This window comes from Hypomesus nipponensis, chromosome 18, assembly GCF_054491055.1.
Source record: "Hypomesus nipponensis isolate SF chromosome 18, ASM5449105v1, whole genome shotgun sequence".
NCBI lineage: Eukaryota > Metazoa > Chordata > Actinopteri > Osmeriformes > Osmeridae > Hypomesus > Hypomesus nipponensis.
The window spans coordinates 10,311,880-10,437,500 of NC_140378.1; the positions used below are offsets into that span (position 1 = coordinate 10,311,880).

A 125,621-nucleotide genomic window follows, 5' to 3' on the forward strand; every position below is an offset into this window, starting at 1 on the left:
TGTTGATTTATGGTAGCTAGTCTGGCTGGCTGTGTTGATGCTGGAGGCCTGCCATGGCTTCCCTATCTGCTTCTGTGACCTGTAGCATTAGGGCAGCCACTTAGTCTGCTCCAGCCAGCATTTAGCGTCTAAATCAATCATTTTTCATAACTTCAAAACACTTATAAATGATTCATTCAAATAATTTTTCAGCTAAATATTTTTTTTATGCAGACTTTTCAGAATGGTAATAAGTCAATAGATATTTTTTTCTTGAAACTTTTAAGTATACCTGCTTTCATTGGCTGAGATTTGAGTTTTATTTTGACATGTAAAAACGTGATCAATCTTTGCTCTGCTCTCCTTACATTCCAACTGCTGCATTGTTTCAAGTCTATGTAACCATTCAGATAATTTGTATCTTCTAAAGATAGGCGGGAATCTCTCTGACGTTTCTCTGTAAACAAACTGGACATAAACACATACAGTACCAGTCAAAAGACACATTTTCCCAGAATAACAAAACATATTTAATTTATTTCAGTAGATCTATTGTAATAACAATTAACAAATGGGACACTGTCTTAATTCCTAGCAACTTTGTGTGTCAATGCAGGAATGATCAGTTTCAAACATTTCACTCAAATCAGGACACCACTAAAGACAATAATTTGGAGAAGAGGAGAGAGAAAATGTGCTCTCCACTCTATCTCTGCCTCCGTCTCTCCTTCTCTCGGTCCATAAATCTTCTGACACATAATTCTGTCAGTCATACTTTTGTTTTCCTTCTGGTTGGGACATGCACAAGTACCTGAGCGCTGCACAGTAAATTGCAGAGCACAAGGTTGTCTTTATGTGATTCCTAAGATATGGGCATAGTGCTTTTTGTGCACCTTCTTAACAGCCTGGTGTTTGAGGCACTGCGATGGAGGCTAGAGATAGCAGACAATATCCACTCCTCATAAGAGAGATCCTCCACTGTTTGGCTCAAAGCAGCCCTCACTGGGTCTATCAGACTACCTCTGGTCTATCTGATTTCCCATGTAAACACTGGTCAGATAGCTTCCTGGTAGTGTAACTGGCAGCAGGGAACCAGAGAGAGTTCGGACAGAGGCCTGATCTGCTCTCTAGGGGGCTGTTGACGAGCCATCAAAAGTGCGTCCCCCAGAGAATCCTGTCTCGTTCAAACAGAGTCTGTGGTTTAGAAAGTTCACAAAATATGTAATCAAGGACTGTGATGCGTCTTAGGAAAATGGGAGAAATGAGACCTTTGAGTGCACTGCTTAAAGACCGCCTTTGATGCTTGTGCATGAGCTGTGGAGAATAAAGTTCTATCTCCAAAAGATCAGGGTACCCCATATGATACTTTTCAGTGTTTTCTTTCTTCCCCAGAGTGGTTTGAAACAGGGCTATGGAGGGCCCTCATGCCTGCCCCCCCAGAAGACGTCACCTGAGCTAAGCTTACAGTAATCCTCCGATGTCTCGGTCGTCCTGACACGGGATGTTTTGAACAAAAACACCAAACTCACTCTAACCCCACAAGGCCCAGTGGCTTTTGAGAAAGATCACTGATCTTCTTCCAGCAACGTGCCAGACAGTCAAACAGGCAACCAGCCAATAAGCCAGGTAGCTTACTAACTAGCCAGCTAGTCCACCCTGCTTTGCCCCTAAAACAACAACATTTCCTATCCATAACCATTTCCTCTTGGTTTGACGGTGTCACATGTCCAAAACTTATTACATTTCCCCAGAGGCTCATCTAGACTCCGTAGTTGCTGGATGATTATGAAACCTTTTTTTTAAATAGCGTTCACCATAGAGGTTCAACACATAACTTACAGAACAGGCAGGGATGGGGTGGAGGAGAAAGACAGCATCACCATTTAAATGGAAACAATGTCAAATCTCTTTTCTTCATTTGTATTACTCATACTCCTCAGTGATCTTCCTCAAGCTTGTCAATGTCACATTTCTTTGATGTTCAGGTTGGGATGTCTCCCTCACTGCGAGAAAAGGTGCACAAACAAGTCATTGTGCTGTAAACATTCAGTGTGTACTTTTCTGATGGTGTCATAGCTTCCAGCCTCTGTCTTTTGGCTAGGAGGTTCAGAGGGAGCTGCAATGCATTTTCTACTCTAGCATATTGCTGCTTGTCCAGACATGCTTCTAAATGTATCATTGCAGAAAGCCATGAAACAATTTGAACTGATGCTGCCAGTTTAAATAACTAAACCATGTGGTCAGGGCTATTATGTCATTAATCTTCTGCTGTTCAACTTGTGATGTGCCAAGCAATAGAAACACTCTCACATTCAGCTAAAATCAAGTAAAAAGATACCAGAAAATAATACTTTTGAAGTGTAGGCCCAAACCTTCATGAAGGTCTCAAATGTGGACTGTTTGAAAACCTGAGACATTTCGAGGCCGTTGACCTCTCTGTCTTTCCTGCATACAGTAGATCAATATGATTCAACAAGGGAGGATGGATTTACAACAGAGCCCAGTTACAGAGCAGGCTCAGTAAATATGTCCCAGTAAAGATGACTAACTAACTTTGGAAGCATCTAATATTGCAGTGCACCACGCACAGAATCCAGTAGACATGGAACTCTTGATCTGATACAATGAACATGCTAAATGATGTTTTCTGTCCCTGACTAAATAAATGTCAGCCAATGTTGGCTGTAAACAGGCCTGACGACAGGCCTAGTAGGGCCCTGGTGGTTGCTATCGCTCTCAATCTCCCAACAGAGGACTAATTCAAAAAACCAAACCTTGAAAACTGACCACACATTTTCTTCTCAGTCCCTGACGCTTTTTGAAGAACTGTGTTGAAGTAGCATAATGGCCTCCGGTGTGAGAATAAAGCTAGAGTGACAGTTGTAGATGATACTACAGTTCATCTAGGGGTCAAAGGTTGGTCTTTGGGGCAGGGAGGTGCCACAGCTGGAGTCAGCTAATGTCATGGTAATGAGATAGCCAATGGAACAAAAGATGGCATATAAAGAGAGAGATGAGGGCAAACAACAATCTTTGTTCTTGTCCAGACACCAATCAGAGGATACTTTCCCCAACCTTAATGGTTTTACAGGCATATTCAACAGACCCAGGAATGGTTCCGGGGCGTGTGAGAATCAACTTTACTGTACAGTAAATAAACAGATGTGGTTTACTGCTGCGTAACGTTGAGTCTTTGTAAACAGCATAGAGCTGATCACATACTGTTCACTGGGATGTGGCGTTTGGCCTTAAAATAGAGACAAAACAACTGGGCAGGACGGTGAGCAGCACAGTGGGCTGTGCCCCTTGACCACAGGCCAAGCAGGTGGACTGTGAATCTGGCAGGAGGACAGAAGACCAGAAGATCTTCAAGCCAAGGACCAAACCCTGCCTGCTAGGCACTGACAGAAACACCATTAGGACACGTCACCGTGGTTCCTCTGCTGGGCCGGTGGAACAGTGAGGAAGGATGTTCCTATTCAAAAGAGCTCCCAAAGGGGGAAAGGCTATACTCTTAACACTGTCACACATTGTCAACTGTATCTCCCTTGGATGGAAAAAAAATGGTGACAGTATTGTCAGCAGCCACCGATACTGGTACAATCACTTCCATCATAAATTAGAAAATGTCTAAAGGGCTGGTGTCTAATAACAGGATCAGCAACAAAGGCATGTCTGCTACAACACAGTCTCAATGAGGGGGGGAAGCTGTCTATAACACCTTTAATGGTGGCGGCCAGGAAGACAATGTATGGGGGAAGAGAAGAGTACACACCAAAAGGGTCCTCTTGTGTGTCTGGTGACACAGGATATATGACAGATGTCTTTTCACCTGCAGGCGGCACATTGAAAAGTATAAAAGGACTGCAAATCTATTCATACCGTGTCTATGTTCTGAAAGTTACGGAGAAGATAACCCCAAAAATGTGATCTTTGCCGTCATCCACGCACAATTCTCTTTGGGCCCACACTTATAACTGATCATCTGTTAGTGTTTGTAAGTGATGGTGTGCACAATGGCAATGGGAGGAGAGCCCAACTCCTGTACAAGATGGAGCCGCATGTGGAGGAAAGATCCCAGGTGAGACCTGAGCTCCACCAGAGCTGCTGCCTCCAGCAGGTGGAAGCAGGCTGCAGGTGGCAGGCCTTCAAAGGCAGTGGGCGAGACAAGTTAAGGCATCAGACAACTCTACTGTAGATCCTAGTTCAGAATACTGTAAGGAGGCAGCATATACTATGCACTATGCATTTTTGAACAGACTGTGCATCAGTAATGAAGAAGGGAGTGAGAGTTACCTTCTTGTCGTTACTTGTTGACATACCTCATGTGTTATGACTCAAACGTGTTGAATCAGTAATAAATAACAACCCAATGAGAGCTTCTGATGTTGATGACTTGTTGTCATCATTCATTCTACAGTACAGGTCCAGAAGAGTATTTTTTTCTTCCACCATTACAGTGAGTGTACATTCAGTAAATGTATATTTGTCAGTCCTCAAAGGAACACCTCAGGTAAAGACTTCTCAAACACCCTGAAGTGGATCCACTCCTCACCTGTATGAAGTCAAAGCAGGATCTTTCCAGAAGGATTAATCCCTAAATGTCTAATTAAGTGACTAGTCACAACAGGTAAATCCCACCTGTACAATGGTGATCTAAACAAGAATCAGGGCTCAGGGCTTGCCAATGCTGTGGAGGAGTATAGAGAATGGTTGGCCACTGAAAGCCTAATCCTGGTCCTTGAAAGTGTTTTGTTCTCATAAGGAAGCAGCGGCTAGAGAGAGAGAGAGCAGGGTACAGAGCTGGCAAAGTTAGGCCAGTGGTGTCCATCCAATCCTGATGTCCACTTCCTTTGATGAAGCAAAATGTATCTGTCTAAAATGGCACAGTTTGTGTAGCACAGAGAACATTGAGGAAGAGTCGCCCCCTAGAGAGAAGGAAAGGTATTGTAGAACATCAGAAACTTATCCACAGCAAAATATGTGTGGGTGAACAAACCTCATTGAAAATCTCTGCAGTAATCTTCATGTTATGCTTTTGAGTAGCTCTCACTACCGTACTACCTATATTTCATTTACCATGTTGAATTGGGGTGGGACACCGCAGTGAAAACTGCGAAATAACACCGATTTTTGGGTCATTTTGATGTATATCAAAATGTTAAAATGTGACAACAGAGACTGTATTTTTTCTCGAGAAAAGACACCTACAGTATCACCTCAGTGGGGCCCCTTCTTAAGTACTGGAGACTCACTGCTCCACTCTCCAGAGATGCCGGCAATATCCACAGTCAAACTGTCCTCAGGGCAATTCCATTCCTCTAATGTCCCTCTCTGTGTAGACTGCAGTTGTCGGCATTGGGTCATATGATGATATATCTGTGAACAATGTCAGTGGAAAAATTCCATAATCATGAATGCATTTACCTGCATGTAGACCTGCAGTACAGAGGGACAGGAGAGGAGGAGAGTGTGTCCTGACAGTGAAATGAGGAGCGAAAAAACAAAGCACCCAAGGACGACTGGAAAGTCCCGCTGGGGACAGAATACATGTCCATTAGCTCACTCAGTCAACCTCACTGATGAATTGCTGTACATAAAGACTGTGGAGGAAGGTGTGGCTGCTAGGTGAGGTTTAATGATTACAGGAAAGGACAGAAGCTGGTCATTCTAAAGAATATAAGTCAGCTGTGGGAGCCTAATCCGCTGTCAGCTGAACAAAAACTCTTTGAATGGGTGATTTAACAGTATCTGTTCATTTGCTACACTCCACCCAATACACAGAGCTCAGGCTACATGTTCACTTCTTAAAAGCAGTAACCTACCTCAAGTGCTCCAACGCAGAGATCAGTTTGAAACTGTACAGTGACAGTTTCAGAGAGACACAAGGTTAAAAAATGTAGATTAAGACTGAAAGGGTATGGTTTTGTTCCCCGTATGTCTGTATCTGGATGACTGGATGTACCTCACAATGTTAGAAAGTCTCGGTTCCCAAGCAGCCTCAGACCAGTCAGGCAGGTTTGCTGTAATTACATAAAAGAAATTGCAGTCCCTCCAGGGTTTTGGTCATATGTGAGAGAATGAGAAAGAGCGTCAGAGAGAGACAGAGAGAGACCTTTACTAGCTGAGTGAACTGATATTGGTGGAATGATAGTTGAAGGAGATTCATCCTCTGTAAAACATAAAATATGCATGGCTGTTGTTGCACATATTATAGTTAAACAATATTTTTAAACCATCTAATGCAATGTTAACCTATTGAAGTGATCTGTTACATGAACCAGAGGCTGTGGGGATGAACGACTCAGGTGAGAGAGGAGTCTGTCAGGAGCTCAGTACCACCAGTAGTCTACCAGCTGCGTTAATATCAATACTGCTGTTAACACATCTAGAGAGTCATCATGCCAACCATGACAGCAAATCAGTCAGAGGAGGCCACACTCAGTCAGAGGAGGGAGGCCACACTCAGTCAGAGGAGGGAGGCCACACTCAGTCAGAGGAGGGAGGCCACACTCAGTCAGAGGAGGGAGGCCACACTCAGTCAGAGGAGGGAGGCCACACTCAGTCAGAGGAGGGAGGCCACACTCAGTCAGAGGAGGGAGGCCACACTCAGTCAGTGGAGGGAGGCCACACTCAGTCAGAGGAGGGAGGCCACACTCAGTCAGAGGAGGGAGGCCACACTCAGTCAGAGGAGGGAGGCCACACTCAGTCAGAGGAGGGAGGCCACACTCAGTCAGAGGAGGGAGGCCACACTCAGTCAGAGGAGGGAGGCCACACTCAGTCAGAGGAGGGAGGCCACACTCAGTCAGAGGAGGGAGGCCACACTCAGTCAGAGGAGGGAGGCCACACTCAGTCAGAGGAGGGAGGCCACACTCAGTCAGAGGAGGGAGGCCACACTCAGTCAGAGGAGGGAGGCCACACTCAGTCAGAGGAGGGAGGCCACACTCAGTCAGAGGGAGGCCACACTCAGTCAGAGGAGGGAGGCCACACTCAGTCAGAGGAGGGAGGCCACACTCAGTCAGAGGAGGGAGGCCACACTCAGTCAGAGGAGGGAGGCCACACTCAGTCAGAGGAGGGAGGCCACACTCAGTCAGAGGAGGGAGGCCACACTCAGTCAGAGGAGGGAGGCCACACTCAGTCAGAGGAGGGAGGCCACACTCAGTCAGAGGAGGGAGGCCACACTCAGTCAGAGGAGGGAGGCCACACTCAGTCAGAGGAGGGAGGCCACACTCAGTCAGAGGAGGGAGGCCACACTCAGTCAGAGGAGGGAGGCCACACTCAGTCAGAGGAGGGAGGCCACACTCAGTCAGAGGAGGGAGGCCACACTCAGTCAGAGGAGGGAGGCCACACTCAGTCAGAGGAGGGAGGCCACACTCAGTCAGAGGAGGGAGGCCACACTCAGTCAGAGGAGGGAGGCCACACTCAGTCAGAGGAGGGAGGCCACACTCAGTCAGAGGAGGGAGGCCACACTCAGTCAGAGGAGGGAGGCCACACTCAGTCAGAGGAGGGAGGCCACACTCAGTCAGAGGAGGGAGGCCACACTCAGTCAGAGGAGGGAGGCCACACTCAGTCAGAGGAGGGAGGCCACACTCAGTCAGAGGAGGGAGGCCACACTCAGTCAGAGGAGGGAGGCCACACTCAGTCAGAGGAGGGAGGCCACACTCAGTCAGAGGAGGGAGGCCACACTCAGTCAGAGGAGGGAGGCCACACTCAGTCAGAGGAGGGAGGCCACACTCAGTCAGAGGAGGGAGGCCACACTCAGTCAGAGGAGGGAGGCCACACTCAGTCAGAGGAGGGAGGCCACACTCAGTCAGAGGAGGGAGGCCACACTCAGTCAGAGGAGGGAGGCCACACTCAGTCAGAGGAGGGAGGCCACACTCAGTCAGAGGATGCAACAGATTGACTGAGGGCTGACGCATTCTTTGGGAAGTGTGCTCTTCAAAGTTCTTCAAACCAGGCTGGGCTACAAGAGCATTCCGTTTCAAACTTCTGTTTAGACTCTCTTAGAATGTATGTATTTGATCAAACGAAGAGAAGAGCATTCCTTCAGTTCTGTGCCAACCTGCTTAAATGTATTTGCACAAAGAAGTATTATACCACATGTAGGAAAACAGCACTGGATTGACGGCGATGGCAGGTTAATCCAGTCATTTGAAAACCCAGGAGCAGAATGATTTAAGATGGTTGTGGGTAAAGCAAAGCAACAGTCAACCTACTCCTCTGGCTTAGTTAAATAAGCTGTCTTATACTAATACCCAACACTTATTCAGTACTGCTGTAAAAACAGGTTTACAGTGTATTGCATACTATAATCAACTAATCAAGTGACAGTATCCAAAAAGCCTAGAGGTATTACTAAACCTGCTGGGATCTGACTCCTAGAGGCCTGCTGGTACTAGCTAGTTAGGTAGATATGGAATATGCACCCGCATTTATGGTTATACAAACTCCCTATGGAAAATGACATTTTGAACCCAATGTCATTGTAGTAAACAGTGTTGTTTGTTTATCATTGATTATCTTCTTCTTTTTCCTAAATGACCTATGAGTTTGTGGGTTATTTCAGGCATACCTGTTGTCATGTCACATCTTTAGGACATGTTCCAACACCAACTTTATAGGGCATGTCATTATTCTGTTTTTACTAGGTTGTACCACCTGCAAAAGAACCAATAGGTGCTTTATCCAAATAGAACACAATTAAACAAAACATTTATATTTTTGTAAAAAATATAATTTTATTAAGATTCATATTCCTTTTGGATCAACGTGTCACAAAAGAGTCGACAGTCAGTCCACAAGTGCACCTCGAAGAGGAAAACTTTATTTTGGAATAACAAACACTTGAAACCAGCTCATTACCTCAATGACACTTCTTTCCTAAAACAAGCCTCAACTCTTCACTAAACTAAACTACTCTACCCTGAGCTCATCCAACAATTTATTACCATGCCTAAAATCCACTAAAAGCAGACAGTGTGCATTCCTCAGCTAGTTTGTTACTTACGTCTGTGAGACAGACGAGGAGACTGGAATGCCTAAAACCAGCTGAGAGAGATGTCAGGTATGAGGGCTTGGATCCAACACCCTTCAATGGATTCTGCCCTCAGTCCACTGATAACAGACTGAAGGGGGAAGTTCAAAGCAACATGGCGGACAGTACACCATCCTTTAGCTTTCCATGTATCACTCCATGTACTCCTTTCAATGGACAAAGTTGACCAAGGGTGTCTATCCCAGAGAGAACTGGAAGAGAAGAAAGTTAAAGCTTTCCTTCTAAAGGGTATGAGAGAATTTGGAGACTAATCCTTGATTATTTATGTGTGTCTGTTGATTGCGACACAAACACAAATTTACCTGTCCTGCAAACCTTACATCTGCAACATGTCTGCTTTACCTCATGTTCTCCTGTGGGAACAAGTCTGGAGCTAACCTATAGACGAAGTGGTAGAGTCTATGAGGTAGATTAGAAAATTACACAGCTACTGGTGGCACGGACCATTTGTTAAAGTAGCCATGCTATAACTAAAAAGTGAACTGAAACTGTTGATCATACAAAAGACATGTTGAAGTTGTCAAGTGGTTGTTGTGATTGAGACATAACTCAGCAGTAAAGCTAAGTGGCGGTTCTCTGAGATGACAGATCGGCAGCAATATTTCTTCCAACATACCTGGTAGAACTTCCTGTGTCAGAGGTTAAACATGTCTTTCTGTCAGTAGAAAAAATCCAGTCAGCCACACTCCACACCGAGAGTTGACTTGACTCTACCATGACAGGGTCAAATCATCTGAATGAACAATACGGATTTTAGATAATGAACAAGAGATTTCTGCAGCCGCAACTTCAAAGTCTGGCTGCAATTCCCACAGATGGGCACTGTTTGTTTCAAAGCATCGACACTGAAAGACCTTTGAGGCCACCCAGAACTATGTCTCTCATAACACAAATATCATCAGGCCAGATAAGAGTAAAGCCAAAGTAAATAGGAGCTTGTTACCTGTGTTTGCCAGGAGACTCTATGGTAAGCCAAAAAAATCTTGGAACGTTGCACAACACGGTTATCAGACTAGGTGCTGAAGAGTATCTCTCCCACATGTAATACCATGTAGTACCAATGTGCACTGATGACCCTAGATTAAGAACATTGTTAATAAAAAGCAAAGGCATTCAAGCATATTGAGGGCATTCAATGAAACAGAACTTATAGACCAGAGCAATATCACAGCAAGGACACTGCTCATCCTGAGGTTTCACAGTGGTTTCACAATGCTCACAATTGCATTTTCTTGCAAACATGGACCAGCAGGGAAAGAATTCCTGTGTGTTTCTCAAGTGAACTACCCATTTCTGTCTGGTTCAGTGCGATGCATTAGAATCCGAGTACAATCAGGTGTTTTCAGGATTCAAAGGAGATATGCATCTTCAGGCTCTGGCCACGGTACAAGGCCTTGTTTCCATGGATACAGCTGGCTCAGAGCAATCTGTGTGTGTTTGTGTGTGTGTGTGTGGGGGGGGGGTATGTGAAACTGTGTGTATGGGTGCATGTGTGTTTAGTCCTCCTGCACCATACATGCACCACACACAGATTACAGGATCCTATACAGAACAGCATTGAAGGAAACGTGGAAAGACAAGGTGCTATGGTTCTCTCCCTAGCATCTGGACGACCTTTACATATCATACACTCTGCAGATAACAAATGCGTTGACATCTTTATATTTAGTGTGTGTGTGTGTGTGTGGGGGGGAGGGGGGTGATGACTGTTGTTAAACATGCAAGATGTTTGTTGTGAACAAAGTCTCAGGTATACATCAGTGATCTGAAATACAATACACAATGCCTGAATGTATTTTAAAGTGAAACCACCTAATCAACCACACAGTGATAATGTTATTTGGGCAAAAAAGTTGTATGGTTTTTCTGGAATCCCCCAAAAGACAATCCTGCTCACCTCAGATCAAGTTAATTAATAAAAAAGAATATATTTGGCTTTTAAATCTGATTAAGCAGAAAGGAATGCACCTCTACTGTCAGTTCAGCCTGAAGGCTTTGTCCTGCACCAAACATGTTTTTGTAGTAGAAAAAAACACTAATGGCATCTACTGCTGAACTTACTGAATGGGCCCTCAAGCTAACTTCAGTTAAAGCTGTCCTCTATGTTCACTGTATATTTATGAACCACAACAATATAACAATCTAGCAGTATCCTGTGGAACTTACAGTATTACAGTATGCACAGACAGTGCAACAGGACACACAGTAAACTACACAGAGATCCCAAAGCTCATATTCAAACCATCCAGTTGACTGGTACTACTGAAACATAACAAAGACTGCAGATTGACAGAAAAGCAGTCTATAAGACAAGCCATCTATACTGTCTTTACTGGTTAACCCAGCCTTAATCATAACATTCACAGTTCAGTTGGTCCTTGTGTCAAAGCCATAACTAAGAAAGAGGTGGCACGCATGCACCCTGTCCGGGACTGTCACGATTAATGAGGCTTCCCTGCCAGAGAGTCCCAGAGAGAGAAAACAAGCTGAATGAAAGACCTGACTCTAGTACAACAATAGGGTTGTGGCTGTCAAATCGGGAATTCCCACTCTGGGTAATTAAGAAGTCTTAACCACGATCGTACAAAACTGATTCATCAGCTGCTCAAAGACGGTTAATGTTAATGGTGGGGTTTTCACAGCTAGTAAAAACACAATCAAATGTAAGATGTTTAGAGTATTACTAAAACATGAATGCAAACATATGTTCTGTATTTTGAATGATAACAGTTCCAACATTTCTATGAGAAAAGTAAATGTGTATTTTCAAAGCATCAATCCATTGTGTTAATTTTGGTAGAGACAAACAAGAGAGGCACACCATAGAACACATTTCCAACCATAGCAGTGATTGTGGAAGAGATGAGAGGTGAGAGGAATGGGAAGCAGAGAGGCTGCATTCATTTCACACAGCCTGGGGTGCAGAGAGGATATGGCAGTCGTTTTCATACTGGCAGCTGTTTGATCAGGCCTGTAGCTGGAGGTAGGATCTTAACTCCTCATCAGATTCAAAAGAGACACCGCTGCTCCAAAGCACTGCAGGCACTTTCCATTAAACACATCTGAATTACTGCTGCATTCTGGGACGAGCCCCCCAAACCTCAAACTAGGCCTTGTTCTCTTCTACATTAAAAAGAGGAGACTGAGTGTAAAATGTACACTTCAACACACACCTTGCTCTGCTTTTACCACAGCCACTGACTGTGAAAGCTGGGTGGGATGCTTGCATGTCTCTCCGGCCAAAGTGTGTTGTTCATTATGGTTATCAGCATCGTAGTAGATGACTGATATAGAAAGGTGCGTACAGTCAGCTGTGTATGTGTACGATACGACTGACTGCACAGGAAAGCGTCTCCATGGATTTGAGCCGAAGCTGGAAAGCTGATGCAGTCGCATTCCGAAAGGTTTATGATGTGAAACACCAAAGGCAAGGAAACAATGATCACATTCATGAAATGTCATTCTCTTCCTCTTTTATCTGAGGAATTTGTTGGGATTTTTTCATAACATAATGTGTCCACCTCAACCAGAGTGGGCCTTTGTTAAAAGTCAGAGACTTGACCTCATTCTCACTCAGACAGGAGCAAAGGGAGGAGCTCCCTGTTCAGGTATACTGCTGTTCCCCTGCACAGCGCTGAGCAACCCTGGATAGGAAATACATCAACTATGACTGAAAGAAAGAGAGACACACAAAAGGGTCACTTTTTATTTGATTGTCTGCATGCCAAACCACAGACAATTTAAAGCACAGCACTGACGGACTTATAGACAACAACTGTGAGAACTGTACTCCCTGCTGTTGCTGCCCTGTGGTCTGTGAGTAGGGTAAGGTTGTGACAGGCCTCCCAGCACAGCAGCCCCTCCACTGAGGCTTCACAGGGACATTGCTAGCCTCTCAACGTGAGGCTCCACCTCTCTGCCTGTCTCTCAGTATGAGAAACGATTCAGTGTCATGGTCTTATTCTCCAAACAAAGGTCCCCGGGTCTGTTGTGTGTGAACGCGTGCCCATGCAGCTCCTTCAGCTCCCAGTGAGATGACATCAAGATTTAGGGAAATTTCCGCCTCTAACGAGATCATTATCTGGGCGTGTTGGATGTGATTCAAAAGACGGTGCATCAGTGGCAAGTTCTACAATTAGACAGGAATAACAACAAATCAAGCTGCCTTTACAGTAATGTGTCACTGAGCATGCTGTATGAAGGTTGTGGGAGAGACATGATTAATGGTGATTGCTGCTTGTGTTTGTGAATAAGGATATTGACCAACCTGTCACTCAAGGAGTACCACTGCATCTACAGCTGAATGTGTTTTGCATCAAAGTCTAATAATCTACACAAGCAGTTGTAAAGGTTATAATGGGTCCGTAGCTCTCGCTAATGAATGGATCTCCTCGTTTGTTATCTTTGAGCAGCGGCCATCATAAATGCTGTGTCGCCTGAAAGCTCAGAGAATCCAGGAGTGGAGTTGTTGTGAACCCGTTCACTTTCTTCATTTTCTATAAATGCTGAATCTTGTCCAGTCATAAAATGATATTGCTTTAGGGGTAAACACAAACAAATCTATACATCCCGTAGACACTGAGATTTTTGGAAGGAGTACACAGGGTTTTATGTTGGAGCCGGAGGGGCCAGAGATGAAGAGAGTAATAGTTAGACTGCGGTCACCATGGTATGCAGACGGTCATGAAAGCTCTAGTGTACCTGTTGAATCTTGCAAATTCATTTGCTGAATTGTGAAATTTACCCACTTCTCTGAATGAGGCTTGCTGAACCTTATGTAACATACCTGAGGGTTCATCAGATCAATACACATGAGCAACTGAAATTTGAGCCAATAGTCAGTTTATGTATGTAATCATCATCATTATCAGCATGGGTTTATAATTAAACACTAAGTACACAGTCCACACTGGATTGCTTTTACTTGTGGGCTTGGTTGCCTGTTGTGGCCAAAACAGGCCAAAACAGTGTCAATTGTAAAGCTGTCAATAGAGTGCTTTTAAGAAATAGAAAACAATCTTTGTGTTGTCAAAATCCCTACATGCCACAGATGTCTGGCATTGCAGCCTGTCAGAACTGCAGTTAACAAGGAAACTCATCATCTCCTGCTTACCTCCCATTGGTCAGGGGTCCCATTGCCGAGGTGTCGACCTATGATTAGGCCTCCAGTAAATCTTCCCACCCAGAGTGAAGTAGAGAGGCTGTCCCCAGGTCTGCCCTCTCCAGAGGGGATGACCCCACCCATGGATCTCCCTGTACACCCTTGGGCCTGGTTCCAACATGCTTTCTACTCCCTGGAAGACGGAGAACATGCCATACTTCTTGATGTAACCTAATTCCACCCTGATTTGAGAGTGGAGTCAGCAAGGATAGAGTGAATGATCAGATAGAAACTACATCCAGGAACATTTCACAGGAGCCTCAGAGTGACAGGCAGTTCTACATACCTCCTCTCGTTCTCCTCTCAGGCAAATTCCTTTCTACCTGTATCTCTCTGTTTCTGTTTCTGTGTCTCTTTGTCTCTCCCCCTCTCTCTATCTGTATCTCTCTGTTTGTCTCTGTCTCTTTGTCTCTCCCCCTCTCTCTATCTGTATCTCTCTGTTTGTCTCTGTCTCTTTGTCTCTCCCCCTCTCTCTATCTGTATCTCTCTGTTTGTCTCTGTCTCTTTGTCTCTCCCCCTCTCTCTATCTGTATCTCTCTGTTTGTCTCTGTCTCTTTGTCTCTACCCGTCTCTCTCTTCCTCTCTCTCTCCTTTCCCATATTTTTTCCAGCTATACACTTTTAATCCAATTTAATAGATTCGATGTGCTTCATGCTGCATACAAACAGCACAGTGTAAACAGATTCAGTCTATCTCTGTGGCTCTTTTTCCAGGGCCTCTCCCTCTTTCTGTTGCCCAGACCTGAGGATAATTACATCCCACTTATGTACTGCAGTGCCTGTCTGACCTTTTGGCAGAGCCAGATCTAAATGCTTTGTCTCAAAGACCAGACACGCTGCAAGGCTCTGCCACCCATTTGGTCTTCATTTCATCCTCGCTTCCTGATGTGATTGATGAGTTGTGACCGTGGGAATCTTCACATCCTGTCAATATGCGCAAACTAGCACATAATCAGGTTGATGTAAAGCACCTATTGCATATTGATACATCTGTCACTATAGCAACAAAAAAAAGAACAACTTTAAAGATCAAATTCAAAGTTACAACAGAAGGCTGTTAAGCCCCATATTGAGTAGGAAAAAGAGCAGCTCAGTGTCTTTACCACAACATTAACCAGCTAGCTGCTGTGTGTGTTGGAGAACAGATAGTCAGTCTTGTCTAATGATGCATACTTCCCCCTATGGAAGGCAGGCGTGGCGAAGGCCTTGCTAGCCTGTGCTTGTCTGCAGCTCAGAATGCCCATTAATGCTATTTCCCCCTCGGGTGGTGACCACCTGAGCTATCAAAGACAAGCGTGTCTGCAACATCCCCACCATCCCACCATCCCTCCATCCCTCCACCCCTCCACCCTTCCACCCCTCCACCCCTCCATCCCTCCATCCTTCCATCCCTCCACCCCTCCACCCCTCCATCCCTCTACCCCTCCACTCCTCCACCCCTCCATCCCTCCACCCCTCCATCCCTCCACCCCTCCATCCCTCCACCCCTCCACTCCTCCACCCCTCCACCCCTCCACCCCTCCATCCCTCCACCCCTCCACGCCTCCACCCCTCCACGCCTCCACCCCTCCACCCCTCCATCCTTCCACCCCTCCACGCCTCCACCCCTCCACCCCTCCATCCCTCCACCCCTCCACCCCTCCACCCCTCCACCCCTCTCACCTCCTACCAAACCTAAAAAGATCTAACCACTCATCCAGTGGTTTACAGTGGAGTATGATATTTCATTGAGTTAGTTCAGGCCGCTGAACAACACAGTAGACAGCTGTTACGACCACATATGTCTGTGTGTGTCTGTGTGTTGGCCTCCTTTCTGCCATCTCCCATGACTGTCATTCATGACAGTCAGGTGCCCGTTTCCAACTGATTCATCCCACCTGTCACCCTTCATCAGTGCACCAGTTTCTGGACCAATAATGCGTCCGGAAAGAAGCACTGAAGTGTTGGAGGAGCGTAGACTGGAAAGTTCAGTGCTAGAAACCTTGCCTCCCACAGAAGCCATAACAATGGCCTAAGTGGAAAGCATGTCTGCTTTAATAGCAACATGTCAACACGTGATAATGATTTGCTTACTCTGCCACCATGAAATGATGTGGTGATTCATGCCTTAATGAGTCATTACCAGTGGGTAGGTGTTTTCAACATATAATATTTGAGTACCGTTTTTGAAGACCTCACTTGAAGTGCAAAACATCAGGGGCCTGCTGACCCATAACTGCTAACATCTGTCTATCCCATCAATTTCTCTTTACTATTTGCCAATTGTATCAGACAGGTTGAGTTGTGACACAGACATTTCACAACTTCCTGGTATTGTCCTTTAAACCATAATATACAAGTTTTTTCATGGCTTCCCCTTGCTGTTATGTGTGATTCACTGTCCCAGAAACACAGCACAACCTAATCTTGAGCAGAAGATAAAGTTAATTGGGGAAAAGGGCCATTATTCAAGAGCAGAATGCTTCTGAATACAGCAAAGATGGCACCTCAAAGACAGGATGTGTCTTGAAGGGGAACTGCCAAGTACCACAATCTCAATCAGAATATCTATTATGTGGAATGCTATCAATAATGCTTCTCTTTCGCTGTGGAAAACATACATTTGATTTGATTTACATTATTCAGAATGTTTATTATAGTTGTTGTACCTGATTCAACCATTTCACAGGTGTCCATCTCAGTGTCCTAACTCAGCATGTTCCTTGAGGATTTAGAATGGGTGTTTTTGGTGTTATCTCATGTACTCTCAGAACCAAACTTAAGACTAATATTAGACAGTGGAAAAAAAGTAGTGGACTCTCTTTTTTGTTGGAATGGCCTGGTTGTGTAACTCATGGGGACAGGGAACAGACAACTGGCACACAGTTGTGTTAGGATGTGTAATATACATGAATGAGGTTGGGTTAGGATGTGTACATGAATACAGTTGTGTTAGGATGTGTAATATACATGAATACAGTTGTGTTAGGATGTGTGCTATACATGAACACAGTTGTCCCTCATACCCTTCCCCATTGACACTGGTGAGGGGGGTCCAGAGAGCGAGGGGCTGCAGGACAGTATGACCTTAACAAACCACTGCTCTTAAAACAGATGGGTGGGTTGCTCTTATTTTAGAGTCCGAAAGTTTAAGGATCAAAATTCCATAAAGCTATAAGAGTCTGCCGACAGTAGCTATGGCTTGTCGTCAGGTGACGTGATCTTCTGCATGTCGGAAATATAATGTCCTGTAGGTGGGGGTGTTACTCTGTCTAATGGTGGTAAATCAAGCTGCCTTATATCTGGAATGTTCCTGTCAACCGATGAATGGAATTATGTATAAGACAACTTAGGACCTTATTAGCTTTTATTACACATACGACACAACATACTATCCATTTTTTTATTTGCTGTCATAAAATGTGTTGTAATTGCAGTGAAGATCTCATTTTGTCCTTGTGTGGTATAAAACAGTCTGTAAATAGCGATGTATGTTTAATGTGTGGCATGTTCTGGCACATCAGCTGCCATAGCAGGCTTACATCTGACTGATAGTAGATTAGAATAAGAGCGGCGGTATCTCCCTGCCTTTCCGTCACATCCAGCCTCTTTCACTGTTCTATGGACACTTACATAGATATTTGTATGTTGCTTTGAATACACGTCTAGACACAGATATGCTAAGTATGGTTTTATCTTTTATTAAAAATAATTTGCAGCTTATGAAACCAGCAGAAAAAATATGATACATCCATTTGTAATGTGTCTAAATAAAGAGATAAAAAATACATGTCATATAATGTGGTATTAAATTAGCATAGTGGTACAAAATTCTTCAAGAGACAACAGGGACCAGCAGCTGAAGGGAGATTGAACAGTGGTACGTAGCTGGCAGCTTGTGTACCAGACCAGCCACACACAGAATGCTAGGCTGAAGAAGATGTCATCTTGCATAGTTCCTCTAGATGACTGCATGTTCCAGTTAAACAGAACTGATTGGTAATAATAGGTCTATTCTAGTGGGTGGAGACAGCAGTTCCACGACATTATAAAGTGGACAAAAATTACCCAAACATGAATCATGTCAGAATCTCAGATAAAAGAGAGTTGCAGCTGGAATAGCATAAAACGACATAGATAACAATAGGTTCCATCTTGGTTTCATCAGTCAAAGTGTTGTCCTAGGGCTCTTAGTCAGGTCCATGTGGCCCAGTCCTGAGCGTTAAAGGGAGTTAGCAGTGATGAAGACGTAGATGCGAGCCAGGAAGGTGGTGAAGGTGCCTTGTCTCCACAGCTTCATCTCCACATCGATCAGGAAGTCCTGTGGCTCACGCACCTGCTGGTGCAGGTACACCGCTCCAGTGTAAGCGTTCAGCTTCCGCGTGCTAAAGTAGTTCTCCTCGTTGCCCTGGGTGATGCTGATGATGACGTTGTCTCCGGAGTAGGCGGGGGAGGGGCCTATACGGAAGATCTGGGCGGGGATGAGGATGTTGGACTGGAAGCTCAGGTGGTAGTAGGTGATCCTCAGAGGGGAGTTCTGACAGTCCAGGTAGTTGGGGCAGTTTCTCCTCTCACAGCGCCTGGGGGAGACACAAGCAGCAGATCAATACAGGCAACCAGCAGCACGCTAACACAAACCAGAGCCGTGACTGCATCACGCAGCCTGGGTCCGGGTGGCGGGGCGAGCTGGCGTACGTGTCGGAGACCCGGTGGTAGTTCTGAGGACAGTCGAAGGACAGGCACCGGAAGCCTCCCTGGATGTTGTAGCAGGTCTCTGCCAGGGAGCAGTTATGGTTGCCCATCGTGCACTCATCTACATCTGGAAGCAGAACCACACAGGTAAACAGGGCTACTCAGACACTCTGGACTGTGGAACAGATCAGGATATCTAACCAGCCATGTTCCAGTACACAGAAACTGATCAGATGTAAGGATGTCCGATCTGGTCCCCTCTGTGTGCCCTGAGTCCTCACCTCTGCAGGAGTGTCCGTTAGTGGACATGGTGTAGCCGTACTCAGGACAGGCACACTGGTAGCTGCCTGGCACGTTAACACACTTGTACGTGCACAGGTGGCCCATGCTCTGGGAACACTCATCGATGTCTGGGGGGGGGGAGATGAGTCAGGGTACATCTATCCACGAGGTGGTGTGTGGTGTGTGTGTGTGTGTGTGTGGTGTGTGTGGTGTGTGTGTCTGACCTTCACAAGAGTGTCCATCCTCCCTCAGGTGATAGCCCTGTCGGCAGTAGCACTGGTAGGAGCCATAGAGGTTGGCACACTCCTGGCTACATGGGTTGGTGAGGCATTCATTTACATCTGCAGGATACAGGAGAATTAGGACTTCTAGCATTTGATCTCTGGCCAACTGCATCACTCCAATTTCATCTAACTCATCTCAGCAAAGGTAGAGGCGTGATAGGGAAAGTAACAGAAAATGCCTATGCACACATAGTAATACATACACACATTGTACAAACACATATTGTATACATACACACCTTCACAGTTCTTTCCATCAGTGGATAAGCGGAAGCCAGCTGTGCAGGAGCACTGATAGGATCCTGGTGTGTTCTCACAGGTGTGGGCACAGAGGCGGCCAGGGTAGCGCCAACACTCATTCACATCTGACAGGAGAGGAGGAGGAGGTGTTACACACACTGTAAAAGTGAATGTGTCTGTGTGCGTGTGTGTGTGTGTTTGCGTGTGTGGTTGTGTGTGTGGCAGTGTATGAATATGGGTGTGCGTGTGGTTGTGTGTGAATATGTATGTGTGGGAATATGGGTGTGTCTGTGTGTAGTTGTGTGTAGTTATGTATGTGTGCGCGAGTGTGATTGTATGTGGTTGTGTATGTATGTGTCTGTGTGGCTGTGTGTGCATATGGGTGTTAAGTGTGGGAAGCAGCTGCCTGCTGATAGTCTAAACACCCCAGTGGAGTCCATTATTATTAGAGTCACAACAGAGTGAATCAGCACACTGTCCTCTGCAGCGTCTGCAGCCCGGTGGAACAGCAGGAGATAAGACTGCAGCACACGGCTGGGAAAGCAGCGCGGTCGTTTGCACACTCCAGAATACCAACTAGGAGAGAGAGGGAGAGGGAGAGAGAAAAAAGAGAAAGTACCCCCCCCCCCCACCCCCCCAAAAAAAGAAGAAGAAAAAAACGTTGTCATGCATATGGGAGCTTTGTTTCTCCAGCACATACCCACGCACATCTTCCTGAACATGTCGTACTGGTAGCCAGCCTGGCAGTCACAGCGGTAGGAGCCGGGCAGGTTGTGGCACAGCTGCCCCTCTCCACACTGGTGCAGGGAGCTCTGACACTCATCCACATCTGACCGGAGAGGCAGACAGACAGGGGAGTGGGTTGGCAGGACTATCCATGTCGGCTTCACGACAGTGGAGGCACTGAGGAAGGGTCAGTGTGTGAAGATGTTCATTACTGGAGAGGCGCTCCTCTCACCAATGCATCTGGATCCGTCTGGGCTGGCGTGGTAACCACGGCTACACATGATGATCTTGCGCTGACAGCTGTAGGATCCCACTGTGTTGAGACAGTTGAACCCTGGGCTGCAGGGCCGGCCGAGGGTCACACACTCATCGATGTCTGGAAGGAGGAAGAGGCCATGGGAGAACACAGGGAGAAGAGATGGAGAGAGAGAGGGATAAAACCAGAGAGAGAGGGATAAAACCAGAGAGAGAGAGAGGGGGAACACAGGGAGAAGAGATGGAGAGGGAGGGATGAAACCAGAGAGAGAGAGAGGGGGAACACAGGGAGAAGAGATGGAGAGGGAGGGATGAAACCAGAGAGAGAGAGGGGGAACACAGGGAGGAGAAAGGGAGGGAGGAAACCGCAGGGAGAAGTGGAGATGTAAAGAAGAACGAGGAGAAGGGGGGAATAGGGCGCAGGCCTTTAGTCACGCTCTTAAAATCAAAGGACCACAGACATCACACACTCCCTTCCCCCTGAATAATTCAGTTATGTGATGTGTGTGTTGGTGTGAGTGTGAGTGTGTGTGTGAGAGAGATATTCTCAATTTTCTCGTTTTCAAACCATGCCATTCACACTTTTTAACAGTGGTTTGGGTCTGCCTCGACATGCCCCAGTTCCTGCCCCTGGGGGCTAATTCCACAGCATCAGTACGCACTGTACTGGAGCAGAACCGAGGGAGGGCAAGGGAGGAAGGGGGGGACTCAGGCTTTCATCCGCCCCACTGCAGCCCACACTGCTCAGGCCTAGGCCCAGAGCTGGAGCCCTCTGATCCCCCACCTGGGTGGTATTTAACCCCTCTGCCCCCGGAACCCCGCTGGGTCCTCTGAGCTGAGCTGGGCTCTGGCTCACCTGTGGCACTGGTTTAGATTCAACACAGGTGGCATCACTCCTCATAAAACATGGAACGGAGGTTAGTTTGTTTCATGTGTGTTTCATTGCAGTTTCACTGTAGGATATACAGTGATTCAACGAATCATCATACCAGTAATGCTGTTTGTCCCATAGTGTAACTGGTGTGTGTGTTGTGGGAGACTCACCCATGCAGCTCCCGTTCGTGCCCTGGGAGAAGCCTGTGGGGCAGCGCGGTCTGGGGTTGCACCGGAACGAGCCCTCCGTGTTTACACACTCAAAGCTGAGGCCACAGGTCTGGGTCCTTTCAGCACACTCGTCAATATCTGGAGAGAGAGAGAGCGAGCGAGAGTGAGAGAGAGAGCGAGAGTGAGAGAGAGCGAGAGAGTGAGAGAGAGAGAGAGAGAGAGAGAGAGAGAGAGAGAGAGAGAGAGAGAGAGAGAGAGAGAGAGAGAGAGAGACGTATTCATGGAATTGCAGTATTGTAAGAGAGGGCTTTAGATGAACAGTGTATATGCAGTTTCTCTTATAGCCACTGGGTGGCACTGTGGCTTAAGGTAAAAATTAAGTCTTAGTTCTTTGATTTACCTGGGAAATGATTGTACTGCTAGTATAATGGAATCCATTCCAGGTCTTGAAAACATCAACTCTAAATGTTGGCCACTGCAGAGGATATGCAAGGAATGTTCCCACTACTAATTATGATCATTAACGTTGTTCGGCCTAAAGCTTTCTAGGTGATGAATGTCTCCAAATAGTCAGGTTGACATATGTGCATTAGTCTTCCCCTCTATGTTTGTGTGTGTGTGTGTATGTGTGTGTACGTGTGTGCCTTTGACGGAACAGAGCACAGCATTTCCACAGAGCACACCTTCACATGTCCACTGGGGGGTTCCCCTCCTGTCAATCACCCTGACACATCGAGAGCTGCATGAGCCCTCATCACTGCAGGGACTCACATCTGTCACAATCCACACTTAGAGAGACTGCCTCTGCTCACGACTGTGTGTCTGTGTGTGTGATGAAAGTGTGTATACACCTGTGTGGTGTAACGTTGTCTTATTTTCACACAGACTGCCTCTATACCAGTGTGTGTCTGAGTTTCCAACCCCTCGTTAAGGGATGGTCCCAACCAGCAGGCACGGATTGAGCTCTCTGGTCCTGACGAAGGCCTGGCACAGCTGGCGGACTGAGAGGCCCGACAGACTGAGCCAGACGAGGACAGAGGGAGTGGCCAGGGAGGGGATGACCGTGCCAGATCATCAGGGCCTTCACTCCTACTTAGAGCAATGGCAAGGTTGTTTGCTCATGACAAATCAAAGAAGAAGCTGGCTCAAAGTGCCCAGTGAAGGGCAGCAAGTTCACTCCCGATACAGAGGATATAATTATTCTCAAGGAAATTGGGTTGGAAATCCACTCTGAGAGCAACAGACATAATTTTTTCCTGGGGTTGTGTGACATGAGGTGTGGAGGGGGGATTCAGTCCCTTTGCTGGGAGTTGGATTCATTTGCGATGGAAAGCTAGGGAGTTCTGGTCCCTGAGTAAATAAATGATGAAGGACTTGTGACACAACATTACTACATCTTGAATCTCTACTACTCCTGAGCTAAATGTGTGAAATGGTATCTGTTGTGGCTATTGTCGATGCATGCTAATTTGGTGCGTGTTAATGTGTGTATCTACAGTGGTTTAAGTGGACACCTGCAGTTGTTCTACCTCCATCCCAATAGAGAGGGATAGCTCTCATCTCTCCCAGCACACAGAGGCAGTGTGAGTCTTGCACACCCTACCACAGACCAGGCCATGGAGATAAGAAGAAGTCCTGTGAGCCGAGCTCCACTTACATTGACACAAGACTGGTGCTCTTCCTGAGTCCCATGACAGCAAACCAATACTACAGCATAAGGCAACTGTCCACTCCTAACAAGCACTGTTTGTGTGCTTATTGGGAAGTGACGCAGCACAGTAAGAGCCCACATTGGCAACGTCGTCTCCCATGGGCGGAAACTATCATTGTAGGTTTGAACAATACGCTTGCCTCAGACTGTTACGGTTGAAAACGTAAACGTTGTGTTGCTAGTGGCTGCAGGTGGGAGTGTGATGTGGCAGTATAAGTGCTCAGCCTGCTGGGTGGGCAGCTATGGAGACGTACCTTCACACATGTCGTTGTTGATTTGGAAACCCAGCGGACAGGTGATCTGCCTCTGACACGCAAAACTCCCAGCCGTGTTCATACACCTCTCATTCAGCTGGCAGGCATGCAGGGACAAACACTCATTTATGTCTGTATGGTGAGAGAGAGAGTGAGAGAGAGAGAGAGAGAGAGAGAGAGAGAGAGAGAGAAGGTGAGGAAGAAAGAGCAACCAGGAAAGAATGGATGAAGCAAAAAGAGAGAGATGAATTGGTTGGCCCGGTGAGTGCAATTGTGAACCCACAAGAGTGGTTGGCATCCCAGTGTAATTCTCAATATCGTCCCCAGGCAGATTAAACAGCAGACTGTACCCTCTACAGGGAGAGGGGATTGGGGGCACCACCACTGCGTCCAAGTCCCACACAAACAGAGATTTGTCAACACTCTGCAGCACTCATAATGTCACAGTTCAGCACCACCACCATCAGGGAAGGAACACAAGTCCTAGTTGTGAAGAGAAACCAGAACAATTTGAGAGTGCGGTGTGGAGGACTGTAGGTCAAGCTGTCAATGAGACAGCTTTATGATCCAACATACTGGAGAGGGTCTCAACCAGGGTACTGCGACGTGGTGGAGACGGTGTGAGATCTAACAGATAACACCAAATCCTACAGGCTCTGCATCTCTGTCTCTTGTTCTGTGCTGTGGTGGGCGAGGGGGATTAGAGCTGTTGTTCACAGCAGACCTTGGGGCACTGGAGGACAATAGGCCAGGCTGGGAAAGAATGGAGTAGGAGACAGTCCACACCAGACTGGGGCTGTTTGAAATGGGTGAGGGATGAAAGGATAGTGTTGATGAGTGGTACTGTGGGTGTGTCTAGTGTGTTCTCATGCCTTCTGTCTTTCATACCTTGACATGACTGACCATCAGCCGACAGAGAAAATCCGGGGAAACAGGAGCATTGAGGCCTTCCGGCCACTGGAGTGCACTGTTGCATACAGGGGCCATTTCCTTTATGGAGGGGCACAATGCAATACATAACATCAGAACACAACAGTAGTCAGGGTGACATATGTCACAAGGGAGACGTCACTAGCACTGTGTATGAGAGATAAACACTTCCTGATTTACTATATCCTTTTGGCTTATTTCCTGTTTCCTTTTGAACTCTGACCTGGTCATTTTGTATTTCCTGCAAGGCCCTCATGAGTACAGGTCCCCCACCCTGGTGTTAGGAAGCAGAACACGTCCACCCCAAAGTCACCCCCACACCACAATGTCAACTACATTATATCTAGCAGGGTGCACTACCTCTGAACACGGAGTTACTCTCTAATCTCTGGTTTAATCCGTATGCTTGTGTGTGACTGATTTAAAACACAATTGCAAGTATAGAGGAAAGGCAAGTTAAGAGAGACAGGCCACCAGGGCTAAGATTAGCTGTTTGGTGTTTCTCATTAGAATCTAATTGGGCGCTTCCTCCAGCTGGTGATTAAAAGGGTGACGATGGAGAGGGAGGGAGACGGGAAGGTCTGCCAGGGCAGATCTCTGGCTCTACAGCCAGCTCTGCCTTACCTTCACAGGGGTCCAGCTGGACAGGTGGCTGGGTGATGGAGGGTGGGGATGTGGACCCCACTGCTGGTTTGTCATCTTCTCTCAGTCTGTTCTCTTCATCTACCATGTCTGTAGGTACAGTGCACATGTATACATGTATCAAAGTTAAAGGAACATTTGACAAAAAAGACTAATTACACAGTAATCAACAATGGCCCCTTCCTCTTGTTATCTAGTCTTAGTGGTGGTTCAGGAAAAATCTTGTGAAATGCCTTCTCCTCATTTTATATGAAACTAGATATACAGTCAGATGAAAGCTTCCTCTTGGGGGTAAAAGTGGAACAGGAAAAACTATTGCCTGCAGACAAACCCATGTTTTATTAGTGAGACTCAGCCCTCACTGTAATTTACTGAAAAGAGACCTCACATTAGACACCTGTTGAGACAGGCTTCTGTGGGTGAAAGCCTCAGTTGATAAAGGCCTGGTTTTCTTCAGAGAGACAAACTAGCACAACTTAAAAGTCGGACATGTCCTGAAGTACTTCCTTACATCTCTCAGTTACAAATGATGAACCGATAAGTGTGAAGAGGGCTTGTTATGAAAATGTCTGAGTCACACCACGTGTACGACTGCAATTCTAACTGGAGTATCTGTTCTGACACTCCACTAGAGTCAATGCAGCTCCAGGAAGGAATAACCATTATCAGCTTCAACCAGCTTAACCAGACAGGAAGAAGCTGTGCTGTCCAACAGAACAATCATATGCTATAAACGTTAGGATAAATATAGACATGTTTCTACCTGCCACAAAAACACTCCATCCAGGGATTTATGGAGAAGTCCATTCAGATAAGTTGAACAGTTTTAGTTCGATGGGTACAGGCTAGCATATCTTAAAACTGTTCCCTTGTCCATCTCGTCTTTCTATATTCCTCTGTAATGTTCAATTCGGAAATGTCATAGGTTGAATGCAAACTCAGCCCAAGGACTAAACAGTTTCTGGAGTAAACAGTACAGTGTCACCAGTGTCACCAGTGTACATTATGATCACCGTCTCCAGTCTAACGGTCTACCTGGCACACATCTGCTGCCGTCCGTCTGCAGCACGTAGCCAGGGTAGCAGGTACACCTGTAGGAGCCTGCTGTGTTCACACAGCCCTGGTGGCACAGGGTGCCCTGGTACACCTGGCACTCATCCACATCCTCCACCTCCGGAGGGCCCTCCGCTGTGTTCTCCTGCCCCTCCTCCCCAAGGGAGAAGGCCTCCTTGGGGAACGGACTGTCTGACACTTGACAGGGGGTGAGAGAGAAAGAGAGAACAGGGGTGGTCTGTGACAGGCCTACAATAGCAAAACACCTCTCTGTTAATCATGTTGACTTCCTCGTACGTAATTGGATCATGTTGATTAAGTTGATGGCACAGCTTCACTGTCAATCAGCAGACACAATGAGTACAGTACTAGAAAGGTAAGGAAAGATTTAAAACAGTGTAATATAAAATGTTGTCTGCGGGCATGCAGCCCTGCTTTTCTCTGCTCCTGGGCTGCCACTGTGGTTTCCTCTTGTTTAGCTGCCCAGACCTCCAGACTACTGAGACTGTGTTACTCCATAACACAGATGGTTGTAAAATAAAGAGGCTCTTTGAGAGTCTTCCTGCTCTGATAAATGGTGTGTGTAACATCACTCTCTGGAAGTGCCATGGTGTGTAAAGTATTCTGGTGGGCAGCATATTGGCAGTGCGTTATGTGTGTGTGTGTGTGTGTGTGCAGTGCTCCTCTACCTCTCACTGGCCGGGCAGTGGGGTCCAGGGTGGGCATCTCTCTGACCAGGGGCAAGCCGTCCTGCTCCTGCCGAGCCCCATCCTCGCCCTCACAGCAGGTGAGGAAGACGTGGCTGCAGGGGTAGCCCAGGTACTGGTGGGCCTCACACCGGTGGCCCTCGCTGCGGAAACGCAGCCCCAGAGAACAGCAGCTGCAGCACTCCTGTAGAGAGCATGGGTCAACGACAGCACAGCATGTCAGACAGAGGGCTGAGCAAAAAATGTTAGGGTGGCGTTCTGGTTGTATTCCTAATGCTGTGTCATGGTGGTCATAATCAAGAAATCCAAACCTTGAGCATCTCTTACTGTACATACAGTAACTTTTCTCTCTCCCTGTCTCTCTCTTTCCTTCCACTACCTGTCTAAAGTTCTCTTCAGGATGCTGTTGAAACAGGGCAACAGCAAGACATCAAACTGAAATAGTGACCCCAGAGATGGTGGGTGGTAGTGCTTCAGTATTATATGACCGAAGTTATGTGCAGCTGATTAGTGTGGTGGTGAAAGACAATATTTAATGTCTAACTCCAGCCTTGAGTCACTAATGACCCCATACTGCTCTGGGGCCTCTGAGTGGGCCTGTACTTCCTGAAACACACAGGTCACACAGGAGATGAATGAAATCCACAGTACATCAACTTGATTTCACCCTACACTGACAGCCGTGAGCTATGCAGCTGAAGCTTCAGTTATGCTCAAATATCACTACTATGTTTCCAAAATACCGGGGAGTCCAAACTCTGAATGTAGCTAGTCTGATAAAAACAACGGGAGACATTTCTGTGGTCTCCTTTTAGGGATCTTTGACTGTCTGTTTAGAGTAGAGGAATCTTTGGGCCTGTTTGACCATGAAAAGTTTCCTAAATTGAATTATGTTAATTAAATCACAAGACCCTTCAGTAGTGTGTTCACTGCCCATGACTGCCCATGACTGGAGAAGCCTGTATCTAAGAGTGGCTGGGAGGGTGGTTCTGGTAACTGCATTTAAATAAGCAAATTAATACACGTGTGACAACCTCTTGGTTTGACCTAAGGTATTTCTCTAGGTTTGCCAATCACTTCTCATCACGTCCTGTCTGGCCTTGGCTGGGCAGTCTGTACTGTACTGTGAGCAGCTACTGGCCTTGTAAGAGTCTGCTCCACACTGGTCGCTGGCACCTTCATCACACACGACTCCTTCCCTGGCTGCATTCAACCCCGCAAAACACCGGCTTTCCTTCAGAGAGCCCAGACAGCACTGTCTCTGGGCAGTCCTGGCAGAGAGAAACACAGAAGAATGTCCTGTTAACCTATTTCTACAGTAGGTGTGACTTGGTAAAGCTAGCTGTTTATTAGTACAGCAGAATCTGTGGTAAGCATTCAGTTGGCTAAGCCTGTAAAATAAACTGTTTTCTAATTGGTCCTGTTACTGATTACTAACCATGATAACCATTATACTGTATCTTGAAACAATATTGACAACATGGACTTATGTTTGTAAAACATTAAGGCCCAGTTTCCTAGATAGGGATTAAGCCGAGTCCTAGACTAAAAATGTTTTCAATGAGATCTCCATTGAATTTTCACTTACTTTAGGAACAGGATACTGGGCTTGAATCTAACAAGACAAGCTTGATTCAAACCACAAATAAATGCCAACTAAAATCTCCCTGGAATCACCAGATACTTGTTTATAAGCGCCCCAAAACCAATCGTTGCCTCACCAAAATAAAGGAAATTAGGCCTCTATCTAGTGAGACCTCCAGTCAGTCTCCCCTAGGGTCTTACCGACAGATGGAGTGTCTGTCTGCTGTGGGAAGCTCTGTGATGTTGCAGTGGCCGTTGGCGGAGGCCCACTTCTCTCCAGTCTCACAGCACATCTCCACCAGCTCCTTGGCAGACACTGCTAGAAGACACACACACACACCATACATAAAATGTAGTGCAGCAGTATTTTTAAAGTAAAGAGCCCCGGTCTTTTTCCCCAATTTGACTCACATTTGCCTCTTAGAAATCCAATATTTTCTCTAAATCTTTGGTGAATACACATCCAACAGTATGAGGAACAGAGGATTTAATTATTTTCAGATGACCGTGCCTTTTGTCTCACTGGCACAAAGTTCCATGAAACCCAAGATACCATACAAAACCCATCCAATGTAATGCTTCCAATAGTTTTTAGCTTGAAGTCCAATAATAAGTGTCAGTGCAAGCAAAGAAGTGACACAGTATCACTTTATTCCAAAGCCATCCAGGGAAAACATAGAAGGAAAACCATGTGATCTAGAACATGTGATTTCAAGTCAAGTATGTTGGGGTTGGTAAGTTCATCGCGTGACTATAACAATTGGCATTCCAACATTGATTTGTGTTGCACTGCATACTGTACTTGGAACATAACACCTGAAAATGCACTGAAAACATGGGCACACAAAGGTGATGTGGGATGTGCACAGGTTGTGAGGACAGAGTACGGTGTGCATACATATAATTTGTTTAGAGTCCTCTCACTACTGTCATATTTGATCATTCTACAGGTATGTTCTCGTACAGAACCCCAAGGTGGGTTACAAGTTCAGCGCTGTTTATGTGTGTGGCCTTTTCATCTGCTGGGTGTAAGTTTCATTTGAATTTTGCCTGATTTGGAACGAGATTTGAGCTGAGTACAGCATACCTGCTTAAGATCAAGCAAGCCAATCAAAAACATATTTGCATAACATGTAAACCAGCTAAGTAAGCAAACATGTGCCTACAAAAATATTGAACATTTTTAAAGATAGCTTCTGTATGAAGTCAAGATGGCACCCGTGTCACAAGCTGTATACTGATTGTCTGCTCTGTCCAGTGTATGCAGGGGCATCCTGTACCTTTCCATGCCAACAGCAAGCCAATCATGAAGTGCAGAGAAAAAAACTGCAGTACTGATTGCATAATTTATAGCTTCAGAAATTAGAACATTTGAAACCTTAGAAGAGGCTACAACTCTTTGATGAATAAATATGTGTTCCAGACCCACAATCTCAAACGCTGGTATTATAACAGAGAACATCATTATTCATCCCATTCATTTGTATCCTGTTCCTTTTCACCAGGTTGTATAAGCTCACTCATCATGAGAGGAGCCCCATGTGTCCTTCCAGATGGCAGGACGGATACACACATCTAGGATCCCCTCTCACAACGCTCCCACAAAGGAGCCACAAAGATCCAAACACAAACAGACTCTCCTTTGAACTACATTCATTTTCACTATAATACCTCCAGTACTGTGCATTGGGCGAACAATCAGTGAGTCTGCACAGTCCACATCTCTTAGACAGACCTTCTAATTTCACCAGAAGGATAAACATGTTTCTTTCAGGTGCGCAGCGTAATGACACCCCTGGGTGCTTATTTCTCATGTTTGGAGTGAGAGGGATGAAGATGGGCTTGGGCAGTTGAGGTCCAACTCTCTTTGCTTGGCCTGTCATTACGTTTGTCTGTCAGAATGCCAGCATCAGACACACCAGCACAGAGCCCATCCAGGACCTGTGACATCACCCTGTGTCTCCAGATGTCACAAGAAGAACAGTTCCTAACATGTCCAGGTGGGACCGTAAATCGCCTGTCCCGCCGCACATAGTTCACCTTCCTAATGAAAGCTTGTGAATCATTCCCTCGGTGGAAAGGGTGATTTACAGTATGATGGAGAGGAGGAAATACAGAAACAACACATGTACATGTAACAAATCTTGGCTCGCTAACCTGACAAGTGCCAATATTGGGATTGTTTTGATTATATTGCCTGCAGTAAGCGTGCGTCGCTCTCTCGCTGTCTCTTACACCCTTGACATTTGCCTGCAAAAACATAGTATCATGTCTTGGTTGCCATGCTAGGACCGTCCAGCCGCAGCTGGCCATGACATAATAGGGAGGGATCTTCTCCTATCACAATGACATCACTTCCCTCCCAGCTGAATCATGTTTGAAGAGACACACTGTATTGACAGCTTTGATCCTAATCTCCATGACACGGAGCTGGAGCGCATGGAACTGTGTGAGGCAGCTCAATGAACTGTGGACTGAGGTTGTTGTGCTTGGTGGTTCAGAGCCATGAAGACCATCTCTCCATTTCATGGTTTCCCTCACCAGCCTTCAGTCTCAGTAGATATAGCTGTGGTGGGATGACTAGTTTGATGTTCAAACAAACTGTACACACACACACATACACAGTCCCCCCACATGTTTCAACAAATGTTCAACGTTGCCTGAGGGTCTGCTAGACTTGTTTCATGCTACAAATGTTCTTCAATTAGGAGTCAATTAGTTAAAGGCATTCTATTATAAAGCCTACCCTCCACATTTTTTTTTTAACTTTAAAGGGAGAATCCATTATTTGTTTGTTTCGGGATAATTCCTCCTAAACTCAGTTACGTTACCAAACATTGGAATATCTCAAACTCTATCAAAATAGAGTTAGAAGGAACACTAATGCTCAGCCCCGGGTGTGTCTGAAATGATGTGGTTTAACCATCATTTCAGTGACAGCGAGTCAGATGAATATGAGGCAGAGCTGTCCTGCTGTTATTTATCACCAATCCACTACTACTTATAGGTTGTGTTTACGACCTGGTTTTCTACATATGGCAGTGCTGGTTTTAACCAGGAATGGCTTGGTGGAAGGGTTGGTGGCTTTTAATAAGGACATGTTGCAATAAGGAGATGTGCCTGTAAAGTAAAGTCCCTGAAAATGACCTGGAAATCCCCCTAGATGAACCCAAAGGAGCCACCTCCAAGCTCATCCTTACAAACAACAAATATGAAGCCTAATGTGGCAAGCTCTGGAATTCACCCTCCTTCTCATGCTCAAGAAAATTATACTTCTGCACAGCCCACTCCCATGTGCTACATGTTGGGACAGTGGTAGAGATAAAAAAAAGAAGTGATTTTCCTAACCCTCCAACACACATACTGAGAAACTACAGGAACAGAAAAGCTTGTGCTTTTTTGAAAGCGTGTCTTGATTTTTCTTTGTCTGTTTAATAGTCTAAGGCAATGCACTGCATACTGTCTTCAGTTTTGCCTGGTGGTAGGCTGGCTCTTTGATGAGCAGAGTGTGGAGCTGTTCCCCAGCTCCAGTGATTACTGGGGGGACTGGGAACACTAAAGGCTCCTGGGGAAAAGAGTAATCACAGCGGCTCACAAGGGACTAGAAAGTAACGTCTGGCAATCACGCCACAACAGTGGTCTCATTCATCACATGAGTATTATGGTGCTCCCAGGTACTCCCCCCTGGAACATAACACCACAGCTAGTCAGGCCAGTCTGGGAGAGCCTCACCCCTAACTCCACCTCCACACACTGATGCACGGGGCGGCTGGTGGAGGATGGGGAGCAGACGGAGGAAAGTTATTGACTGAAAAGAGGAAAAAGAAAAAAAAGTTGTTGGGCAGCGTTCCAAGAAAGAGCAGCCCCATTTATTTGCAGTGAAAAATGGTTGTGTGTTTTTTTAGGGCATGCTTTCTGCTTTCCTCTCCAAATGATTTAGGCATCTTCCTCTAATGGTGTTGATAACAGCCATTACTCATGGAACTTATCGTCTTGGACAGTTCCTGCGCTGACCTTCCTGGAAGTCTTCCCTTGGACCCTCAGGTCCTTAACCATGAACTCTAACAGTGTCACATAGCCCAAGAGACTTGGAAGAAACCAGATAAGTCACTTCCACACACACACTTCCACACACACTTCCACAAACAGAGAGTGTGTAGGGCGGTGTGGGTCAACTCTCTGTCAACCGAGCATGAGTGGTAATCTACTACTGCTAAATACTTGGACTTCATCCTAATAGTCTGACATGCAAAACATGAGGGCCTCTGTCAAGACAAATCTGTCTGTTTCAGGGAATTCATAACCAGCAAAGGATATTGATTCATGGGCTTTCACAAGACATTTCTGCTAAACTTGACCTCAGACTTGCCTCTGTAGGTACATTGTGCGAACGAGGAAATAACAATGTGGCTCATGACATCCAGAACTGATTCAAGACCTAAAAAGGTTTACCCATGTTACATGGATTGTAGGTGACATTCAATTCTCATGTTAACTCCCAGTGAAACATCCCATTCAGCAATACATACTATACATTCCTATGGAGGCCAGGTGCTGAAAGGAGAGAAAGATCCTAACAGGTCTCAACAACCAGTGTGTAGTAAAGCAGGTTGACTAGCCATGGGCTGGGAACATCACACATTACTGTTTGTTGCACCACAGCCTCTAAGATGTGGTCAAAGTCCCCCGATTTGTGACTATAATTAAGTGTCTTAGAAGTGATTGTCAGGATGCAAGCATGAGGTTAATACCTTTCACTAACTCAGTTTAAAGTCTGAAAAGTCTCATTATATTTCTATTGAGCATAGCAGATTTGATCTTTGTAATCTGATTTGGGTCATTTTTCAAGGGGGGACCTAGATTTCATAAGAAGATTATCAAACACATGAACTCAATGAAGGAAAATTAAACTGTGTCATAGAGGAATCATACAGTCTCGTGTCATGATGGTGAACCTGATAACCCTTCACTCAGAGAAGAGATGTTCTACTTTTCTACATACTGCAAAACTCATCTAATCAATCTATCATCGGTTTTTCATCTAAGGGTCTGCTGGGCATGTATCTGTGCCCTGAGGGGGCTGTTATCGTCCCTGAGCACACTGTTGATCAGCCGTCCCATCATTACAGCGAGGCGATGAGGGAGGAGGCACACAGATGAACATACAGAGGAGATATGAAAATAAAACATGTATTTATTGTTCATAAACCATTCATAGCATTTTATTAAGGTAGCCTTCTTCCATAAACCAAATTAAAGTGGTTGTTTTTTCTCTTATCTCTAGAGAGCAGAAAAGGGTGGTCAGTCAAGGGATCCTACACTTTCCATGACCTATGGTTTTCCTGGACCAGAGCCAGCTAGCATGTGGACTGATTAAGAATTCCACACAGCACAACACAGGACATGACCAGAGCAGGAGCTGGAGGGAATCACATAATGTGATGTCATAGGATGGAGTAAGATTCTACCACCTTTGGTATAGGCTCCTGAGCAAACTCTGTGGTAAAAATGTACAGAATCAATGTTTTACAGACTACTATGAGCTAATCCCTTTATCACACCGTGTAGTGATAATGTAATGTGCTGCCTCACCCTCGTTGTCTCCCTCCCGTTCTGGGGGCTGGTAGTTCGAGAGAGTCTGGGCCTGTCTCCCAGGCTTCGGCTCTCCCTCATCCTGCAGCTTCACTGGAGCTCTACTGGTGGGCCTGAACTGCACCGTGGGTATGGAGGCTGGCTGCTCCTGCTTCTCCTGGGGCTGGCTGGATTCCACAGAGACCTTCTCATGCCTCCTGTGGCCCTGGGATGCCTGGCCTCCATCCTGGCTGTGAGGACCCTCTCTGTGTTTGGGATGGGCTGTGTGTCCCGCCCCCGTGTCAGAGCCGACGGCATGCTTTACTTCCTTCAGCGTGTGCTTTGTCACTCGGTCTCTGCTGTCCCTGACACCAAGTTCCGGTTGATGCCTGTAGCTCTCTGGGGTCCCTTCCTGTCCCCTTGTTGGTGTTGCTGTTCTCGAGGGGGTCTGGTTCATGTTCTGGAGGCTCTCAGTCCTGGGATCCATCCTGTCCTGATCATGTGTCCCCAGTCTCTCTCTCAGCTCTTGCCTCAGGTCCTTATCAGAGATGTTTGGAGAGCTGGACTGAAAATAGAGGTCTGGCACGCTGGTCGATTCCAGTGGTTGGACAAGGGGTGGTGGGTTAGTGGATGTAGCTATAAGCGGTGAGTAGTCATAATCCACCTTTCTACCAAGACTGGGTGGGTCCTCCTTGTACAGAGGTAAGGTGTTGCCAGGTAACTTGTGCAGTCTGGAGAGTGGGTCTAGAGGGTTGGCCTGTCTGTTGACATAGGGGCTGCTGCTATCTTTCAGAGGACTGCTGTTCTCAGTGGTGGTGGCTAACTCGGGCTTTGTCACGCTCCTGGGGTCGCAGTCAGGGATAGGTGAACACATCAGTCTCCCGCCGTCATTGGGACAGTGACACACCTGACATGGGTGCATCTGGAACGAGTGGCCTGCTTCATATTTCCTGTTTCCATGGGAACAGCCGATGCGCTCACACTGCTGACAGCCATCCGCGGGTTGCGAGACGCTAATGCAGTTGGGCGGGATATCAGGACATGGGATGAAGCGACAGCTGATCCTGCCGCCACCCTGGGGACAAGAGCATTCCGTGCTTCCAAAATCCACAAAGTAAGATTCTCCTTCTGGAACTTTCCCCTTGCGGAAGCCTGCATGGACACAGTCGTAGTACTGGTAACCTTCACATGCACATCCTGTTTTCACACAGGTGGCACAGCAGGTACCCTGCTGCAGGACCTCCTCGATGCAGTTCTGCAAATCAGGACAATCTACACCTGTACAGTCTCTCTGGCATAAACAGGTGTCCGGGTAAAGGATCAGCAGACATAGAAGCAACACAAGATGTTGAATGTTCATTTTCAAAGCCTATAGAGGTGATTTTAGGAGACAAATGTTTCTGTTCTTCTAATTTTTTTCTAGTTTCTTCTAAAGTCCACAGGTACAGAAATTATATTGCAGAGGTGCACCTATGGAAGGAAAAGAATTGATAGAAATTGTTATTGGTAAATGGAATTGTAGTTCAGCCATCTGTAATTCATTGTGGTCACATTTTGTGCCTTGGTCATTTTTGAATGCTTTAAGATCAGTTATTAACTTCTCTTTAGTGTTAAATTGACCACAGGCCGAATGTCTGTTTTTCCATGCCCACTCTCCTGGCAGAAACACAACAGGAGAAGCATGCTGTGGTTTACCTTACACACGGAAGTATGGCTACAGGTGACATGGAAATATAGAGAACTCAAGAAAAAACATCTAGTGGTTTGAAAAGCAAGGCTGAAAAAAACAGAACCTTTCCTCCAAAACAATAGAATATAATGTACTAAATGCTTTGTAGAGGATTTCTTATCAGCAGTAATAAAAGCAAATACAACCTCATGGTAGCTCGTCTCTAAAGGAGATGTTTCTGGTAGATAAAGTGTGTGACAGATTTAGATAGAGATACATTCATGTCAGTGTCCTCAGCAGTACTGCTGATTCAGGGAAGGCGTACAGAGAGCACTGACAAGAGCTGACTAAATGGCCATTTGTGCCAACAGAAGCTGTACAACTGTTGATTTTAAATGCTTGAGTCTTCAATGCTCCACTTTTTAACAAAATGACATTTTGTTTGAGTAAGAAATATCTGAAATGTATGTTAGTATTAAAAGCCTATCCGATTGAAGTCAGTGATGTGACTTTAAATAAGATGGAGCACACTGAAAACCAGGTGTTTTCTATTTAACTGTTCCTGTTTTTCTCAATGGCTTGTATGCTTGCTCCACAAAGCGACAATTCAAGCACAAAAACCTGGTTAAGGAGTTAAACATTTTTAGCAGAATGAAATACAGTTCACATTCAATTTATGGAACAGACTGCACACACATTTTGTCAAACTATGACCATGACAGAACAGCCAAAAACAATCCCATTTGCACCAAAATGCTAACTGTGCAAACTGTGAGCAGATAGATTCCAGCATATGCTAAAGTAGTTCCAACATAGTAAAGTAGAAGAGGGCCAAGGTCATGTTGACATGTTGTATTTTCCTGAAAGCTCATGTGTACTTTAGTGTATGTAGGCAGAAACCTGCTCTGACATGTCTTTAAACCACCAACAACTCACATCCTTACATCTGCATTTACTAGTACCTCTGCTTTCTGTATTAGTGTGATCTACAACATGTTCAGTCTGAGTGTGTAACATATTAAGGTAAATTAATACATTAGAAATAAACCTCTATGTGAATACAAATGACTATGCTTAAACTTGCTTTTTTAGGCTGTTCTGTTGAAGTGACTTAAGATGCACATGCACATTTGTATGTGAGTGATGAGTATGTTAGGGGCACTAATTGAAATACATAATCATCCTTAGAGCAAAACCTAGTACGCTTAATAAAAACTCATTTGACTAAAGTAAATTAATGTCATGCTAAACTACTCTACTTCCTTTCTACTCAGCTACACAATCTTTTTGCATATTCAAAGCTTTGAGAGTGATTCAGACAACAAAATGAATGAATAAACGTCTTATTCTGCTACCTCTCACATCTGTGGGTACTTCTGCCGCCGTCGTTTTACAAGGCCACCAAAGAAGAAAAAGTGCTCTAAGGCACCAGGGATCAATGATGTCTTTGTGTGCTGTTGGTACAAAATCATACAACCAGATATTGCACTCGAGTGGCACTAGCTCTCTGGTTTGGGGTCTTAATGCTGTTGAATTCAGCATGAAGCAAGCGGACGCTCAGAACAATTTCTGCCTACAGGTTGAAGTCAGAAAAAGAAGCTGAATCTGGGATGAGCAGTTGAAGTGATTGTAAAACATCTAGCTTTATCTGCTGAGCCTGACAAGCCTAATTTGTTTGATTGCAAATTGTTTGTTGCACCATCAGCACAGACAATGTCGAAAATGGCTTTTCAAACGGTTTGTTTGACCGCTTTCTTAGCCCGCTAATGTAGCAAATAGTTTGACCCTTATCACCGCAGTTAGACACAGAAAGCCTTATGTTCCTAGATCAGACATGATAACAACCAGTAGCATGTACAAAACTTCTGACAAATGTGGCCGGATTATTTAGCACCCGGTGTCGGTGATGTGCAGTTACGTGAGTTGTGTTATGGCAGACCATTAGAGTTTACAAAGGTATGTTTACAAAGGTAGATCACACTACTCTACACTTGTTTATGGAAAAAATGCTTTCAATTCGTGCGAATGTGATATTTAAACTAGGCTACAGTGAAATATTGTATAGAATGAAAAGGCATCTTTGGCTGTAATGCCATCCACAGTCATGGGTTAAAATATGTGAATCATAGCTTGTCTCGGACTTTCGACTCAAACCAAACTATAGTCTAGAATAATGGTGTTAAAAAATAATTTCCTTACCTTGTGTTACAATTCCAATGCTGTCAAGTGTACGACTGATAACCCGCTGGGCAAAAACTTGTCCCCAAAGTTTCTGCGCTAAATCTGAAAAGAGAGTGAGAGCGCTCCACTGAGGGCGGGACAAGAAAGTTTCCTTTCGTAAAATGGTTTGCCTTTAGAATGAAGTACATTTTGTTAGCAAGAGTAATAAGGCTTAGTTTGTGCTTGCTGAGTTATTGTAGATGCATTTGCCGATGATTTAATTTTAAATCACTAGCTTAATCTTTGTTTATTTGTTTACACTTAGCTTGGCTTTGAAAGAAGGGCATACTTCCTACATTTCGTCTACATCGGTTCATCGCAAGCTTTTTGAGGCTGTATGGGATTTAGACTACTTTAATTTACTGAATTATCCAGTGTCTACGGTTAATTGGCTACGTTTAGCTGTTCACTGATGCAGGAATACAGCACTTTAGACAACAATCTCACTCTAAAATCTGATTCTAATGCATACCGTGAGGGACTACATCACATGATGACTTGACTTTTCACAGTGTCACAGTGTGGGCTATTTATTATCGGTTTTTAACAATTCAATGCATTTATGTATCCTCCTGAGATATGTCCTTACTCAGTCTGATCTGAAGAAGCTTGATCCTGTGATGTGACCTGACCTCTGAACTAACCTCAGAGAAGACTATTTTATCTGAGGGGTCATGCCGGGCAGCATCAAAACAGATTGAGACAAAAGCCTCCTCACTGAAAAGGATAGATTGATCTGACAGGAACAAGGGGTTGTAAGGCCATTGGTTACATTGTTTCAGAAACAGTCCTTTGCAAATCAATGACATGGATGAGTCAATGTCCCTTGAGTTACTTTTGAGTCTTGAGTAGGCTAGCATCCATGGTGAAACAAACAAAACAATATGGGGATATCACACTTCTGGACTGCTTGAACATGTTTTTAAAACAAACTCAACCTGATTTTCACATTTTTGTGAGAAATATGTGGTCTGCTCCAAGAATCGCATTTATTAGTGACAACATAAAATTGGGTAATGCATTGCCGGGCCGTCAGCACACTACAAACATCTGTGTTGTCTTGGGCAGTTATCCTCTGAGAATATGCTCCACATGCTCTGTTGTCCCTCCAGCTTCATACTGTAACAGGGACTGCACAGGGGACCATTGATTTTTCCAGTCCAGAATTTGACTGAATGCTCAAATGTGATCTCAGCCTGAGCTGTGCTTGGCAGCCAAACCTGTCTCTGGTCATTTTAATGACATACGCTAACTGGCTGTGGGGCTCGCTAATGCCCAGGGGTGCCTGGGGTCACTCTGCTCCACATTGAGCCCCGGCCACAATTACAACCAACACCCATAAGTTGACCCTCAGAAGGCACGAATGTAAAAGCACACCAGGGAAATAAATTAAGTTTTTGCTCTGAGACAGACATTTGATACAGATTATATAATTCAGAAAACAAGACCACCCACCACCTAAGTAATGAATGTAAGGAAGTTTAACTAGTTATAGCATTGACATGCATCCCAGAAAAACTTTACCTTGGACCACCATCCAGACTGGCAATTATTCATTCTCAGGTCAGTCAATACAGTATAGAAAAGTACAAAACAAATGGATAAATACATTTCTCGTATCCTCAATAACCACCAAACACTCATGTGCAGCTTCCTGTGTTTTATAGAGTGCACAACCTTGGACACCTTGGCTCCTGGAAGACGTAATCATGTAGCAGGCTGTGACCAGAGAGGCCTGCTCCACAGTAGTTGACCCACTGGGTTAGAACCAGACAAGCTCACTGCGGTAAAGCCTCTTAGCGCAGGGTAACGTGATCTGACACAAGCTGGTTTGGGAAAGGTAATTGCGTCCTGTTCTATTGTTATTTCTCATTCATGCATGTTTGAATGGTGACTTCTACCAATACTAATTCACCCAGCCCACCACCCGCTGTCCTGCCTCTGGATAATCCACCTAATGGGACCAATTTCTCAGATATATCTGGCCACTCTCCAGCACTCACCACCATTTAAAGAGCTGCATGAAATAATGCTAATAAAATGCCTTTTTCATGTATTGTGAGCAGTTTAAAGTCATTCTCCCCATGATTTCCAGGGCTGTGCTCTAGATTTAGTACTACATTCTTTTCATCCAATTAGACATCATTGACTGTGACATCATTGTCTATCAGGGGCCCTAAGTCCAGCAGGTGTTAATGTTGTCTGTTCATTGCGTGACAATGTCCTGACCTCCCATCTCTGTTTGAACAGGTGGACAGCGTTTCCCCCAGCTGTGTCTTCTATCTACTAAAGTCACATGGCACTGCTTTTAAGTGTTGTCTATTGCCACAATCAGCTCCATTCATGACTAATGCTACAAGGCTTTCAGATTGAGATCCTATACTTTCTTTACTTTCTTGTGACTCTCAGACAGATGCTCAGCCAACACCTAGAATATGCTACAATGTATGAAAACACTCTTATGAAACCATTCATTCCTAGCAGACAAATTATGAGAAGTGTTAGATGTGCATTGGTCCATAAGGGTTGCAATCCCTTGCATCTAAAAGCCCATGTCTCTTGAAGACCAAATGTGTTTCCTATCAGCACTGTAGCATAGGTCAGTGATGAAGTGAGTAGAGGAAGTCTTTAATGCGCCCCAGTGAAGACAGAGCCTGGAAGCTCTGCAGGGGGTACACCTAGGGAAATTAAGGGTGTTTGTAAAGAAAGTGAGGACCCACCTGTGTCTTGTAAAGAGCTTTCAGGCTCTACAGGGAGGTTTAAGGTTTACCTAATGTTTAGAGATCTTTGAACTCTGCCAATTACATACTATTTTGTCTGGACAAAATATCTGGAAAGATTGTTGTTTTTGTTGTTGTTCTGCTTCAATTTATATAAATGAGCATACATTATTATGTATAATGTATTATTATCAATAATATATTATATACTGTAAATAATTAAATATATGTTTTAATAATCAAACAAACAATCAAGTATTTAGCCTATGTGCTGCCATTTTCCTCATGTATGTGAAGCTAATTTAATGGACATTTTAGTCAAGTACCCACATTCCCTACCTAATTTTATCAATGCTAATGTCAAAGTAAACCCCCTGGGTTTTGAATGAATAGAAGTAAGAATACATGAGTGGGAACACATGGAAGCGTTTTTGTAAGCGTTTTTGTGATTATGCCACTATTATCCATGGGTATGAGTGCATGGAGTTGCAAATACAAAGCTTTTCAGCTCTTTCCACTTAATGCCTCCTCCATGGCAATAGCAAGGGAATTCAAAGCATGAAGTTAAGAACTTGCAAATGGATTTAACACCTTAAAAACTCCCTGTGGAACCAGACACATGTTGAATTGTGAGATTAGAAGGAAATAGAGATACAGATTTACATTTTTATTCTGAATATATTATCCAATCTGAGACTATTGAGAAGCAGTCTAGCAGTAACGTAGTGCACATTATTCAGATTATTGTTCTCTTTGTATCTTTGTGTCTTTCTTCTTGGAACACAGGATACTGCCCTGAGGCCAGGACTAATTTCATTTCATTATAAAACCTTTTAGTATGACTGCCTACACCACTCTTTACTGTGCCACACAGTAAAATGACCCTAAAGCTGTGGTTCCCAAATTATTTTATGCTATCATCAAACCATGACCAACCATGTTTTCTGTTGTTGTTAAAACCAGAAAGTAAACTTTTATACAGCCAAGATAAAGAGAGGAGGGCAGGTTGTTAAAAGTTATTGTCCTAACTCATTGTGATATAGGAATATGGAAACACATATCTATAAATATATTAAAAAATATCTGTAGATGTTATTTCATTATCCAGTGCCAAGACACACACAAATCATTACTGTCAGTAAGTTTAAATAAAATTGTCAAGTCCCAGCCAAAGAATTACAAAAGAAAGAAGAAAACTTGAACCTGGCAGCTTTGCTTTGAACAAGTCTCCAAGGCAAAAAAACAATTCAACAGTACAAGCCCACTGCGTTTTCATGAGGCCAGTTTGACTGTTGTCCAGACGTGAGGGTCAGTACCCACGGGACCTGCTCACAGACCCTGAGCAAGACTGTCAGGGATTGTTTTCCTCTTGCTGAGACATTACATCAGCTGCTGTAAACCTCCTACCTGCACTGCCGACACATCAACTGTTTCATCTGAATCCAAACTAATTGTAACGTCCCACCAGGTCTCCCCTTACTGTAACTCTAGTCTAATTGAAACAAGTCCAACTACCCTTGACTAGTACTGTCCTCTTGCAGACATAAATAATGTGGCAAATATTTCTGGCAAAATAATAGTCATTTTGAAACCATGTTCTTCAGGCTACTAGGGTGCTTGATAAAGACATATTAAGTGATGGGAAATTACAGCAATGTATACTTAACTGTACTGAGCTGGAGAGTGGCCATTCTGTACAGTCATGCTGGAGCATAGCGCCACTCAGATCAACAGGCAGTGATGTGATCTCATTGGCAATGTTCTCTGACTAGTATAATTTGTCACTTCTGGCACACTAAAAACATGTTTCCAAATCAGTGCCGGGTAAACAAGCTATAAACCCCTAAGTGTCCATTAAACAAGAAACATGATCTGGACTGATCATTGTTCTAACAGAAACAAAGAACATCAAGACATATCAGTGGATCCCAAGTGATCTGAATTGGGTGATTAAAAATCTGGTACCAGTCCAAAGGTGTATTAGCTTACAAATTGAACAGCTTCTATGTCAACAAATGATTTCACATTTTCAAGACATGGAGGTTGATTTACCTTTCACAGCATGTCCGTTTTCACTACATTTATTTGCCAAAGATGTTGTCATTATTTCCAACTTAGTTCTCTGCCATGTTTGAGGGTAATGGTTGTCTTGTGAACTGTTTCTTCTCCTCTGCCATTCAATGGAAAGGGATGGTCTGTGATGGTATCTGATCTTAAAATAAACACTTCTGATGATCTAAGTTGTAAAAGGTTTGGCAACTATTTCAGTATAGGAGGTCATTATTTTCTCTCCATCTGCACAAGATGCGCATGCGTGTTTTAAGCACATGATGATGATGATATTCAAAGTAAACAAACTCAGTCATAATTGTTACTTCTGCATGAAACTCAGTGATTAGAAACATCTCTCAGTAATTAATGAGTAATTCATGAGTACTTTTATCTATCCAAGATGAGAAAAAGATGAGAACTATCTATTTTCAAGAAGAAGGCACATAGAAGTAGTCATCTTTCTTTGTTCAAAGTTGAATTCTTTATTCTATGAGGGAAAGGCAACTTAACTGTGTAACTGCGTGAGTGACACCTAGGGGTAGGAAGTTGTTCCCTAAAAGTTTTAAACAGGCCTATGCATCTATGGTGTTGATCAGTTGAGTACTCTCATCAAAAATCTGTTTAGCATTTCCTAAAACACGTGAAAAAGTCAGTCAACTAATTTCTTAAATAAATGAAGGTTGAAAAGAAATGCATTTAAAACTTGCAAAAAAAATGTATGACTACATTGAGCCTACATGTAACAGTTCTGCAAGCCAACGTTCATTCAGAGCTGTTCCGAGAAGGCAAAGTTCGAACTTCTAAGCAAAAAGACAAGACTGCTTCTTTAAGATACAGCGTCATCAAGTCAGATTTTACGTATACTTTACTCCCAGCATGCATGCCTGCAACTCAAAATAATTTCCAATGGCGGGTATTTCTTAAATCTAGGGAATTATTTTTATTTTACTGAATTTATCTCTTATTTCATATACTGGGCATTTGAATGTAACGTTTTATGTACAGTTTCTTGACGAGAGGGCTTCAGAGAGAGCTTCAGAGAGTGCTTTCGATTTCAGTTGCACGCGACATTGTTTAAGCATGCCGCTACCGCTTTGCGTGACTGTCATAAATTTAAACTATGTATCAATGGCCTGAGTATTTACTTTAGTAAACGGCTACTGTAACAGTGTTTGATTAGTGTTAAATTGCCTAACGGCTATACATTATGATTAGCTATGTTGTTTGGTGATGGGCTGGAGCTACTATTACAGCAATACTCGATAATTATTTTTCTCTTAAATCTTGATTGTAGTTCAACCCTCAACTATCGTTGAAGTAATTTCAGACCTTTTGACATGGCGACTCTTAGACTATCAGTATTAGGGCTATTGCTATCAATTATTTATACCACTGATGCCTCAAAATTAAATATTCCCAAAGTGTTATTACCATTAGCTCGAAGTACTAGAATTAACTTCACATTGGAGGCGACTGAAGGCTGCTACAGATGGTAAGTGCACATTTTCAGTGGCAAGTTCTGCTTTATGTATAGTATCCGACAGGAAATGCAGGGTTAACTGTGCTTCTGAACGTCTCGGATATCATATTTCCAAGGTCATGTAGGGACGCACACACAGTGCTGTTGTTGCCAACGCCGTATTTATGGTGTCTTGATGAACTTCCACGAACATTTTCAATCATAAATTGGATGGACGTGAACATGAGCAATGAGCATGCCACACGAACCCGTTTCCTGTCACATGGGAGGCGTTTCTGACCCTGTATGACTCTGTAAACTTGTCATGAAGCACATGTTCATTTATTGTCTACTCTAGTATGTTCCCCTCCAGCCTTATGTGGAAAGGTGACCTAAAACATAACAGTAATTGGAGTACTCTTTCTTGTTCACATATGGAAGTGTCTTTTAACAACATTCCTCAGGTCAAATAAATTAGGTTTATCTGTTAATCTAAGGTAGGCCTATACTGTAGTTCTCTCTTCTCTCGACAGTATAATACAGTACTATATATTCCTACGGCATGGCTCATGCCGAAATTTTTTTTGTTTTATAACTCAAGGTCCTCCACAAGACCAGAAGTGGCCAGTATCCAGACTCTGAATGCAGACAGCAGCAGACACTGTTCCCAGAGAGCTGTTGTCCAGGCCCTCTCCACCCAACCATCCAGACTCACTAGCATCATCCTGGCTGAGGATGTTGGTATGTGCTGTATCTGCTTTTGGACAGCTTGCCTGGCAGCGTTACAGAGGTTTTAGTTATGCCTTCATGCCTATTTTGTTTTATTTTGTATCTTATGTCCTATTATGAAAAGGCATGTTATGCATAGTACTATAACATTTAGACTATAAGGATAGTTTTTTCTTCATATTGTTTAGTCTATTATTGACCTTGTGTGTTGCTATTTAATATTTGAAATGTTGTATGACAAAGAGAGGGTAATCTGATTCTCATATTGTACACTGACTTGTCTTGTCTCTCCCCTAACATTTGGAGAACAATTGTTCACCGTGTTAATATTTGCTTGTCATGAAGTATTGCCACTGTCCAACAAGTAGTTAGAGGTTGTAAATATACGTGTCCAACCATGTTGACCAACCAAATACACTGCTGTATAATATAACATGTGGGGGTTTATGATACCCGTCTTGCTATCTCTGTGTGACTGACCTGTGTTCTATTCTGTTGTCTCCAGTGACAGGGCAGGTGCTGCGCTGTGATGCCATAGTAGACATCATCAGTGAGATTCAGATTGTGTCCACAACCAGAGAGCTTCACCTGGAAGACTCGCCACTTGAACTGAAGATCAACGCCCTGGACTCGGAGGGTCAGTAGCATCACCTGCAGCCTACATACACTGTAGCATCAGTTACAATTTTGATAATGCCACTGCTCAGGAGACATTTTACAGGGATTTACTTCTACAGTACTTGTCAGTGTGTACTAGTATGCACTATTAAATCCACTCTATTGTATTGAGTGATTGGCATAGGCTCTTCAGTGGTGTTTCCTAGCTGTAGTAAGGACCGTTATATCAGTAGTGATTGCTGTAAGCCCAAGGCAGGTCTCCTGCCCTGAGGCAGCATTTAAGTGTCTGTTTGTTCTGTTCCACTAGTTCCATTAGGAGAGGAGACAGTCTGCTCAATGAGCTGCAGCCACAACCTGAGTCTTTCTGATGACAGCCTCAAGGCTAGCCTGTTGTTGTTGGCCTCTGTGTATATTTTAGATTTGTCAGACTGCTGCAACAAAAGAAACACACTCCTAAGTGAAAAAGGATTATTGGCTTAGTTTTTCAGCTGCAGCTAAAAACTTGTGAAACCAGTATGCTCGGAATGTCGTCACCCCCAGTGACCTAAGCCCTACAATACCATCCTGTAATACTGTTAAATCTGTTATCCGTATATCTATATTAATTATAAAATTAGAGTGTTCATTTTTCCAATGTATCCATCCATCTGTTATTTTTTTGCAGGCAACACATTCAGCACTCTTGCAAGTCTGGTGTTTGATTGGAGCATAGTGAAAGATGCTGATGTGGAAGGATTCTCAGACTCCTACAACTCATTAAGGTGAATATCGAATACTGTCTTATCTTCGTATCATTTCATATACTTTTTATGGATTGGTTGAGGAGTAACAATTATGTTAGCTCTACCAAAGCCCCCCCAATAAAAACAGTTGGTAACTTAATGTGATGAAACATCCATAAACGTTCTCAGAATTTGATATCTTCTCCAATTGGTTTTCTTCCCAAGGGTGCTTAAATTCTCTGAATCAACGTACACACCCCCTGGTTACATCTCTGAAATGGAGAGAATTGGAAAACAGGGAGACATCATCTTGGTGTCTGGGTTGAAAACGGGACACTCTAAGCTTAAGGCAAAAATCCAGGAGTCTCTTTACAAGGTAGGCTTCCGTTAAGTCTGTCCCCTGCTGTTGCACTAATCTGAACTGTAAAACCCTGCTATGCACAGTAAAGAATCAGATGGTCCTCGTGGTTTATTCTTAGATGTGTGAAAGGCATCAAAGAACTGGGATCTAAGCTACACTGAAATAGTGCCACTGCCATCACACGAGTGTGAGGTATCAAAGCTCCAGGGACATGGAGAGCTATAAATACTGAGATAGATGTTTCTATTCTGCCATGTCTATGATGTCAGCCCGTCTAGCTGTCTGCTCTCAGATCAGTGTGGAGGGGCCCACTCTGTGATTATGTCATCCTGATGGAGAATTAAAGGCACTTTCATTCTGATGACTAAGGATTAATACTGAGTTTACTCAGTAAATTATAGAAAATTATAATATTGAACAATATTATGATGGCATGTTGGCAAATATCCGTACTTATCAAAAGTATTTATTCACAATGTAAAATGTCTCCCGTTGAAGTACTTCTCTTTGTGTATGAGCATTTTTAACCATGGTGTGCCTTTCACAGGATGTGGGTGCAGCGGAAGTGCGACTGCTAATTCTGGAGAACATCCTGCTGAGCCCTGCTCATGATGTCTACTTGCTGGCTGGCACCTCCATCCAGTACAAGGTTCAGAAGATCAGACAGGGCAAGATCACAGGTAGCTCTCTATACCATTGGTATCCTGCTATATCGTCGACTATCAGGCTACTTGATGAACTCACAATGGCGCACATGTATTATACTTGAACTCACAGCGAACTTGAGGTTTGACTGCTGTCATGTTTCAGAGTTGGCGATGCCCTGTGAGCAGTATAAGCTCCAGCTCCAGAACAGTATGACTGGGCCTGATGGGGACCCTGACCTGCCTGTGGCCAGCCTGGACCAGAGCAGCTCCTCTGTCAGCGCCCTGCAGCAAGGACACATCCACGTGGTGCTGGACCACAAGAGTATCCTTCACACCGCACACACCTCAGCTCATCCTGATTAGTTTGTCACTGAGACTGATTCGTGTCAGGTGTTGATTGACAAGCGTAGCTGCTCCCCCTCCCCCTTCTGTAGTGCAGTGCTGCTGTATGACATGTAGGGTTAGTGTAGTTCTCTTTGCGTGTGATGCAAACTGTAGATTGAAGAGAAGGTGCTTGGTGGAGCAGACACAGGAAGTGTTATGAATATAATGAGACTTGGCACACTGGTGTAGGCCAGACGGGCTAAGCACTCTTGTTAAGATGAAACCTCTAACTGGTGTTGTGCACTTGACACCTACCACACAAACTGGGACCCTAAAAGAAGTGTAATAAAATGTCAGTATTTGTATATCCAATTTTATATTCCTTAATAACCATTTCCAAGGCATTCGTATGCAGGGAGTGTCTCGCTTGCCCAACAGTACACTCTATGTTGTGGAACCAGGATACTTGGGTATTTCTACATCGTTTTGTTATGTCATGGTTATTTAACCTACATGCTTCTGGGATTTCATTGTTCTATGTAAATGTTCTTAACCATGTCCTTCTCCTACTGATCTGCACAGCTTGTTTTCACTCCGTCTTGATTTACATTTTGTTCAGGTTTCAAAATTTATCCTGGAGAGAGCTGGGTCCTTGAGACAGGGCGTGTGTATGAGGTCCTTCTTGAAGTGTTTGACAAGTCCAGCAACAAAATCTACATATCGGATGTAAGATAGATTTTTTCTTAAAGGGTCGAATTGTTAGTTGAAGTTGTGACTGGCAAATCATACTTCAACGCAGTCTATGCTGGAATAGAAAGTACATTTTATCATGGAGGCCAAATTAGCATCAGACTTAGAAGGTTCACAGAGACAATAAATAAGTAAATACTTTTTAGTTGAGTTGTCTGTTTCCCCACCAATAAATTATAATTGCTGTTTTTGGAGAAAAACAATTCCACCCAAAACCCTTATTTTTCCCTTCAAATATGTTTTACACAGAATATGAGGATAGATACTGCCTTCCCAGGAGAGTACTTTGAGATTCTGGAATCTTCTGTGAATGGATCATACCACCGTGTCAAGACTCAAAAAAATGGACAAACACTCATTGATGCTGCACTCAGATCTGTGGTGGACCAAGTAAGTGATATTACAACCCTGAATTAGTCCTTGTGGTTTGGTACTAACCCAACATTTCCATTTAAATGTAAAATAAGAATATAAACATCATTTCCTGTGTCTTAATGAGACTTGTTCTGTTTTAGAATGGAGGGGTCCACACATTCCCAAACCCCGTTTCCAACAAGCAGGAGGTAGAGATCTACAATCCCATAGTGCTCAGTCCCAGCATTCTAACATTTCCATGGCAGCCCAAGGTCGGAGCCTACCAGTACACAATCAAGGTATTTGACCCTGGTGGCTGATTGTCAGGCTGTCTCTGCCCTGCACATCGAATGCATCTTCTATTCGTCTTTCAGAAGAAGCACACAATACATCACCTGCACAGCATGTGACTATAGTGTGATGACTGTGATAGGTGAAAGGGTTACACTGCTTGACCATTTGTATGGTTGTATCAGAGAGATAGTGGAAGATAACGCCCATGTTCTGAATGGGATGTGTTTGGTATGTAAGTGATGGCGCCAGGTCTAGATCTCCCTCTGTGTGCTCCAGAGTCAATATTGACGCTGGCTGTGTTGCTCCAGGCATCCGGAGGCAGTGGGAACTTCAGCTGGGCCTCCTCCAACATGGCCGTTGCCACGGTGACTGTGAAAGGAGTGATGAAAACCGTCCGTGACATCGGCGTGAGCGTCGTGAATGCCCACGATGTACGCAACCCGCTGCACTATGGACACATGAAGGTGAGCTGCTGAAGGGAACCGGTCAGCCAGGCCACTAGACCACAGATCAGCCCCAGTGTCTGTAAAACCCCACTGTTCTGAAAACCACACACAGAATAATGACACTGTTCAAGTGTCTGTGAATTCATAAACCCTGAACTGTAGGCATGTACCCTGGTACTGTATGTGCTCAATAGTTTAGTCCTTGTGCCCCGTGGTCCCTCCAGGTGTATGTGGTGGAGCCGGTGGGGATGGACTTCTCCCCCTGCCCCGTGGAGGCCAGGGTGGGCTTGGTGCTGGAGCTGCCTCTGAGGATCTTTGGTCTCCTAGCAGAGAGGAGCCAGGGGGACCAGATGGATGGGGAGAGGGTCATGCTGAGTGACTGCTCCCACTTTGACCTGCAGGTGGTAGAGGAGAACCAGGGAGTGTTCCAGCTGCTGGAGGGTGAGGCTGCATGCTGGAGGGGCTGGTAGCTGGGAGTTGGAAGCTTTGTGCAGGGTGCTTAGGGCTCGGGGCCAGGGGCTTAAATTGAGGCATTCTGGACGTAGATGAATTGCTTGGGTGTGCTCCTCTAAGGCTTGTCACGGGGGCACAACCTTTTATGTGGTTTATGTCATATTCGGGTTGCAAAGACCATTTTTATTCCTCTCAAAGTGCTTTTGGTCACAAGATGTGCAGTTTTGCATTCTATAATTCCTTGTAATAAATGTGATGACTGGTCTGGGACTAACACCATGGGACTGCTGCTGTCTGTTCTGTGTCCATTTGGGGCTGGAGATGCTTACAACTGTAGACACTCACACTTATGGACCAGGACTGTGAGACAGTTTTATGGGATTTAATTGACTGCTTAGGTCTGACTGTGGTGTGTTGGTGTGCGTACGTGCGTGCGTGTTTTCAGGGCCTCTGGCTCCAGGACAGGAGCACTGTAGTGGGGTGAGGGCCAAGGCCCTGGCCCCTGGATACACCACCCTGACAGTCAGCTACACCCATGGAAACGTCCACCTCAGTGCCAAGATCACCATTGCTGCCTACCTGCCTCTCATAGTAAGTATTGGTCCATCCTGGACAGAGTCTCTACCTGGTCCATCCTGGACAGGGTCTCTACCTGGTCCATCCTGGACAGGGTCTCTACCTGGTCCATCCTGGACAGGGTCTTTACCTGGTCCAACCTGGACAGGGTCTCTACCTGATCCATCCTGGACAGGGGTCCCCTACAGCAGGAGTTGTCAAGCCTTTTGGGGCCAGGGACCCCTTACAGGGGAGAACAGGACCCCCCCATAATCATAACACCCATTCAGCATACCTTTTGTGCTCTTAAATGGACACAATATGCTTGTTTTATTGGTGCAAATTGTCCCTATCTGTAGATTATTATATATTTTTTCACTTTTTAATGATACAGCACAATTGATGGCAAATTCATTTGAGGACCCCCCTGGCTATGGTTCTGGGACCCCTGGAGAACCACTGCCCTACAGTTTCACTAGAACACAGTTACCAGTATACACACTGTTTCTGCTTCTATACATAATTTTGCAGATTTGACCAACTCCTAATAAGGCTGTTATTTTATACTTGTCTGTTGCGGTGGCATCTGAAATCTCTATAACGATCTTCTGCCACACTCCCACCTATCTTTAGCACAGCAATTAGCCTTTCCCCCTTAATCAGCGACCCTCACACACGCACGCATACACACCTACATTCCTTCACAGATATACACGCACCTTTGCTCATTGCAATCAGTGCAGAAGTGCAATGATCAGCTAGTGTTAAATTCCACTCTCCTGGGTTTCCTCAGTGTTGTGTGCATTTTAATTATGCCCTCATGCACTCGATACACTGATTTGTTTTCTCTCTGCTTGGTGCAGCTCCAGCACAGCTCTAATGGAATTGATGTCAGCTCTTCGGCTGGAATGTAGAATTTATGTAAAGCAGGCGTTATGGAGGGGGTTTTTGATCTGAAGGCATGCATCATTTTGTCATGCCTTCCTCATGACTGCATCTCCATAGTGCTTGAGACCCAAGTACAGACTTAGGTGCTGGTTGTTTCCAAAAACAGGAAGGTTTCTTTTGGGATCTGAAAGTGTCCACTTATTTTACCCTCTAACTTCTCCGCTGCTCTGCTGTGGTCTAACCTGCTGTTTCTGCTGTCCTTGACAGACTGTTGACCCTGCGTCAGAGGCCCTGGTGACGCTGGCCTCCTCTAAAGACATGCTCCTCGAGGGAGGCCCAAAGCCCTGGGTCCTAGAACCCTCCAAGTTCTTCCAGAACGTGAAGGCTGAGGAGGAGAACAGTGTGAGCCTGGAGCTGACCGGGCCGTCCTCCCGCAGCTTTGCCCGTCATGGGGTCCGAGCCACCTGCAGGGCCCTGGGAGAACAGGTACACCACCAGCCCGGCTCACCTGGAGCTGGGGAGCTGTGCACGGCCAGCACTACAGGGATGTGAGTGTCAGTAACGTGTGTTCACAGGTCTTGGCAGTGACGGTCGGGAACCATCCCAGCCTGACCAATCCCTACCCTGCGACGGAGACGGCAGTGGTCAAGTTTGTGTGTGGCCCTCCCTCTCGCCTCACCCTGGTCCCTGTGTACAGCAGTCCCCAGCTTGACCTCACCTGCCCACTGCTGCAGCAGAACAAACAAGTGGTGGGTGGTGGACGCCTCATCGGCTTGACAAATTCACCCAAGTTAATCAGGATTCTACACCTGTAATCCACTCCACTGGATAACCTTCACATCATGCTATTTTCTCAGGTGCCTGTCTCCAATTACCGAAACCCTGTGCTGGACCTAGCTGCCTTTGACCAGCAAGGGAGAAAGTTTGACAACTTCAGCTCTCTGAGCATGGTCTGGGAGTCCAGCAAAGAGGCCCTGGCCAGTATTGAGACGTCCATGCCCATGGAGCTGCAGCAGCTGGAGGACGGGAACAAGCAGCAGAAGCTCCACGGTAGGACCAGGATGTTGCTGGCGCATGCTGCCTCATGCAGCCCTGCCCTGTGTCTGGAGCCTGAGGCTCACCTTCATGTCCGGAACTCTCCTCGTGTGTGACAGGGCGTCAGACGGTCCTGGTCCACCATCAGTCGGGCTCCGCGGCCATCACAGTGACAGCTGTGGGTTACCAGGTCCCTCACTTGGAGGCTGCTAGGGTCACCAGTCGGGTAAGTGTGGTGACACTGTAATACATTTTGAGAGCCGTTTTGGCAGCGTGACTTTTGACTTTCTCTGTGAGTGACAGATAGGAACCTGCTGTTGTTAATGAGTCTGTAACCACAAGAAAAGAAGCATTGTTCCTACCTCACATAAACATCAGTGTTGCCATAGCAGCTCTACAAATGATCAGAGGCAGTTTACTGAAAGGAGAACTATCAGATTATTTTATTTGGCGGCTGACATGTTTCCCACAGTACATTCCTTTTTACTCCTTCAGATGAAACCTTTACTTCTACAGAACACCTAAATAGGGCAACCTTCTCCTGTTGCCGCACAGTTCATGCAGTATTTATGTGTGTAACCATGGTTACCGTTCTGCTTTATCACATCCTGCTCCTATCAGTATGACCCTTTGACCCCGGTGTCGGCCACGCTGGATCTCCTGCTGGTGGAGGATGTGACAGTCAGTCCTGAGGCCGTCAGTATCTACAACCACCCAGACGTGCGGGTAAGAGCTGCTCCCCATGTCTCGGCTGGCCTCCCCCCTCAGACGCTGTCTGAACACTGTCTCATCCAGTGACAGCACAATGCGTGTTTCATCCCATCCCATAACTCGTCCAGTAATATCTTAGGATATCCTCGTTGCCCCGTGTAAACACGTCTGACCCTTTCTGGGAGCCATGTTGGTTAATCCTGCAAGATGAAGGTGTTGGACATAAATTGCAGCTAGTGACCTGTCTAAAAGGATTAAGAAGTGTGACTGGGGTTAAGGGTCCACTTTGATGCCTCGAGTGCTTTACGGGCCGTTTGAAATATTACATGATGCGTTTCCACGACGTGGAAAAAACTGCACGTCAACATTGATGTTTCATTTTTGACTGATTTTGCTCCCTTGCTATTGTCTTCTCTACTATAATCACTGTTGACACCTGGTTTGTCTGGCAGGCGGACCTGTCCCTCAGAGAGGGTTCTGGGTATTTCTTTGTCAATGCCAGTGTTGGAGGAATAGCAGACGTCATATTCCAGCAGAGCCACAGTACTGCAGAGGTGAACAATACACAGAATCACTCACAGTATCAAAGCAATGCCAGAATCCAACAAAAGAATAGTATCTGACATGACAACAATGTTACGTCAATGTTACAAATTCGGATAGTAATCCTGTTTGTGTTTCCAGGTGGTTCCAGTCCAGGCAGGAGTCGTCCAGGTTATGATTCATGACCTGTGTCTGGCTTTCCCAGCCCCTGCCATGGCCACAGTCCAGGTCTCTGATATCCTGGAGGTTTATGTGAGAGTGGTGGACAAGGTCAGTGGGCAGACCCTCATCTCCCATATAACTACTCCTTCATCCCTTTCTAGATCCTTCCCTTAGCCTTGGCCTGGGTGTGGAGTCTCTGTTATCTGCCTCACATTCCTCTCCTGACAGGCTAAGATCTGCCCTGAACGCTGAGTCCCACTGTTGTTCTGAAAACGACCCAGGAGCTGTGGCCTGTTTGGTTATAGTAACTATATTTCATGTCTTAGGTGGAGATTGGAAAATCAGTGAAAGCTCACGTCCGTGTCCTGAATGACAACAAGAAGCCCTTCCTGGCCAAATACTTTCGCTTCATGAACCTGAAACTCAAGGCAGCGTCTTCCATAGTCTCTCTGCAGTAAGTTTTCAGTGGTGGAACAACCATACACTGTAGTTCCAGTATCTTAGATTGAATGATTGACTTATTGTTTTTCTTAGAGCGCTATCTGAGCCTTCGGAGAAAGACACGGCCATCTTCCTGGTCAAAGGCTTTTCCATTGGTCAGACCACCGTGTCTGCTGTTTTAGTTGACAAAAATGGAAGAAAAATTGCTTCTGCTCCTCAGCAAATAGAGGTGGGAACTTGTATAACATTCAAACAATAAAGATTTGTCAATGTTTCAGATGATACATGTTTTGATGACTTTTGTTATTCCTTCTCAGGTGTTCCCACCTTTCAAACTCCTCCCCAGGAAAATGACCTTGATAATAGGAGCCATGATGCAGGTATTGAAATTAGTGTCAGCATGATGTAGTTCTGTGGAAAAGTCTTGGTGTCTGCCACGCAACTGATTCTGATCTGAACTCACTCTCCTCCTGGGAGGATGATTAGAAAAGCCACATGGTCATATTCAACACTGTCTCATTGTCTTTTAAAAAGCCCTTCCCATACTCTAAGATAACATACATACATTGAATATTATTTAAATGTAATGTCAAACTCCATAGTGTTATTATTAAACACCCTGAGAATAACTGTTTTGGAATGCTCCTAGACCCCACATTGACAGGAGTTAATGAATAAACTGTCATTGTCCTTCGGAGCAGTCATTGAAGCAGTCATGTGAAACTGATAGTCTGCCATATTTGTTCCGCATCACCCTCTATCTCGCTCACTCTCTCTGTGCCTCCATTTTGTAGATCACTTCTGAGGGTGGTCCCCAGCCTCAGTCCAACATTCTCTTCTCCATGGCCAATGAGGAGATCGCCTCCGTTAATGGGATTGGTCACGTTAGGGGCATTGCCATTGGCAATGTTACTGTGGCTGGACTGGTGCAGGCGATAGATGCAGAGACTGGCAAGCTGGTAGTTGTTTCTCAGGTAAAGTACCCTTAGGCCATCCCCAGGTGTAATATGATGAATAGGTTTGTTATTCCGACTGACAGAGGGTTGTGTTCTGTGTTGAATTAAACAGGATGAAGTGGAAGTGGAAATCGTGCAGTTGAGGGGTATTCGGATCCGAGCCCCCATCACAAGAATGAAGACTGGCACCCAGGTAACTTTCTGTTTACTGAACAGTGAAAAGGAGATTTGGGATGTTACTGGTGAAACCTGGCTGTGAGTTGACCTTGCCTGTCTCTTGGGCCAGATGCCTGTGTATGTGATGGGCCTCACAAGCAGCCAGACCCCCTTGTCTTTTGGTAATGCCATACCTGGCCTCACCTTCCATTGGTCCACCACCAAGAGAGACATCCTGGAGCTCCAATCACGACATGCCGAGGTAGGAAGTGGCCTGCTGGCCGTGCCTTCCCCCATTCCCTTTCAGGAAAAATATCCTATTGTGTGCCGGCCTACAATTATAGATTATGCTGATAAGCTTTCCCTATTTTTAGCTCCTGCCTCAGTCCTTTTTTTTATCAGATTGACTGATTTAGGGCAAAGCAAATATCTTACACCTCCAGCAGAGAGGACTAGGCATCTGCCCAGTATTCCACTGTTTTGCTTTTGTGCTCACACTTCAGTACCTCTCAACAGGCTGGTGTGCAGCTGCAGTCAGAGCATAACTTTGCCATGAGCGTGACTGGGAGGAGTAAAGAGGGCCGGACGGGCCTGAAGGTGGTGCTGAGGGCCTCGCAGCCCTCGGCAGGCCAGCTGGAGGGGAACCTCCAGGAGCTCTCTGATGAGCTCCAGATCCAGGTAGCTGCAGTACAGGACCTTCAGCTCCTCCAGCTAGCGAGCGAGCTAGCCTAGCACTCCCCCAGGTCAAACCAGTACCGCTGTGTGTGTGTGTATAAGTATTTGTGGTTGTCACTGCCAGTGAAATATCTGACAATGCTCCTGGTGGTTTACGGTTCTATGTTTATGGACCGGTACTTGTCCTCATGTCCCCTTGCTTGCTGTACTATAAACTACAGGAAGTAAACAAGCCAGCATGCAAACTCTTCACAGCATATTGGAAGAAAAGCACTGACGCTTAGCATTAAAGTATTGTGGGACTTTTTCCTCTTCTGGTGGACTTTATAGGATGATGAGGGCCTCTGTTTGTCACTTGATGAGCTGAATGTATCCGGCTTCAAACTGCATTAGTCTATGTCATGTCCTGAAAACCCAAACATCAAAGCACGATTAAAACCTCTTAATAATTGGCTTTTCATCTCCTCACTTTGATCAAGGTTTATGACAAGCTGCACATGCTTAATCCTGAAGTGGAGGCCAAAGAGATTCTGATGGCTCCCAACTCTGTGCTCAAACTCCAAACTAACAGGTACCTGAAGAGGTCTTCGCACACAGCATGGACCCTCCTTGTCATGTTTACTGAAGATTCTTAAAGTTTGAGTGCGACACAAAAAAGGGGCATGGTGTGATGGAAAGTCCCTTTCACAACCTTGACGTTGATATGAACCCAGAGGAATGTTTGTCCTCCGTGTGCTGCTCAGAGACGGTGTGGGCACGCTGTCGTACCGTGTGCTGGACTGTCCTGACCAGGCTGTCATCGCCCAGGTGGATGACAAGGGGCTGCTGTCCTCCAGCTCGCTCACTGGCTCCTCCTCCCTCCTCGTCAACTCACAGGAGACCTTTGGTGTCAATCAAACCCTCATCCTCGCTGTCAAGGTACAGCTTGGCGCTTTTATTAGATTTTATTTTATTTATTTTTTTTACAGATTGGGGAGCCACTATTTCCACAGGCTGTAGCAGTTGGTGACGTGTAATGAGCCGACACTAAAATAGCCATCATTAACCACACTAATTCCCATAGATTCAGAGCCACAGCGCTATTGCTTATCCATTACCCGGCCCCTTAAAATGACGTGTCCCCTTGACAATGATTGATCACCACCTTGTTGATGTTCCCAGGTGGTTCCCGTGTCATACCTGCGTTTCAGCACCAGCCCAGCTCTCCACACGCCCTCCAAGGAGACCCTGTCAGCCATCCCCCTGGGCCTGCTGCTCACCTTCACTGTCCACTTCCATGCCAACACCGGAGAGCTCCTCCACAGCTCCAACTCCATACTGACATACGCCACCAACAGGTAAACACCGCCCCTCAGAGCACTATGGAGTCAGATACACAAGGCAGTTAGGGATCTTCATTGTCTGAACAGTCTAAAGTTAAAAGGGAAATGCGCTAGACTTGGCTGGACAGGTTGATGGGCAGAGGGGCAGAGTGTGTGCTTTTTGGTCGTTAGGCAGTTTTCAGTGGCTATCCAGTCCCAGGCTGTGAGGCCATTATCCTGTCGTGCCTGCCTGTAAATGGAGTAGCTAGGCTGCCCTGAGTGCTCTGTTAGTGCAACCCTCTCAGCCCTGTCGGAGCTCATATCGTTCTCACTCTCAAACTCTCACCAACAAGGAATGACAACACTCCAACTCTGCTTTCACCAGTGGGAAGGGAAGATTGAATTTAGCACTAAGGTCTCCCAGAATGCATTTATCTAATCACTGTCTAGACCACACAGCTAAGCAAACATTGCAAATAGGGATTTCATGCCTGGCATTGATTTTAGAATTTCCTTAGAATGCACTGTGGTATATTTTTTTATGATATTGACCTATGTGAGATATGTATCTGACATGGGGTTATGCAAAGACAGGAGCTGTTTCACTATACAAGACCATACTTGCCAATAAAAATGGACTGTTGTCCATGCTGTCTATACTGTACATCTCAATGCATAAGGGCTGCTATAGTAGGGGAGTTCACAGTTGGGTTTAAAGGCAGCTAGGATGGCTTCAGCTTCACAGTAATTTACTAGGCTGTTCCTTCCTCCCTGCCTCAGACACAGCTGTTTCCACCTGAATGAACCAAATTAATGGGAGAGAGTGGAGCAGGGAGGCATTACTGCACTGTCAACCAGGGACTCCCTTATTTGCCAGCACAATACATTGATTCTATTACTTAGTTCTCAAGGTGCTGACAGACCATTTTACAAGAAACGTGTCCAGAGAGGGACAGCCTGGTACACATGGTGAGGGCCATGGGGCCTTCCAGGGGCCTCTCCAGAGAGGGACAGCCTGGTACAGATGGTGAGGGCCATGGGGCCTTCCAGGGGCCTCTCCAGAGAGGGACAGCCTGGTACACATGTTGAGGGCCATGGGGCCTTCCAGGGCCTCTCCAGAGAGTTGTCTGTTTCAATAATAAGAACAGAAAAAAAGGATGCACTGTTGCAAATATCAATACATTTGACCTCGGATGAAATAACACTTGTTTTCAAGGCGTCTTTAAACAGAGGAGCAGAGACGACCCTGCCTAACCCCGTCTCCCTCTCCCCTGTACAGACGACCCTGCCTAACCCCGTCTCCCTCTCCCCTGTACAGACGACCCTGCCTAACCCCGTCTCCCTCCCCCTGTACAGACGACCCTGCCTAACCCCGTCTCCCTCTCCCCTGTAGAGACGACCTGGTGCAGGTGGGCCGGGGCCCAGGAAACAACACTCTCAATGTGCGCACGCTCAACGTGGGCCTCACCCTACTGGCTGTGTGGGACCGGGAGCAGGCGGGCGTGGCCGACTACTTGGCACTGCCCGTGGAGCATGTCATCCACCCTGCAGACGCCCACAGCCTGGTGGTGGGAGACGTGGTCTGCTTCAGCGCCCACGTCCTCAGCCCAGACGGTAAGAGAGGCTAGGGAAGGAGCGGGGCCAGTAGGAACACCTGAAGTGTGTGAGGAAGCAAGAGGCTAGGAGACCCTCCCTAGTGAAGTGGGAAGAGATCACCCAATCAGATGTCATCTCCCCACAGGTATGCCAGGCACCTGGAGCTCCTCAGCCAATGGCGTGCTGCAGGTGGACCCTCAAACAGGTGCGGCGGTGGCCCGAAACGCAGGCACTGTTACGGTCTACTATGAGCTCCCTGGCCAGCTGAGGACATACAGAGAGGTAACAGAATCCCTGGAGCTGCAGCACACACTCCATTGCCTTGACTTATCATACTAGTGACGAGTGTTCCAGGAAAGAGGGACAGTAAATGCCAGAGTCATAATTATTATCCAGAGGTTACATTCCCTTCCATCACAAGAGCGTTGGATGTGATCCATATCCGCTTACGCGGGAATCTAGCTATCAGTCCAAGAAGCATTATACAGTACATCTCCGTCTCCATCATCAGATTTCTCCCCTCATCAGTAGTGGATCCTGACTGTGTAATGTGTGTGACTCCTCCCTACTTCCCTCGCAGCTACTGCTGTGGAGATCTTCCTCTGAGATGGAGCAGACCCAGGATTAATTAGCTCTGCTTCTCTCCTAGAGATGGAGACTAAGAATCAGCCAGCAGCTCTGCCTGCACTACAGTGTTTCCACCAGGCAGCCAGCTGCTCTGCCTGCACTACAGTGTTTCCACCAGGCAGCCAGCTGCTCTGCCTGCACTACAGTGTTTCCACCAGGCAGCCAGCTGCTCTGCCTGCACTACAGTGTTTCCACCAGGCAGCCAGCTGCTCTGCCTGCACTACAGTGTTTCCTCCTGGCAGCCAGCTGCTCTGCCTGCACTACAGTGTTTCCTCCTGGCAGCCAGCTGCTCTGCCTGCACTACAGTGTTTCCTCCTGGCAGCCAGCTGCTCTGCCTGCACTACAGTGTTTCCTCCTGGCAGCCAGCTGCTCTGCCTGCACTACAGTGTTTCCTCCTGGCAGCCAGCTGCTCTGCCTGCACTACAGTGTTTCCACCAGGCAGCCAGCTGCTCTGCCTGCACTACAGTGTTTCCACCTGGCAGCCAGCTGCTCTGCCTGCACTACAGTGTTTCCACCTGGCAGCCAGCTTCGGCCACTCCTCCCTCTGTCTGCCAAGATTTTGTCTTTACTTACGCAGGAATCTTTCCACTTAGTGCTGTGTGAATGAGGCTGCGATGATTAGATGCTATCTGGATCAGTAACACACCATCACAGGAGCAACCCACCTATTGGCTCTAATTGAGACTAAACAGATACTGTTGTTGAACCATACTTGACTCTTAACTGAATGTCCACAATCACACATTTCAGTTTACATTTGTGGGTGTGCGTGAGCTAGTAACACACAACTGGGGAAAGACATCTGCGCAGACATCAGTCAAGTCAATCAAGTCCTGGTTGAAGTAGTTTGGACCTGGGTTGCTGTGTGTGTCCTGCAGGTTGTCGTGGACCCAGCCACCAGGACTGCAGTTCTGGCTCAGGCTGTGCCAGTGAGGAGCGGCAAGGAGACCAGGGTGCTGCTCACCACCAGGGAGAGAGGAACACACCTCATCGGTAAACCTTCCCTTCTCATCCCTGCTTATCAAGATCTGGTCTCATCTCACCATACTTTCACCCTTAACTGAATCTTCATATTGAGATTTACGGTTTCATTTTCATCCACCTACTTGAATTTCGACTGCTTTTAGAATGTGCATGCTTGAATACTATGCTTTTGTCCCTGGCAGGTTCTTGTTCATCCGCCCAGACAAACTCTCTTGCTAAGCTCTGCCCAGAGACCTCGGTCAGCTGCCACCTGAGCTTCAGCAGCGACGCCGTCGACTTCTCTGCCCACGACGTCTTCCTCACGCACACCAGCTTTGACCCCAGCGCCGGTAGGTACCGTGGTGCTCCGGAAACAGCAGGAGGTGGTCGTGACATCATGACTTCCCTGACTGGATATAAAACAGAGGAGGGATTGGCACTAAACGTAAACGATGTCTGACTGAACGAGTCCTCAGTTACCTGTGCCTCTTGTTCTATTCTGGCTGGACCTACACTTAAGCATTCCCACCTTTAACCATCCTTTAGATGTATTCAACATTGACCAAGTGAGAGCAGGCTAAGGAGCTAGCAAGTTGTGTGCAAACTACATAACCCGGGTGAGGAAATACTGTTTACGAGGGAATAATCAATACCAGCAAGGCTCATGAAATGAATTTAGCATGGGCTATAAAAGATGTCTGGGTGATGTATTGAATTAAAAAATGTTTCCTCCTGACTGATAGAGGCAGAGACCTAATTGAGTTTGGGAGTTGGGGCTTCTGCCCTGCATTGGCCTATCTCTGAGGTGAACCACAGGGGGGTTGGGGGGGCGGGGGGGGGGGGGGTTACCAGCTTATTCCCCCATACTGAGATGGATGGCTGTGTAGAAGGACTGGGGAAGGAGGGCGAAGCACTATGCCAGGGACATTAATCCTTGCCTTGTCACAAACGGAAGATTGTTTGTAATTTAACGGTTTCAAATCAATTTTCTTTCTTTGAATATTTTTGGAAATGCTTTTTTAACATTCTAATGGGAAACTGGCACTACGATTTTGAGTCAAGTAATCTTTCTGCAAGACAATCAATCTATTAACCGCTTTGTAATCAAGCTTGTTTCAGACTCATTTTAGTTCTCCATGTTTTTCTCTGTTGTTCTCCTCTCCAGGCCTCTATGCGTGTTCTATAACCCTGCAACCAATGAGTGACCAGCAGACGCGGGTGCTGAGCATGTCCATGGCTAACCTGCTTGTGAGGGCCGGGGTGGAGGACAGTGGCTTCTCTGGGGAGCAGGTCAGTGCCAGGCTGCCCATCGAGCCGGGCCTCTACTCTGACCAGACAGAGCTGCTCCTCACTAACCTGCACCCCTCAGCCGAGCTCACCGTCTTCGGGCCCAGCGCTGTCCTGGCCAACCTCAAGGTCAGTCTCTGCTCGCTCCACTGACAACACAGTTCCCTCATTCTGTCCCGAGTCAAGCCTCAGTTCACACTTCTCTCTGCGGTCAGGTGACGTCCAGTTCTCCGTCCATCGCCGTCCAGGAGAAGGAGGTGTCCCAGGTCTTCCCCAGTCATATCAAATACAGCGTCCAGGCAGTGGCGTCCCAGTCTGCAGTCTCCACTTCCATCTCAGTCAGCAGTCCCTCCTCTGGACAGACCCTCCTCGTCCCTGTCACCCTCACCCATGTGGCTGACCCCAGCACTGCCAGTCAAGGTCAGACACCTCCAGGTCTTCCAGTGCTATGCCTCTTCTGAAACCACACAGTGCATTGTGAGAAGAGGTAGATGATAGGGGCTGGAAAAGCCTGAAATCTAGGAAAGCTTATTAACAGGATATCCATCATTGACATAAGGAAGCGGGGTAATGGCACAAAAAGGCTGCCAAACAATTGTGCCGGGTTACTTATTTTCCTCCCAGGTCACCTGTTGATGTGTATTAATGACATCTATGGGACTGTGACGTTCGCTGAACAGCAGATTTACCGTAACCATCCATCATTCCATTACCTGTTAATGGGCTACAGAGAATGTAGGGCATTTGGATTTCATAACACTGTCAGCTAGTAACTACAGTCTTTGTTCTGGCCAGTGAAAACTTTAAAAGGGTGAAGATGTACACGTGTGAATGAACATGTGCCTCAGCTCTCAGGTGTTAATCGTCTCCATCCTTGTCTTGTAGCGGTGGATCCAGGTGTAAGCATGGAGGGCACCCACTTCCTGCAGAACTTCATTGACTCTTACCAGATGATGTTCTTCACTCTGTTCACCTTGCTGGCTGCCACGGCCATCATCATTATTGGTGAGTCATTCAGTTTTGGTTCACTGATTCTATTTAGTTGAACCTGGTCCCCCTCCACTGATGGTGTACGGTGTGTTTGTTCTCTTGTGCTCAGTGTGCCACGCAGCCTTCTCACCCACAGACCATGCACACCACCCAGCCTTCATTCAGAGAACGCCACCCCCCTCAGGTACACATGGTGGTACTTGTTTGCTGCTGTATTGTGATTTGTGGAACTCGTGGATCTAGTGTATTAGTATTTTTTTTTAACTGTTTTTGTTCCAATGACTTTTGATGCAGGTTTTCCCTCTCCAGTTTCCAATTCCTTCAACCACAAGATGACCCCAGACCCAAAGAGTAGTCCCAAACTCCGCCTCTTCTCCCCAGACTACAACTCCAGATAGAGCATATGGTCTACCCTTGGCTCTGAGCCACAGTCCGCACTCCAGGATAAGTGCCTAACTTAGAGGACAATGTCTGAAGAATTGACTTGTGAATTCTGTCCAACATCATGTTCAATGATTATTTCAAATGCACTGCAGTTAGTTTGAGTGTTAGAGCTTGAGGCTTTGAGGAGTTGACAGGGCCATTTGGTTGTTTTGTGTGTTCAGTGTGTGTGTGGGAAGCATCTTACAAGGTGAATTTTTACTACTGTGGTTTCAATATTAGCTTTTATACATTATTGAGTGGCCTCCATATGTTTTGAGAGACCTGTTTGTTCTTCTTACCTAATTTATATTTACGTATAGTATGGTTGCTTTGCACATTGTATAGGTTGGCTTAAAAATATGAGTGAAAATTTGTATTGTTAATCAGAAATGGAATTGCTATAAACTCAGGAATTTAACAAACCACTTCTCCTGTATGGCTTTCAGCAATATGTTTATTTTGATCAGGTTAATATCATTTTTGGTTAAAGAAAGATGTAGCATATTGACTGTGAGACAAGTAACACCACTGAATTAATCCGTCCTTTGATTTATTCTGTCCTCCAAATATCTGCACATGTTCAGGTAAATAGTTTGTCCATTGACTTTGGTGGCATTCCAATGTATTTAGTTGTAAATAACTCTCTAATGGGTTTTGGGACATGTAGCTTTTCTCAAACACAAATGTGAAATTGTTTGAGAATGTGAATCAACTCCTTAAGTTAAAGTGCTGTCAATCTGAACTGGCATTGTAATTGTGATCTGCAGTATGTATCTGAGGTGGGCTGTATGTTCATTTCTGCTATACTGGGAGAGAGAGTGGAGATAAATTGAGTATTGCTATTGAGGCCAAGACTGCAACATTGCTTAACATTTTATGTCTGGAAAAGACAGCTTTTGGCATTGAGTGATATTTCTGTTAAATTCAGTTTTACTGGTGCAGATGGAGTATATTATTCCTCAATCACCAAAAGTTGTGAGTGTCAATGTGAGTGTCAGTGTATTGTCATCCTCTTGCCTTACTCTCATATGTGAACATGTCACTATTGGTACAGGACATGTGAATACTAGAATTCCCTGAAGAACTGGTCAGTTTCATTGAGTGCTTTTGTCTTTGCTTGAATAATAAACGTTTTACTTTTTTCTTTCTGCCCCGTGCCTCATTAACTTATACTAACTATAATTTTAACCAAGCCAACTGTACCAAGCCAATTTTAACCAAGCCAACTGTAGCCAACCGATATTTAAAAGTTCAGGCCGCTCAAGTCCCTTCTTTTGGATCCTTTATAGTTGGCTCCTTTTTCCATGGGATGTTTGGTTGCGTTGTTCACAGCTAGCTGCTTCATCTGTCCCTAAACTCGTAGCGACATTCACACAGCATGTTCTGCCACCAAGCACAAACAAAGCAGCAGGGATTAGGGCTTGTCATCCCCCAGTGTCTCCTGAGATCAGTTAAAGGTCTAAGACCGTTGATCAAACATTTCCCTGTCTGTCAGTGATTGGCCTGGAGCTCTGTGGTGTGTCTCAGCCTCACACAGCTCATCTGTATGCCTGCTCTGCTGCTGGGAACACCAGGAACATGCAGCCCTGCCTGGGTGGAAACATTTGAATGTGCTTTACATGGTTTGGTGCCTCAATAGTCCCTTTGTGATTCACGAGCTACAAAGACTTAGGTATGTGCACTGCAAATGTGTTTATGATTTTGTGGGATGGCCTTTATTGTAGTGTGGGAATGTCACTAAATCTTTACTGCATGTTGACTAATGAAAGCCCGTCCTTTTCCTCCAACCTATCCGGAAAGTCCGGAAATTAAATGCATATAACCACAAGAGCCATGGACAGGCACAACATTATACCCTTACTGAATTAGTGGGAAAAGTTATATTAGTAAACTCCATAGGAATATTGCTCTGTATTTCTCCATACAGAAGGGACACAGCTGTTTGACGCAGGCCAAAGCCAACCCAGAAGTGAAGGGAAACAAGCCTGTCTGAAAAGCTGTTAAAATACTAAACGTAATGTTCATGCGCTATAACAGAAACTTTTCCGGCTTCATTGCCGGCTTTGATTAACATAAGATCATCAAAATCAGTGCAATTCTAAATAAGAATTTCATATTTGGCCTGTTGGGACATGTTTTTACGTTCAACATTGGACTGCATATATAGTTAGGGCAGCCAACCATGCCAAAGTATAGAAGACAGTCAATTTATTTCCCTGTCAATGGGTGTGTATTTTGAAGGCCAAGATGCCAACCTGTCTAGCAAAGATCCCGGGGTTTCCTGGGTGAAGGGAGACGATGGGCACTGCTGTTCCAGGTGGTTTACTCTCCTGACAGAGCTGGGATCAATAAGGTTTGGCACTGAAGGAGACCTGACAAAAAGGCTTTCCTCATGTATGATTGCAAGAGGAGAGGAAAGATTCACCATCAACTAGAAACCAAACAGTTATGTTAGGGGCCAGAAGAGGATGAGATCCTGCCTCTTATGTTGTGCTCCACTATTCACACAGCTCGAAGAGATTAATTACCTACCAGGACTTTACAACTGTTATTTGTACCAAGATGAAAAGAAGAAACTACAATGATTTATCTGTTTTTTTTATATTGATGTTTTTCATTGTGATGTATACAATGCCACTCCACAGAAACCATTATTCCACTGACCACTGCATGCAATGTTCTCCACACTGGGGAACCAATACAAATGTGTTCCAGTAATGCATGTATCTTTATGACTGATGGGGTGTTGTTGAGCTCAGCCCTGACTGGTCTCCAGTACTGGCCGAGCACTTGGCACCCTCAGCAAAACCTTTCCATGCTGACTAAATGATAGGTCCCCTTTTCCATCACAGAGCAGGCAAATGGTTTGTGGAACTAAGAGAGCCTGAAATGGCTTTGCCTCAGTGGAAATATACGAGTGGTTTCACACAGTAAATCTGTGAAGCTGGCACCCAACTGCTGGCACCGGCTCATGACTGGTCATCCTGCAGGAGTTGGGAGAGTGCAGAGGACCCTAATCATGATAAACAATGGATGTCTAAGTGCTTTAACATCTTGTGGGTGCTGAGGTCTATCACACTGCAGTAATGAGGAGGTCCTACCTGTGGGAATTGCTCTTTGCACCTGGACATCCTAAGTCCTGTGTCCTTCTAGAAGAGGGTGTGTTATTGTGTGACTGCATGACTACATGCCCTCTGGCTCATGTGCGAAAGAATGTTGGTACTGAAATGAGAGACTCCAAGGGTAAGGAATACATACTGTAGCAAGGATGACACAAGTGATGATACATCATGAGTTACTGTCACCTGATATTTCTGCATTGTGGTGGCTCATTTAGTTGGCATCACTCCTGGATCAATTCACACTAGAAATATGAGACAATGGATGTGTGGAACCTTGTGATGGTGATACGGCACATAATTCTCCTAGCGCCTGCTGACACTGGGTCTGGTGGATGGTGCAGGGCCATCTGGGTGGCATGTGCAAGGTTTAACCCTGGCACCAGCAGGCTTGACTGGCCTCCTGCCACAGAGATTAGGGAACTGCAGCAAAACTCCAATATGCTACATCTGCACTGCACGCTCCTTAACTGCCTCCCACTGTCTGCGGTTGGCATATCTGTGTTGAAGTTATCTCTGTAGGTGCAATCCTCTGTCTCACCTTCTGGAATACGCTGCACAGGTAAAACCTTTCATTTGGATGGACAAAGTGTTCATCCAGACTCCAGATAACACTCCTGACAGCAACCAATAATACAAGCTCTCACTTTCCCATTGGAATTTTGATCAAAGCAAGAGAGGGAGTATGGAGAGGCATGGAGTGAGGGAAGCAGAGCAACCCTGTGTTTCTGTCACCTAGCTGTGACTCTCTCTCTCACTCTGTCTCATCCTGTCTTTGATAACAGAAGCCATAACAGGGGCATGATCACAGACAGCAGAGTGAATAATGCAAAGTCCCACTCCTCATTCCCTACTCCCTGTAGCTCAGCCTCTGGAGATGTGTGTAATAGCAGACATGAAATGCAAGATAGAAGGAGCTAGATTTTCATAAAGACAGAATACTGTTGTTTCCTTGGTGGGATTCGATTTAGAGAAACCATTTGTTGGGCGATTTACTGCTAGACCTCGCTCAGTGGGAGTGGCTTGCTTAAAAGCAACAGTTTTAGCAGTCAACATCAAGGTGTACAGATTACTGTGCCAACTTGATATTATATAATTCTGCCAAAAGATAAGCAAATGTAAAACGTGGTTATCAAAATGGTCATTTAAGTGCACAGAGGAGGCTGTTGGACAGCCAGTCATCTCTTCAAATAATGGGTGACAAGGGAGGACGATCACCTGCTTTCCTTCCCTTGGAATTACAGAACTGTGCTAATTCGTCATCAAATCTGAAGTTATTCTTGTCCTGTTCCTGATATACTGTTACATAAAAGGATTTTTATTAGGTCCGCACTCAGAATTCGTTAATCAAACCATAAATGCTGTGGTTGTCCAAAAAGGGAATTGAGTAAAAACTAAATTATATTAAGTTCCTTATATTCACAGTTGAAAGTAAGCTATGTATTGATAGTTGTCTTGACAACTGTTATCTGATAGTATCCTGAAAATGTTTGAATACAATAGCAAAAAAGTTCTCACCCATCTCCCTGCAGCTATCTAAAAACATGCAGATTCATAAAACTTCAAACCCCGCCTACTTGACAGCGTCTGTTTACGAAAAGTCACGGGTACAACGTGGACGAAGGGAGAACAGAGAACATCACAAGGAAGAACTTAGAGGTACAGAGAGGACATACCAAACAGTCGTAATTTTCTCCACAATAAGTTGAAAAAAGGATTAATAAGAATTGACTTAAAATGGAGTTCAATGTGAAGTGCCGCAAGTGGTGTGAACTGGAAGCTTAGTTTTCAGTCGGTGCCTGTCGGACGCACTCTCCACTGACTGGATACATTCGTACCAGCTCATTCAACCCTTCCCAGCTTTAATGGAGGCAGTATGATAGCAATGGCGAGGCGCAAAAGGCACGACGCTTGGAATATTTGCGCATAACCATAGCTTAAGTTTTGAAAAACGACTGCGTGAAAACTGTAATCAGGGCAAACCAGTTGGAGCGAAATGGAAAGCCCGACGGAGAATCCAACCAGGGCTGCGGAGTATCTGAATGAGCTGAATAAAATTATCGAAACCCAACAGGAGTTATTGGAGAGACAGAAGAACAGGATAGAGGACCTGGAGCAGCAAGTGTCTGACTTATGCACGGAGAAAGCTTGTCTGAAAGAGCAATACCAGCGGCATTTAGCTACTTGCAGGCTGCAGCAGAGCAACAGCCACGTAACACTAGGTGCTATAAAAGAAAACATCACCCAAGAAAAGTAAGCATTTATTCCACCCATTCCACTGTTGTTGAAGGTTGACAGACACTAGCCACACTAGTAGCCTACTGTGCACTTTCACAGTTTACTTTACTAGTACGTCGTTCTGAATGAGACTTCATGAGATTTCTGTCGAAGGGGGGAATATTCTCATTGGTAATTCTATTAACGTCCAATTATGTCCAAATGATGCCATCGGACACTGTGCACAGCTAAAATAACTAGACAATGTTTTAACATACTCAATTCAACAGAAAAGAGCCTCTGCGCAAGAGAAACCGGTTATCTCGTTGGCAACATTATTTCCTCATTCTGGTCTGAGCTGTTGGGCATATTGAATGGTCAGTTTTACGCACCGCACGGTCACACAAGAGTTGTCCGAATCTGTGCAGGCCAGATCGTTTCTGACCATATTTGGAGACCCTTTGAGATCACTTTAAACAGATCCTCAAGGACTTGTGCAGCACAAGGACTTGCGCTGGTCAAATCTCAGTATGGCTCAGTTGTGTACAGTGGAACATAAATAAGGCAGTAGGAAAGATACTATAAAGGACATTTATGTTCTATAAAACCTATGCATAATGTGTTATAGTAGTATCACTCATTTGCCATTTATGTCTTGGCTGTAAAGGCTGTAAATAGTCTGTTATGTCATCTAATTGAAAATAAGAATCATTTTTCCCAAACACACGGATAGTGTTACTCCTCTCTCCCATATGCCCTAATCTATGCTGTTTTAAAATGTAATCACTTGGAAGAAGTCCAATGAACTGAACTCTGCTTTGTAACCATTTCAGTGGTGGTGTTTTATCAAGGATCGGACTGCCTGTCAGGTCTGCTGATGTTGTGGAATCAGCTGCTCCATGTTTAGTAACCTCTGTCTGCAGAGGTCTTACTGGAGCTAGCTTAGCCTCAACGTGCTTGTCTTTTAAGTGGATTTCATGTGCGGGGCAGGGACATAAATCCAGGATATTTATGGAATGTGGTGTGTGCTCTGGAAAAGGAGCATAGCTGGTATAGATCAATTATGCAATTACTTCCATATGTTTCATTTTATGTTAGAATGGCTGCTCTTGTCTAGCCCTGGACAGGGTATTGCAGGGCAGAACAGAGGTACAATATATCAGCTGTGGCAGGGCTTTCATGATTCCCCTTCTTAGTTTACTGCTGTGTTTAAAGTCCACTCTCTGCAGGTATCATCTCCCTAATGCCTTAGTTTGCAGACACTTAGCTCAGCGTTTGACAGTCTGGGGAATCTTGTGACCGCGGGTGACCTTAGTCTCATAGAGTCATGGGACATGTGGTAGCCAATCATTATGCATGAGTCATACAGAGGATGTCTTAGCTGATGGATACAATAGAGGACTCTGCCATGCATGCTTTTAAAAATACCTTTCACCTCCAGAGTCCAGCTGATATGATGATGATGATGATATCTTAGAAAAGTCACCCTCTATTTGCCCTTCTCATCTGTCTCTTCATGGTCACAGTGTATGAGTTCTTTTTTAGTTCTGGGAGACTGCTGGATACTTAGCAGACTACTTCCCTGCTGATCCTGATGAAATGCGACAGCAGATATTAATGTAAAGTTGGTTTCATGGACGGTTGTGTGCCATCTAAATGTGGTTGGCTGTTTAAAAATGCTGGATTCTTAGAAAAAGCGATTTCAGTTACTGTACCTTGTACAAGTTTAGACTGCTCTGGAAGCTTAGTTGAAATGTATGTCAAAGTAATCTGGTTACTAAATCTACTGTGTGTGGACCACTTTTTGAATCGGGAGCTCAATTGGGTTTTATCAAGTGTGACTAACCTACAATTTTCTCTGACATTCTTTTCTCTGCCACTTATCTTGACTTGTCTACACACCTTTCAAAATCCCAGACCAGTGAACAGTGAATCAGAAAGACAATTGGTAATGGTTGTGTGCCCAAGTCAACAGATTTCTCAGAGGATTCTGCATTGTGAGCCCTTGGGCAGCATTGTCTGTCAGGTTCTGAGGTACTGCCCTTACAAAGGTATTGGAAATCATTCCTGTAGCTAGTGGCCCTAAACAGGGTCTATGAACCCTAACCCATGACTGACTGCATGAGAGTGTGTGTTTGTGTGTTCCTTCCATAGTTAAGCAGGATATGAGTAGGGTCAGGCGTAGGTTAAATTGCCTAGGTCTGAATTGTGGATACTGGAGTGTTGAGATAAAATAGCTTCAAAAAGCCAGTTCAATCTCATAAATGCCTATACAGTTCTTGGTAAAATAATCATTCCTGCTCTCACGCATAAATGAACACACATGCATATGCATACACACAAACACACACAGACAGACGAATGAGAGAACATGTTGGTCATCCAGACTGAGTCGGAGGAGATGAGGAGTGGCTCCTGCTCACAGTGACTCCTAACCAGCCTGTCTTGTCAGCTCTCTGTGAAGGAGTCATGCTGCCCATACAGCATGTAGTTTCCATGTAGTTTCCATTTCAAGACTAAATGGTTTTGTTTAACTGCCTAAACTGAGTGACAGGTAACCAAACTTGTACAATTACAATCGCACAATCAGAATTCAGATAACAAATTGACTTTGGCATAATGTCTGCACACAGTGTAATGCAGCCATAGCAAATTCACTAACTCAAACATTTACCTATTATTACACAAGTAACAAATTGTTATTTCCAGTGGATTTTGGTACATATTTACTTTCAAACAATAAAACAATAACTGAGAAAAGTGAATTGTAAGGGTGGTATTTACTGTGTTTTGCGTGCAACACTAGTAACTAGAGGTTTAATCAGAGGGGTTTCTCTCTGATCTGAACGTGTCCTCTGGGGCCTGTGTAGGAATGGTGTTTGCAAGGGCTTTCATTTCTTATCTCTGCAGATGCATCTGCAAAGTCCCGTTTAGCATTCATGCTGTGTTTCTGTCCTGGATAGCCAACATGCTGTAGACAATAATTGGGATGCTGACCTGATCATTTCAAAGATAGCTACTCAAACCGTCAATGCTGACGGAGAACTCATGTAACTCAAAACTTTACACAAATCAGTTACTTCCACAGAAAACTCTACTGCAACAAGACACTTGGAATAATAATATACAGTGAGTACACAAGGCAGTTACCCTGGGTGCTGGTAGAGAGTGGGCCATGTTCAGACTGTTGAGTGCTGCGGCCTGGTGTTTCACAGAGTGAAGCTCTGTTGATGTCACACAGAGGGGCAACACCAAGTGGACCCAGGGGTGCGGTTGTCAGGCAGCCATTTTGAATTCCGCACGGAGCCCAGCGAGTAAACAAACATGAAAAGCATTCTTGCCTGATGAAATATTGATGGACAGTGTGACAAATCATAGCCTGCTCCTGAGCTCCACCCAGTGATGCTGTAACAGAGCTCATATGAACATTAGTCAGAGCTGATGGACGGCCTGGGAAACCTGGGTCTCCACTTGATGTGGAAGTAGCTTTCTGCCAGCGATGTGCCACAACACTGTTTCTCTACCACATTCACTAGGTTGTAAGAAATGAAAAATACTCCATGAAGATCGATTTTGAATTGTATTTGTACTCTATTTTCATGTTGTTTTAAATTGTAATGGATACCATGCCCTTTCCAAATGTGTTACATTAATGTGGTCATCAAAATGTCAATGGCTGTAACAAGTATGCTTTGACAACAAATTGCCCCGTCTCTGCTTAATGACCCTGAAACACTTCCGAAGGTTACCAGGTCTTCAGCTGAAATAATAACACTTCTGGTCTTCGACAAGGTGATTTAGATGAGCTTTTGTACTACTTACTTGCTGCAAGTGGCAGCAAACATGTTACGACTCATTACAGCAACTATACACACAATGTTATAATATATATATATTAAATATACTGTAGACAGGAGAGTATCTGCACATGTTCATTATATATAACAGACTAACATACAAATGTAACACACATTTACTGTATGGAACTCTTAAGGTTGAATTGGAACATTTATGTTATGGAAACCCACAATGTTTGTCATTAAAAACATGATACTAGACATAATATTGGCAGTCAAACATTATCCCTATTGTAGTGTGAGTGTCGGCTCTGCATCTACTGTAGCAATTTTAGTATTAGTATTTGTAGCAGTGCGTTTAGATATAAAGTCACAGGAAAGACAACAGTATTGTTACACATAATGACATGTTTGATTGACTTGATTGCTCTAGTTCACCCACTGTATAGATGTAGGTAGAGACACTCATGTGGCGACATCATCCTTATACTGTGAAGTTCAAGCATCACAGTTCTTTTTATCACCTGATTCCCTCTCTCTCCCTCTGATTTTGCTGAAATGTTTTTCTTAAGAGACTATAAAATGTCCTTGAGCTCTCTGGAGAGAGCCTGCAATACAGAGATTGGCAGGTTCATAAATAGTTCACCTGAACTCATCCCAACAGCTTTAGCATGTGTTTTGGGACCTCTTAGCAGGAAATAATGGCAGGATGAAGAAAGCTGTTTCCTGTGGTGCTCGGGCATATACTCATTCACCCGGCGATCTGCTGAACAATCAGTGTGCCAGGCCAAATTTACGAGCCCACGAGTTCCTTCTCTCTGGCAAAAAAAAAACCTTAATGAAATCCCCTCCTCTAGATTAATGTCTATGCAGGGATGATTTGCATTCTGCCCCTCCTATAAATCTCTGGCAATGGCTGAAGACAATTTGAGACTCCCACACAAATGCAGCTGGCCAGCCTTCATCTTTTAATGAAGTGCAGTTTCACAAACAGAGGTGGGCCCGCCCCTCTGAGAGTGAGTAGCTGGAGCGCTGTTGGAGGGCCGCCCGCCCTGCTGACCCCTGGCCCGGACAATCAGCCTATTAAAACAAAGTTAAGGCTGGTGTGTGTCCTTTGATGTGGCCGGCATCCCCCTGAGAATGGCTAATGAATGCTTTAATGAGGCCTCTTAACTCCATCTGATAGGGTTGCTGGTAAAGGCCATACTAAGGGGGGCTCTGGGTGGAGGATGGTGGGGTGTAGGGTGGGAGGCTCAGGCAGGAAGGCACACTGCTGTGGGGCACCGCTCCAGAGCCAGGTCTTAATTTGACTTCTGGCAGTGAAGGGGAAAATGTTCAGTTGTTCATTCCCAGTGACATGTGATAACACCATTTTTGAATGACCTACCACATGGATAGATAAGAACTATAATGTGGACTCATTTTGGGAGCCTAAATTTTTCTAAGAACAATGTGCTTAAGATGCTAATCTTAAAACTAGTCTGCAACTGTAGGCACAATGCTGGTGCCTGTGTATTCCACCTGTGCTCTGTATGAAGACTAGATGCCTTCCTCACAGCAAAGGCCTATTGACTGACAGACAGACCCTTTCATTATAAGGGCTTGATTCTCATTATAGAGGATTTGATAATGCAGAATTTAATTGAACTCTAATAGAGATGGGATTTGCTCACTCTCTTATTGCGGCTCAGTTATTTGCACTCGTATACCAACTTGGACAGCAGTAAGCACCACGCTATGGCTCTGGGTCACAGTGATATGAAAACAGTACACCAGATGATTTCATTACTTTCTTCTTAGATCAGTTGTTTTCTCTCTCAACAATATCAAAAGAATGAAACCAAATTTCACTATTCATAGTTTTTTCATTTTCCTTTCATTTCCTGACAGTCCAACCACTCTCTCCCTTCTTGAACCTGCTGATGTGACTGTGTCCCTGCCTCTCGTAGAGGCAGCGAGGCAGGCTGGTTGAACTGGTGCTGCCAGTCCTGGATAGCCAGGGGTGAGAGAGACCAGGCTGTTGGTCTTGGCTGTGGTGGTGAGAGCTAAGTCCACAACTACAGTAAACACAGAACAGGAATCAGGAACCTCAGAGATGGAACCGGTTTTCCTGACCTTTCAATTGCCATTATTACATCTCGGATATCTGAAATAGGAAAGTAGAATTCAAGCTTTTAAGATTGAAGACGGGAACCACATCGAAGGCAATTTTACAAGATTTGCTCTCCCTGTTAGACAATTGATTAACATGTCTGCATGCTGTCTTCTGAAATGGATCTAGCTACATTAGAGTGCCCTTCTTCCATCAGTATGCACAGTGGTCTGCGAGGACTGTTGAGTGAATTGCTATCACGGACAGCCAGAGAGCATTTCCATTCTGTCAGGGGCTGCATTCTCTGCTTTACCTTGGCCTTTAACGGAGAGTCTGAAGACTGTTAAAAATCCTACCAATATATTCTGGAATGCGTTTGAAATGAAAATGAAAAGGTTTCTTTGTGTTTATCCATCTTTGTTAGGACAGGGGGTTGAGGTCAGTGGAGGAAGAATGTTCTCCACACAGACATATCTCTCAGGAGAGAGCACAATAATAATTGTGGTTCAAAGTCACAATGGCTTGTTAAAGATTCTAGAAAAAAATATATCAAATTGACAAAGAGGAAATAGCAGACTTCCGCTCAGAATTCATGAGCTTGATGAATCTGAGCCAGAGTGATGAAGAATTTTCCAGCACTTTGTCATTAAATGGCCCCTTGGCTGACAACCATAGTGATGACTGACACACTGTCCAGTATCAACTCTTAAAGCTTGCTTGCTTGCTTGCTCCACCACTCCATTTCACGTCGATAGGTGCTTGCCTAAATAACTTATTGACCACTGGGCCATAATTGCGGGAGTAGCTGGAGAGAAATGGCAGAGGATGATTGAGAATGTCACTATTCTCATCAGTGTGTGTCACAAAGACAAAGAGAGCATGTGTTGGCTGCTTCATACATTTTGCATTCTTTGCACGCCTGTGTACATGTGTGTGTGTGTGTGTGCATGCATCTGAGTGTATGTGTGTGAATGTGTGTGTGTGTGTGTGTGCGTGTGTGTGGAGTTGGGCTCGTCCACTGCTTTGCTACTGAGGTGGACTAGCCCAGGGGGTCATGGTATAGGTGCTCTCCATAGAAGGATAATGAGACTTTCCCATGAGTAGCAGGACACAGCAGAGGATCACTCTTTCTCCTTCCCTCCGCCTAACCAGACACATATCTGTAATTAGTGGTTGATTAATCAGATCACTGAGACCTCAGTAATAAGCTAAGTACACATTGTAACTGTGCAGTGTGTTGTTGCCTGCTATGATGAATGCGCTTCATTACTCAGTGGATTGAGGAAGGGAGTTGCGCTCAGGGAGCTGGTACACACACAAACACACACATACACACTCACACATACCGTACATGCAATCACACACACATGTATGCACACACACACGCACACACACACACACACACACAATCAGAGGAGAATACCATCAACGTGGGATGTAAAGTGGCTGAATCTTGCTTGGCTGAAGTGTTTCTTGTCAGATAAATAGATGTTAGGAATGACATGAGAACGTGCAGGGGACTTTGTGAAGTTAGCTATGTTTTCAGGAGCCCAGTATGAGGGAGCTGTTGTTGCTGAACCGAGCTGGAGACATTGATCATTCAGTGACATTGTTGTGAACTAAAGCACAATTGGAAAATTGCTTTTCTTCGTTCTATTAAAAGTTTTATAAATATCCTAGTGTTGTCAGAGTAACACGCTCAGCTCACAAGGTTTCATTTGTTCACCAAAGCCTGTTGTGTATCCGTCATCATTACTGTTCAAACACACAACCTGGAAATGAGACTAGGTTGGAGAATACAGTCAAAAATTATGTTTTTAGGTGTTCTAATCTTGAGTCAGTGGTTCACTTCAGATAAAATGCCAATCAGTTTAGTAGACACATGGACAGAGCCATTGGCTTCCATACACACACATACATACACACATACACAAAATAGCCCTCTTACAGGGAAAACGAATCATTAATCATGCACCTCTGCCAAGCGATAATTACACATGATTTCTGCACCCAAGGAAAGAAGGAAATGGCCATGCGTGAACTTCCTTTATCATTTCAGACTCTCTATGCTTTCCCCCACTTATAATGGCGGTGAGGTAATTATAGTGAGTTTATCTTGAGAAGTGCTAGGACTAGGGGGCATGTTTGGCCTTCAAGGTTTAACCCATGTAAATATTTTGAGGAAGAATAATAAATAATGTGAACTCAATTACTGAACAGGTCAGCCCTGAATCTATCCAAGGATAAAGTATCTGCTTAAGGAGAAAGAATGAAGGTACACTAAAAGATAAGCTTAGAGGATAAATAGAAATAAAAACGTTTTAATTTGCTCATTCTTTTTTACATCACATTAATTTGTAGGTGTTGAATGAGGTGTTGTGTGTAATGGCTCGTAGCATTATCCATAGACAATGTGCTAACTAAAATTAATGAAAACCGGAAGCCATTATCAAAAGAGCGGTTCTGTGCACTTCTGCAGTTGTGTCAAGTTGCGCTTACTAATGCAGAAAGGGAGATTGATAAAATCTGAGTCAGCACCTCTCCTCCTGCTGGTGACTGAACCTTCCTCTGTCCTGTCCCTGTCTCCCCCTCCAGAGAGACTGTACACTCTTCTATCCTGAGGGAGAGGATGTCTCCCCCCCCCCCACACACACACACACACACACACACACACACACTCACACACACACACACACACACACAGAAAGAACAAGAGCATGACAGAAACTAAGATTAGGTTCCTGAAAGCAGGTGGATCGAAATCGTCTATCTGCCACCGAAAATTCAGACTTTCATGAGAATTTATGGGAGCCACCAATCAGTGAGCCCGTAAAGGTTTTCCTGTAGAATGATACCTCCAATGGGAGCTGGCATTTCATACATAAAGAGACTTGAGAGCTACCCCAATGCCAGTCTGAAGCTCTTGAGGAGGGGCAATGCAGAAGAAAAGAGATTAAATCAAGTTGTCTGGAGACTTTTGACAGTGTACAGCGACATCATCTCTGGCGGTTTAGCTGTTCTTCACGGTTGCTTTCTGCCCTAGAAACCCAACGTTAGACTTAATTCCATCCATCATTCCCCCTGACAAATGCACCAAAGATAACCAAAGGTGTTATCAACAAACCAAAAAAAACAGTTACTTAGTCATGTCCAGCACGTGGTTTAACGTGCAAATTCAAAGTTGTTAAATGCTAAAATGAGTTGGGAGTGGCTTCATTCTTCATACGTACTTTTTTGTACACAATGTTCCCATGTTCACACAGTGTTGTAAACAAGGCTCTGCCTAAGCTGCTGAAGCTCATTTGCATTATAATAAACGGCAAAAAAGAGAGCACTGAAAAGGTGTTGTATAAGGACAGTTGTGGATTCAAATTTGTATCCAAGACTCATTCCGATTTATGGTACACAGTAAATGTCAAGCAGTCCCTTCCTGAATATGATGTATATTCTGGGGTGTCAACAGCACTGTCTTGAAGAAATGCCATCTTCTCCTAGACACACAGACAGAGCCAGTGAAATGTCACAAATTATAGCATTATTCCTCTGGACAACAAAAGAGATATGTTGTTGCCCACAATATAGTATAGCTCTGTGTCCATACCTCCTTCATAAATGATGACATGATGAATACCCTTGTAATTGTCCACCTCACTCTTTTGAAGCCTGCCAGGGGGATACAGAATGTATAAATGGTGTGTCATTGTAAGAGGGAGCTGTCCAGGGTTCTGACCACTTCAGATGGAACCTGCTAGAACTGGAGAAAGAACTGCTGCTTGGGTCTGTCTTGATGTGGGGCGGAGGGGGGGGGGGGGGGGGGGTTCGAACTCACCATTTTTAATTCATCAAGATATTTGGAGGTATTGGATTTTGAGTGATTTCTGCTAGCCTATCATGCCATGAAGGCTTAGTATGTACAGCAATCAATATGCTCAGTAATTGGCTTTGAACAGAGGCTCTGGTATGTGTGTCAATGGATCTCATCACTTCATATTGACTCTCTGTTCCCTGGTGCTGTCCTGGTGCTGTGGATGTGCTTGAATGAGACTACCACACCACAGGATCATTATATTGTTCAGCTGGATTTGGTTTGCTCTGCTTGTAGAACTTAGCTTATATTCGAAAGCACTTGAAACCCAATTGATAAAGGGATGGATTTCAATGTTTGTGTCAGTGCAACTCTAATTAGAAACGGATCACGAATCGGCCAATCATGAGCTGATAATGATAGTGACAGCAGCACAGTATGTCAACAGTCCATCTCTTCTTTGACGCTAAAATAACGTAATTAACGAGGATGAGATCAATTGAACATTTATTTCAAGAACAGTAGTATACACTCTTTTTTCCACTTCAACTAATCATTGTAGAAACAGAAGAACCTGATGAAACAGGATTGTCTTGTGTGAGAAATAAGATGATGTGGTTGAGAGAGAGGGGGAGAGAGAAAGTGGGCGAGAGAGGGAGAGAGAAAGAGATTGAGGTAGCCAACAGAGACCGAGCAGCAGCGGCCCCAGAAATCCCAGATGGTGCTTCTGGACATGTGTATCTGGTTATCTCTGGTGTATCTCTGGACACAGTGGAGGTCTCCAACTGCATACGACCACCATCTTCTCAGCTCAGTCACTGCTCTGAAAGCATCTTCCGTCACAACGACAAAAACTGCCACAGCTGCATGCTAACTTCAGCCATTATAGGAAATACCAATTGAAGGAGGGAGCTTAAGGTTTCACCTCTTACAGCCCATTCTCCATGTGAAGAATGCGTGTTCCAAGGATATAGATGTAGGTCATAGATTTATTGCCTTAGAGTGTTATGTTCCAAAGGATAGTATGTGCAAAGCCTGCTGAAATAGTATTTCAGAGAGTTTGTCAGGGTATGCAGAGTTCCATGAAGCTGAGTACTTCTTGAATCTTGAGTGTAGCACTGGGTACTGATAGGACACAGATGAAATGTACAGCAGCCTTTCCGGCAACCTCTTCAACAGTTGGATAGGCTCTTTGTACCAGTTTTCCCCTCACACATGCAGTTCTTATAAAGCTGCAGTCTTTTAGTTGTGTCTGTCTGGTTGAAGTGATTGAGCCATTGGTTCTTCTGAGTATGTCAGAAATGTGCTGCTTCCTTCCTTCAGAGCCTCTGGCGAACCAGACTTATCTATCTTTATGAGTTTTGGGGGAAAACAAAATCTGCAAATTGATGAAAATAAAATACAAATATTTTTGCAATAAGCTTTTGTTTTTCTTCCCATTTTCTCAGCAGAAACTGAATGTGGCTATAATGAGTTTTGTGTCTCTATTTGTTTTCAGAACTGTGTCACTGTGCCATTTTAAAACAATAGCGATGTTGTTTCCGGGCAGTAAAGCCATATGTTTTAAGTTAACTTAAATGACAATGGCCTTAATAATGGTATGTTTGTGTAGTTATGTCATTTGACTTAGGTCTGTTTATTGTTATGCATTGTGCGAAAACCCTCAAACTCTTTCCTCTTTCTATTTTCAGGTCTGAATGTGAAAGTTCCAGAATGGTCAGGTATGTACCCCTTCTGGTTTAAATCCTCCTCATACTGCCCCTAACTTCCTCAATGTAATTATCTTAGGATCCTTCAGACTTGCATGGCTTACTTCAGTATGGCTGTCTGATCTCTGTTCCTAGGGTTTTACATTTAATTTATTTTGATCGTCTCACATTGTTTTCTTTAGAGTTAATTCACAAACAGCAAGAAACTTGAATATGTACCAATCTGTGATTCCAGTGACGAGTGATCACTCAGTTTGAAGATGATTGCAGTACGTCTGATGAGGTACCTTTTGACGCTTGTTGTAGCCATTACAGCAGGAGAAAGGTGGAGGTTTGTGTGTTGGGTGCAACCCAAGGTTAACCACTGTGGCACTGTTTATGATATAGGCTCTGTGTCAGTGGATCTATTGGGAAGCCTCTCTTGACAGAGTGAAGCCCGGTGGTGATTTAAAGATGAAATAAATATACATAATTTATGTGACTTGACTGGTATGTAGAATAGGAAAGGCTTTGTCTTCAGTGGTTGAACACAGTTCTAGTCATCAAAGATATGTGAACATTGTCTCGTTCTCTGTCTGTGGTGTCTTGAGATTCAAACTGTGTCTAGACTGGAATATGTAATATTTTGTTTGGAATCTTCCAGAGTTTCTTCTCTGCCTGCCTATGGCCTCTATGGTTCTATTTTGGCATGTGACTAAGGGCTGAGAGTTTAGAGGTTACTGTATGTGTCAGGCTTGGTCCGTGCCAGTGTATTTAATGTTGTTTGTGTGTATGTGTGAAGCACCGTGTTCACCCACTGGGCAGCATCCTCGCCAGCCTTGCCAATGTGCTAACGATCCAGGCTCTCTGAGACTCAGACTGCACTACTCTCTTCTTCCTGCAGACCAAACACTTTTTCCAATCAAAGGTGACAACTGGTTTCTGGGACACCAGAAAAACAGCTCGAACTCTGGAAAAAAATATTACGGTATTTGATTAGCAAAGCTGTGGGGAACAAACCTTTCTTAAACATTCACTTCTTTTAATCTTGAGACCTATTTGCTAATGATGCTTTTGCACAAAGATTTTGTCGATCACTGCAAATAGCACCCAGTACCACTGCTCTCCTCCCCACAGGGCAGATAACACAACTAATATTCCCAGGACAAGCACATTAAATATTAAATATCAAATATGTAGTGCTGTATGGAGCTAGCCTGCTTAAAATGGACACAACCAATACAATTTCCTATTAAAACAATAATAACCCTTCCCCGACAAGCAGACATGGGGTATATTTTATAAACTCAGTATTTTATAACTGAAGTATTTCAGTGTTGTACTAAAGCTGTAAGCTGTTAAAAAAACAATACAAGCACAAACATACAGGAGCACTCTCCTGAGACTCTCTCCAGACTCATAGTCAGAACACTTCCACCTCTCCCTGGTAAAATGCCAAACCATAAGCTAAACACAACATGACTGTTAAAAATGTAGTGTTACATGGTTAGCAAGGTCTTGGTACCATTCATAATTGAATTGTCATTGAACTTAGCGCGCAGTATGCCATAAATAAACGGATGCCTCAGAGGATTGCTTTGTTGTGGTATGGTGATGGTGTGAATGTGTAGAGTGTAGAAACGAGCCCTGGAGTGCTGTCTCGTACAGAGAAACACACACACACAAACACACACACACACACATACTTTCTGGCTAATGAGAGAGGAATATCAACAGGGCTATGTTTAATTGGCCCGTTCCTCTCTAATCAGAATGGATGGCTTCATTCAGACAATATTAAAACCTGCATGAGACTGAGACTCAGACAGAAACAGAACACAACAGCCTCAATGACCTGCCTTTATGGTTCTGTTCTTCATGTGAACGGCTAAAGATAAGACGGTCACTGGGTCCCTGACTCTGTGTAGCGCTGTCATCATGTCTTTCAGCAGCCCTGCTGTAGAACAAAAGATGAGGCTAGCAAACCGCTGCACTCACACTTTCACTCCATCACACCGAGATGGAGGAGAAATAAAGAAGACATAATCCCCTCTGTAGCTATGGTAATTACACATAATATGTATATTTCAGTCAATTTGGGTTTTATTATAAGAAGGCTTTTTCTCGAAATGACAATTACCTATATTATTGTATTTTATTGTATTGTATAACTATTCATCCCACACTATTACCTATATTTAATAGTTTAACTAACCTGAAACATTACCACACCCTCTGTCTATGCGTTGCACTTATTACAGTATTGTGTCCATGAGACTCCACTGCAGCATCAGTGTGTCCTTTACCATGGTGCTGGGAGAGAGTGGATTGTCCTGTAAGCATGCTGGAAGAGGACCAGGCAGGCAGGATGGGCTGCTGTTGTGTTCATCCCCCTGTCCCCCTCAGCATGGAGGTGTGAGAGAGAGAGAGAGAGAGAGAGAGAGAGAGAGAGAGAGAGAGAGAGAGAGAGAGAGAGAGAGAGAGAGAGAGAGAGAGAGAGAGAGAGAGAGAGAGAGAGAGAGAGAGAGAGAGAGAGAGAGAGAGAGAGAGAGAGAGAGAGAGAGAGAGAGAGAGAGAGAGAGAGAGAGAGAGAGAGAGAGAGAGAGAGAGAGAGAGAGAGAGAGAGAGAGAGAGAGAGAGAGAGAGAGAGAGAGAGAGGCAGAAAGGCAGAGAGGCAGAGAGGCAGAGAGGCAGAGAGGCAGAGAGGCAGAGAGGCAGAGAGAGATTATAAAACCTCCCCTGTTATTACAGTGATGAGGATAGCTAGAACAAAGCCCTGGCACTGCTCCTGATGTGGAGGTCAAACTCTTCCCCTGTGGAGGTCATAACTACGGTGTCAAAGAGCTCACTGTCTGCCAATTCATCCTGGAGTCTAGGGAGGAGATAATGCAATTGAAGATATTGTGACGCAATGATGATGGTAGCAGGGTGGAGGTACAATGAAAGAAGCTAGGTCTCTTCAGATGGCGCTGAAGAGCTGCATGGGGTTTCCAAATGACCTCGGCTCTACTCTGGTAATCTTATCAGGTGAACTATTAGACAGGGGTGGAATAAAGATGACTGTTTAACTGCGGCGCTGCAGTATTTTATCTGGAGGCGGGACATTACTGTAACAAGGTGATCACTGTGAGAGGCGTAGAACTTCACTGCCCTTCCTCTTCTACAACATTTGACCTGTGACTGCTAGTGTTCTCCTCCTTCATGCAGTGTGACTGGCTGTCAGACCAGCAGGGCTCATGTTGCTCCCTGGGGACAAGAGGCTACCACATCTCACCATCTGAAGCCTCCTTTTCATCCTCTTCATCCTTCTCCTTCAACCTCTTCCTCTCCTACCAGCGGTACTGGCAAGGCTGTCTGTTGTCACCGCCTCACCATTTCCCGTTGCCATGGAGAGAGATGGTCAATGTTGATAGCAAGATTCTGAAGGGCACTGAGCAAGCTCTGTTTGCCATTGAGTGGTTTCTTTTTTACAAAAGCCTCTTTCTGGCAGGATGCACAGCCATACAGATGTTGTTGATTATCAGGTGGTGTTCTGATACCAAAGCCCTCAATTTCAGATCACTGTGCAGTACTGATCACAGCATCACGCACATTCTACCTGTGCTTATGTGATTTTAGATATGCTGGCAAAATAGAGCCCTTGCTCCAAGGATGATTGGTGGATTGCCTTAAAACATTGATGGTGTAACATATAGCTTGACCTTTGACAACATTGTATAGGGTTTGCCGCAGAAAATGTATTACTTAAGTTTGTGCGATAGAGTAATGCGTTCTGCAGAGAAGGGAGACTGGCGTTTTGGAATGGTATGGAGAAAACAGGACAGAGGAACACGGCAGATATCGCTATATTTTTATTAATTTTTTACAACGTAGTTAAGGCGGCAGGCATGTGTTGCTTAGGCGGCCGCCTTAACTGAAAAGTGCTATGGGAAACCCTGTTGTATCTGTTAAGGTTTGTGAAATACGTTGACATGATTTGAAGCCATCTGCTGCATGTTCTGGTCCACACCGTATAACCAGAGCCACTTCAAGAGGATGAGAAGGAAAACAGTCATGGTCCACTGATCCCAACTTAACCAGCTACAGAGAAAAGCTAATTAGCATTTGTGAAATTAATAATTAAGTGTGCTGAAACAGCAGCAAATGGCATTAGTCGTGATTCAATTAGCAACTGATATTAGTCGAGGGTCGTGAGCAGAATTGAAATATTGAAGAATTATTCTCTGAGCAGCAGAAGTTTTCAGTGAAGGTGTTTTCAAGCAATGCAAACTGATTGTGATGGAATATAAGGCAACTTTAATTCACTGTATCCATATTTTTCCAATGACTCTTTCAAAGGGCCATGCATTTCAATGGTGATGCAATCATAAGCAGAGACCCTTTGGTGTCTTCCTTTACTATTAAATGTAATGAGGTACAGATGTCACTTAAGGTTAGGAAGGTAATCCAGTCATCCAAATTCCCCCATTCGTCAAATCACATACGCATACATGATGTGGTAGATGGGGTCAGTCTAGTGACTGCGTCTAGCAGCAGACCAGGTGCTGTACAGTCTGCCATGTCCCTTTCTTGTGTGTTGGTCCCTTCTAAAGGAGCATGACTGACAGCAGCGTAGAGAGTTGATGCATGCCACTAAAAGCAGGGCTAAGAAAACCTTGCTAACTTCAAAACACAAGTGAGCAGCACTGCTTGCTTACTGTTAAAGGAGCTCTGTCTTTGTGTCTCTGTCTGCTGGGATGCACACATCTCTCTTTAGTCCGTCTCTAGGTTTCTTTTTTTCTTTTATCTTCTACTGCCGCGCTCTCTGTAGAAATGAACGGTATTCACAACATGTCACATTGAAGGTGGTTCTGTTTAGTGCTCCTGTCAGCTTGCTTGACAGCCTCTGCAGGAAGTGTGGACTTGACCCTTGCCCTATGAGCTTGTATTTCATAGACACATCTTTGGAAATACTCAGCATAGGTTTTTTGTACCTACTACAGTCTGTGCCGCCTCAATGATTCATGACTCATTTTGAATTAAGTACTAAGTGCTTAATACTGTGCATAATATTGTTGGTATATTTAATGAATGATGCAGCAAAGGCTACATGATTTAGTAATGTTAGAATATAGTTCTGAATAATAAAAACAAGATGCTCTTTTTCATGCCCCTTATGGGTCATGAATGGCGAAAATCTGCAGTGTTATGTTTTATGAAACATCACATATCGCTATGACATTTATCTACACAGAATAGGACATCTTGATTTCTAAAGGGTTTTCTTATCTCCTCATATTGGAGTTGGTTTGTCAATTGTCCAAATTGTGTTTTCTCTTGCTTTCTTCTGCATCCTCGCATCTTTGGCAGATCTTCAAAGAACCCCAGGTTTTTATTGAATTACTAGATGTGAATGGCATGAGTCTTGAAAACACAATGCCGAGACTCTTAAGGTACACATTTTGCGGAATCCATTTATCCAGCTCTAGAAGGTGCTCTTGTTACCTTGGGATTATCTCTAATGGACACAAACACCTGTTATCCCTGACCTCCCTGGTCAGTGTGTCCTGGAAGAAGGCTCCATGTTGTCCAGCATGGTGGTAATGACAGTTCTCTCCCCCTCCAGGAGACATGCCTCTCTGCCTGTGGACGTGACAGAACCCCGCGGGGCCCTGATGTCTGCTGGCTGCCAGAGAGGCTTCCCTTGTCGGAAGTGGAAATCTGCCTCCTTTGGGTACAGTAACCTCTTATTTTTTATGAGTATCTTGTTTGATTTGGATAAAAGGACCAATACGGTACTGTGACAGAATATGTTCAGTTTAGATTTCCCCATGTCACCAGGTCTACCAGGACTGATCCGTGAGCTGCATATGTGACATTATTACATAGTTACTGTAATACATGTTTAATACACAGTCCTGAACCAGATAACTTTTAGTCAACATCTGTCTGTTCTTCTGCTTTCATAATGACATTGCATTTTCTTCTCTGGGACATTGTTTGCCTCAGACTTATGATAATATACACATTCCCGGCAAGCACTGAACTCATTAGCTCGTCTCTCTAATGATGAATGACACTACTGTATAATACCTCTCACTAGCACTTAGCCACTAGCCAGCACTGGGCTAGAGACTGAGAGGCTCTCTACAAATGAGCAGAGATGGGCAAGATGAGAGCACACACCAGTGGGACAGACTGGAGGCTTCAGAAGGGTTTCAAAGCCTCTTCTTAGCACTGTGCTTCATCATTAAATAGCAAGGATTCCTAGTCTATTGCTTGCTCTTCTCATCCATGGTCCAAAAATACACCCTGATTCATTTGGAATTGTTTTGAATTGTTGACTATGTATTTTGGTGGTAACCAGAGGCCTGGACCATCAATGTTCTGCAAGCTACACTAGCTACACTGTCGACCCTGTTGTTGGTTCCATGGTCGGCTGGAGTCTTGCATAGAAGCAGGGTGGCGATGAGTGTTACATGTATTGACTAAATGAGGTTAGTCAATCCATTGAGAAGCTAACTGATTAAATGGGTTGTGACTCAGAGCACAGGGATGACTGATTGAAGTGAGATTGTTTGTCTTTGCTATTTTGTCTCAGCAACACGGCTTGTTGTTGTTTGTGCACAATCATCTCACTACATCATTAGCATAACGAGACACTCATTAACAATTGTCTGACGACACCGAGGAGCAATATGTCCCCAATTATCTGAAGAGTAATTGGCCAATTTAGTTATTTGTTTTAGTACTGTACTCTTTAATGTATCTTAGACTTCAAGTAATTAGCAAGTTTTTAGAAGTTGATTGGAATTAACTGCTTATTAAACCAACTGTTTGATTAGGATGTAAATGTTGTAATACAGTACCCATAAGCAAGAGTTCTTGAGATATTCCAACAATGAGGCTTCATGATACCTGTGCTTTAATTGCCAGGATGTGTTAAAGTACTGCATTAGGTCTTACCAGAAAGGCCCTTTAAATAACGAATGGTTATTATCACTATATTCACTTTTGGGTCAGATGGTAATCAAACATATTTCCAGAAGCCATGGCTCTGACAGTGTATGTATTTTTGACACGGTTTCACAAAAGGGATGTGAAACATCTTTTATTTCCTGAGTAATAATTCTCTTCTACGACCCGCTAGGCCTTGTAAGTCTGGCAGTCAGTGATTTATCTTCATGCCTGTTGGACTGTGTGTGCTAAGGTGGGGGAAGAAAGGGGGATCTTAATGTATGCTGTTGTTTCATCTCCTGCTGCATTCTGAATCGTTTAGTTGATTCCAGATAAATATTAAAACATTTGATGAAAAGATGAAATGATGATTGTCAACTATAAATTTGTTTTCCTGTGAAAATCTTTAGTCTTTGTTTCTCTGTTGTTTCATTGAAGGCTGGTGGTGAAATAATCAGTTTAACGTAATTTTACGGGCGGAAACATTATTTTCAATAGGTTTCTGGAAGTAATAGGGTTAGGTCTTGAGGTTCCACTTGTACTGTAGGTGAATAGGTTTATACAAAGGACCATGTCAACATAAAGAGTCTGTCTCATGTTACTTGTAAAATGAAACAGAGCAATATTAGTGGACTGGCAATCACACTGAATGGAACAATACTAACAGGAAATTATTCTAGAAAATGTGCAACTTCCCTCTCCTTACTGTATACTGTCTTACTTGCTGCCCTTCCTCTTATCCTCCATTTGTTTATCTAACAAATATTCAGCCACAAACAACTGTATGATACTGTAGCAGCATGACACAGACTAACTTCAACACCACACTACCCAAGTGGTAGCCTACATAAAGATAGAACAATTTGTCTAATTCCATGAACTTGTAAAAGGCAGCTTGTATCTGTAGTGGCTAATAGAGAGCCCTGTGGGACTGTTAGCTATGCTATGCTATGCTATGCTATGCTATGCTATGCTATGCTATGCTATGCTATGCTATGCCATGTGAAGCCTTGCTGGTTGTGATGATGGTGCTGACTCTGCTCCTGTTGGTGTAACTGGGACAGCACAACCACACTCATTAACCTCTGAGGTAGAACTGATCTCTGCAGTAATTAATCGTGCTCACTGTGCTATATTTACAGTAATCCCCCTCAGTGTGGTACTCATCAGAATATATATATAGTCTTTATAACATCATTACACAGCTTGTTTTACAATGGTAAAAGTTTATTTTTATTTCAAAATATACTGAAAGAAACTTGCGACAACTCGGATTGACAACAGATTTGTCCCAGTTCTGTTGCAAACTGGTTAATTGTGGACTGTGTTAATTTGTAATTAGATTTACTCTCAGAACAGAGGCTCGTTGATTTCCAATTGCATTCCTTGAAAGAGTAAGAGAAAAGTATGTGATAAATAGTCAGACTTCTTAGCTGACTGTAACACTCCCAGACCTGGTGACTGCTTCTCTGATTCCGATGTGTATTTGTGTATGTTATTCCCTGTCTGGTGTTCAGTGGTTGTTGACTCGTCTGTGAAATTCAGAAAAGCGTGTTTTTCACTGCAAGTTGAGCTCGATTTATACAGTTTTATTGAGAACTAGGCCAACAGTGTCACTGAAGCATAGCTTATGGAGAGACAAGATAATTGCTCAATATGCTTGCAGGAACCAAAATGAATATACAGAACCATCCAGCTGTAAGGAAACTTGAAATGAAATTACATACAGCCTGGAATCAAATACAGTAAGTTGAAATGTGTTACCATCTGAAAAAGATAATCTTAATTTAAGAGACAAACAACTGCATTTATCCATTACTCATTAAACAAATGGACAAACAAGGATGTTTAAACTGTAATCTGCGTGGAAATAAAATAGATTACTCTTGCCAACGGCTGTATATGCATTGCCAGTGGCAGCCTGCTGTGTCCAGAGGTGAAATCACTGTCTCTTTCCTCAAACTAGAAACTGTTCTACTCCCTCTCTCAATCTTTATTCCTTCCCTTTTCCTCTCTTTCTCTCTTTCTCTCTTTCTTTCTTTCTTTCTCTCTTTCTCTCTCTCTCTCTCTCTCTCTCTCTCTCTCTCTCTCTCTCTCTCTCTCTCTCTCTCTCTCTCTCTCTCTCTCTCTCTCTCTCTCTCTCTCTCTCTCTCTCTCTCTCTCTCTCTCTCTCTCTCTCTCTCTCTCTCTCTCTCTCTCTGTTAATATCTTTCCTATAAACATTGTATATATGTGATTGTGATGTGACTTGAGTGAGGGATGAGGCTCGAAGGTGATTCACAGGTGTAAATCTCTTAGCAGATTTTTACATCCCACCAGTACTTTTCCCCTGACGAAGCAGGGCGGCAGTAATGCTTGTGGCATTGCTCCCTCATGTTCCTCATGAGTTCCAGGTTCTGATGTGAGATCCGAGAGCAGAACAGGATCTGATTCAGTAGCTCCATTTCATGCATTAATAATTCAGAGTCTTTATGATCTTCATTACGGTGAATGGCTATTTCAGAGGCAGTGGTTATCTCCGGGCCCTGCCGTAATAACACTGCTACTCAACCTATTGATTACTGCAATGGCCTTCCTCCCCACTCACATGCACCCTGCTGTTAGCCAGCAGCCAAGGGCTTATTTGTGGTGTTGAATTCTGTCAGGGCTGGTGTGGAGGCTGCTGGGAACACACTTCAGCTGCAGCCATGCCCAGTGAGATTGGGTGATCATTTTGTACCATATGCACTGCTGGATATGTAGTACATGAATATGAATGGAACAATAGATGTTTGTCCAAAATGTTACATAGTATTATTGTACATTCCATTCCTCAGACCTTCTGTTGGGCATGTGTGCGTGGTGAACAACCTTAGCACTAAGCCGTGAAGCTTCTGAGCTTTACAAGGTGTTCTGTGTATCCTTCAGTCTTAATGTACACTGTAATCAAAGTGCCTACCAATCACATAAAACCAGCTAGTTGTAGGAATCTTTTATTGCCCTATTTAGTTACTACTGTTGCTCTTGAAAACCTGATTCCACCAGCTGGAAAGTCACAACACAACAATGATTTAATAGGCTGTGAAAGAGAGACCCACTTCCATAAAGTGTTTGAACCCCTGGGAAAAACTGTGTATTCTTTGATGTTACATGCTTCCGTGTCGTCATCACATTATGTAGGAGTTAATTATAGTCTCCATGCTGTGCTAGGAAGCTGGGCGACTGGATCAGAGAGTGCTATGTCAGTGATGAATGAGACTCATGAGTTGGTTTCACTCTGTCTGAATTGGACACAGGAAACCAATACAGGCTGGGCTTGACAATCACATCCCCTACTGTGGTCAGTCATCTTGCCACCTGTTTCCCTGCCATCCTCACTCTGAGCAATAGTAGGACTCATAACTAAATTGTAGTGATCAGTGGTTGTGTGTGTGTTTGTGTGTGTGTCTGTGTGTGTGTGTGCGCATGTGGAGTAGCCATTTTCCCTCAATTCCCCTCTGTCTGGTGTAATAGTTTTACCGAGGGTGTCCGTCAGCCTGCAGGCTCTTTAACAGACAGGGGGAGCAGCACAAACAGGCCTCAGAGATCTCACTGCACGACCATGGAGCAAGACCAATGTTCAAATGAAACCTGCTCCAGCATCACTAGCTATTCATCATGTTTTTTCCTTGATACTGGGTAAATGCCGTCTCTCTTAGTAAACTCGTATCTCACGTTGAAAATTAAGCTCGTTGAATCACAGTTTTGGATGTCGCCAGACTATTTCCCCCATTGCAATGGGATTAACTTGAGTGATGCTCTGGCCTTCTGTCATTACTTGACTTGCTTTAGCAAAAGTGCATTGATGCTAGGGAGAAAGATCAAGTCTTGTCCGAGTGGAATGGCAAAAGCTCATTGAGATAGCAGCCTGGAATCGGAGCAATTACAAGCAAAGGTGCAATTACAGTAGCTTCTAGTCCTGCCTGTATTATAATTGTTCTATTTTGCGTCAGGACCAGGAATGGGAGATGAGGAGCTTGGTGACAGAAGAGCAGCTCCGCTGCCTCATTTGTCTTAATGACCAACACGTCACCTGATGTAGACACCATGAGTGTCTCACTGAGCCTGATGCAGACACCATGAGTGTCTCACTGAGCCTGATGCAGACACCATGAGTGTCTCACTGAGCCTGATGCAGACACCTTGAGTGACTCACTGAGCCTGATGCAGACACCATGAGTGACTCACTGAGCCTGATGCAGACACCATGAGTGTCTCACTGAGCCTGATGCAGACACCATGAGTGTCTCACTGAGTCTGATGCAGACACCATGAGTGTCTCACTGAGCCTGATGCAGACACCATGAGTGTCTCATTGAGCCTGATGCAGACACCTTGAGTGACTCACTGAGTCTGATGCAGACACCTTGAGTGACTCACTGAGCCTGATGCAGATACCATGAGTGTCTCACTGAGTCTGATGCAGACACCATGAGTGTCTCACTGAGCCTGATGCAGACACCATGAGCGTCTCACTGAGCCTGATGCAGACACCATGAGCGTCTCACTGAGCCTGATGCAGACACCATGAGCGTTTCATTGAGCCTGATGCAGACACCATGAGCGTCTCACTGAGCCTGATGCAGACACCATGAGCGTCTCACTGAGCCTGATGCAGACACCATGAGTGTCTCACTGAGCCTGATGCAAACACCATCAGCATCGCAGTGAGCAGGCTCCCCTGAAGGACCTGCAGATGGACTTACGACTCCCTAAACAGCTTAGGCACACGTGAACTGAGTTATAATCAGTGCCAGTCGTGCTTCATCACTGATCAGCTTGGAAGTGTCTGGAAGGCTCTTGCTGGGACTGGTCAGTAGTTTGATATGCTTTCCTTCATAGAAACACGAGTGTATGACACATGATGATGTATGGTTAGAACACTCGTAAAGTAAAAGGCCAAGCATTTAACCTTAATTATTGCGTGAGACTTAAGGGTAGTGTAGAATGTGATGGCTCATGCAGGGGTCTGAGTGAGGCAGGGGTGTTGAAGCAGCAAATGCCTCCTATTGTGATGGAGAGATGGCCAGATGCCCATTGACAGTACACAGGTGTTGGATCGTCAGATGAGATCATGTGTGACATCAATCTGATACAGCAGTACCCTGAAGCAGTACCCTGTGTTCAGCTCTCACACACACACACACACACTAATACACTAATACCGTAACATCCTTTCAGGTGATGCTTGCCCTTTACAACATTACCCAATGCCCTGGTTCCTGTGAGAATGTGAGAACTTGGGTTTTGGGGGTAAAGCATATCATTTCATCAGTCTCATGCATCTGCAGTGACAGGCAAGAGGCTTTATGTCTCCATTCTATCTCTGCGTCTGATAGCGGACATCTGCAGTTCCACAGCTGCTTATCAGAGCAGTATCAAAGCCCACCCGCAGTGTCGGGATGCAGGGACAGATCAGACTGACAGAGGGAAACACATAAACACATTGTAGAATTCACTCCCACATTGTGGATGTGACAGCTTGTTCTCAGCTGCCCTTTAGACATGCAGGCATGCCAGAGGTACTGTAGTGGATTTCGAGCGTCTGTGTTTGAATTACAACTATCAGTCTAAAGGTAAAGGTTGAGGTTATATGCTCTGTGCTGATAAGTGGAGCTTGTCACAAAGAGATTATGTGTCACGCACGAAAGGTCTGTATTTTCATACCGTAATATCTTTATAACACACCTTATGTTATAACACTGACAGGCCGGAATGCATAATATGTAATTTACAGAGATGTAGGTGGATTAGATTGGGACTCATACTGTAGTCAAGGCAGGGAGATAAAGCCCTTTTGACCCAGAGAGAGGATTGTTTCTCAGCTGAACGATGCCCTCAGGCTGTCTCAGACAGAGTCTCACCACTGATGGAAAGAGCTTTTACATCAACGCGGTGCCCGGTGTTAGAGCCCGGAGCTTATACAGTACAGAACCTGCAGGAGCGTGAATGCTGCTACACCTCTTCCTTCCTGAGGTGAGAGGTCAACCTCTCAGGGGGGCTCCATTTTTCCAGCTGTCGACACTAATTGAAGAGGTTAGAAAGCTGTGAAACAAAATATATTTTCCACCACAACACATTGTGTAATATGGGACAGGATGGATACTGTTCTCCTGGTGAGGTTTTTCATTACAAAGCTATTTTCCATTGTGCTTATATGAAATTGGAAATACAATAACATGTCTACTAGTATTTTTTTTTTACAGGGATCTCATTAGCACATTCTGGAATGACTTGAGACTTGGATCTTATATTTTCCTTGATCAGCGCACAGCTGGTCCATTAGCCTGCGCTGCTGTCTACCTTCACATGAAGCGCTCATCCATACCTTGAACATTTCCGCCTGGGGACAATGTTTGTTGCATCTTTTAAAAATAGTATTGATCCTTTAACAGTGCTACCTCTAAGTAGAATTCAACTCCAACCAAGCACTGCCCTCTAGTGGCTGATTCACTCAACTGCTGTAAGAGAGGAGGGAGGAAATCGGTGCGCTTGAGTTTCTTTTAGACTCCTCTGATCACAGCACAGTATGGCATTTTTGTAAGCTACTATTTTTATTCATCCCAATATTGTGTTTGGGTAAGATCTCCCTTCAGGTGTAGCAAATGTTTTTTGTCCACTGTTGAAACAGTTGGACTCACCACACTGCAACACAACACTAACTCTGCAATCTAAAACAGCAGATGACAAAGCATTGAAGAAAACCCTGTATCATTACTCCTGTACTCTGTGTGGGCCATGCTGTCTGGGGAGAACCACCCAGATGTTGTGTGTCCCCAAGACACTAGAAAGAGAAGATGACTTGGCTGCGACGCAGAATTAAAGTTTGATCCTGCCTTAATGAGCGTCATGTGGAGCCAGAGCGAGGCCGTGTTGCAGTGAGGTGAGGTGGGCTGCAGCTGCTGTGCCTCTGGGGCCGCCCTCGGGTCCCACCACAGAGGTACAGCTGTTGGGCTTGCTTTAGTCACACCACAGCACTGTATAGAAGTGAGAATATATTTTGGCACGGCAAAATAATGTAAAATGTATTTGATGTGATTTTTGTGTGGACAGATACTACTCAATGAGCTACTGTATTGCTATTTTTGTCTGTGCAACGCTTTGCTTTTTCAGTTCAACACTTTCAGGACAAAAATATTGATTTTCATGTGTTTGGCATGGCAAATTAAGTCAGTTTGCTAACATTTACCCTGGCATATTAACCTTTAGTTACTCCTCAATCCTGTAAACAGACCCTGTCTGTACACTAATCATTGTTCTCTGTATTTCAAAACACAAATCAAGATATCTCCCCCACATAGGAGTTGTTCAGGGCTGGCCTTTTAGCATTTGGCTGCGGCTCACCATGTGTATCGGAGACTATCAGATTTACTAACATTTTTGGAGTGTCAGTAAAAAAGCTCTGCAGTCTGCTCATTGCATCTCTGAGAGGGCAGGAACGAGCCAATTAGACCGGGCCTCATCAGTATGCTCTTCCTGTGATGGTGCTTGTGTGTGTGTGTGTTTGAGAGATGAGAGTCGGTGCCAAGACTCCTTCTGTAGGGCCAGCTGGTCTAAGAGGGGCCGTATGGTGACAGAGGAAGGGATGGAGGTTGGCATGGGAGAGCAGGGGGTGTGTCTCGACGTCAGAAAGGCCAAACAACATACACAGATCCGCATGCAGGCACACTCAGGCTTATAATGACGTACAACGTTAAATGCTCAATTCATTCATTTGATATCCAGGCTGGTCATGGTCAAAAGCAAGTACTGATGGTGTGGATATATATATATATTTTTTTGTAAATGTAATGGAATAGAAAAAAAACAACATATTCCTCTAATTTCCTCTCCTATCCTTGCCTGTGAACAGACTACAAACATGCTGCCTAAAGGTTGCTACTATGCTCTCAGTGGGGAAGGAAATAGATCTGAGTAGTTCCCCCTGAGCGCTCTGCTGTGCCAGAGATGGAGAGGAGCAGCATCGGGACTGACAGAAACAGAGAGAAAGCTTCCACCATGAGATACAGGAGAGGGTGCTGCAGAGTTTCCAGTCTTCACACGATGCTAAATGAAAGCCTTGTGTGTGATTGATGATTTGAGATGTAGACCTCTGGAGGTCTCAGCCCCCACGTGCGTACAGAGCTTGAGGTAATGTATTGTAGCCATCAGGGCGCGCAGTCCCCGTCACCTTGGCTAATCAGCACGTTGACATTGCTGGGTGTCACAGTGTCTCCACGGAATGAAACGTTTCTCCTGCTGGAGAACACCCGGCAGTGTTTTCATTTGCTGTTAATGTTACTGATGTGAAGGCAGGCTGGGGTCTTCACTGTGGCGTTCAGCGCTTCCTGTTCCTCTCCCAGGGTGGATGTGTCCCGGGTGAGGCTCGTCTCTATAGATACGTGCGATGTTGTTACCAGGCGATGCCGGTCAGCAGTCCTGGCTCTCTGAAGAGCCTCCTCAGCCCTCCCTGGGCGTGCGGAGTCTCAGGCACAGCCGGCATCACCAGCAGCTCCACATCAGCCTTCCCTCCTTCTTATTCTTCTTCTGTGCTTGCTTTTGTTGTTTTATACTTTTTGCATTGTTCCACACCCTTTCTATATGATGCAACCACTGTGTAAGCTGTACATTCTGCAGCACAGTCTTGCGTGCCCTCGGTGTGCTGAAGTTTGTAACAAGGGACATTTTATTTTAGGAAATGCCCAGGCACCCCTTCCTCCAGCCCCTGTATATTCATTCAGGATGGAGTTTTCAGTATGTTTCATTATTCTCACATTTTCTTCCCCTCCCTGAGGTGTTTCCCCCAGAGTCCCCCACAGCACCTGTCCACTCTGCTTCAGTCTAATTAAGCGTATTTTCTTGATGAGCTATTTGCACACCAGCTCATTATTCTCAAAAGCCTCATCAGTTTGGGATGCATCACAGTGAAATGCATTGATTCCACATGAGAGAGGAGAGGAGAGGAGACGGAGGGAGTGGACTGGGAGGAGGGAGAATCAGTGTGAGAGGAAGAAATGATAATGAGCTCTACCTCCAACACATCTTCCTGTTTCCATGGAGACCAGGGAGCCAATAGCATGACCCAGCTGTGGACCAGACTACTGAGCGCAGAGGAGAGGTGGAGCGAGGCGGGCGGAGATGCTGCTCTGTGTTTACTACACAAAGAGCCTGCTGACGGTCATCCCCTCAGTGGAGAGTACACGCCCTTTTTCTTCTAGCCCTTCTGGCTCCCGCACAGACTCCATCTCCCAGCAGGCTTTATGATAGAGGTTGTATATCACTGTTAACCAGGCAGTCTCTCTGGCTCCTGGGCTCTAGTACAGTCCCCCCTGCCTGCCATTTGGATCCTCCTTGTTACGTCACAGACAGCTCTACGTGTGACTGGGAGAGAGCGAGGGAGAGTGAATGTGAGTGAGTCCGTGTACGCACGCTGTCCCATTGTCGAGTCCCATTGAGCAGCCAGGATGGACAAGCCGAGTGTGTGGCGCGCGGTGGTGAGCAGCACAGACCCCAGGCGGGCACGCGACCCCGGGACTCCTGGGTCTCAGCCGGACAGACCCAGCTCGGCCATGGCTTACAGGCTGTACGACATGTGAGTACGGCTGTCCTGTTGAGTGAATGCTGCTTCGCAGGGCTGTGTGGAGCTGCTGTGTCAGAGGGCAGGGTGGATGGGTGGATGCGGGCGGCAGGGCTAGCCCTCGCTCACAGGGATGCGCGGTGGCTGTTTTGTTGTTGCAGTGTTTCCTCTGGGTGTGCTGAGTCACCTTTGGCAGCTAGAGTTTGTTCTGTCCTCTGCTGTCTGGAGATGGCTCTGCCTCGCTGCTTTGCTGCCTCACTGTCTCGCTGTCTCGCTGCCTCATTGACTCTAAAGCTCTTAGTAAACAACCACAGCCCACAGGGAATGTTCATGTTGAGCATGTGTGTCTGTGTGTGCGTTCATTATCCTTTGAAACTTTTTTTCAGTTAATGGTTTACTGTTCTGGATGCAGTATAATCTTTTCATTTGAGAGGAATATCAAACGAACACTGTTTCAGTGCACTGAACAGGTTATAATAATTGGAATTGTTCCATTGCGACTGAAGTGACAACACAGTCATTGGAGTTGTTCAGGAGAAGCAAGGATGGCACTGTGACTGATAAGGAGAAAATGAGTCACTTTGTGCTGATGCTGTGACAGCTCTTATTAGACACAAGTTCCTCCCAGCTGTGATGCGATGGCGCGTGTGCTGCAGTTTGTATGAACGTGTGTGTCTGTGCCTGTGTTGTGCTGTGTGTGTGCTTCTCTGTGTGTGAGAGTGCTTGTGTATATGTGCGTATGTGTGCGTGATCATGAGACATGTCCGTGCTGCTGTGTGTGTGTTGTGTGACTTGTGTGTGTGTGTGTTTCTGTGGTGAGAATGCGGCTGGAACTGGCAGTGGGGATGATATTTGGGGATGGGTCTGTTGAAGTCCCTGCTTGGGATGCCTGCCTCTTCAGTTCAGCTCAGGGCTGAGGCTGCCTCCTTTTCACAAACCCATGTGTCATCCTGGATCTGGTGAGAGATGACGTTTGAAACGAATCTCAACAGAACACTCGCTCTCACTCGTTGTGTTTGCTGAATAGCCTTAGGTTGCTGGTGTGTGTATGGATTTATTTATTTTTCGTGTAGCTGTCTGCGCCAAAGTCAGTGACTTCATGCGGATATCATATGAGCAGTTATGAAGAGATCTCAGATGTATTCATATTGGTCGGCAGGACAGTGTGGATCACCGAGCCTGTGTGTACTGTGTGTCTGCGTGTTTGAGCTGTTTGTGTGGCCTCAGTCCTTTGTGGTTACCATGATGACGTATGTGCACACTAATCACATGGAGCCTCCTGGCATCATCACTGGCAATAACATCTGATATTGTGTGACTGTATTTTAGTTTTTTCATTAGAAATGCAGAATTTGTGCATCTATGTCATTTACTTGGACTTTGTAAAAAGCAAAACATCTCACAGGCTGAGCAGTTCCGAAATACAGTCCTGCATAATAAATCCTCCACATAGTATACAATCCAACATACTGAATCAAACTATCCTAAGCGTGGACTCCATGAAGTACTACAGATCTCTGGATCCTGCGTGCTTCTCCATCTGTCTCTGTTCCTCCGTGCCTCTCTCTCAGTCTGTTCATTCACACGTCCTCCTCAAACAGTGTGTGTTTGTGCTGTCTGACAGTCTCACTTGGATAATTCACGCGTTTTGCACTGAGTCACATGACCCAGCCAAGGTCATGGTTGAGGAGTACAGGAAGTGTGGTCCGTCTGAGTCAGGAACGTTGTGTAACATAAACCGCTGTTTTTTGGGGGGGCCATCTAGAGATTCAGGCCAGATCAACGCAAACGTGTCAGCTTAACTCTCTCTCAAGTAGGCTTTGGCTGGAGGCAAACAGCCCGTACACCTATAATGAGGAGCTGGGCTACGGAGAGGCTGTTCTGTTGGAAATGTCATTTCATTATTGCTGGCCACAGCCCTCCGGAATAATAATGGAGCAGCACCCTGTGGAGACTGTAACAGCTGTCCAGCTTAGTCTAGCTATGGCTGGGATCATACATGAATTTCAAGAAGAGTTAGATAGTGGAGGTGTACCTGATGTACAGTGGCCAGTCAAGCACATTGGCCCATCAGCAGAAGTTCAAGGTCTTAATGTCAAGCAAATATAATATAATTCGGTGCATATCAAACATTTCTAATTAATTGGTATTATTCTACCCAGGTTGACTTTTGTGCCACAGTCTTAAGGGTATTTCAAGGGGCAGTACGAGCAGCATGCAAAATATGCCTTCTGGTGCAGGAATCTGGCATTCAATTCAAAAGAATATACCGCTGTAGAATTCTGAATATATGCCAACCAGACCCTGATCAGAAACAAAATCACATGTAGTCAAATCTGTTGTTTTGGACTTCAGCCCCAAAACATCTCAAACCAAACTGAATTGTACTAACGGCACACTGATGATCCCTACCCTGTTGACATGGCTGCTAAGGGGTCTGTTGTCTGTGTGTTTCTCTTGTGTCGTAGGTCTGTAGATACTTTGCACCAGTATTGCTGTCCTGCTCCGTTGTTCAGTACCCAGCTAGCAGTGCCTGGCCCTCTGTCAGAGTGCAGGTAAGAGGTGCCTGGCCCTCTGTCAGAGTGCAGGTAAGAGGTGCCTGGCCCTCTGTCAGAGTGCAGGTAAGAGGTGCCTGGCCCTCTGTCAGAGTGCAGGTAAGAGGTGGCTGGCCCTCTGTCAGAGTGCAGGTAAGAGGTGGCTGGCCCTCTGTCAGAGTGCAGGTAAAAGGTGCCTGGCCCTCTGTCAGAGTGCAGGTAAGAGGTGCCTGGCCCTCTGTCAGAGTGCAGGTAAGAGGTGGCTGGCCCTCTGTCAGAGTGCAGGTAAAAGGTGCCTGGCCCTCTGTCAGAGTGCAGGTAAGAGGTGGCTGTCCCTCTGTCAGAGTGCAGGTAAGAGGTGCCTGGCCCTCTGTCAGAGTGCAGGTAAGAGGTGGCTGTCCCTCTGTCAGAGTGCAGGTAAGAGGTGGCTGCCCCTCTGTCAGAGTGCAGGTAAGAGGTGGCTGGCCCTCTGTCAGAGTGCAGGTAAGAAGTGCCTGGCCCTCTGTCAGAGTGCAGGTAAGAGGTGGCTGGCCCTCTGTCAGAGTGCAGGTAAGAGGTGGCTGGCCCTCTGTCAGAGTGCAGGTAAGAGGTGGCTGGCCCTCTGTCAGAGTGCAGGTAAGAAGTGCCTGGCCCTCTGTCAGAGTGCCTGGCCCGCCCACTCACCTGCCCACAGCTAGATGCATTGACCAACTGGCATTGGGTCCCTGAGATACCATAGCAGACTGTAGGTCTGGCAAGAGCATGAGGCCTCCGGGAAAAGGGACTTTGTAATTCTAGATGATGAAAGATAGAAGAGTTAAGATGTGCATGTTATCTATCATTTTTTGACAAATAGAGAGCTAGTTAATGTCCTGTCCATGGCATTAACTCGTGGGGGAAGGTTGACCTTTCTGCATGATTGAAACATCTCTGCTTCTCATTGATTGAATAATGCCATCTCAGGTCCGACAAAAACTTTTGAACATACTTTGTACCTATGCATTTACAGACATTGAGATAATCTCATCCTTGAAGACATACTTAAAACCATCAATGCAGGGATGCCCACTCCCCTGTGATTGGCTGCTTGTTGTGCATCCCCTGTCCTGATGACGCCAGTCCTACTCTGGCTGGCAGAGAGATTAAACTGAATGCGTCACCACTGCCTCAAGTCAGTGACCGCCCATTCCTCCGCTCCCAGCCCAGCCCCGCCACCCAAACCCACGCTGCTTCTGCAGTCAGACAGGGCTGAGGGAAGCTGCCCCTGCTGTAGACCCATGCTGCTTCTGCAGTCAGACAGGGCTGAGGGAAGCTGCCCCTGCTGTAGACCCACCCTGCTTCTGCAGTCAGACAGGGCTGAGGGAAGCTGCCCCTGCTGTAGACCCACCCTGCTTCTGCAGTCAGACAGGGCTGAGGGAAGCTGCCCCTGCTGTAGACCCACCCTGCTTCTGCAGTCAGACAGGGCTGAGGGAAGCCCCTGCTGTAGACCCACGCTGCTTCTGCAGTCAGACAGGGCTGAGGGGGAAGCTGCCCCTGCTGTAGACCCACGCTGCTTCTGCAGTCAGACAGGGCTGAGGGCTGCTGCCCCTGCTGTAGACCCACGCTGCTCAGCACATGCTGCCTCTGCATCACATGGTGACCGGATGCACGGCTGCCAATGTATGGCAAGCTGTCACTCCACATGTCGTCAAAGGACAGAGGGGGGTGGAGTCCCTGCACACGTGCAGATAGCCAGCCTAGGTGCTGCATATAGACAGGCCTGTCATCACAATAACCCTGTCCTTGTCACCCTACCCTTGACCACTGTCCCCTGCTGTAATGATGATGTGGTCATGTGATCAACATACATGAGCAACATGCATGATCCGATGTTGATGAATTGTCCAGGTCTTTTAGAGATCACCCAGTCAGGGTGGGCAGGGCTTGTTGGCTCCCCTGATGCAGGGTTCATTTATTGAAGCGTCCCATGTGATCAGCTCCCCACCAGGATGACAGACAGCAGGGCTCTCAGACCCCTGTTGCGTTTTCCCACATTCAAATATATAGCCGATTAGTGCATGGAGCAAGGCCAGCACTGACACGTGTTGTCAGAGGGAGTAGCAGGCTAGCATAGAGACAGTCAGCTATATAACAGCTATATAACTCCATGTTGTCAGCCCAGGCTCAGTGATTTTGTATTCCGCTCTTCTCTCTCCTTGCCAATACGGCGGCGCGTTGGTGAAAGCTGAGACAGGCTGACTCTGAGGCTAGCATTAGCCAGCTCGATCGTTTGAAACTGGACACTGCTTTGATAGATTGGCTGTCGTTCCTAGGCTGGGGGCTGCTAGATTGAGTTGCAGTTGAGCCCCATAATGAAGTGCCAGCGGTAGGCTGAGGAAGAGTGGGGTGCGTTCTAGAGAAGGATTAACCCCACTACTGGGAGTTGTAGTTTTCTCTGGGGTATATTCTGCTGTTTACGCATCCCTGGATTGAGACATCCCATAATGATACCGACCATTGCCCACAGCCTTGTGAGGGATGAGGAGGGAGCAGAGGGGAGAGGAGGGTGGCACATTCAGGGTGCCATGCAGGATGAGCCTCTGGAACATTGTGTTCCCGTGGCCAAATATGCACATCTATGAGCATGTATATGTATTTGCTACATGGTTATGTAATGACAACATTGCTGAGACATTGCTGAGCATGTTCAAGTTTAAGACTTGTCATTGAATTCTAGTATTTTTGTATTATTTTTTTTTAGACCTTTCATCTTTCACATGGCTGTCCCTGGGGAGAGCATGCCTGTGCATGAATGTTTCATCATTCTTGTTTAGCTTTGATGACTCTGGAATTTCTCCAATTTAACAATTACATCACAGGCTAATCCAATGCTGGATTAAGAAATGTGACTCATAGCTGTGTGCTACTGTACGTTGTCACGGCACCACATTCGTAAAATAAAGACCCTAAGCCTTTGCAGGTTCGCTACCTATCCAATGAATTAGAAATAGGATAATCTGAGTCAAATAAGAAAACACTTTTGGACATACATCGAGTGTCTTGGACTGCGAGCTGTGCTTCTTGTGTTGTGTCTAAGTATGCCCTTTGTGACAGGGAAGACAGTGCTCTGCATCAGTTCTGTTGCCCAGCCTCAGGATATGCACGCTCCTCCAGATAGAGGGAGGAGAGAGAAGACATGGGATCGGCCTCCACTCTCCGGCCCTGAAGGGACCTCCTCTCTGTCCCTCTCCTTCCTGCTTCCTCTCCTTCTGGAAACACTTGACCAGCTCCAGTGTTGTACTGTTGTCTGCTCTCCCTAGCCTCCCTCCATGTTCTTTCTCTTCTCAGTTTCTTCACTCTCCCTCCCCCATGTGGTCCCTTTCCCCCTCTCTGCATCACCGCTGTCCTTGTCCTTGTCCTTTCCCCTTCTAATTCTATTGTTCTCCATAGCTTCCAATAATTCTTCTTTCTCCTTTTCTTCTTTGTTGTTCTTCCATTAGTTCTCTCATTAGTTCTCTCTCTCTCTCTCTCTCTCTCTCTCTCTCTCTCTCTCTCTCTCTCTCTCTCTCTCTCTCTCTCTCTCTCTCTCACTCTCTTACGCTTGCTCACTCACTCAATGTCTCTCTTCCGTCTCTTGTTCTGCTCTACCTCTCTTCTGCATGGGTGCTTTCTAGCTGGAGGCTGAGCAGATGTACTGTACGTTCTCTGTGATAAGAGAGCTCGAGCTGTACCCTCCATGCAAGATCTCCGTCCCACAGACCCCCTTTGATCTGATCTGCCCTCTGTTATGTACTATAACACTCTAGTATACACTATACCAAGCATATGTGCAAAAGAAGCCTGTTTGCTCTCCACTCTGTTCCCTGGTATGTAGGTCTCCTCTCTGTTTTCTGTGTTTGTGTCCTTTGTACTGTGTGAAACAAAGCCTCCATTTTCTTGGATTCCGAAAAAAAAAAAACTGTTCAGTTGCCTTTGGTGATTCAGTAGGGTTTATGCAAAGACTTGCAAATATGTTACTGTAATGTATTATGAGTGTTCTGGTTTGTTCCAGACTAAACTGCAATCATTCAGCAATACAGAACCTTTGTCAGAGAGTTGCATTCATGTATCTCCTAAGTATTTCCTTTTTTTCTCTTCTCCCTTAGAATGTTCCCTCAGTGTTTGAGTGAAAAGTGAATAAATACAATTTTCTAAAATGTTTTGTGTTTGCTCTTTCTGAATGAATCAAGTTCCTCTTCAATAACATCCTGTATTGTTCCTGCTACTCACCCTCTACGCTTTGCAATAGAAAGAAATACACTTTTACCATCCACCACTAGGGGGTGAACTTTTCTAAGACATATCCGTTTAGATTGTCTGTTATTGCACAGTGATATATCCTGTACAATCTGCTTGATAGTCACAGAAATGATGCTTATATGTATCTCAATGTCAGTGATTCGGAACCCTGAGAGTGAGATAGTTGTTATTTCAGGATGGAGTAGGTCACCCTCCTGTCTGTGTCTTTGATCCACCATCACTAATGCACATTGTTACTAATGCCCTCTGCTCCCCCATTCATACCCTCTCCTTCTGTCATCTCCCTATCTCTCCCAGCACTGACCCCAGCATTATTTGTCTACCCCTCCTCCACCTCTCTCCATCACCCCTCAATGTCTGCTCTGCACACACTCCCCCACTGCCTTGGCCTCCTCCTCCACCCCTCCCCCGCTCCTTCACCACCACTACCAAGTGATGACCGGAAGGTTTTCTTCCTGAACGTGCAGGAGCAATTTTCTGTTTATGTGTTTATTGATTTTCTCATCTCTCCCTGAATGGAGGATGTCAGGAGATCTTGCCATCTCCTCTCTTATGGACTGGGAGGGTTAAAGTAAGGCCACTGCTGGGCAATATCTGTCTGAATTAGTGGACGTTTAGAAGAGAGAGTACAATGAAAGGTTCTCATATGACTCTCTGTATAAGCTCATTGATTCTGATTGATAGCTAAGCTGATATCATTGTGTGTCCTTTAGTGGCTGACAATGTACAAGATGTGCAGATTCATATTTTCATTCAGTTACAATTGAAATATAGCTACAGGCCTAACTGATATGTGGAAATAATATTCCTTTGTTGAAGAACCAAATAATTTGCCTGTTGTGTTGGAGATCTGATTTCCAAAAGTCACACTGCTAGCAAAACTGTGCTAGCATCATATCATCTAATAGTTATTTGACCTTGACTTTGCCCTTTGCTGTTGTGCAGTGAGATTGGTGTTCCCACACATAATGTACGGGCACTGTATTTGTCAAAAAATATGAACCTCATAAAGAAGGATGTGCAGACGATATGTGTCATTCAGCGTGCCACACCTCTGTCAAAGATTGAGGAATGTTGCTGTCCAAGGTGCTCTATGAAGGAGTGACTGACACTGACACACTGTAGCCTCACATACATGACATGCTGGCATATATCCAGTTGAATAGGTTCAGATAAAATAGACAATTCAAAAAACGTTTTCCTTACGCTTAACCATCATATTCCGTCTAGTGTTGCACCACATTTCTGTATGAGCTGTTCTTATTAAAACCCACCCCTGGCTATTGGCAACATAATGTTTACATTGGGCTGTGATCTGTATTCTCTAAAGAAATAATGACCAGTAATGTGTGCGTGAGATTTGAGCCATCTGTTCAACGTGCCCTCAGACAGGCTGCAGCCTCTTCTACCAGACAGAGAAGGAGAACCACCCACTCTCACCACTGGAGCCATTCTCCCTTCAGTTCAAAGGAATTTAATTGGCTTTTCTTATGCTGTGATAAGTATGGGTGAATCACAATGAGTAATAAATATTAAAAATCTGTATTAAAACTAGATCATGAAACAATGTGGTTTTCCACAGCTAACTGGCTTGAAGATGTCTCGCCAGCATCAATGCAGTTCAGAAAAACTTCCAGAAAGTTTATTTTATTTTATTCCCACTAAATTAAAACTACATTTTACCGAACAAACCCTACTTATTCTCGACTTCAAGTGTTGGTTCAGTGGAATGTCTGTCCCATTGACAAACAAATTAAGATGGAGAGCATAGACAAAAGGCTTTATCAGTGTGTGTGGTTGATTTCGTGAGACGTGTCTCAAATGAGCAGCAAAGCTTGGTTAAGAGCGGCTGATGAATAGTTTGCAGATGAATTAATTCCTCACTGTCTCTGCTCACAATAGGTGCTCAGTGTTGCCTGTGTGTCTTTGTGTTCCGTCTGCCATAGTCGGGTTCTTTGGGATCGGAGGAAGTCCATATTGTGCCAGGAAGTGAGTGAAAGGGGACAAGCGGTGTCTGCCAGTAAGCACTGAGGGGGGCTTATCCCCCACCCAGCACGGCTGAATGTTTGTGTGTATGTGTACACATGTGTGAGCATGTGTGAGCATGTGCAATTTGGACCACAGGGGGTATTCAACTTGGGTTGAATATTGATGAGAGGCCCACCCACACCCCTGTTCCCTGGGAGGCACTGGGTGGTACTGCAGGCTGGGGCTGCTTCTCACACTGAGAAGAGCTCTGTGCTTGTCCTCCACACCAAAGCCCTGTCAGTGAGGAGGGGGTAGAGCTCATGTGATATCTCTGTCAGCGCACAGCCGCATGCGTAGCTCATCGGAGCAGGCTTGTAATGCTAATGCACCTGTTTGATCCAAGGTTTACACTTTCACCAACTCATGAATATAAATTCAATTTCAGATTTTCTCTATAGACCTCTGCCAATACACCTTAAATATCCAGTTATGGTGAATAGCCCAATGGATAGGCCATGAACCACATGAATCCCTTCATAATAATACACAAGCCATTGTGTTCACTGCTTTACCTGGTTGACCTTGAACTATCTAAGACTTTGTAGTTAAACTGCCACCTTAATAGATTGTGTTCCACACGAACAAAACATGTAAAATTTTTGCTCTTCTGTTTGTTGTGAACACAGCAGGGGTGTAAACTCATGCAGTCATGTACAACATTGTGGTCCCTCCCCATCAACCTCTAACCAATCAGATGGTTTTGCAGCAAGGTTCCATTTGCAGTTTCAGTAGTACGGCAGTGTTGCCCGGCAACCAGTATCGGCACATTTCTGGAAGGTCCTGTGTAGATGACAGATGCTGTAATTCACTTCAGAGGACATACGGAGAGACTGAAAGAGACAGAGACCAAAAGAGACAGCGAGAGACCAAAAGACAGCATGTAAGAGTAGAAACTGAGAGACACACAGGGGTACGAGGGGGATAGGGAGAGAAGGATTGGGAGGGTGTGACAGAGAGGGAGGCATAGAGAGAAGAGGGAACCACCACATCTCATCCATTGGAAAGTTTGCCACTGTGGCTGAAGAGGGGGAGGAGAAGAAGGAGGAGGGAGAGGGGGGCCGCTGGTGATCCCAGATGAGACGCTGTCTGTCCAAGCGGTGCATGGAGAGCTCCCCTGTGCTCCAACACAGCAGACGACCTCCTCCTGCTGTAGCTCCAGAGCTGTGTTGAGCTAGATCCATGGAGCCTCTCAGGATCCCAAGCTGGCACACACACTGAGGGGCGACAGGCGCAGAGGACGGACTGACTGACCTGGATACAGCACAGCACCGACCCAACCCAGTGGAAAGGCTATTTTAAGGAGGAAGCTCACTGGGTCTGCATCCACTAAAGCAGAGCTGGTGGATTACTCCAGAGGGTCCTGGCTCCCCTTCGAAGTGGTGTGTCTGTGTGTTGACATCCATCCAGGAGGGATCTGGGCTTGCGAGGAAGGCTGACCCACTCAGGGCTAATACAGGATATCCATGTCTTGGTTTATACTGGAGCAGGATAGCCCTTGACATGTTAACATGAATATACACCAGGCATCATGGACTGATCAGCCGTGAGTCTTGTTGCTGTTGCCTTTGTTGATCTTTTGCCTAAGAACTCAGGACCTGAAAATGTGGAAGTTCAAAGCCTTCTGTTTGGATTACTGGCATGTGCTATGTTTACAGCCTCATAATAACTTTTATAAAAGGTGAGTTGAAAACATGAAGGTTTGGGGTTTCTGTTTTACTTGCAACCCTTGCGTGTTTCACTTAATTAGTTTTAATTCAATATTTGAAGTCATGACTGACACTTGCCTCTGGCTCTTGTTAAACAAGCATGGATACATTGTAAGTAAAACAACCTCCCCGGAATTAATTATTTTACAATGACTGTTTATGTAGACAGAACGTAGCAGAATACCCAGAGCTCTGTTCAGGCACAGTGTTGACATAATGTCATTGTGGGAGATGTTACTGAAGGCTTGGTGTTAACTGGGAGGGAGATGATCAATTCCTAAGTAAAGCAAGAGATCTTTCTTCCTAAACACTCTTAGTTAAGCAGCCTGGCTTGTAAAACATATTGCTAATCGAGTTCTCTTGCCCACATTAGCACATGGGTTTTTGCTTACAATGACAGGAGATGGCTGTATTCATTCTTCTCTCTTCTCCCGTGGGAACTCTTTGGTGTCACCTTTCACCCAGTGTATAATCTATACTAGATTATTCAGTGTATAATCTATACTAGATTATTCAGACAGCTTTGATGTGTCCCTCTGGGTCAGGATGTGAATCTCTGCTGCGTGACACTGACACTGATTTGCTCCGCTTTGACCACACACCCTTGTAGTGTCGTCAAATGAGATTTAATGCTTGATAATTAAACTACAGGTCCGTTTTTATCGTCATCAGTTTTCATCAGTTGTATTGTGGACATGAGTTTGTGGAGGTGCCTTTATGACTCCAACACAGAGCTGTTCCTTGTTCTGAATCTGCATTGTTGACTGTAAATGATGAAGGCTCGCTCTCTAGCCTTGACTGGTGTGCTTTAATGGATGTGTAGGCTTGGTGTGAAGGTGTGTCCCTGCACAGTCCTCCTCTCCACCACTTCATCTCATTCACACTAATCCCATCCCCCTGCAGCTGTGCAGGGACCATAAAGACCGGCTCGTGTCACTAAGTGCCTGTCACAACACGTGTATCTGATGCTCCAGATTCCATTACGGACTAACCACTACCATCACAATCGAATATGCAAATGTTTATTTGAGTTACATCAGAATACCTTACTCTGATCAAATGTAACACAAATATGTTTGAAACTCAGTCTTACTACTCTGCATTTATGTAAAAATGATTGTCCAAAACGGATGGTTGGATGCTCAAATGGTAGACCCGTGATCTACACAAGGTGTTTTTTTCTCCATGCCTAACCCATCTGGCTGTCAGGCTGGGTTTGATGTGTGAATCAGAAGTGAGGGGGGACGTACAGGATGGATACATGAAAGAGCATTCCAGTTCCCAGAAGAACCTGCCATGCCGTCTCATCTCTCTATGCTAATTCAGTCTCCCAATGATCCACCATAGTCATTAGTATTCTGAAGGTGAGAACCTGACCATAATGTTGTGTTAATAATTCATGACTTGGTGTCCATACCCTCTGAATAAACCTTCCTATCTGTGTTTGTCCCTGGGAACTCCATTCAGCTGGAGGCACAGCTGGCATAGAAGACCAGATATGGATGAAACTGTGTCTGTTCTTTAAATGATAATTCAAATTAGGTGTTGTTGGCTACAATAACCTTTACCAGTTCTTCTTTTTCATTCTCGGTATTCTTGGGTACTAGTTCTTGTTTTGAGCGTTTTTACGCTGTCATAAAGTACAGTACATTCAGTTTATTTTCCTCAGATAACGGATGATCCTCTAGCGTGATTTAACATTACAGGGTCCTTCCATGATGAAGTCTGGTGTAAAGCCAAGCTATGTATTCCTGGTAAAAGGCTGCATTATGCTTAGAAATCCTCAGAGGAGAAGGAATATTCCAGTCATAGGGTGTAACTCGTTACTCCAGCCAGGCCCAAGACCTTGATGGTAACATGGCTTCGTACGGTAGTGTTCCATGACTTAGGCCATGTTGTTAAAGTGGAGTAACTGAAAACAGCCTCTCCCAGCTGCTGGACTGGGGTTCACCCTCCCCCTGCCTGCCTTCCATCCAGAGCTGTGTATTTCTTGGACATGGGCCCAGGTATTACCACACACACTCAAACACTCACACCTAAGCACACCCAAACACACACACACACACACACACACACACACACACACACACACATAGCACAGGCAGGCCTAGCCCACCACCATGGGGAGCACACGCCTTGCAGCCAGATGAGTGAGGGGGATTGGAAAGGAAAGACAGAAAGAAGGGGTGTCTGAAGAGAAGAAAGGGAGGAGTGGTGCTGGGCTCTGTTAGGGTGGAGAGCTTTTGTTATGAGCCCAGATGATTTTGTTCTGCCATACGTATACTTTACCTTACTTGGTCATCAGGGAGCTTCCTAGTCTAGCAGCTTGATGTGTAGAGAGTCAAAAGTAGGACAGGGAACTTTAAAAGGCACAGCTGAAGGGACTTTACTGGAGTTGCAGAAGAATTTTATTTTCTGTGGTTTTCTTTGGAAAGTGAAGGATGTGGGATGTAATTTGTGGTTTAGAAGGGAGTGGGTACAGTCTGTTCCTGCTATAGGGGCAGCTGCCACAGTGTGGGGTGTTTAGAGACATTTTAAGACGTCCTCCCTGTGCCATGCTAAAAACATTTGGGGCATGTCTCAAGTCTCTGGTGATGTCACTGCCGTGCCAAATGTGATGTGGAAGTACTGCATTTCAAGCCGAACTATAAGGTACGTATGTCTGTGCTAATGACCAGCCTATATGGAGACAGACCACGGAGGGTGGCTACCCCCTGACCACAGGGCCCGCTCTGCAGTCTGCTCCGGATGTTTCTCTAGTCTGATCAAATAACATTCTTGTCTCTAAACCGGTTTCCTATCCACAACCCAGGAAATATATCATCACTGGCATGTAACTTACAGTCCGAGCTTCAGGAATCCAGATTCATGGTTATGTAGGCAGAGTCAACAGTAACCAGAACCCTTGAATGTTTTATTTGGGAAAAAAAAGTTTGGAGGTACTGGAAAATAAAAACTATTCTCTCCACTCTATTATCTATGTCTATTATCAAGAAGTCACACTCTGCATAAATGAAAGTAAAATGGAAAGGGACGTTCTTTCATTTTTGCTCTGAAGTTTGTCACTAATTGAATACAATTGTGCCCACGCTCGTATCTAAACTTATAGATAACCACTATATGGGTTGTTACATGGTAACACAGTTATTTGTCAATGTAGTATGTTCAGTGCTTCTAAAGTATGTGCTATTGTGGATACATGATACACTTCCACATAACTCTTCCTCTTATCATACCTTTCTAAACCTTACATACATAGCAGAGGCTGGAGGTAATTTTGAGATGCTATTATCTGTAAGTCGAGCTGATCTCCAGAGTTGAGACAGGAAGGTCTCTGGCTGGTTAGAAGGCACCATGCCGCTGAGACGGCTCAGCCTGCGGCGGCTCTGTTTCCTCGACATGTACCTTCCCGTGCTGATGGGGAGATACAACACAGGGAAGCTGTTTCAGCTGTCTCAAGGAAGTGTGTTTTTTGGGGGGAGAGACTAGACACTCGGTATTCGTGCCATCAAAAGCTAAAGAAGGTTTGAAGTACTTACTGTCGAGAGCTTTGTCTGTTGGTCTGTGACTGTAAGACAGATAGCAGCAGTGACACTGTAGAGGCCAGGACATCTGATCTGAGGCAGCCTGGCTCTGTGACAGGGAAGGGAAGGGAGCAGACTGAAACACAGGACAGAGAACATTACTTATTTACTGTGTGTGTGTCTGAAGCTTGCCCCTGGTGCCTGTCTGCCCACCCTTGCTCCTCATTTCTGACACATAGAAGAACCAGGGACCAGGCTGGGAATTCTGCTGGAGTGTCCTAGACTTGTGATAACGGTGTGTGTGTGTCAGTGCTGAGGTGGAGTATACTGACAGTGGTCCTGTTGTGAAGTGACACTGGCCTGCCTCTTGATAACCGGCTGACTTGATGAACTAACACGATTCTGTACCTCGGATACTATCTGGAGCTGGGAAATTCCACTCACTGGCCCTTTGATGGTCTCCTGTCCTGGTTTCTGACAAGCGAGCGCTTTTCTCAGCCAAGAGGAGCAGTCTGGTTTGGAAAAACGACAACCTGCCAGAAGGACGTGTGGTTCTTCTTCTGTGGTGAGTGAAAGAGAGAGAAAGAAATATAATTGGCTTGCATACGTCAGCAGGGCCAGTTAGCTGAGTTATTTTGATACTTTGGTTATAAGGAGGACCTGCCGAGACAGTGCTGTTCACTTTGTAATTGTTTTGCCATTAACTGTGTCCTTTCAAGATATATGTATACTGCCAAGTACAGTATGGTCACAAAGGGGTTGCAGGCCCAACTGTTAGAGGTTGCAGTTGAATCAGCATCTTTCCCCACAGCTGTGTTTGGGATTGATTTGCACCCATGCTTACCAGGTGGAAAATGTGTTTCTGCTGTATTAATCTGCATCCTCTGGCTGTTGCCAGCCTGCCTCCAGCTGCCTTGTGTCATGTTGTACAGCACTATGGTTTTAAACCAGGTCTATAGCCACAGTGAAGACTCAATACTTGACAACAGTGAATGTGACCCAAGCTTAAGCTGTCTGTGAATACAAGGTTCCTTCAAACATCTGGGTCTGCTTGTCAGTGTCCACACCTCTGAATAATGTAAAATATTGCTGCTAGAGGGCCATATGAATGATATGCACTGAACACACATGTTGTGTGTGTAAAATACTGAACTCCTGCTTTGTGATTCATTCAGACAAGGAACCAAATCCCTACCTCAAGCTATAAAGTGCTAAGCATGTCCTTTACCCTAGTGCTACAACACATGGAAAATGAACACATTTAACAGTGAGAGCAACAGCCGTTTTTGCATCTTCTTGTCTTGTCTTGGAATTTCAGAGTAGACGTCGATGATGGTAGATAAAACTGTCATAGATGTATTGCAGAAGCGTGTGACTCATTATTTTGAGCTGTAGTCTTCAGCTTTGAAGTGCTAATGCCTCTCATAGCTCGTAGGCTTGTTTACCTGATATGAACGCAGAGCTTGGAAAGGAGGATGTTTTTCCTACATTGATGCTTTATCCGATGATGACATATAGTGTACGCCAGATATCCTAACAGCCCCAGTCTCTCTCAGGATAATCCTGTTGCATTATATTCTTGTCTGCTTGTCTTGGATATAGGGTTGAAAAAGCCTCAACGCCTGCTACAGCACTTGGGCTCCTGTGTGTAGTCTGTGTGTCTGGGAGTGCTCGGAGGGGAACGCTGCCACCCCGTCCTGTGTGTAATCTGTGTGTCTGGGAGTGCTCGGAGGGGAACGCTGCCACCCCGTCTTGTGTGTAATCTGTGTGTCTGGGAGTGCTCGGAGGGGAACGCTGCCACCCCGTCTTGTGTGTAATCTGTGTGTCTGGGAGTGCTCGGAGGGGAACGCTGCCACCCCGTCCGGCACATCTGCGTTAGCGCCCCTTGTGTCGTTTCCCATTTGATGACATATTCCTTTGCATCTCTTTACAGTGGCAGGCGAATAATGAGAGAGTGTGCTGCATTAACTTATGTAATGGTAGGAGAGAGGAGGGGTAGAGTGAAGGGAGGGAGGGGTGGGGGGGGAAGAGGACAGGAGAAGAGTGATGAGCTCATGTTGCTGCACTGCAGCTCGGATACACACACTCTGCTCCTTGTGGTTTATTTCCACACGCTCACACAGGCGCGTGCACACACACACGCGCGCGCGCGCACACGTGTCTATGCACACGTCCACGCGCATGCCCGCAGCTAGACGCCTCAGTGCAAAAATTAGCTTCCAATTGAGCCCTCTGCTGCAACATTACAAGGCTTGCAGCAGCTTCAGATCAAAATCTCTGTCTCTACTAGTCTTGTGACGCCTAAGGACACTCCATTTCTACTCACAATGTTTTTTTTTATGGATGTGAGGATAGGAGTTTGGGGGTGGTGGGGGGCAGATTGAGAGACTGAAAGAGAGCAAGAGAGAAAAATGGGTACACAGGCAGAGCGTGAGACAAGGAGACAATGACCATGCATTTAGGATGTTAAATAACCTAACCTATTAAATGCATTTCAGGTCTGTGTCTCCCAGTGAGAAAGTGTGTAGTGCTTCAGTATATAAGTGGACTGACTGCCTTGGGTAAATCACTAACATTAGACCTTCAGCCTGGATTGTAGAATCATGCTGATATATTGATGCCTCCTCATCTTAACTGTCTTAACTGTCATTAGATTAGATCTATCATTAGATCATGTTCAGCACAGCCTTCGCAGAGGGCTTAATATTACACGGTCATATCTGAATCTGAACCACTCTTTGCATCCAGCCCTGCCATGTCACAATAATGGCTAGAATACACCTTAAAACATGAATGAAATGAATCCCGACCTAATGTTCTCAGGCCTTTATCATAAATAGCAATGGTTTACTCACACCCACAAGTCTTATACATTAGGACCCCTGCATCTAAAATTGCTACCTGCCACCGTGAGAGAAATTGCAGAGTTGTCACCAGTGTTTTGATTGTTGCTTGTAAATAGTTATTACACTGAAATATTTGGGCTGGTTAGGCTGCATGTAGCAGTCTTTGTGTTTGCTCATGTATGTGTGTTGTGTTTGTATGCCGAACATTTTCACCACCATCTCTCTCTACAACAATCTTCCCTGTCAACCCTTTCTGTTGTCTTGACAACCATGTGCATTTAGCCTTCAATGGGGAGAACACGTGCCCCCCCCCCACCACCACCAGGACACACCTACTGAAGGTCTGCCTCCTGTAACATCTCTGTAGAATGCCTTTTATCAATGACATCATTCAACATTTTGACAAGTCACCCTCGCTCAATACTGATGCAGTTGTTAGTTATTATTTGGCTGCGTTTCAGAGAGCGGCTTGGATGGCTACAATGTTCTACTTCACAGGCTGATAGAGAAAGTGTGCAGCCTGCTGTCCAGACAGGGATGTAGAGGGGAGACCTCTCCTGCAGTACTGGGGGCCATCAAGCCTCCCACTGACAGCAGAAAAGCCTTGAACACATTAAGACTGACAGATCAAACCATGTCTCTCCATACAACCCTCTACATCTCCTCTCCACAGCAGCCCAAATGAGCTCCCTTGAGGAAGAAAGGATGAAGTTATTTTCCCTCTTTCAGTTCTCACATCCCTTCCCAATTTCCATTCTTTCTTATAGATATGCTGATCCTCCTCTCCTTTTCCACAGTCTGTCACTCATGTTAATCCCTCCTTGCCGTGTGTGGGTGACGTTTGTGGAATGTCTGTGGATGGAATCTGAGGGATACCTAGTGAGCCCGAGGTCTGAGCTGCGTCAGGGAGCCTCAGCCACAGTAGGCTTCTGACTGTACAGCACTCTGGCTCCCTCTGTTGGTGGGAACAAACCTCAACAGAGGACAGCAAATGAATCTGAAATTATATCACCGTCATTATTGTTCACACTCAAAGCACTCCCGTTCAGGGACTTATGCTCACAAAATTGGACTGACTCACTGGTTGCATATTAAAGCCCACACTGATAAATGTTGTGGAATTATATATTCCATATTCTGTGAACCAGTCAAGGATATAGGTCCACTGTGGAACATTGTGGGATATATTTATATTTAATGATGGGTACATATTCCACTGTGAGCCATAAAAGGGTAGAGAAATGACAAATGAAAGAAAATGGGAGCTTCAGCTGTCCTTGTGTGATAGCCCACTGAGGCTGTTCAGCCTTGCAGTGTTTTTTCTTCCACCAGTACCTCTCTCTTACTCTCATTTTCTTGTTCTCCCCGTCTCTCCTGGCTTCGTTCCAGCAGCAGCCCCATCAGATTACAGCAACACAAGGGAGATTAATAGCCAGTATTTACTTACCTATTGTTTTCAGGTAATGACTGGCATATGGGAGTGCAGAGAGAAACCAAAGCAAAAAAAGACTGGCATATAATTTGTTCACTCTGGTACCTACCTGCAATATAAAAACAGTCTAGAAACAGAGTTCCTGAAGACACATGCATGGTACACACATCTGTCACTGCAGAGATGGAACTGCTGTACTCTAGCCCAGGCTCCATTGTCTTAGGGAAAGGAATTATGTATTTCCAGGATATGTCCGAGTCTGTTACTGAAGGTTCTGGAACATTGTATTCAGCAATGGCCCAGAGCACTACGCAGGATAGGACAGGATAGGGCAGAGCAGGGCAGGGGAGAGGAGGACGTAGGGGTTGAAGGAAAGAGATGGATGAGAAGGTTTCCCGTAAGCTTCTCTGATACCGTTTAACTGACAACGCCTTCTGTTGGAGATGGTGCAATCACATGCCGACACTCACACTGATGAATTCACTGTTCCAAAATGGCGGTGAGAGCAGGTTCTGTTTTTCTAATTGGTACAGGAGTTTTACTGATCCCTGATGGAACTCCAATACTTCCAATACTCCAATATCTTCTGAGGCACAAGTGATTGAAATTACCTTTAAACAACACTGTTCTGTGTGGTACTGCATCTCCTATTAGACTGTGTAGAATGTGTGGCAGGCGAGGGAATGTGTGGTGCTCAGATTTCCCCTCCAGTGCCGTCATGTGTCCTGGTGGGAAGGCAGAAAAACAAGTGGTGACCTTGCAGAGTTGCAACACACACAAACATGCACACACACGCAATTACGCACGGTCTGAACACAACACAGAGTTAGGGCACAGCTTGGCCAAAGCCAGAGGATCAACACAACAGCTGAACAAATGACCTGCGAGAGAGAGGGAGAGAGAGGGCGAGAGAGAGAGAGAGGGAGAGGGCGAGAGAGAGGGCAAGAGAGAGGGAGAGAGAGGGCAAGAGAGAGTGCGAGAAAGAGAGGCTGAGGGAGAGAGGGACAGAGAGAGAATGCAGCTGAAAGGGAAAATATCCAATGAGGGTCCAAGGTAGAGGAGGACAGTATATACATATTTGAGAGAAACGGGGCAAGAGAGGCAAAAGAAACAGGGAATGAGAGGCGAGGGACGAAAGAGAAAGACAGGAGCAGTAACGAGAGTGAGTCAGAGAGATGAGAGAGAGACGGGGGGAGGGCCCGACTCTATAGAGGGAGGTGTGCGAGAGAAAGATAGAGCCTCCCCTTTCCATTGACGTTTGGGTAACATGCTGATGACTAGAGAGTAAATCTGTCAGCTGGAGGTTCCTGGTGCTGTGTGTGTGTGACAACCCCAGACTCCTACTCCAGCCCAGCTCTCTCTGTCTCTACTCCTGCCTGCTTGCTAGCAGCCCGCTCAGCTGTCTCTGAGCAGCATACAGTAGCATACCCGCGTGCCTGGGGCTGTTGGATACACCTGGACCCAGCTGCGTGTGACCTGATGTTCAAGATGGAGGCACAGGTAGGTGGGCTTGTGAGGACTGTGTGTTGCTGCAGGGGTTGACGCTGTGCTGCTGTGATGGAGGGGCAGGTGTTTTCAGGGGCAGGCACAGCGCGTGTGTGTGTGACAGTGTGTGTGTCAGTGAAGATATTCAGAGGTCTGCTGCTGAGCAGGGCTGACTGGGGTGGTATGTTGGAGTGCCGGCTCCGCTGTTCTCCAGTCTGATGTCATACTCACGCTGAAGCCCAGTGCCTCGAGGAGGAGGGGGTGTTTGTGTTTGTGTGTGTTCGTGTTTGTGTGTGTCAATAATGACATTTTTTTTAAATATGTGTCTTAATAACATGAAACGATAGACTGTTTAGAAATGTGTGTGAGTTCACCCGCCTAAACAGGGAAGATGTGCATGGTCCTCTGGATCTGTAGGTCCTCTGTTTCCTGAGTAGCGATTCCTCCCTGTCCTGCGAGTGTCAGTGTGTGGCTGGTTGAGGGCAGCCCTTTCCTCCCAGCCCATGATGTCCTGGGTGAGTCACTGCAGAGCCCTGTGGGATCAACCTCTCGTGTTAGCCTCTCCTCTTCACCCTGTCGCCGGGCCTCTGATGATGACTGCTGCATTAGTTCACCATAGCTAGTAGTTAGTGAGATGCAGGCGGCACGGCTATCCAACAGACCTTTGCCTGTTTACCCTCGCTTCTTCTCCTCTCAGAACTGCTGACCTGTCCTGTACTCATTAGAGCTGTTTACAGAATGGATGGCCGACCAGGAGGATCGTTAGAGGACATTAGATGCATAGAGCGTGAGGAGGGCTTCTGTCATCAGTCATATGGGAAGCTACAGAGCTCTACTGTATGCAGACACGCCGCTTTGTGTGGACTGGAGCCAGGGTTTTCTTCTCCACTAACCCGTGTTTTTCTATATTTCCTATTTTGTTTTCTCTCTTTTTCTTTCTCTTTTATTTCTCTATCTCTCTTTCTCCATCTTAAGTGTTCTTTTGGTCAAAATAATGAAATACAGGATTTCCCCTTGGGGGAAACATTACAGAATACAGAACTTTGAATATCCGGTGTTTTGTAAAAGATTGCATTTGTATGTGTTTGTCAATAGAAGGGAGGTCAACAGAAAATTATGAAATAACATACTTGACATAATTTTACTGCTACTCATCAGAAAAACACGGTGAGAGGGAAGGTTAGTGCAGATGGGCTTCCCTACTGCCACTATATTTACCTCCTTTCCTGAAAACCATTTCACCTTGTGATTTACAAATCAATGTTTATGCACTCAGCCTCCAGGTCGAGAGTGAGACAAAGTGGGCTTGTCGCCTCCACAGTGGTCCTCCTGTGAAGCTGTTGGCAGGAAAGGGCAGGCTGCTAGCACTCAGACCCAGCAACACGTCTACATATGTGTGGAGGGGGTCATGTCCTGTCAGCAGGGCTAGTGTGAAAGAACTCAGTCACACCTGTGGGACTGGTTGGGACCACACTGGCCCTGCAGCTCTGTATCTCTGATAGGAGATAGTCCCCTACAACAAGAGGCTTGGGGACATAGGGGTGCTCTGGGAAAGGACTACTTCCACCATTCACAGACCAACCTTTCTGTTTATCGAAAGAAGTTTCCCTTTACCAGATAGAAAGTGTCACTCAAAATGGGACCCTTCCAGGTTTAATTGACTCTACCCAGCTTAGAGATACCTTTATCCACAATGAGTAGAAATCTAAGCCAGTCTTGGACTAGCAGATTGAGCTAAATCATCTCAGTATGTAGATATGGTCTATGAAAACAGATTCCACCAGTAGAGAAAACACAGTGGACCAGTCCATGTTTATCTATGTCACTCTTCAGATTACATTTGGGGTGCGTCTGTACTTTTTAGTATGGTGAGAATTGCTCACACAGATCCTGCCTTTAACCAACCTCGAGGAGAAGGAAGTACCCTGGATAACGTAGCCAGTTCTTTAAGGCTATTTGCTGTCATCTTCTCTCCATGAACTGGACATTTCCAAACATCCCGTGTCCTTCACTGGAGCTGGCACACTCAGAAATCCCATCCCTCCTACTCACGTCTGCCCCTTTAATCCGAGCTTCTCATATAATTGACAGGTGCAGGAGCGGTCACTCCAGGGTCATCCACACTGCAGTCTGTTCAGCTCCCCCTGTTATCCTCTGAGGGGGAGAGATGGGGCGTGGGGGTTTAATGAGTTACTCAGGGTGTTTGGATCAATGCACACTGCAGCCCACTGAGACTGGGGATGTGCTTCACGTCAATAAAACCAAAAGCCCCCTGGAGCGTAGATCACACCTCGCAGGCCAGGGTAGTGGACAGATTTACACCCGATCTGGAATCCATTTTTCCCTGATGACCATTACTCCTGTTTTTCCTCCTGTGAGCCTAATTGGAGCAGAGGTAGTTGTGAGCTTTGTGTTGATGCTGGTGTTTCATAACCACTGCATGAGGCTTCTCTGGCCGCGTCTCTGAAAGGATGGGATTGAGATCCCTTGCCTATTGAGTTCCAATACTTGTTGGATGACATCCAATAGGCTGTGGCTCTTTAATGAATTAAATGGGCAGAAAACAAAGTTACCCAGTGTCAGGTCGTTTGTCATGAAAATAGCACTGTAATCCGTGCTCCCATACGTAGCCATCTTTCTTGGAAATGTCTTGGCACTATTTCAGATGGAGTTTATCAAATCTATTAACTAAACCTGGAACTGGGAACTCAATTTATTGTACAGAACACTCTGACTGGCTTATCGACTTGTTTTTATGACAAATCCCGGGACTTCATGTCCCTGCTTGCCTGCTTGGATGGGGTTTTTGTTAAGTACATACGATTTGCTGACATAGGCTCTTTCTCATCTTGCTGGAAGTAAAGTATGAATGGAATTCGCTCAGTCAGGATATCTTGTTCCACTGGAATGTTTCGACATGAATACATTTCTCAGCATTCTCGTGACTTGCAGGAAAGTTGACTTAGCTGTACATTTTTTGAATGAAATGATGGTTTGTGGTGGGCCAAAACTTTGAGATCTTAATAAAAATGTTTGGCCTTTATATGCTGCCTTCTCTTTTTTTGAGGCGACAATGTGGATAAACCTACAGTAGTGGTAGTGAAGGACTTAGTGTGTCCCGATAACAGAACCAACCCCAGCATTTGCATCCAAGTATTATAAAGGGCACAGAAGATGGACAAGTCATGAATAATTGCTTGTCTAATTTCCCATGTCATTGTTGAGATGCTTTCAGGCAAAGCTTTCAATTAATATTTAAATACTAATGATCAAGGTCCCATTGCAGTTGGAAAAAAACACAAATGTCCTCGGTTCCTGTTACCAGTAAAGTGATCCTCTCAGTTCTCTGTGGTGCTTTTTAAATAAGAGGGTTTGGATCTGGTTGTTGTTTTCCTGTCAGATTTGCAGAGTTTTGGAAAAAGAGCAGCCTAGAGATGGCAGGATTTCCTTTAACACTTTCTAATGCCCTGATTCTGCAGTTCCCTATATTAGACTGGTTTTAGGGGTCAAATATCTCCACTTTAGATCCCACTAAATCCTCTCCACAGGGTATGATTTACCGGATTACAGGACATCTCTTACTGTGCAGGCCTTGTGTTTCCTCTGTTAAACCTAGTTTCTTCCATTTGGTGTAGATCTACTTAGCTAATGGTGTCACTCAGGCCTAATTACACCTCAGGTCATTGTCACAGAGAATGACTGAACTGCACAATCACAATTCTTCTCTGAATGTGTATTCAATCATTCAGTCCACTTCTAAAATAATATTATGTCTCATGAATTATTATACCCCTGTCTGGGCCGAAAGGAATAGCCCATTAAAATTAAATTCTGTCTGTTCTCACATTATAAGAAAGAGCTTTAAGTATGACAGAAATTATGAAAGTCATTAAAGCATATCTCTCACTGTCCCTAATTCCCAACCTTAGCAAGTCTCTCTTTTATGTTATAGGTTTATTGGAGGATAATACACATATTTGACTGGCCAGTCTGGACACTCTGACAGCTTGCTGTCTTGCAGGGAAAGTCATGTTTCTCCACTCTGTATTTTCCCTCATCAAAGATATAGAATGTGCCATACAGCAGGCTTTAGAAAGGCAGCCTTTATGCCCTGGGCCAACACAAACAATGTCCTAGAGCAGAAGGCAGAGCTGGGAGGCGCTCCTCCAGGCTCAATAGCTCCAGTGTGTGTGCCCGTGACTAGGGAGGCCACTGGGGCACAGCGGCCAGCATCAGGGCCTGGGCAGGGCGGCAGACATCAGTGATGGAACTCCAAGGCTGAGGGGGAACACAGCTAAATAAACTGTGCTGGAGTGGTTGGACAGCTGTGTTTAGGGAGGTGTGTGAAAGTGGAAGCTATGTTCCTGGAGAAACAGCTTTTATGAATGTTTGTGTCTGTGTGTTTGTGTTACATTTGTTCACGTTATCTGTAGATTTTATGTTTTCTAATTTTTGGCAAACATTACATTACATTTGTCTTGTTATTGATACATGAAGTACTACACAAGGCAATGATGGCATTGGAACAATGGTTAATATCAAAGTTAATGTAATCACCTCATTTGTGATCCTTGGTGTGAAGGACTAGTAATGCAGCTTCATCAAAACAACTGTTGCCTCTATTGAGAACACCCCCGCCAGTCAGTTTGCTCAAAACAGCAGCATTATTAGATTTTATTGTTCATTCATGTCCTCAATCTATTGCAGTGTGAATCAATCATCCATAAACAGGCTAGGGAATTTATTTTCTGAATCGTTTTTTTCTTGAAGGAGAACAGGTATTAGGCATCTGTCTATTTTCATGGTTTTCTGAGACAGTTTCTCTCTCAGATGGGTAGAGGCCTTGGAAAATCAATTTGTGCACCGGACCAAGGAAGAAGATCAGAGGGAGCTGTTTTCAGAGTGTTTGGCATCTGTGACTGTGTCTGTCTTTTGATGGATGGGTCATCACGGTGCTGTTAGACCAGGAAGAATATGCTTGATTTACTTTCTGGGAGTCTTGACTGTTTGAAGAGCAGTGCTGTAAATGCATTCTGAATGTATCTGTATGTAGACAGACTAGTTAGTATGCACTGCATAGACTGCTGACAGCTGTACTATATGATATGAAGTGTGCCCCCAAATACCTCCACCACACACAGACCCATGCATTGACACCACATGCCTTTGGAACAGGTGGGACCCTGAACTAGTGACTCAAATAGACCTTCTGCTCAACAGGGAAAACAGGTCAGGGTCTTTTTTCATCCATAAGCCAATGACAATTCAACACCCCCATTCCACACACACACACACACACACACACACACACACACACACACACACACTTATACAAAGATACACTTGTACATACAGACACCCCACTGACCTCCATAGTCACTGTTCAGGCCTCCTCATTTGACGTGACTTCACACCCTATCTCAGAAAAGCTTGCTGTCGTTGTGGTGCTGTCACACTGCTGTGTCTACTCTGGCCAGCAGGCGGCACTCTCATGTTGAATCTAACCTGGGATGGTGTGTTGGACAGCTGTGTCACATGCTCCTGCAGCCATCCTGGGTGTGTCTATACCCACTATGGTCACTCATACTGGGCCGAGCTATTCTCTGCAACAACCATACGGGGTATCGCATTGCCTGCCATGACTCAGACATCACTTTAGGTCTACATCAGGCATTTCCTGTTCTGCCCTCTTATCACCTCAGTGTCATACTTGACAAAGTCAAGTCAGTAACCTACTGTAGACCCTCCACTGTAAGAGGCCCTACTGAGTGTGACATGTTTTACTGCTGGGTTACTTCAGAATGCCTTCCTCCTGGTGAGGTGTGTTTCCCAGCAGGTGTGTTGTCTCCCATGTCACATGGGTCTATTTATAGCTGCTTGGATCTGGACTGGAGTGGGATTCTGCACTGGCGCAAGGCCTGGATGGGTAACAGTGAAACATGACCAGTGGTGACTTTACTGTAACTGAGGACAAACATCCCAACATCACAAAGGAAACCATGTAAAAGGGCTCAGTCTCTACTGTGTGAATAGATAGGATTTAGAAATGGTATGTGACAGGATTTGCACAGCCTTATCTCCTGTGCTGCGGATTCTTCATGAAATCAGTGAAGAATATGTATTTGGCACCTTTACCTTACATTGCACATTGTAAACTGAGTGATCAGAAGGGTGTAGGCTTCACTGCTGTGGGCAACAGTCAACGTTGGGAGACTTGTATTAAGGCGCCACATTCATAATTACAAATAATTATGGCTGTGTGCAGAACAAAGACAATCCTTGTGTTGCCTGCAAGCAATTAGAACATTACATTCCATTGTAAATAATGCAAAAGATTATGACATAACTGATTCCGTAATATGGAATCAGTTTTCTTATAGTCCCTCAATCTTGTCACATCTACACATTGCCTGTGTGTGCGTTTGATATTCCCAACACATTGTGCCTGTTTTTAAGTGGGAAGACTTAGGCATCTTTAACTGATGTAGAGACACGTTTCAGACCAGCCTCTCAGACATCACTAGGCGCTGATGATATTTGATGGTTCCCTGACGATCCCAGAGGCAGAACATCTGTTCCAACTTCTCTGCCAGGACCTGATGAGCAAACGCTGCAGATCCTTTAATTGCTGTCATACCAGCCCTGTTCATACATCTGCTGCCAGGTTTTAACTTGGTACAGTTCTGCACTCAGTCCTAAAAGCTAACAGGAAAAATGTGTATGCATTTTTTTTTACTAGTCCCCTCAAATTCAACAAAATATTTGGGGCCTCCCTACATCTTTTTTAAGATTGTTCCGTATCAAACAATGACATCACAGATTGAGTTGCTGCCAGACTAGGCCAGAGTTTTTTCCAGTGCTAGAGCAGTTCTCTGTGTCTCAGCTTCCAGCACAAGCAAATATGAGAAACGGTGTATGACATCATATAGTGAACAGACAGCACAGCTCGGTTATATGCAACACAGGAATCAGCAGCCCAGTCTTTAGGAAACAACTGTTTCAATGGAAAACAACACTTGCATTCCTGTGCTGTATTCAAAGTCTCTCTTCATTCATACTTTGTCATTTTGAGGAGCCAAGATGTAAACCCTTTCCCTGAGGTGTCTAACGTATGAGACCATAGCAGGGGATTCAAACTTCACCTTGTAGCAGATGTCCTGTATCTAGTTTCTCCGGGGCTGGTGTGGTGAGGAGAGGGCTGGGAGCATGGAGCGGAGAGCCGTTTGGAGAAGATGGAGAAGGAACGTGCATGCAGGGAGGCATTGAGCTGAGGGGAAGGTTAGGGGAGTGTTTTATGAGCTCGAGGAGGGCCTCCTGTTGGAATTCCCAACTATGACATCATCCCAGACCAGACCAGACTAGAGGGCTGTGCAGACTGAGAGAGGGATAGTGGAGAAAGAGAGAGAGAGAACTAACAAGAACGGGATGAAGCATTAAACGTTTAGCTTTTATCGTGCTGAAATGAGTTAGCAGCTGGTATTTAGGCCTAATATTCTGTGTGCTCACATCCTGTACCCCATACTGTCATGGCTATCGTGATCTGCTGATTATGTTTGAACATCGTGAGCTCATCCTCAGAGCATACATGTCATACAGAGATAGCATTATCAAAGACTTAGTGGACTTGAGGTTTGAAATATAAAGACCTACGTAATCTCTCAGAAGTGTTAAGAGACCGTGTCTAAAACCCTCTCTTCAGACAAAACTTCATGTTGTATTCCCAAATACCACCAAGGATTATATTTTTGTCAAATCAAACAACAAAATAAACCACTGCTTCAGTGGTTCCACTAATTCAATGAGCTCACATCATAGCTCATATGTTTCCTCTCATATCGGATTTAAGAACAAGTCCGTCTGTTAGTTCATTTGAGGAAGTCTGAAATGCCATTCCTTCTTTTTCTTCCTCTTTGAAGAGCTATAGTGATAGGTCTACTGTTAGGGAGGTCTGGATGGAGGTCAGTGGAAAGACAGGATCATTTATATGTCAGGAGAGGTGTGAGAGCTGAGTGGATAATCTTCTCCATACTGTGAGTCTGTCTGTCTGTCTGTCTGTCCGTCTGTCTGTCTGTGCCTGTCTGTCTGTCTGTCTGTCTATCTCTTCTCTCTCTCTCCTCTCTGTTCGTCCTCCAACAGAGACATCTGCTATATCCATAAGCCTTATCTTCCTCTGCGCTTAGATACACATTTTTAAGTATGTAAATGTGTCTCTCGAGCTTTTCCTCTCTCTCTCTATCTCTCTCTCTATCTCTCTCTCTCTTTGCATTTTCAATCTATCTTTTGAAGTCCCAGATGAAAAGGGGGCCAAAGGAAGCAATCATTTTCTCTGCGGGGAGGAAGAGGGTCCAAGCTTGTAATTAGAGGACATCACCACCTTCCTCCTTAGACACGCGTGTCAGTGATTGGTGTCCCTGCGAACTCAACCCATCTGGGAACTATTCTCCTCTATTTCCTGTGCCTGTTGTCATTAGACACAAACTACCTCTGAATGGGGTGCTAGTTGAGCAGCCTTCCCACCCCCGCCTCCATGTGTCATTATTGTCTGGCCAGTCATGTCAGCTCTAAGGAGCCAAAAGACTGGAGCACTATCACAAGGTAATGTTATCCAATGTCTTGTACACTTGGTTAACTGAGCTTCGCAACCACAATGGAAGCGTGTTTGTGCTCTAACCTCCCATGACAAGACATGAGAGAACTCAGGACAGAGAGCTAATAGATGGTCAAGTGAAATGACTAGAGAATTAAGAGCAAAGTGTGAAAAAGGACTCTGGGGCGTCTCATGGGATTACCTTTTGGGATTGCATTAGGAAAGAGGACAGTGAGCTAAACCCTTTCCAGGACAACCCTTTTTTCTCTTTTTCTTCTTTCCACTTATTGTGTATCTAAACAGTTAGCCCTGAAAGGCTCTATTAATAGAGGTGCTTCCACATCTCTCTGCCTTGGCCATCTCCTCCCACTTACATTCATCCACTGTGCTGATGAAACATCCAAAAGGATCCAGCCTTCACTCACTCACTCACTCACTCACTCACTTCCAACTCTATTTTTATCTCTGTTTTTAAACACTCTCTCTCTACGTCCTTTCTTTAGCAAAATGTTATCCCAGCATCTTCCATTAACCTGTGCCTTTCCACCCAGTTTCTCTTTACAGTCCTATCCCAGTTACACAACACACCTCCTCTCCCTCACCCCTTCTCTTGCTCCCTTGTGTCCATCATGCCTCTCTACCTTATCGTTCTCCCTTCTTTCCTTTCCATCTCCTCCCTCCCTTCCTCTGTTAGCATGACTGAATCACATTTGCAATCC

General features: G+C 45.1%; 2 protein-coding genes and 1 long non-coding RNA gene across 5 annotated transcripts; 1 reads left to right on the plus strand and 2 right to left on the minus strand.

Annotated features, from left to right (window-relative positions):
- Nucleotides 1–17,851: 17,851 nt before the first annotated feature.
- LOC146252039 (fibulin-2-like) lies at nt 17,852–38,113 on the minus strand. Its single transcript, XM_084681062.1, has 17 exons — nt 38,017–38,113; nt 34,170–35,618; nt 28,779–28,893; nt 28,135–28,264; nt 26,976–27,177; nt 26,269–26,484; nt 25,216–25,323; nt 24,550–24,651; nt 23,662–23,793; nt 21,697–21,834; nt 20,630–20,773; nt 20,372–20,500; nt 19,671–19,796; nt 19,372–19,488; nt 19,147–19,275; nt 18,869–18,992; nt 17,852–18,753 (listed from the first exon to the last, which is right to left on the minus strand). The coding sequence occupies exons 2-17, from the start codon at nt 35,506–35,508 to the stop codon at nt 18,396–18,398; spliced, it is 3,609 nt and encodes a 1,202-aa protein (XP_084537188.1). The 5' UTR covers nt 35,509–35,618; nt 38,017–38,113; the 3' UTR covers nt 17,852–18,395.
- A 5,595-nt stretch (nt 38,114–43,708) lies between these two features.
- On the plus strand, nt 43,709–64,419 carry nup210 (nucleoporin 210). 2 transcript variants are annotated; one of them, XM_084681014.1, is made up of 40 exons: nt 43,709–44,301; nt 44,870–45,009; nt 45,503–45,634; nt 46,280–46,376; nt 46,563–46,713; nt 47,246–47,378; nt 47,509–47,667; nt 48,071–48,139; nt 48,289–48,395; nt 48,669–48,809; nt 48,935–49,072; nt 49,376–49,531; nt 49,738–49,954; nt 50,412–50,557; nt 51,677–51,895; nt 51,985–52,158; nt 52,267–52,459; nt 52,564–52,670; nt 53,066–53,170; nt 53,608–53,709; nt 53,840–53,968; nt 54,187–54,314; nt 54,395–54,530; nt 54,619–54,681; nt 55,096–55,275; nt 55,370–55,450; nt 55,544–55,675; nt 55,930–56,091; nt 56,568–56,659; nt 56,832–57,006; nt 57,250–57,425; nt 58,783–59,003; nt 59,131–59,267; nt 60,491–60,605; nt 60,779–60,925; nt 61,741–61,991; nt 62,078–62,282; nt 62,748–62,867; nt 62,962–63,036; nt 63,147–64,419. In XM_084681014.1, exons 1-40 carry the CDS (start codon nt 44,147–44,149, stop codon nt 63,248–63,250), a joined length of 5,670 nt encoding a protein of 1,889 aa, XP_084537140.1. In that variant the 5' UTR covers nt 43,709–44,146; the 3' UTR covers nt 63,251–64,419. The 2 variants fall into 2 exon arrangements, with proteins under 2 accessions (XP_084537140.1, XP_084537141.1); XM_084681015.1 differs by having other exon boundaries at nt 63,162–64,419.
- Nucleotides 64,420–114,573: 50,154 nt separating this feature from the next.
- LOC146252041 (uncharacterized) lies at nt 114,574–116,040 on the minus strand. Of its 2 annotated transcripts, none has more exons than XR_014732138.1 (2): nt 115,442–116,040; nt 114,574–115,137 (listed from the first exon to the last, which is right to left on the minus strand). It is a non-coding gene; the product is annotated as an uncharacterized LOC146252041 (long non-coding RNA). The 2 variants fall into 2 exon arrangements; XR_014732137.1 differs by having other exon boundaries at nt 115,301–116,040.
- Nucleotides 116,041–125,621: the final 9,581 nt, after the last annotated feature.

Bases quoted from the DNA above. Each gene is read 5' to 3' on its own strand.
- LOC146252039 (XM_084681062.1), bottom strand. From the start codon at position 35,508: ATGAACATTCAACATCTTGTGTTGCTTCTATGTCTGCTGATCCTTTAC. The intron at 26,485-26,975 runs GTAGAGGAGCAC...CCCCCTGTCAAG, and splicing joins CACTGCCCGGCCAGTGAGAG to TGTCAGACAGTCCGTTCCCC. The intron at 18,754-18,868 runs GTACGCCAGCTC...TGTCTCCCCCAG, and splicing joins TACCACCGGGTCTCCGACAC to GCGCTGTGAGAGGAGAAACT.
- nup210 (XM_084681014.1), top strand. From the start codon at position 44,147: ATGGCGACTCTTAGACTATCAGTATTAGGGCTATTGCTATCAATTATT. The intron at 54,315-54,394 runs GTAAGTTTTCAG...TGTTTTTCTTAG, and splicing joins TCTTCCATAGTCTCTCTGCA to AGCGCTATCTGAGCCTTCGG. The intron at 55,676-55,929 runs GTAGGAAGTGGC...ACCTCTCAACAG, and splicing joins TCCAATCACGACATGCCGAG to GCTGGTGTGCAGCTGCAGTC.